This window comes from Nerophis ophidion, linkage group LG25, assembly GCF_033978795.1.
Source record: "Nerophis ophidion isolate RoL-2023_Sa linkage group LG25, RoL_Noph_v1.0, whole genome shotgun sequence".
NCBI lineage: Eukaryota > Metazoa > Chordata > Actinopteri > Syngnathiformes > Syngnathidae > Nerophis > Nerophis ophidion.
This window is the reverse complement of record NC_084635.1, coordinates 25,030,616-25,164,759: the sequence shown is the minus strand read 5'-3', so window position 1 is coordinate 25,164,759 and position 134,144 is coordinate 25,030,616. Positions and strand designations below refer to the sequence as shown.

Here is a 134,144-nt window from a genome sequence, read left to right as displayed (position 1 = left end):
TTGTTAGAGGTAGAGAGTGTTTTAATGTAGAGTTCTAAATCTTTTTTAAAGGCACAAAAGACAGGTCAGGTATTGAGAAACTTACATTTAAGAATATAAAACTTAGCCAATAGAATAATGACGTTGCAAAGGTAAAATTACTTTTCAATTTTTTGTTCATGTAGTTTAGAACCAAATATCACATCTTTAAAACAAAGCACAAATTTGCCATGAATATTGTCCAGAATGAAGCGACAAATGCCCTGCCATAGTGATGGAGTGCTTACGCAATTCCAAAACAGGTGGTAAGCAGTCTCTGGATGTATGTTACATAAGTTGCAGGTAACATCAATGTCCTTCTTGTATCTAACCATCACAGTTTTTACAACAGATCTGGGCAAATTAAGGCCCGGGGGCCACATGCGGCCCGTTAAGCTTTTTAGTCTGGCCAGCCAGACATTCCAAAATAATTTTTTTAGATCTTTAAGATGGAAACTGTAGCTGCCATTATGATGCGCAGTGATGTTTTCAAATGACCGTAAGTCTTGAACTATACAAAGTATTTCAATGATTGGAATCTGCGCGTATGGATGATATACCAGTTACTTTGGCAATCTAATCAGTTACTATGGTCATCTAGTTAGTTACTATGGTAATCTACGTCGCAGCAGTTCAGACTAGGCACCAAGCAGTGTGGGCGGGAAGCGTTTCCACAGAAACGGAAGGCGCTTTTCACAAAAAAGCTCTCAGGCTTAGTGATATATCAGCCATATCAGATTGTAGTTGGGTTTATTTTGTATCCTTTGCGTTCATATTTCACTGTCTTTGTTACATTTTTTTGAGTTTCACTTGATTGTAAAATATGTTGATTGAAAGGGGGTGTGACTTTCATATTTTGTCAATATCCAGTGTTTTATCCTTCATTATGTTTTTTTAAAGCAGTCCGTCATAACGTTTGTAGCATTCAATCATACTATAATTTGGAAGTTTTGTATTAGTGTCCCTAAAAATAGATATACCGGCCCCCCAGACACATTTTTTTCTCTAAATGTGGCCCCCGAGTCAAAATAATTGCCCGGCGCTTCTTTACAGGATAATAACTATGAATGATTTTAAAATATATCTCTTTGACTTTGTTGGTAAGTAAATACCTGTTAGGAAGGGACCACGTTTTGACCCAGCAGATGTCATTCACAAATTTTTTCCAGAGCGCAATTGCACAGGAGACAGACACAAACATTCTGGAATAAGCTGCAGATTTTTACGTTATTTTTCTTATCAAAGCAAAGCTCCCCCACAGGAGTGTCAAGCGGATCATTCACAATTTTTACAGCAGAAAAAGGAGATGAGTAATCCATGTACAACATAACTACACCTGTTGGAATGGCATCAAATACAATGGCAAATTGTTTGGGAGACACAGGGACCTTAAAATGGTTGATGCATTCTCTCTAATTAATAAGTTGACCTTCCTTATTGAAAAGCTGAATCACTAAAATAATATTATTGTTAGAGACTTAGACTTCCTTTTTATTGTCATTCAAATTTGAAGTTTACAGTACAAATAAGAACGAAATTCCGTTGCATCAGCTCTTGGTAGTGCAGGATGAAAAAAAGCAATAAGGTGCAGATATAAATAAATAGATTACTGTACAGATAAATACATTGCACTATTTCAGATGCATCCAGGTTTATGGATGTATGTTATATTGTCTTTTTTATTCCAGCGAGTTAATCCATTTTGGGGGGAGTTGAGGGGATAATTTAATTATGATGCCTTCAAGAGTCTTACGGCCAGAAGGAAGAAGCTGTTACAGAACCTGGAGGTTCTGCTACAGAGGCTGCGGAACCTCTTCCTAGACTCCAGCAGTGAAAACAGTCCTTGGTCGGGGTGGGAGGAATCTTTGCAGATTTTCTGAGCCCTGGTCAGGCAGCAGCTTTTTGCGATCTCCTGGATAGGAGGAAGAGGAGTCCTGATAATCTTTTCTGCCGTCCTCAACACTCTCTGGAGAGACTTCCATTCTGAGGCATTGCAGGTTCCAGTCCAGACAGAGATGCTGTTGGTCAGCAGGCTCTCTATAGTGCCTCTGTAGAATGTGGTGAGAATGAGGGGAGGGAACTGTGCTCTTTTCATCCGACGCAAAAAGTGCATGCGCTGCTGAGCTCTTTTTACGAGAGCTCCGGTGTGTAGGGACCAGGTTATATCGTCAGTGATCTGCACCCCCAGGAACTTGGTGCTGTTGAACCAATTGTTGAGGAAAAGAGATTTCCTCTTGTAACATATGTCTTTATTGTTCCAGATGAAATATTTGGTAGGTGAGAAATTGTGCTTTTATATAAGAGAGCATGTCAGAAGGGCTTGTTTGTGGAAGTTTGAAACAGCAACAAGAATCCTTGCTGACAATAGCAAAAATTTTAGGCCTCCAAAGTTAAAAAATACATGATGAGAAATGAAGTTCCAAATTGAGGTAGGGTCTTTCAAATAGTGTCTTATCCAATTAATTTTGAAGGTGTTGTTTACTGTAGTAATTTCAAGAAAGTTTAGACCACCCTGATTGTAATTGTTCATTATAACAGCTTTCTTAATATAATAATTTTGTTTTTCCAAATAAAGTCAACAAGTATTTTGTCAATAGTTTTACATATCTTGTGGTTAACATCTAAAGAAATAGCCGCATATGTAAGCCTGGATACACCTTCTGCTTTGGAAAGCAAGGTTCTGCCTTTTAAGGATAAATCTCTCTGTAGCCATTGATTAAAAATTTTCTTAGTTTTTTCTACAATTGGATTAAAGTTCAAGAGAGAGAGTGACCAACTTCAAATACCTTGGAGTGACAATATCAGAAGACCTGTTCAGGATCACACACACAGAGACAAAGTGGCGAAAAAGACACGACAGCGTCTGCACTTCCTCAGGAGACTAAGGAAGTTTAAGCTAAACTACAAGATCCTCAGAAACTTCTACTCATGCACAACAGAGTGTCATGACTGGAAACTTCACCTCCTGGTATGGGAATAGCACCGCACACATCCGCAACAGACTGCAGAGAGTGGCTAGATCAGCTGAGCGCACCATCGGAGGTGTGCTGCCAACCATCTGCAACATCTACACCAGGCGGTGTAGATCCAAGGCCAAGAGGATTGTGAGGGACTCTAGCCACCCAAGCAACTGCTTCTTCTCACTGCTGCAGTCAGGCAAGCGCTACCGGAGTCTCACGGCCAACACGGAGAGACTCAGGAGGAGATTCTATCCCCAAGCCATCAGACTGCTAAACTGACCCGCTTATTAACACTAATCACAATTGCACAAAACCACACGCACAAGAATCACTTTACTTACCATTGTAATTACCGGACTACAATACTCTTCATTCAATGACTGTAAATTGTGTCAAAATAATGTAAAAACAATTTACTTAACACTGTAATTACTGGATTACAATACTCTTCATTCAATGACTATATGTAAAAATATAATGTATATATATATATAATGTAAAAATTCTGTAAAAACAAGAGTATAAACAAGTCATACTGTTCCATTACCTGTGTTCATAATACTGTCACTACTCAACTGCCAAAAAACTGTAGACACCTAATATTTGTTGCTTCCTATACTGTCCATCCATCCATTTTCTGCCGCTTATTCCCTTTGGGGCGCTGGTGCCTATCTCAGCTACAATCGGGCAGAAGGCGGTGTACACCCTGGACAAGTCGCCACCTCATCGCAGGGCCAACACAGATAGACAGACAACATTCACACTCACATTCACACACTAGGGACCATTTAGTGTTGCCAATCAACCTATCCCCAGGTGCATGTCTTTGGAGATGGGAGGAAGACGGAGTACCCGGAGGGAGCCCACGCAGTCACGGGGAGAACATGCCAACTCCACACAGAAAGATCCCGAGCCCAGGATTAAACCCAGGACTACTCAGGACCTTTGTATTGTGAGGCATATGAACTAACCCCTCTTCCACCGTGTATACTATTATACTATTTGATATTGCACTGGTACTGTATTTGACTACAGTACTTATACTTGTACTGATACCTCTACCATAACTACTGTGACTTATTGTGCAACTTAATTGTCTTATAATTAATGTACATCAGAGCAATTCATTTTTTTTGTATTTAGTGTATTAGATTCTGCAGCTAGTGTTTGGCGCAATATCTGAAGAGCATGGAAAAAAGCCTTTCACTGTGGTGTATTCTGCATGTGACGAATAAACTTTGAACCCTTGAAGACCGATCTAGAACTCTGATGAATTGATTACCATGAATGGATTAACGTGGACCCCGACTTAAATAAGTTGAAAAACTTATTCGGGTGATACCATTTAGTGGTCAATTGTACGGAATATGTATACTGTACTGTGCAATCTACTAATGAAAGTTTCAATCAATCAATAAATCAATGATTTTTAGTGTTTGGTATTCCTAGGTAATTAATACTATCCTTAACTGGAATTTGACATATAGACCTCATTTCACATTTTTCACATCTATTCACATTCAGACTGAGATCAGAAGCCAAGGAAAAAACATGAATCACATCCAAGTGTAGAGGAATTTGAGAAGAGTCCGTCAAAAAGAGTGTTGTGTCGTCAGCCAGTTAGCTGATAGTTATTTCTCAGTCTAACACAGAGATCCCCTTTAAAGTACTAGTTTTTACATGAACCGATAACAATTGGGGGGCTAACAAAAATAAATATGGAGAAATAGGACAACCTTGCCGTAGTCTTTCAAGTAAGGGAATTTTTTTTCTTTCAATTTTATTTCTAAATTTCAGCATTTACAAACAAAACAACAAAACAATAATCAAGATAAGTACAAAAAAGTAAAAAAACAGTACAAAAATAAAACAGCGCCAGGGGGTTGTAAATTTAAAGTAACTAAAATAGAATACTATATATATATATATATATATATATATATATATATATATATATACACACATATATATATATATATATATATATATATATATATATATATATATATATATATATATATATATATATATATATATATATATAATCAGAGGTGAGTAGTAACGCGCTACATTTACTCCGTTACATCTACTTGAGTAATTTTTGGGATAAATTGTACTTCTAAGAGTAGTTTTTATGCAACATACTTTTACTTTTACTTGAGTATATTTATAGAGAAGAAACGCTACTTTTACTCCGCTCCATTTATCTACAATTAGCTCGCTACTCGCTACTTTTTTTTTTTTTATCGATCTGTTAATGCACGCTTTGTTTTGATTTTGTCAGACACGCATTCTAAGTAGAATCTACACATGCCTGTGTTTCACCAATCAAATGCAGTCACTGGTGACGTTGGACCAATCAAACAAAACCAGGCGGTCACGTGACCTTCACACGTCGAATCCGACCTAAAAAGGTTGAACAACTTATTGGGGTGTTACCATTTAGTGGTCAATTGTACGGAAAATGTACTGTACTGTGCAATCTACTAATAAAAGTTTCAATCAATCAAAAGTGTAAAAGAAAAAAGACACTTTTTACTTCAACCGTACTTCCCGTCAAAAGCCTAAAGACTGATCACACAGTCCCTGTCTTCACAATAAAAGTGCCGCTCCATCGTGCCTGCGCTTAGTGCGCTAACTAAATAAGAGTCTCCGAAAGCCAGAGCATACAAGCTAGATAACTACGGAGTTTGCCGCCAATGCAACGACATTCATGTGGTATTAGACAGAAAAGAGGAACTTTTTTTCTCCTCCATTTGAAAATGTGGACATTATCAGCACTGTCTGATTCCAGTCAATGCAAGTAATCAGAATCAGGTAATACACCAACTTATATTCTTGTCTTCATGAAAGATAGGAATCTATATGTTAAACATGCATGTATATTCATTAAAACACCTTTAATATGTCAACAAAAACGGCAAAATAAATAACTATAAATTATATATATATATATATATATATATATATATATATATATATATATATATATATATATATATATATATATATATATATGAGGTAGATCACCTCGACTTGGTCATTTATTAAGTAATTGATTAACGTTGAAAAACTTATTGGGGTGTTACCATTTAGTGGTCAATTGTACAGAATATGTACTGTACTGTGCAATCTACTAATACATGTTTCAATCAATGAATCAATCAATCGATGAATGCCTACTGAGCCTATGGTGCTGTTGAGTTATTGTGGCTCAATTTGCCTTAATTTTTTTTATTTTCATGATTTATTATTTAATATATATAATTGTTTTAGTTGCTTAAGAGATATTCCTGGCTATGAATTTGCTCATTGCTATTTTTATGTTTTTGTGCATTATTTGTTGCCGTATTAATTAAACAAACAGGTTACTCATCAGTTACTCAGTACTTGAGTAGTTTTTTCACAACATACTTTTTACTTTTTACTTTTAAAATACTACACGGTCTAGTTCCATCTTATCTTGCCGATTGTATTGTACCATATGTCCCGGCAAGAAATCTGCGTTCAAAGGACTCCGGCTTATTAGTGATTCCCAAAGCCCAAAAAAAGTCTGCGGGCTATAGAGCATTTTCCGTTCGGGCTCCAGTACTCTGGAATACCCTCCCGGTAACAGTTCGCGATGCCACCTCAGTAGAAGCATTTAAGTCTCACCTTAAAACTCATTTGTATACTCTAGCCTTTAAATAGACCTCCTTTTTAGACCAGTTGATCTGCCGTTTCTTTTCTTTTTCTTCTATGTCCCACTCTCCCGTGTGGAGGGGGTCCGGTCCGATCCGGTGGCCATGTACTGCTCGCCTGTGTATCGGCTGGGGACATCTCTGCGCTGCTGGTCCGCCTACGCTTGGGATGGTTTCCTGCTGGCTCCGCTGTGAACGGGACTCTCGCTGCTGTGTCTTGGATCCTCTTTGGACTGGACTCTCGCGACTGTGTTGTATCCATTGTGGATTGAACTTTCACAGTATCCTGTTAGATCCGCTCGACATCCATTGCTTTCCTCCTCTCTAAGGTTCTCATAGTCATCATTGTCACCGACGTCCCACTGGGTCATAATTGTCACCAATGTCCCACTGGGTGTGAGTTTTCGTTGCCCTTATATGGGCCTACCGAGGATGTCGTGGTGGTTTGTGCAGCCCTTTGAGACACTAGTGATTTAGGGCTATATAAGTAAACATTGATTGATTGATTGATTGACTTTTACTCAAGTAAATATTTGGGTGACTACGCCCTACTTTTACTTGAGTAATAAATCTCAAAAGTAACAGTACTCTTACTTGAGTACAAATTCTGGCTACTCTACCCACCTCTGTATATAATTACCGTACTACATATGTATGTATATATATATATATATATATATATATATAAGTGTATATATAATATATATATATATATATATATATATATATATATATATATATATATATATATATATATATATATATATATATATATATATACATACATATATAGTACGGTAATTTTAGGAAGTCACATAGGAAAGTGACTATTTCCGGCATCTGACGTCACATCCGGTTTGTCTGGTTTACCGATTTCGTTTATCATTATTTAACATTTTAAACGTACCTATTTGTCCGTAAGTACATAATTACATAATTACTTCAAAAATATTACAGTTATTCTTTTCTTGATTTTCTATATTTGGTTTCTAAATTAAGATATTTGGTTAAAAAAACACTAACGGGGTAACCGTGTTTGCTAAACACCGTAGAGGACTTAGCTTTACCAGTCGGTGTCTGTCACACAGTAATTATTATTTAATTTGTCACACAGTAATTATTTTTTAAGACTAGTTTAGCTTGGTCTGCCGTCAATGTGTTTTCATGGCGGCTTTTAGTAGAACCAAAATATTCTTCCGTCGCAGTTTATTTTCAGGAGGTAGGACAGTCATTGCAAGCGGTCAGTAAACAGATACAACTTATGTTACGAGACAAACAAAGTGTACACTTGTTACTTCATAATCAATGATGTGTTTGGCAGGCCTTTTTCGAAGGAGTTTGTGTCCGTGTCAAGGTGAAACACACTTGCCGAGGTATGTAAGTAAACAATATGCGGTGCACTGTTAAGCATATATTTATTTGGATTCAGCATGTGTAAGAACAGAAATATGGCCCACATTGTTATCCAAAAACTTTAATAATCTAACTGTATGTCGTGTAAAGTCATTATGTATCGGTACATATTGTATAAATGTTGATATTAGGTAAAATGTTTTTTATTGATTTCTAAGCGGGGCAGCACGGTTAGTGCGTCTGCCTCACAATACGAAGGTCCTAAGTTGTCCTGGGTTCAATCCCATCCTCGGGATCTTTCTGTGTGGAGTTTGCATGTTCTCCCCGTGACTGCGTGGGTTCCCTCTGGGTACTCCGGCTTACTCCCACCTCCAAAAACATGCACCTGGGGATAGGTTGATTGGCAACACTAAATTGGCCCTAGTGTGTGAATGTGAATGTTGTCAGTCTATCTGTGTTGACCCTGTGATGAGGTGGCGACTTGTCCAGGGTGTAACCCGCTTACTGCCCGAATGCAACTGAGATTGGCTCCAGCAACCCCAAAAGGGACAAGCGTTAGAAAATGGATGGATGGATTTTTATTGATTTCTAAGCCAGATGCCCTGATTGTGGGATCTGAGCCGAGGATGTCGTTGTGGCTTGGGCAGCCCTTTGAGACACTTGTGATTTAGGGCTATGTAAGTAAACTTTGATTGATTGATTGATTTCTAAGCCATTTGAGATCAGCATAATGTACTGTATATACTGTAGTTACATGACTGTATTTGTTTTTGGTAGACAGTGGTGTCGAACTTTGTGTTATGACTGTCATGTGTAAGGACAATTTGTGTTACGTTTTTTGGTTGCAACACACCCTTAAAAATTGTTATTAATATACACATTGAAAAAGTGAACAGTTACAGTACATGTGCACGGTGAAAGAATACATAAGCGAAAGCCGTGTAGTCACTACAATAACGAAGGACAATCTCTGTTCTTTTGTTACGTACAACAAGGGGGAAGGAGACGGCATGACAGCAGGAGGTCCAGCGATACAGATTTTATTTGAGCTTTGATGAATACGTAGGGTGTGTAGGCTACTATGTATGGATACAAGGCTATGTGTGGAATTGAACTAAATATGAATTACCGGAGGTTGTTGTAAGTGCGTTTTGGTTGTGGCAGCAAACAAGTCCAGAGGGGCGAAGCAAAAGAGGTCCGTGATCCGAGCGAGGTCCGTGGGGCAAGAGAGAGGCGTCCAGAACTCCAGGTCCGAGCGCAGGGGTCGAAGATCGAGGAAAGCAGTCAGAGCCCAGGTTGAGATCAGCAGGTGAGGCGCACGGCTCACTGCTGAGACGCTGTGGGAACAGGAGACGACAAGGACAGGTAATGACTAGGCACGAGGGAGACAAAGCGAGCGAGAAAAAGAGAGAGACACACGAGAGGAGCGAGAGATGTGAAGCTTACTGAGTCAGGGCTACGTTCCGGCTAGGGGTGGGCAATATGTCCCTTTTTTAATATCTCAACATTTTTAGGCCTAATTGCGATACACGATATACAGTATATCTCGATATTTTGCCTTAGCCCTAAATGAACAGTAGATACATATAATCACAGCAGTATGATGATTCTATGTGTCTACATTCAAACATTCTTGTTCATATTGCATTAATATATGCTCATTTTAAACTTTCATGCAGAGAAGTAAATCACAACTAAGCCAATTGACCAAAACTGTATTTATTATACTTACTGCCAGCAATGCGGACCAAGCTCTGACACTGACCGTACAGGGATCGGACTGCCATAATAAGACAGTCCGATACCCCATACTCTCTGAGCACTCCCCACAGGACTTCCCGAGGGACACGGTCGAATGCCTTCTCCAAGTCCACAAAGCACATGTAGACTGGTTGGGCAAACTCCCATGCACCCTCAAGAACCCTGCCGAGAGTATAGAGCTGGTCCACAGTTCCACGACCAGGACGAAAACCACACTGTTCCTCCTGAATCCGAGGTTCAACTATCCGGCGTAGCCTCCTCTCCAGTACACCTGAATAAACCTTACCGGGAAGGCTGAGGAGTGTGATCCCACGATAGTTGGAACACACCCTCCGGTCCCCCTTCTTAAAGAGAGGGACCACCACCCCGGTCTGCCAATCCAGAGGTACCGCCCCCGATGTCCACGCGATGCTGCAAAGTCTTGTCAACCAAGACAGCCCCACAGCATCCAGAGCCTTAAGGAACTCCGGGCGGATCTCGTCCACCCCTCGGGCCTTGCCACCGAGGAGCTTTTTAACTACCTCAGCGACCTCAGCCCCAGAAATAGGAGAGCCCACCACAGATTCCCCAGGCACTGCTTCCTCATAGGAAGACGTGTTGGTGGGATTGAGGAGGTCTTCAAAGTATTCCTTCCACCTATCCACAACATCCGCAGTTGAGGTCAGCAGAACACCATCCGCACCATACACGGTGTTGACAGTGCACTGCTTCCCCTTCCTGAGGCGGCGGATGGTGGTCCAGAATCGCTTTGAAGCCATCCGGAAGTTATTTTCCATGGCTTCCCCAAACTCTTCCCATGTCCGAGTTTTTGCCTCTGTGACCGCCGAAGCTGCACACCGCTTGGCCTGTCGGTACCTGTCCACTGCCTCTGGAGTCCTATGAGCCAAAAGAACCCGGTAGGACTCCTTCTTCAGCTTGACGGCATCCCTCACCGCTGGTGTCCACCAGCGGGTTCTAGGATTACCGCCACGACAAGCACCAACTACCTTGCGGCCACAGCTTCGATCAGCCGCCTCGACAATAGAGGTGCGGAACATGGTCCACTCGGACTCAATGTCCAGCACTTCCTTCGTGACATGTTCAAAGTTCCTCCGGAGGTGGGAATTGAAACTTTCTCTGACAGGAGACTCTGCCAGACGTTCCCAGCAAACCCTCACAATGCGTTTGGGCCTGCCAGGTCTGTCCGGCATCCTCCCCCACCATCACAGCCAACTCACCACCAGGTGGTGATCGGTAGAAAGCTCCGCCCCTCTCTTTACCCGAGTGTCCAAAACATGAGGCCGCAAATCCGATGACACAACTACAAAGTCGATCATGGAACTGCGGCCTAGGGTGTCCTGGTGCCAAGTGCACATATGGACACCCTTATGTTTGAACATGGTGTTTGTTATGGACAAACTGTGACGAGCACAGAAGTCCAATAACAAAACACCACTCGGGTTCAGATCCGGGCGACCATTCTTCCCAATCACGCCTCTCCAGGTTTCACTGTCGTTACCAACATGAGCGTTGAAGTCCCCCAGTAGGACAAGGGAATCACCCGGGGGAGCACTCTCCAGTACTCCCTCGAGTGTACCCAAAAAGGGTGGGTACTCTGAACTGTTGTTTGGTGCATAAGCACAAACAACAGTCAGGACCCGTCCCCCCACCCGAAGGCGGAGGGAGGCTACCCTTTCGTCCACTGGGTTGAACTCCAACGTGCAGGCTTTAAGCCGGGGGGCAACCAGAATTGCCACCCCAGCCCGTCGCCTCTCACTGCCGGCCACGCCAGAGTGAAAGAGAGTCCAGCCCCTTTCAAGAGAAGTGGTTCCAGAGCCCTTGCTGTGCGTTGAAGTGAGTCCGACTACATCCAGCCGGAATTTCTCTACTTCGCGCACTAGCTCAGGCTCCTTTCCCCCCAGTGAGGTGACGTTCCACGTCCCAAGAGCGAGCTTATGTAGCCGAGGATCGGACCGCCAAGTGCCCTGCCTTCGGCTGCCGCCCAGCTCACATTGCAACCGACCTCTATGCCCCCTGCTATGGGTGGTGAGCCCATTGGAGGGGGGACCCACGTTGCCTCTTCGGGCTGTGCCCGGCCGGGCCCCATGGGTACAGGCCCGGCCACCAGGCGCTCGCCATCGTGCCCCACCTCCGGGCCTGGCTCCAGAGGGGGGCCCCGGTGACCTCCGTCCGGGCGAGGGAAATCTGGGTCATTTGTTTTTACTTTTCATAGAGGTTTTCGAGCTGCTCTTTGTCTGGTCCCTCACCTAGGACCAGTTTGCCTTGGGAGACCCTACCAGGGGGCATAAAGCCCCCAGACAACATAGCTCCTAGGATCATTGGGACACGCAAACTCCTCTACCACGGTAAGGTGGCAGCTCAGAGAGGAGTTCGCAGCCGAGTGTGAAGCGGCCGGAATGAGAATCAGCACCTCCAAATCCGAGTCCATGGTTCTCTCCCGGAAAAGGGTGGAGTGCCATCTCCGGGTTGGGGAGGAGACCCTGCCCCAAGTGGAGGAGTTCAAGTACCTAGGAGTCTTGTTCACGAGTGGGGGAAGAGTGGATCGTGAGATCGACAGGCGGATCGGTGCGGCGTCTTCAGTAATGCGGACGTTGTACCGATCTGTTGTGGTGAAGAAGGAGCTGAGCCGGAAGGCAAAGCTCTCAATTTACCGGTCGATCTACGTTCCCATCCTCACCTATGGTCATGAGCTTTGGGTCATGACCGAAAGGATAAGATCACGGGTACAAGCGGCCGAAATGAGTTTCCTCCGCCGTGTGGCGGGGCTCTCCCTTAGAGATAGGGTGAGAAGCTCTGTCATCCGGGAGGAACTCAAAGTAAAGCCGCTGCTCCTCCACATCGAGAGGAGCCAGATGAGGTGGTTCGGGCATCTGGTCAGGATGCCACCCGAACGCCTCCCGAGGGAGGTGTTTAGGGCACGTCCAACCGGTAGGAGGCCACGGGGAAGACCCAGGACACGTTGGGAAGACTATGTCTCCCGGCTGGCCTGGGAACGCCTCGGGATCCCCCGGGAAGAGCTAGACGAAGTGGCTGGGGAGAGGGAAGTCTGGGCTTCCCTGCTTAGGCTGCTGCCCCCGCGACCCGACCTCGGATAAGCGGAAGAAGATGGATGGATGGATGGATGTATTTATTAAAGTTATTAAGCAGTGGCACAAACATTCGTGTAATTTCCAAAACAGAAAGGGCAAGATTGTCAGAGACATTTTAAAACAAGCTATTAGTGCATGATGTCGCTAAGATGACATATCAAAACAACACTAAATTAAAGTGCACTTTTTGTACAAAACGCCACTATAATAGTTTAAAACAAATAAAGTGCACTTTTGTGAGCTGCATAATAGGAAATCAAATAGTGTATGTCTTTGTACAAGTCCATCCATCCATCCATTTTCTACCGCTTATTCCCTTTCGGGGTCACGGGGGACGCTGGCGCCTATCTCAGCTACAATCGGGCGGAAGGCAGGGTACACCCTGGATAAGTCGCCACCTCATCGCAGGGCTCTTTGTACAAGTACAAGTATGAATATGTAACGCCTTAGCATATCTTGACCGACAATAGAGATGAAACATACAAATAGGCTTACATGATTGTAGTCAACTGTATGCCGTTTCTTCTCTAAACTACTTTGGATTGGTTTTAAAATATTTAATAAACAGGTTAAAGGTCACAAATGTTAGTTAGAAGTGACCGCATGCTTAAATTATTCTGTATGCGGGAAAAACGTTTTGACACACCTGGTGTAATGTAACTCTTTTGCCCCTGAAGCACTGCGTACGTATGGATGAACATGTGGCAAAATATGCACCGCTACAGTGTTATATTGGTTGGGCTATTATTAATCACAAAATTTTACCCCATGAATTGGACTGTCTTGAAATGTCTCACACAACTCAAAGTGCTGCACAAAACACACTTTAGGCCTCTTCTCCCAAATGCTTCAGTGAAAAAAGGTGTACAACTGCGTGGATTCTAGCTGTGCGCTATTTTCCACTCTTCTTAGTCCGTCATCACCACCACTCTGCATTAACTTCCAAAACTCATAATGCACATTTTGCAAGTCTTTGTCTTGTGAGTGCGACCACAGCTGAAGGGGGCCGCGCGTATATCAGGTGTGTTTGAACATCCTGGTACAAGTGTTCAATGCAACGATTTCATCTGAACTGGGATAATTTAACTAATTGACTATCTTATAGAAAATAAATAAATAAATCATGTAGCATTTATCAATTTATTAATAATTTTTTTTTTGACAGATTATTTTAAATGTCATGCTCCCCCGTGCAAGCACACACACACACACACACACACACACAAACACACACACACACACACACACACACACACACACAAACACACACACACACACACACACACGCACACGCACACGCACACACACACACACACAAACGGCTGTCTAAAATTGTATTAGATGTAAATATAAACGGAATACAATGATTTGCAAATCATTTTCAACCCATATTCTGTTTAATATGCTACAAAGACAAGATATTTGATGTTCAAACTGATAAACATTTTTTTTGTGCAAATAATCATTAACTTTAGAATTGGATGCCAGCAACACGTGACAAAGAATTTGGGAAAGGTGGCAATAAATACTGATAAAGTTGAGGAATGCTCATAAAACACTTATTTGGAACATCCCACAGGTATATGGGTTGAAAAGGATTTGCAAATCATTGTATTCCGTTAATATTTACATGTAACACAATTTTCCAACTCCTATGGAAACGGGGTTTGTATAACTCCTAATATCACAAATGTAAGGGAGGTTGTAATAACAAGTAAAACAGTATAATCTACATACAGCCAGGAAGAAGATGCTGTCATAGCGTGCACACACACACTACATTACCACGACAACATGTAAACATTACAATGTTTTATCTTTTCTAAAATTTAAGTGTTAGCTTTTTCATGGGATGGGTTTTCATTAATAGGTGTTACACTAAAACTCCACGATTTCACACAGCCCCCCCCAAAAAAAGTCTGCCTCATTTGTAATGAGTCGGCCTTCATTTTAGACTTAAAAACTATTGCCTCACTTTCAGCGCGCAGAGTTGGCCTGTCCACAGGGTGGATGGGAGAATACAAATCAGAGAGACGTGCGTAACTTCAAGCGCATAAAAAACACTTAAGCGCAAACGAAAGACTTGGGCCCACTAATCTTAGGGTCCTTTGACAGATCATCGCATATATATGCATTTACACACGTTTGTTCACCATGTGATATGTTTGTGAAACTTGATCAATATTGGTTGAAAAAAATGACTGTCTCAGACAAAATGGATTGGCATTGGCAAGCAGAAAAATGTAGTTACAACTTAAACCCACCAGATAGCGACAAAGACCAGTAGATGAAAGTCACAGTAACACTTTGAAAGCCACTGAGCTTCTATTCGGCTCTGGCCCAATCATCCATCTATCCATCAATTTTCTACTGCTTATTCCCTTTGCGGTTGCGGGGGCGCTGGAGCCTATCTCATCTACAATCGGGCGGAAGGCGGGGAAAATAGGCATATTCTTAGCGACCTGCCTTTCTGTATTTTTGCAATTTTACATGCCAACAAAGCAAGCTTTCCTGATAGAAAACGCTTAAAAATAAGGCTCCACTTTTCAAAAGGCACTTGCTCAATGCCAATAAGGACTCGAACAGGCAAATGACTAAATGAGTTGCGGTTACAATTACAGATACTACACATGAAGGTGATAATAAATTGCAAAACAAATTTTGCCTGCGCCAAACTGGGCATTGTTTTTTTTTAGCCATTTTACACAAAACGTTAAAAAAATCCGTTAAAAAATCCCGACTACTAATAGAAATGATGATGATGAAGTGCCTGTTCATACCTATTTGTAGTGGGCAGAGCCTGGCAATGAAAACTGTTCCACGCCATCAGCCGTCAAACTGTCCATTCTTTACTTCAAATGATTGGATATCCCTCTCAACTTATATGAATGTTAAATGTTGATGTTTGATCCTGGATACATGTTCAAGGTCAGACATTGATTGTATTTAGTGTGTATGATATATATTGTGGGCGGAACTTGGCGGTAAAAAACTGTTCACGCCATCAGCCATTAAACTGTCAGTACTTCACTTCAGATGATCGGCTGTATTTCTTAAATTACATGAAGGTTAAATGTCAATGTTTGATCATGGCTGCATATTGATATCAAATCCAACGGCGCCATGAAGGTGGAGCTTTTGGGACTCGCCAAACACAAAACTTAGATAACTCGGCTGCATAAAGTCAGACATTGATTGTATTTAGTGTGTATGACAAAGATGACAGCTTGAAATGTTGGATGATTGTACCAAGTCACGGTGGGCGGAGCCGGATGGTTAAAACTGTTCCCCGGCGCAGCTGTAAACAGTCCAGGCCAGGAACACGAGCTTTCCGGTAGCTTCCGAAGCACTCCGCCGAAGGACCGAGCCACAATACAAAACTGTGGTGCACTGGAGCCCAGCGCTGATACTCCGACAGAGAGTCGCTGGGCGAATCGGACGTGTAACACGTTAGTTGTGATGTTAGCTAATTGTGCTACCGTAACTATAAACTCCGAGCATACCCCCCTCCCGTTGGCTCCAAACAGAGACAATTTTTGTTATTTGGGTCCAAAATGGCTCTTTAACGTTCTGGGTTGCCTACCACTGCATTAGTTGCAAAGCGGCAAATGAGTGAAAGCGACAGAAAAGTTGCCATGAAGATGAGGGTTTTCTTACGTGCCTGGCTGCAGTCACACACGCGACACCTGTCCGTCAACTCAAACCGGTATTTGTTTTTTTATTGTTTAATTTGCATTGCCTCACACGATGAACACTACATATATTTTTATAAGACGCCGGATAACACTCCGGGAGCCGTCACTTTTTTGTGCTCGCTATTCTGGTACTATTATCCACCCACCCCCATGTTGCTGTAGGGAGGGAAAGTGGAACGACACCCATTGCGGAAATAACATTATTCTCCGGGCGTCAGATGAATACAAATATATTCCACAACCCCAAACATGTCTTTTTCAAAGCCTGTAGTGAAGAGAAAGGTAAGTGATGAGCGAAGACCATTCCAGGAAAATTAGGAGACGCAATATTTCTTTGTTGGGCACAGCGGCACCCCGACCTGTCTTATTTGCACAGAGAAAGTTGCCGAGAACATCTGCACCGTAACACAACATAAACACCCCAGAACAAATACCCAGAACCCCTTGCAGCACTAAGTCTTTCGGGACGCTACAATATAAACCCCCCGCTACAACCAAACCCTAGCCCCAAACCCCGCCCACCTAATGCCCCCACCCCGACTTAAACCCTGTCGCCGCCTCTCCCCCCATCTCTCGAATTTGGAGGTCTCAAGGTTGGCAAGTATGACTTATGTGCATACATGAGTGTAACTGTTGAGTTCTTGGAGTCAAGCCCAACATTTTTGAAAATCTCTGCTGTATAGAAATCATTGCTTCCTGTCAAGACTTGACCTTTGGAGCAGCTTACTGCGAGGCTTTCGCAGCTCCCTGCGACGAATGTTCTCCCGGGGTGCAAAACGACTTGACTGGACACGGCGTGAAGGTAATGACATGATTTAATTTTACTTAAAAAAGAAACAAACAAAAGGCGCGCACAGGGCGGAGGACAAACTTGGCTAAGAAAAACAAAAACTTGCACAAAGGCAGAACTATGGACATAAAACAAAAAAACACTTACTGTGACATGAGCAAAGCAGCATGAAATATGAACATCAAGACCTATGGCATAAACACAGTCCAGAGTATCAGGCCGACTACCTGGAAACTATGGCTTGAATAATAGTGACGTTATTATTGACAGGTGCGTGAGTCCAAAAAAATCAGGTGCGTGAGTCGTGAACACACGACAGGTGAAATTAATGGTTGTGATGGTAAAAAAACAAGGGATCTAAAACAGCTACTAAGAGTCCAAAAAACCAACAGAACATGACCAAACAAAACATGATCACAAAGACATGACACTTCCGGTAATATTTTAAGTTCAACAACATTTTTTCTAGGATGCAGGTTGACTTCAGAATCATATGTATTTCAGAACAATTACTACCAGACGATATGTAAACATTAATCCTCATATCATACAAATTAGATCCACTTCAGTAGCATTTCAGTATTGCTGGTTTGTTACGTCATAAATTTCCTTTGGCGATCACTCCATCCTTTATGAAATTAAACAGATGGTGAAATGGGACATTAGAGCATGGCAGACATAGGGGAACACTGAAGTATTGTGGCTTTGAATGTGAGTCTGCTTACTTCACGTAACTTCTTGTGTACAACATATCTGAATATCTAACAATGTTTACCAAGAATAGTCCAAATAGCTGAAGCTGGACATATGACATACACATAGCCAAGTAACATGTACCATAAATACTCTGCTATGAATATATAGTCAAACGTTCCAAGATACAGTAGGTACACAACGGTCAAGTCTGACTGTGATCCAGTATTTAAGGGTGCTAGGAACAGACAACGATGTCTTTCCTGCCATGTCTTTCCATGTCCTTCTTCCAATGTATCTTTGTTTAATAGCTATGTAATATCATCAATGTAAATGCAGGAATGAGCCCAGCGAGATATAAATTGTACGATAACTCCCCCATATCGTAGTCTGGTCCCTTATTTGTATCAAGTGTCTAGCATTACTCACTAATATCCTCGCGTTCCTCTCAGACCATCCCTTGTTGAGGCTCATCCTATTTGCATAGGTGCTGCACAAAACACCAAATAAAAAGAAATACACACAACAAAACTTGTGAAAACTTTGGTCCAATTTTTCATATTTAAAGTTTGCTCTTTTTTCCCCGTTTTTCCCGACAATCAAGCTTTCCCTTGTGGGATGCTGGCAGAAGATTTTTCTCCCATGGTGGTGGCGCAGTCGTGGAGCAGCAGACGCTGGATAGCATTGCCAAGAAGATCCGAGAGCAGAAGTACAAGAGAGTGGTTGTGATTGCTGGGGCTGGGATTAGCACACCCAGCGGCATCCCAGATTTCAGGTAAACCTCTTCTCTGTGCTGATTTTGGTGTTTATACCCATTGAAAGTTTCAGGTTTATTCCTGAGTCTTTGATGAGTGGTCTTTATCCTGCAGGTCCCCTGGTAGCGGCCTCTACGACAACTTGCAGGAGTATAATCTGCCATATGCAGAGGCTATTTTTGAAGTTAACTATTTTCATCACAATCCTATTCCCTTCTTTGCTCTTGCCAAAGAGTTGTATCCAGGAAATTACCAGCCTAATTCTACACACTATTTTGTGAGACTGCTTCTTGAAAAGAATCTGCTCCTCCGGATGTACACACAGAATATCGACGGTTTGGAAAGATGTATGTATTTGCATTTTTTATCTTTTGCGGCATTTGACGTACAGTGTTATCTCGGTTTTGTTAGTAATATGTTAAAACAGAAAGAAAACGGTATGGTATGTAAGCTGAAGCAATTAATTTTTCCTATAAGAAATAATGTAAATCTAATTAATCTGTTGTAGACACCCAAAAATGTAACACATTTTATGGAAACAAATAATAGTTTTACAGGTAGAAAACAATGTGAAATACATATAAATTATTTAGGATGAATTAACATTTACGTTTTTGTCATGTGCTCGCATGGTTGCGGGCGGCGTGACCCCAGGATGTACAGTAACAAGTAATTTTAATTAGAGACAGTACAGGAAGTAAAGTTTAACGAGCAGACACATAGTGAGTGCACAAAAGCAAACAATGACACCATACCATACATGTCCAGCTACTGACAGGACAACCAGGAGGAGGAATATAAGTAGGCCTAATTACCAATGAACAGAACATGAAGTTGCAGCAAACACTATAGGAACTAAGCACCAGCTACAACACTTAAACTAGAAAGCAGAAGCACCAGGACAGGAAATAATACCAAACACAGTAAAATTACAGAGTATAAACTATCATGACACTTTGACCTTTATTCAAAACTTTTGTTAGCGAAGACGTTGATGAGCGGAGAGCCAGCTTAGTACTTTGCTGCGACTGGTTTCTTGAAATTAATAGTTTCTCACCTTGCATGTGCAATTTTCTATGGCTCCATAGCGTCTTATTTCAACAAAAAGCCGCATAGATTAAGTCACCAACGTGTGAGATTCCTTGTTGGTCACTCCATTAAATAAATTACTACTTTGTTACGCTTAATGTTTGTCTATGTGATAACTGATAACGTTTACGAAAAACAGGGCAATGATTTGTCGAAAACTTTAGTCACAAACTAAATTATTTGTAATGTTTGGCGTAAGAAAAACAAGGTACCACTGTATTTGTCTTTTGAAGGAATGATGATGACATGTTGCTGCATTTTCAAACAGTGGCAGGGATTCCTCCTGATTTTCTCGTGGAGGCCCACGGGACATTTGCTACCGCCACCTGCACTGTTTGCAGACGCAAATACGAGGAAGAAGACCTACGAGTGAGTTGTAAATAATTTTGTTTTGCTCCAGTCACAATATTCTATCAGTTTTTCCTTTGCTAGACATAAACCTACATGGTGTTTGTTTTCACTAGCCAGACTTGATGAGTGGCGTGATTCCCAAATGCCCATCTTGTAAGGGCATCATAAAGCCAGACATTGTTTTCTTTGGGGAAGAGCTACCACTTCACTTCTTCAAGTACCTCACAGACTTTCCACTCGCAGATCTCCTCATCATCATGGGCACATCACTAGAGGTGAGCTGTCTTCAAACATCAACATAAAACTAACCATTTAGCTTTAATAATGTCTTGTGGAGGAAATACACCACATCAGTTTTAATCTAAAGATTGACTACAAATTGTTTTAAAAACTCGGGGGGAAGAGAAAAATTAGACATAATATTTACGTCTACAACCCGGATTATATCGACAACACGTCCAAATGAACCAAATCATCAAGTCCTCGTCCACCGCATTCTTCTTTTTCTAAAAAAAGTGAGTGCATAAGTCAATGTTGGCGTTAATGATCCACCGTTGGCATTTGGTGATCTAAAACTGCTTATGTCAACAGATGTTGTGGTATTGTCAACTTTTGTAGTTTTTGCTTGCACGTTTTTACAAATGCAGATTTTGGGTTATGTCAAAATCTGGTTACGTTATGGTTCTAATCTAATATAAAAAAAAAGATAATCTGGAATGGAATTTATGCATTTACCAGATCACTGACCGTATAGCAACCCATCGCTGATGAGCCGCCGTTGAAGTAAAGGAGCATGTGCAGTCAAAATTAATTGTGTGATTAATCTGTGTTTTATACATGATTAATATGATTATTTTTGTGTGATTAATCACATCTGTTAAAGCGTTAGCTTTGACAACCCTAAAACAAATACAACAATATGACAATGTAACAATATCTATTGTAAATGTAACCAGATATGTTTGTGAAGTTAAACATAGAAGAGAACTAAACAATATTCATCTCATGATGCTAGTATCCAGCCAATTCTAATACTACCCTTGGTATCAATACTATTGATTTTGAATCGATCGCCCATCCTCAGTAAAGTGATGGGGCAGCACTGCACTGTAAACATTTGCACCCTCAGAATTGAATTGCGGTAAGTACAAAATGTACACAGTATACTTATTAAAGTGTACTGATGGATGTTTTATTTAAGACACAGTCCAAAGATACTTTTGTACACATCCCTTTTTTTATTTTTTCTTCAATGCAGTCAGAAATAACATTGACATTGTAACGCATAATGACGGATCTGATATTTACATAATACATGTGTGTAGACGTCGCTACCTTGCGGCTCCACAATTACACGTCAAGACCAAGCGTGTCGAGTTTACAACGAGGGTTTTTAATGATAAACACAATACAGTTTTTGTTTTGACTTTTCAGTCTCTCTCTCTCTCAGCCTCCTCCCTCGCCAGCACCCGGCTGCTTACTGTTAAAGACAGCAGATGATTAGTCAAACACGTACCACCTGTGCAATCTAATCATCTGTCAGCTGTGTCTCGCAGTCAGTACATGCCCCGCCCCTGTCTGATGGCGCTCTGTCTCAGCACCCTGGACAGCGGTGTTGACTTTCGCTCCTGCAGTGCGCTAATCACAATCCCCTCCTACGTACCTCCACCGCCAGACTTAAGCCGGGACACCGTCCGGCCATGCCTACTCCCCCCCCCCCTGCATGAGAGCGGGAGAGGAAGTCTGTCACGGCCATCTGCACTCCCGGCCTATGGATCACTCTGAAATTGTAGGGTTGTAAAGCGAGATACCAACGGGTGATCCGCGCGTTGGCATCTTTCAAGCGGTGGAGCCACTGGAGGGGCTTTTGGTCCAAGCAGAGGCTGAACGGGCGTCCCAGCAGGTAGTACCGGAGGGCACCAACCGCCCACCGGATGGCGGGGCACTCCCTCTCCACCGTGCTGTATTGACTTTCTCGTTCTGAGAGTTTCCTGCTGATGTACAGGATGGGGTGGTCGTTGCCCTCCTTCTGCTGGGATAAAACAGCTCCCAGCCCTCTGCCCGACGCGTCCGCCTGCAAAAAAATGGGAGGGAAAAATCAGGCATGTGCAGTACTGGCTCCCCGGAAAGTGCTTTCCTTACCTTTTCGAATGCCTGCCGACACTGCTCCGTCCACTGGACCAGATATGGAGCACCTTTTCGGGTGAGGTCAGTTAGTGGGCTGGTCAGGTCAGCAAACCGGGGGACAAACCTCCGGTAGTAACCCACTTGCCCCAAAAACTGCCTCACCTCCTTTTTCGTCTTCGGGTTGGGCAGGCCGCAACTGCCGCGGTTTTGTCTATCTGAGGCCGCACCTGACCTTCCCCCAAGTGGTACCCCAGATACTGTACCTCCCTCCGGCCAACCGCGCTCTTCGCTGGGTTGGCGGTGAGCCCCGCCCGCCTCAGGGACTCGAGTACCGCCCCCACTCTCTGCACATGCTCCGCCCAGTTGTTCCCCTGGATGATGACATCATCCAGATAGGCGGCAGCATATGCCGCGTGGGGCCACAGTACCCGGTCCATGAGTCTCTGAAATGTAGCAGGCCCACCGAACAAGCCGAACGGAAGGGTCACAAATTGGTATAAACCTTCCGGAGTGGAGAACGCCGTTTTTTCCTTGGACTCTGGAGACAAGGGAATCTGCCAGTAGCCCTTAGTCAAATCCAGTGCCGTGAAAAAACGAGCAGTGCCCAACCGGTCCAGGAGCTCGTCGACCCGGGGCATCGGGTAGGCGTCAAAACGTGACACATCATTCACCTTGCGGTAGTCTACACAGAACCGCACAGACCCATCTTTCTTCCCTACGAGAACTATGGGGCTGCACCATGCACTGTGTGACTCTTCTATTACCCCCAATTCCAGCATGGCTTTTAATTCCTCCCGAACTACTTTGCGCTTGTGTTCGGGTAGCCTATATGGCCGAGACCTCACCGTTACACCTGGACTGGTCTCTATGTGATGCTGGGTGAGGGTCGTGCGGCCTGGCAGGGGGGAGAACACGTCAGCAAAATGTTGCTGTAAGATGGCCACGTCTGCTTTCTGTGACGACGTCAGATGATTACCACAGCGGAGAGGGAAGGGCCGGGGGGAACATCCAGCCCCAGCTCCTCGTTCTCCGCTATCGCCGTCACCATGGAGATGGGCTCCGCTTCCCTCCAACTTTTTAGTAGGTTGAGGTGGTATATTTGTCTTGCCCCACCCCGGTCAGACCGCCTGACCTCGTAATCCACGTCACCTACTCGTCGTGTGACCACAAAGGGTCCTTGCCACTTGGCGAGTAATTTGGAGCTGGATGTTGGGAGTAACACAAGTACTTTCTCTCCCGGTGAAAATTGTCTAAGTTGCGCTCCCCTGTTATACAGGCGCTGTTGACGTTCTTGAGCTTGAAGCAAATTCTCACGTGACAAGTGCCTAATGTGTGGAGTTTTGCTCTCAAGTCCATGACGTACTGAATTTCATTTTTACTGGGGCTTGGACCTTCCTCACAGCTTTCTTTAACTAGGTCCAGTACCCCCCGCGGCTTCCTGCCAAACAATAACTCAAAGGGAGAAAATCCAGTTGAGGCCTGGGGAACCTCCCGCACTGCAAATAACAGGGGATCCAACCATTTATGCCAATTTGGTTTGTCCTCGTGTACGATCTTCCGGATCATGGATTTCAAAGTTCTATTCTTCCGCTCCAGCAACCCATCTGTCTGTGGGTGGTAAACGCTAGTCCGAATGGACTTGATCCCCAATAAACCGTACAGCTCCTTTAATGTGCGTGACATAAAGGACGTGCCCTGGTCAGTTAGAATCTCTTTCGGGATTCCAACCCGGGAAATAACGTGAAACAGTGCCTGCGCGACACTCTTTGCAGAGATGGAGCGCAGCGGAACTGCTTCGGGATAGCGCGTTGCATAATCCACAAGGACAAGCGCAAAGCGATATCCCTGGGTGCTCGGGTGAAATGGCCCGACGAGGTCCATGCCAATTTGCTCAAATGGGACCTCTATGAGTGGTAATGGCCGCAAAGGGGCTCTAGGTGGGGCCGCGGGGTTGACTAGTTGACAGTCCGGGCAGGCCGCGCACCAACGGCGCACGTCTGCACGAATGCCCGGCCAATAGAACCGGGCCATTATCCGATTAAGTGTTTTATCATACCCCATGTGCCCGGCCATCGGGTTAAAATGTGCCGCCTGGAAAATCATTTCCCGACGGCTTTTTGGCACCAACAATTGGGTGATTTCCTCCCCTGTCTGAGTGTCACGGCTCACTATGTATAATCTGTCCCTAATCAATGCAAAGTGAGGGAAATCCCGCGTTATTCCCGGGCGAACCCGCTGCCCATCAATCGAAATCACTTGGTCCCAGGTCTCGCGCAGAGTGTCATCTCGAGACTGCTCGAGTGGAAAGTCCTCCATGGGGTGCCATTGGGGCACCGGGGAAACCTCCTGGGAAGTCCCCACCAGCCCCCCTCCCTCTCCCCCTCATAGCGTCGGATAATCTCGCGTCGCCGATAAGAACGGCGCGGGTTTCCCTTTTCCCTACCATCTGTGAACGCACCCCTGCACACTGCTCTATTAACCCCTTAAATCCCGGCCAATTTGTTCCCAAGATTAAAGGGTGCGTCAGGCGCGAATTTACAGCCACCTTAACATTATGTTTTTTTTCTTTGAAAAAAATTTCCACCAGCACAACGGGGTACTCGTGAATATCCCCATGCACACATTTAACACGTACCCGTGCAACCTTTCTCAATGCCCCGGGTCGAACCAGATTCCGGTGGATCATGGACTGCTCGCAGCCCGAATCCACCATCGACCGATGTATACTCCCTTGTATCCTTACCGGTACATAGTACGTCTCTCCTGGTCCTGGGGAGGGCACCGAAGGGTTGGCAACCCGGATCACCTGCCCCACTTCCATCGCTGGACATTCTCGCTGCAGGTGTCCGAGCCGCCCACACCTCCAGCACGCCTGCCCAGGAATTCGAGGCGCAATTTGCGGGGGACACACAGCGTCTGCAGCGGCCGGGACCTGAGGGAGAGAAAGCACAGCAGGGTTGTTTTGAAGCCGTGGCCACGGCTGGGCTCCCTCGGCCGGCTGCACACGCCTCCTCCGCGGCGCCGGGATTGGACGCTGCACTGCTTCCGCTGTCTTTTCTTCCTTCCTCCTCTCGCGGTGAACTGCCAGGTGATCCTCCGCCAACGCCACCGCTGCTGCCAAGTCCTGTGGACGGTGGTAGCGGACCCACGCGGACGTCCGCGACGGGATCGCTTCCAAGAATTGTTCCAGTAGTATCATCTCTATGACATCACCAACCTGTCTGGGTTGCAGCCAGTGTGTCGCCGCGTCCCTCAGCTGCTGTCCCAGGGCGAACGGCCGCTCCTCCTGTCCCAGCCGTAGTGCCCGGAAACGGCGCCTGTGATCCTCCTTCGATCCGCCCGTTCTGTCCAGCACCGCTCGTCTCACGCCCCGGACGCAGGTGGCAAACTGAGCGCCGCCCGCTGCGCCTCTCCCGCCAGCAGCGGCAACAGCCTCACAGCCCACTCCTCCGGCCACGCACATGCTCCCGCCGTGGCCTCAAACATGATTGTGGCTTCCGCCATCCGGTGCATCCCCACGGCCGCCAATGCTGGCTTCGCTGCCACGGCTGCCACCGCTCCAGACCTTTCGGTCATCGCTCGCAGTATTTGGCTGTGCTGCGCAATCTGCTCCTGCACCGCCTCCATTTGGCGATGGTTTGCCGTGGATACCTCCGCCAGAAGCTGCCCCAGCGCCGCTATTGGGCTCGGCGTTGACATTGTCTCCTTTTTTTTTTTCTCGTTGGGTGCCAGATGTCGACGTCGCTATCTTGCGGCTCCACAATTACACGTCAAGACCAAGCGTGTCGAGTTTACAACGAGGGTTTTTAATGATAAACACAATACAGTTTTTGTTTTGACTTTTCAGTCTCTCTCTCTCGGCCTCCTCCCTCGCCAGCACCCGGCCGCTTACTGTTAAAGACAGCAGATGATTAGTCAAACACGTACCACCTGTGCAATCTAATCATCTGTCAGCTGTGTCTCGCAGTCTGATGGCGCTCTCTCTCAGCACCCTGGACAACGGTGTTGACTTTCGCTCCTGCAGTGCGCTAATCACAATCCCCTCCTACAATGTGTAAGTAAAAAAGTGGCTAGCGAAGTACTTCCTGATGTTTTCTCTTCTCCTTGAAGGTAGAGCCCTTTGCTAGTCTTGCTGGGGCAGTGCGAGGATCTGTCCCCCGACTCCTCATCAACAAGGACCTAGTTGGTCCATTTGCATTGAGAAATGGTCGACTTGGTGATGTCGTGCTACTGGGCGATGTAGTAAGTGGCGTCCAAAGTTTAGTCGATGCTCTCGGTTGGACTCAGGAGCTGGATGCTCTGATGGCCAATGCTGCTGTGAAAGTGAGTTACTGTACCATTGATTTCTCTATAAGCAATTTTTGTTATATAAAAGTACAGAGTTTTAATAAGTTATAGATTTTGTTCACATATTTAGTTCACTTCTGTACCAAAATGAAAGCTTTGTAACCTACAAACGGAACGAGAATACAATTACTGTTACATCCCTCATATTTAGAAGGGATCTGGACAGTTGTTGCCCTAAACAAGATCTTGTTTGGAGCCCATTTTTGGTTACTAATGTAACTGATCCCTCCAAGGCTTTAAATGTCGTAACATTTTTAAAATATAAACATGTGTGTGGTCAGAGACTGCTTGATCATGTGGTTGTAGCCATAATCAACCCCATACAATGTTTTTGTCAGGAGCCGTCCCTGAGTCTGAAGGTAAATACTGCAACATTGTTTCCTGGTTTTAATCCTTCCTGCTGTCTTCTTATCCTCTGGCATACAAGTGAGCTGTGTTAAGAAGCAGAGTTACTATACATACCTCCACCTAAGAGGAAGCGCTGTAACACTACATTATATAATATTTGAAGCATGATTTAACAGTGTTACACATTTTGTCTTCAGTATGTAATTAGTATAATGTGTAATATGTAAAAAGTAATAAGTAGTGTTGTAATAAAGTTGTTGATCACATTCTGTAATAACTTGTCACAAAAATCCATATGCTGTACTTTTTATTAAGAAAATGTAGCAATTTGGTGCAATATGTGATATAAACCATCACAATTTATGCCTTGATTAGAACATTTATCAGTTCAATATAAGTAATTATATTGAATTAGATTTTTTTTTAAACTAGTGGGATGTTTGATTGGTCAAACATAAAGCAAATGTAACTGTATCTAAATACAGTATGTATTTTCAGGCTAGAGACAAAAGCATTACTGACACGAAAATTACAAGTGCACTGAAAAATTCTAAGACTATAAACACAACATAATTAACATATGCAACTTGTATCAGATATTCCAACAAATCTATGGTTTTAACAAGTCTCAATGCGCTTGCTTTTTGTTTGCTCAATCTGATATATTTAAAAACATTTTCTAAGAACTTCCTTTCTTAACCACATAAAAGCACTTTCAACATGTAAAAGTTATAGCCTGAATGAATTATTATCAAAGGACATTGAGAAGGGGTAGAATACAAAAATAATTGAGTACCCATCAATTCCCAGTGTGGAGAGATTATTTTAGTTGGAGACTCTCACTGAATGCAAAATAGTCTCTTTTTTGCACTAATGTGTATTCTTTATTTACAGACTGCATCAAAGACGAAGGAAGAATAGGTGCTTTATCAAAACAGACACGCTGATGTTCTACATAGGATGACATGTTGAAAGAAGTTGTGAAAGGTGGACCACTTTTACATTCATTTCATCGATTACATGAACTGTAAATACATTGTCAGCAATTACATCCATTTTACACATTACTTACCTGTATATTCAAGCTGAGTTTGTTTAATTAATTGCGGGAATGGAACAGTGTAATGATCTCATTCGACATACGCAAGAAACGTGTCCCTGTTATCGTGCACTCTGTACATTGACTGTTAGGCATACACTGTGTGCCTCATTACGCAAGAGGGAAATTGTAATCATTTTAGCCAGTGTTGCCAAGTCTGCTTATTAAAAACAATTCTGGGCTTTTAGGCAGGTTTTGTTTTTTTGTTTTGAACATGTGGTTTGCTTATTTGGGATCAGTAATGTGCTCTTTTTACACAACATTTATACATATATATATATATATATATATATATATATATATATATATATATATATATATATCTCAGCTACAATCGGGCGGAAGGCAGGGTACACCCTGGACAAGTCGCCACCTCATCGCAGGGCCAACACAGATAGACAGACAACATTCACACTCACATTCACACACTAGGGCCAATATATATATATATGTGTTTGTGTGTCTTAACTACTTTATCTCTACAGAACTGTTTCATTAGGGGTTCCCTCAATCGCCAGGAAATGTTAATGAAAGCATTCACATACCATGGTTTATATAGGGCATAGATAATAAACAAATTAAGTGAATATCCCCCGGGAAGAGTTAGACGAAGTCGCTGGGGAGAGGGAAGTCTGGGCTTCCCTGCTTAGACTGCTACCCCCGCGACCCGACCTCGGATAAGCGGAAGAAGTTGGATGGATGGATGGATACTCATTTCTTTATTAAGGCACCAATCATACAAAAAGAGAGTAAAAATCAATGCTTTTAATTGTGATTCATTCAATCCACAGCCACCATGTAATTATTCGGATTAAAATGTTTCATCACCTCTCTAAAAATCATTTTAAACGTTTTTTAAACTGCACAGAGTCGTGTTTAAAGACAGTATGTCCAATTCAATTTCATGCGATCTCAATGATTGGTCAAAAGGTACTCACATGTCTACGTGTCTAACTTTGATGTGATGCAATGTGTTTGCGGCGCTTCCTCGTTAGGTTTTAAACAAGTAAAAATGCCCTGGTGCGCAGCGCCACCCACAAATATAGTGGAAATATTTTACATCATCTTTCCCACCACTCGAAAAGAAGTATGGGGAAATAACTACACACGTACACTTATTCACTTAGCATTTAACAAAAAAGAAAGATCAGTTAGAACATTATATTATTATTATTATCATATATCAGTATATATTATATACTGTGTATGTAATATGAAAATATTACATATACATTATATTTTATATTACTACTATGGTACATTTTTAGTGTACTAAATATCGGCATTATCCTTTCCATCCTTACCCTTTCCACCCTTTGAAACTGAGCTACAGTGTGGCACTATTTCCCTTCTGGATCAATAAAGTTTGTCTAGGTAATAATACATGATAAGTAATACAAACAGTGATTAGAAATACATTGGAGGCAGCCACCACAGTTGACATACTTCACACAAAAGTCACAATTTATTTGTGATGGTTTGTCCAAATCTATTGAAGATTTTGGCAAAATGAGGGTAATAATGATTTTTTGTGTCGTTCTGTGTATTTTCTTAAATTTATTGCGCTGGTGGGTGCGCGTTGGAGTGCCTGCTGGTCACCAAAATTACACTTTTACAAAATAAAGGCACGTTTTATTTATCATACATTTGACAACCAAACAATTAAACAAGGCGACTCAGTAAAGAATCTGGGTATTATCTTCAACCCAACTCTCTCGTTTGAGTCACACATTAAGAGTGTTACTAAAACGACCTTCTTTCATCTCCATAATATCGCTAAAATTCGCTCCATTTTGTCCACTAACAACGCTGAGATCATTATCCATTGGTTTGTTACGTCTCGTCTCTATTACTGTAACCTATTATTTTCAGGTCTCCCCATGTCTAGCATTAAAAGATTACAGTTGGTGCAAAATGCGGCTGCTAGACTTTTGACAAGAAGAAGATAGTTTGATCATATGACTCCTATACTGTATATACTTTTATATACATATATATATATACATATACCTATACTGGCTCACCTGCACTGGCTTCCTGTACACTTAAGATGTGACTTTAAGGTTTTACTACTTTTGTATAAAATACTACACGGTCAAACTCCAGCCTATCTTGCTGATTGTATTGTACCATATGTCCCGGCAAGAAATCTGCGTTCAAAGAACTCTGGTTTATTAATGATTTCCAGAGCCCAAAAACAGTCTGCAGGCTATAGTGTGTTTTCTATTTGGGCTCCAGTACTATGGAATGCCCTCCCGGTAGCAGTTTGAGATGCTACCTCAGTAGAAGCATTTAAGTCTCATCTTAAAACTAATTTGTATACTCTAGCCCAGGGGTCACCAACCTTTTTGAAACAAGAGCTACTTCTTGGGTACTGATTAATGCGAAGGGCTACCAGTTTGATATACACTTAAATAAATTGCCAGAAAAAGCCAATTTGCTCAATTTACCTTTAATAAATCTCTCTCTCTCTCTCTCTCTCTCTCTCTCTCTCTCTCTCTCTCTCTCTCTATATATATATATATAAAAGAGGGTATTTCTGTCTGTCATTCCGTCGTACATTTTTTTTTCTTTTACGGAAGGTTTTTTGTAGAGAATAAAAGATGAAAAAAAAACACTTAATTGAACGGTTTAAAAGAGGAGAAAACACGAAAAAAAATGAAAATTTTATTTTGAAATATAGTTTATCTTCAATTTCGACTCTTTAAAATTCAAAATTCAACCGAAAAAATAAAGAGAATATTGAAAAAAGAATTTATGGAACATCATTAGTCATTTTTCCTGATTAAGATTAATTTTAGAATTTTGATGACATGTTTTAAATAGGTTAAAATCCAACCTGCACTTTGTTAGAATATATAACACATTGGACCAAGCTATATTTCTAACACAGACAAATCATTATTTCTTCTAGGTTTTCCAGAACAAAAATTTTAAAATAAATTCAAAAGACATTGAAATAAGATTCAAATTTGATTCTACAGATTTTCTAGATTTGCCAGAATAATTTTTTTGAATTGTAATCATAAAAAGTTTGAAGAAATATTTGTTAATATTCTTCGTCGAAAAAACAGGAGCTAAAATGAAGAATTAAATTAAATTTTTTTTATTATTCTTTACAATAAAACAATAAACAAATACTTGAACATTGATTTAAATTGTCAGGAAAGAAGAGGAAGGAATTTAAAATGTAAAAAGGTATATGTGTTTGAAAATCCTAAAATCATTTTTAAGGCTGTATTTTTTCTCTAAAATTGTCTTTCTGAAAGTTATAAGAAGCAAAGTAAAAAAAAAAAATATATATATTTAAACAAGTGAAGACCAAGTCTTTAAAATATTTTTTGTGATTTTCAAATTCTATTTGAGTTTTGTCTCTCTTAGAATTAAAAATGTCGAACAAAGCGAGACCAGTTTGGTAGTAAATAAATAAAATTTATAAAATAGAGGCAGCTCACTGGTAAGTGCTGCTATTTGAGCTATTTTTAGAACAGGCCAGCGGGCTACTCATCTGGTCCCGCGGACACTACGTTGGTGACCCCTGCTCTAGCCTTTAAAAAGACCCCCTTTTTAGACCAGTTGATCTGCCGTTTATTTTCTTTTTCTCCTCTGCCCCCGTCTCACTTGTGGAGAGGTGGCGGAGGGAGGGGTGAGGGTCACAGCTCCGGTGGCCATGGATGAAGTGCTGGCTGTCCAGAGTCGGGACCTGGGATGGACCGCTTGCCTGTGCATCGGTTGGGGACATCTCTGCGCTGCTGATCCGTCTCCGCTTGGGATGGTTTCCTACTGGTTCCACTATGGACGTGACTCTCGCTACTATATTGGATCCACTATGGACTGGACTCTCACCGTTATGTTGGATCCAAGGTTTCTCATAGTCACTGTCACCGACGTAACACTGGGGTGAGTTTTTCCTTACCCTTATGTGGGCTTTGTACCGCGGATGTCCTTGTGGCTTTTGCAGCCCTTTGAGACACTTGTGATTTAGGGCTATATCAATAAACATTGATTGATTTATTGTATATTTTTGAACTGGAGTGTGCTTAGAAGTATTTTTGGTTAATTTGGACAGAAAAACAAACATAAAAATAACAGCAATTGCATGATACCGCCGCACACATCCTTGGTAGCAAAGATTGCGCCTCCCCCAAATGGCTAGAGAGGAGAGTGCAGTTTTGATGTTTGTACCAGACAACTAAGTCCTCTTTTCAGCTTTGTGAAACATTCATCCATTTTTCCACCGCTTATTTCCTTCTGGGTCGCGGGGGGTGCTGGAGCCTATCTCAGCTACAATCGGGCGGAAGGCGGTGTACGCCCTGGACAAGTCGCCACCTCATCGCAGGGTCAACACAGATAGAAAGACATCATTCACACACACTAGGTGTCTGACTTTATAAATGCATCAGGACTGACAGTTAGGCAGTCATCTGCAGAAGTTCTTTATACTTCGAGAGACTAAATTATTTGACCCTTTTGTACAGGTCTGGCCATCTTGAAGACACAAGAAGAAATGTTTTCCTAGAATGCAAAAGGGCAACAATTGCAACCGGAGTAGGCATTTCTGTGGGAGGCTGTGAGGCCTCCGCCTGCAGGCGCTCAATGCAATATGTGCCCGTAAGATGAAGTCACAAACATCGCAACTGTAGTTGACTCCCACTCGCCGGGCAGCACAAACAGGGCATTATGTGGACGAGTACCAGCTGGTACCACGGGCTCCTCATCCTCCTCAGGACTTCGGTCGGTGCTTCAGAAACCAGGACATGGAACAAAAATTGAAACTTGGGATTGTGGTCTTCAGATGCATCGTCGCCGTCTGCTTTTGTACGCTTTGTTCAGCTCAAAGACGTGAGTAGAGCTCCTATCTCTGGCGAAGGAATCGTGTAGCAAGTGGCGTCAGTAGGATGTCGCTCAGGCTGCTAGGACAGAGATTCAATGTTTCCCACTGTCGCAATAGTGCCCATCTTCTTTGACTTGCAGGGGTTTAAAAATCAATTAGTCAAACATTACATAAAGGGGAACTCTCATGAAATGCTTCTTTGTAGCTATTCAGAGTGTATCTCCTGTAATTTACTCAAAAGAATAAAAGACAACAAACAAAATCACTTGATTAATTTGATGTATTTTAGCCCTGTAGATTAAGAAAATACTGTACTATTTCTGATCTTTGGACACCCCGATCTTAACATGTACCCAAGCTGCTGTGTTGTGTTTGATTGACAGGGATAATTGACATAGTCCTACTGGCTTTCACACATGTGATGTGCACTTACAACTTTTTAGCCTTATGCATATGATTAAATTGTGAATATTATTCATGTTGGGGCTTTTCTCATCATGAGGTTGATGTGTCTTTAAGTTAGAACAGGGGTCTCCAACTCAATTTACCTGGGGGCCACTGGACGCAGAGTCTGGGTGAGGCTGGGCCGCAAGAAAAGTTTTCTTAAAAAAAAATTGCATGTCTAGTTGTATAATGACGTTTCAAGTTGTATTCCTTGTGCAGCGCAACTTTCTTTGTGCAAATAAGACACGTCGGGGTGCCCCTGTGCTCAACAAAGAAATGCTGCATCTTTCACTTTTCCTGGAATAGTCTTTGCACATCACTAACCCTTCACTTCCCTGCAGGCTTTGAAAAAGACATGTTTGGGGTTGTGGAATATATTTGTATTTAGCCGACTCATGGAGAATAATGTTATTTCAGCAATGTGTGTCGTTCCGCTTTTCCTCCCTACAGCAACACGGCGGTCATCGGGAAAGTACTTGAATAGTGAGGGCAAAAAGGTGACGGCTCTCGGAGTGTTATCCGGGGGTCATATAGAAATATATGTAGTATTGATTGTGTGAGGCAATGCAAATTAAACAATAAAAATAACGGTCTGAATTGGTCCAGGTTATCAGGGACTGTTATTACTTATGGACAGGTGTCGCGGTGTGACTGCAGCCAGGCATGTAAGAAAACCCTCGTTTCCATGGCAACGTCTCTGTCGCTTTCACTCATTTGCCGCTTTTCCACTAACACAGGGGTAGGCAACCCAGAACGTTGAAAGAGCCATTTTGGACCCAAATAACAACGCGGTCAAGCGCCATTGATATAAAACTCGCAGGCCTCACTAACATTAAAATATCATATTAAAGTGGGAGCTGCAAAATTGCGGGCCGCGTGTCTGACACCACTGAGTTAGAGTAATACCTAAACTTACAAGCTTAACTGGTTCTGACAGCTCTTGACTCAAACACTTGTATCTAAAATAAATGTTGCTTCTTCTTTGCTGTACTGCACTTCAAACTCATTTTCTTCGTTGCAATGGTTGGGAAACAGATGGCAAATTGTGTAAATATTTAGCTACAAGTTTTTGCTAGAGAGTAAGAACGATTTTTTAGCAGATTTTACGGTGGCAATTGCTACGCCAACTAATGACGGGGATGCTTGTAACTCCAATTTTTGCTTGCAACCTAAAACATAACAATTAGCTTAGAGACATCTCTTATCTTAAAACATTGTCAGAACTTCAAGCTTTCCGGAGAAAGTTGACATTTCTCTGCCACAACTTTAGAAACCTGGGTCCCCGGAATAAAAATGCGAGAGGGCCAGGCATCGTGCAAAAAGCCTGAGCTGTCAACTTGATGTCTAGTGCAAATTCTTACGTTGTCAGGATTGTAAGGTTTGCCGATACACTTGCACAGCCACACCTGCTGGCCTCCATTGCACATGTATTACAACGTGATGGTTGACCAGCGGTAATCAGTGACCACTGCTCAGTACCAATTGTCACTTTGTCTTAAAAAAGCAACCATGAAGTGTTTTTTTTGATGTACAAACCCTGTTTCCATATGAGTTGGGAAATTGTAATAGATGTAACTATAAACAGAATACAATGATTTGAAAATCATTTTCAATCCATATTCAGTTGAATGCACTACAAACACAACATATTTGATGTTCAAACTGATAAAAAAATTTTTGGGTGCAAATAATCATTAACTTTAGAATCTGATGCCAGCAACATGTGACAAAGAAGTTGGGAAAGATGGCAATAAATACTGATAAAGTTGAGGAATGCTCATCAAACACTTATTTGGAACATCCCACAGGTGTGCAGGCTAATTGGGAACAGGTGGGTGCCATGATTGGGTATATAAACAGCTTCCCAAAAAATGCTCAGTCTTTCACAAGAAAGGATGGGGCGAGTTACACCCCTTTGTCCACAACTGCATGAGCAAATAGTCAAACAGCTTAAGAACAAAGTTTCTCAAAGTGCAATTGCAAGACATTTTCGAGATTTCAACATCTACGGTCCATAATATCATCCAAAGATTCAGAAAATCTTCAGAAATCACACCACGTAAGAGGCATTACCGTAAACTAACATTGAATGACCGTGACCTTCGATCCCTCAGACGGCATTGTATCAAAACCGACATCAATCTCTAAAGCATATCACCACATGGAACACTTCAGAAAACCACTGTCACTAAATACAGTTCGTCGCTACATCTGTAAGTGCAAGTTAAAGCTCTACTATGCAAAGCGAAAGTCATTTATCAACAACATCCAGAAACGCCGCCGGCTTCTCTGGGCCTGAGATCATCTAAGATGGACTGATGCAAAGTGGAAAAGTTTTCTGTGGTCTGACGAGTCCACATTTCAATTTGTTTTTGGAAATATTCGACATCATGTCATCCGGACCAAAGGGGAAGCGAACCATCCAGACTGTTATCGACGCAAATTTCAAAAGCCTGCATCTGTGATGGTATGGGGGTGCATTACTGCCCAAGGCATGGGTAACTTACACATCTGTGAAGGCATCATTAATGCTGAAAGGTACATACAGGTTTGGAACCACATATGCTGCCATCTATGCGCCGTCTTTTTCATGGACGCCACTGCTTATTTCTGCAAGACAGCGTGGCTTCATAAAAAAAGAGTGCGGGTAATTTCCTTGCCTGTCTGCAGTCCAGACCTGTCTCCCATTGAAAATGTGTGGCGCATTATGAAGCGTAAAATACGACAGCTGAGACCTCGGACTGTTGAACGACTGAAACTCTACATAAAACAAGAATGGGAAATAATTCCACTTTCAAAGCTTCAACAATTAGTTTATTCTGTTCCCAAACGTTTATTGAGTGTTGTTAAAAGAAAAGATGATGTAACACAGTAGTGAACATGCCCTTTCCCAACTACTTTGGCACGTGTTGCAGCCATGAAATTGTAAGTTAATTATTATTTGCAAAAAAAAAGATATATTTATATATTATGAGTTTGAACATCAAATATCTTGTTTTTGTAGTGCATTCAACTGAATATGGGTTGTAAAGGATTTCCAAATCATTTTATTCCGTTTATATTTACATCTAAAACAATTTCCCAACTCGTACGGAAACGGTAATTAGTGCTTGCAAAACGCTGACGAGTGTTGCTAAATCACATTGCATATATAATATTTGCATCTTCTCCTCCCAGTATTGCAGGAGATTTGATGACGAGCATATATTGCACAAATTAATGAAGATAGCGATGCAAAAATCAATTGCATTCCTTTTTTTGCTCACTTAACAGACGCAATCCACTTTGCACACGTTGAGTAGATCAACTTTGCGTGTGCTATCAAGATTGCAAATGTTTTAGTACATGCAAACCTTTAGTAAACAGGTCCAAATAATGTATGAGCATAATTTGTTGTAAATTATATACATTTTTGGGGTAATAAGAGTCACCCACATGTGCCCCCAACTCTTCTAAATAACGTTTTACATATCATTACAGCGGGCAGCACGGCGTAGGAGGGGTTAGTGCGTCTGCCTCACAATACGAAGGTCCTGAGTTCAATCCCGGGCTCTGGATCTTTCTGCGTGGAGTTTGCATGTTCTCCCCGTGACTGCGGGGGTTCCCTCCGGGTACTCCGGCTTCCTCCCACCTTTTTGATTGATTGATACTTTTATTAGTAGATTGCACAGTTTAGTACATATTCCGTACAATTGACCACTAAATGGTAACACCCGAATACATTTTTCAACTTGTTTAAGTCGGGGTCCATGTTAATCAATTCATGGTACAAATATATACTATCAGCATAATACAGTCATCACACAGGTTAATCATCATAGTATGTACATTGAATTATTTACAATTTGGGGGGTGGGATGAGGAGCTTTGGTTGATATCAGTACTTCAGTCAACAACAATTGCATCAACAGAGAAATGTGGACATTGAAAATGTGTAGGTCTTATTTAGCAGGATATGTACAGCCAGCAGAGAACATAGTGAGTTCAGATAGCATAAGAACAGGTACAGTATATACATTAGAAGTACATTTGATTATTTACATTAGGTTGTTTATAATCCGGTGAGATGGGATGTGAATGGAGGAGGGTATTAGTAAAGTGTTGAAGTTGCCAGGAGGTGTTGTTTTAGAGCGGGTTTGAAGGAATATAGAGATGCACTTACTTTTACACCTGTTGGGAGTGCATTCCACATTGATGTGGCATTGAAAGAGAATGAGTTAAGACCTTTGTTGGATCGGAATCTGGGTTTAACGTGGTTTGTGGAGCTCCCCCTGATGTTGTGGTTATGGCGGTCATTTACGTTAAGGAGTAGTTTGACATGTACTTCGGTATCAAGGAGGTGTAGCGGATTTTATAGACTAGGCTCAGTGCAAGTTGTTTTACTCTGTCCTCCACCCTGAGCCAGCCCACTTTGGACATGCACCTGGGGATAGGTTGATTGGCAACACTAAATTGGCCCTAGTGTGTGAATGTTGTCTATCTGTGTTGGCCCTGCGATGAGGTGGCCACTTGTCCAGGGTGTACTCCGCCTTCCGCCCGAATGCAGCTGAGATAGGCTCCAGCGACCCCAAAAAGGGACAAGCGGTAGAAAATGGATGGATATCATTGCATCAACTATCTTTTCAAATGAGTTAAGCACAACTTTACCTCCGGTCCCCTTGCCTGTTTTGGCCACATCCATTTACTTCACCTTCTTCCTGATGTAGTACTAATTTGTGTCTTATATCTTCCTGTGTGCAATTCTCTGACTCCACAGCATTGACAGCCTTGCACACTTGATCCCACTCAACCCTCTTTAATTCGCTAGAAACACCAGAGGACAGCCAAAAAGCGTATTTTGGCAAACCTTCAATTTAGCCAGGAGCACCTACTCCTTGTCTGTGAATTCCCTTTATTTTTGCCCTCTTGCTGATTATCTTTGTGTCTTTTTTATTGTGCAGAATTTGGGATCTCAGGCGCATGCTAATTTAAATAAAAGTTGCACATTTAAATTGGGGCATGGACAGGGAGTGGTCGGCTGTGACTCAAATTGAGCACTCAATTCCACATTGATTAGAATGTAAAAAAGAAATGTGCTTGGATTAATTTGAGCACAAACATCTAAAAACTGTCTGTACGTACCATGTTCTCTGGATTTGAGGGTATCCCATTTTTCTTTATACATGAGGGCCCTGCATGGAAGTATCATTTGCAAACCTGTATCTCAGGCTTTGCGTGTGTAATCCAATTTCTGTGCATGTGTACTAATGTGTGTGTCTGTATATTAATCCAAGTGTGTATTCAGATCCGCGTACGTGTTTTAAGTTGTCTGTCTGACCCTAATCCGAGAGAACCCTCAATATGCTCTCTTCTCTGGCAAATCATGTAGATGCCCATATCGGCTGTTCAGATTTACTTTACAAAAGAGAAGTGTAAGATACTTCTCTTGTTGCCTTATTTGTATTTACCTTTATTAAATGTATTTACATTATCATTTGGTGCAGCCGGGCTGGAGCAGGAGGGGATAGAAATAGGCAAAAAAGGAAGAAAGAGGGGGAAATTGTGGGGACAAGAGGGGGATTAGACAGAGAGACAAAAACAACAATAGCAAACAGAACAATAGAACAACACCAGCACATACGATATGTACAAATGATGATAAAAGTGATAGCAAAGAAGCAGCTAGGGAAATAAATAATAACACAGAAATGACAATGAGCATTTTTACACTACAACTGGAGCAATACAAATACCAATAGAAATAGCGCTATTGATAATGAACAATACCAATAATTGACCTGTATTATCCACAATACAGTTGTTCAAATGCAACAATACCTATACATAATGATAACCAGAGATAAAAAAAAGGAATACCGAAAAATGGAGGGGAAGAGAGAGAGGCAACCTATATTAATCTTGTAGATTGTTATAGTGACAATGGGTTAAGCTTTATCAGTGTGCCATGTGTTACGCAGTTTACCCTAGGGCAAGGGTTGGGAACCTTTTTGGCTGAGAGAGCCATGGAAGCCAAATATTTTAAAATATATTTACGTGAGAGCCATATAATATTTTTTTTAACACTGAATACAATTAAATGTGTGCATTTTTTTGTAAAACCAACATTAGGGTATAACACGTGTTTTTAATAACATTTTTATTTTTAAACTAGCTAATAATGAATGAAATACGTCTTACTATTCTTGAGTTCTTGAACAGGTGCGGTAGAAAATGAATGGATGGATAAAAATGCATGATAATTTTTTATATTTTGAACGTTATTTTTTAACACTGATTACTAGTGGAATTACTCATTACTTATTGTGTTTAGCAATATCAGCTAAAATTAATCTGAGAGCCAGATGCTGTCATCAAAAGAGTCACATCTGGCTCTAGAGCCATAGGTTCCCCACCCCTACCCTAGGGCAATAACGTTAATATATGTTTGATGAAACGTGATTATGTGCATGAGTGTATGTATGAATATGTTCTTGTATGTGTGCAGAATGTGTCTATGAATGTTTGTACAGTATGTTTGTTTGTTTGTATATGTATGTTTGTTTAGGCTCTCTATTTACACGTGACTTTTACACTTCGGCCGTGTAAAAGTTGAGCATGTGCATCCAGATTCGTGAGCCTGTAATACAATGTGTGCGCGTGCATTCGGAAGTGCGTGCGTCTAATACAATCTGCGTGTGTGTATCTGAGATGTTCCTACATTTAACCAACTACGGAAGACACCACCCAATTTAAACCAATCAGAAACAACATATAGTTGAAGTGTGTGAAAGAGCGATGCCATGAGTCCCCTTACGTTGTTATTTTTTTTTTGGTTTATTTCACTTATCACAATTTTGTCCTATTCAGCTATTCAGTAAATTATAATGTTGATGTGGATGACCATACAGTCATGGTCAAAAGTTTACATCAGGGGTCACCAACACGGTGCCTGCAGGCACCAGGTAGCCCGTAAGGACCAGATGAGTCGCCCGCTGGCCTGTTCTAAAAATAGCTCAAATAGCAGCACTTACCAGTGAGCTGCCTCTATTTTTTAAATAATATTTATTTACTAGTAAGCTGGCCCCGCTTTGCTCGACATTTTTAATTCTTAGAGAGACAAAACTCAAATAGTATTTGAATATCCAAGAAAATATTTTAAAGACTTGGTCTTCACTTGTTTAAATAAATTAATTTATTTTTTTACTTTGCTTCTTATAACTTTCAGAAAAACAATTTTAGAGAAAAAATACAACCTTAAAAATGGTTTTAGGATTTTTAAACAAATAACTTTTTAAATTCCTTCCTCTTCTTTCCTGACAATTTAAATCAATGTTCAAATATTTTTTTTTTTTTTGTTGTAAAGAATAATAAATACATTTTAATTTAATTCATTTGGGCTGCTGTTTTTCGAAGAAGAATATTTGTAAAATATTTCTTCAAATAATTCTGGCAAATCTAGAAAATCTGTAGAATCAAATTTAAATCTTATTTTTTTGAAAAGCAAAGGCTACTGGAATATAAAAAAAAATGTCAATATTCAATAAAAAAAATACTTTATTTGAAAACATGTCCAAATATTTATTCTAGGCTATTTATGCAATATAAAAAACATTGTGAAAAACTGCATTCATTATTCGGTATTTGGCCTTCGGCCAAGCGTTTAAATTTTATTCGGCTTCGGCTTCGGCCACAAATTTTCATTTCGGTGCATCCCTAGAATTAAGTCTTCCTTCATTTGTTACCAGAGCCGCACCTTCTTTCTCTCGTGCGGCTACGTTAGCAGCTAACGTAGCCCAGTCTGCTACCTCTTTGCTCTGCGAGGGCGTATTCGTATGTGACGTATGACGTGACAGTAAGTGACGTATGTAAGAATGTGCGCCTGCTTGTCTGTGAGAAGGAAAGACAGGAAAGAGTGAAAAGAGTGTACGCCCACAGCTAAAAGAGACTGCGTGAGAACGTATACTCGAATATTACGATATAGTCATTTTCTATATCGCACAGAGACAAACCCGCGATATATCGTATATATCGCCCAGCCCTAGTAGTCGGCCTAATATTGAACAAAAACAGGGCAGAGGTTTTGTTTATGATATAGATTTAATAGGGACGGCGTGGCACAGTGGGAGAGTGGCTGCGCGCAACCCGAGGGTCTCTGGTTCAATCCCCACCTAGTACCAACCAAGTCACGTCCATTGTGTCCTGAGCAAGACACTTCACCCCTGCTCCTGATGGGTGCTGGTTAGCGCCTTGCATGGCAGCTCCCTCCATCAGTGTGTGAATGCGGAAGTAGTGTCAAAGCACTTTGAGTACCTTGAAGGTAGAAAAGCGCTATACAAGTACAACCCATTTATCATTTATCATTTATTTCAAAGTATTTTGAATTTCTTTTAAAATTTTTGTTGTGGAAAATCTAGAAGAAATTATGATTTGCCTTTGTTAGAAATATAGCTTGCTCCTATGTGTTATATATTATAACAAAGTGCAGATTGGATTTTAACCTATTTAAAACATGTCATCAAAATTAAAAAAAATAATCTTAATCAGGAAAAATTACTACTGATGTTCCATAAATTCTTTTTTTTGTATTTTTTCAAAAAGATTCGAATTACCTAGTTTTTGTCAATTTTATTTCGGTTGAAATTTGAATTTTAAAGAGTCGAAATTGAAGATAAACTGTTTCAAAGTGTATTTTTTTTTGTTGTTGTGTGTTTTCTTCTCTTTTAAACCGTTCAATTAAGTGTTTTTTTCATCATTTATTCTCTGCAAAAAACCTTCCGTAAAAGGAAAAACATGTACGACGGAACGGCAGACATAAATACCCTTTTTTCAATATATAGATATATATATATATATATATATATATACTGTATATATATATATAGATTTATTTATTAAAGGTAAATTGAGCAAATTGGCTATTTCTGGCAATTTATTTAAGTGTGTATCAAACTGGTAGCCTTTCGCATTAATCAGTACCCAAGAAGTAGCTCTTGGTTTCAAAAACATTGGTTACCCATGGTTTACATAAACTTGTAAAGAACATAATGTCATGGCTGAGTTTCCAAGAATTTCTGCAACTCTTATTTTTTTTGTGATAGAGTGATTGTAGCACACAAAAAACATTCAAGAAGTTTGGTTCTTTTATGAATTTTCTTATGGGTCAACTGAAAATGTGACCAAATCTGCAGGGTCAAAATTATACATAGAGCAATGTTAATATTTGGTCACATGTCCCTTGGCAAGTTTTACTGCAATAAGGCGCTTTTGGTAGCCATTTACAAGCTTCTGGCAAGCTTCTGGTTGAAATTTTGACCACTTCTCTTGACCAACAGCTCAATTTTTGTTTCATCTGACATCACATGGACAAAGATAAGACCTTCTGGAGTAAAGTTCTGTGGTCATATGAAACACAAATTGAGCTGTTTGGCCACAATACCCAGCAATATGTTTGGAGGAGAAAAGGTGAGGCCTTTAATCCCAGGAACACCAAACCTACCGTCAAGCTTGGTGGTGGTCGTATTAGGATGTGAGCCTGTTTTGCTGCCAATGGAACTGGTGCTTTACAGAGAGTAAATGGGACAATGGAAAAGGAGGATTACTTACAAATTCTTCAGGACAACCTAAAATCATTAGCCCAGAGGTTGGGTCCTGGGTGCATTTGGGTGTTCCAACAGGACAATGACCCCAAACACACGTCAAAAGTGGTAAAGGAATGGCTAAATCAGGCTAAAATTAAGGTTTTAGAATGGCCTTTCCAAAGTCCTAACCTAAACGTGTGGACAATGCTGAAGAAACAAGTCCATGTCAGAAAAACAACAAATTTAGCTAAACAGCACCAATTGTGTTAAGAGGAGTGTTCATAAATTCAACCAGAAGCTTGACAGAAACTTGTGGATGGCTACTAAAAAGCACCTTATTGCAGTGAAACTTGCCAAGGGACATGTAACCAAATATGAACATTGCTGATGTATACTTTTGACCCAGTAGATTTTGTCACATTTTCAGTAGACCCATAATAAATTCATAAAACAACCAAACTTCATGAATGTTTTTTGTGACAAACAAGTATGTGCTCCAATCACTCTATCACACACAAAAAAAGGTTGTAGAAATGATTGGAAATTCAATACAGCCATGACATTATGTTCTTTACGAGTGTATGTAAACTTTTGATCATGACTGTATCTGCTGTACAGATTTACTTTACAAAAGAGAAGTGTGCGATACTTCTCTTGTTGCCTTTTTTGAATTTGATTTAAATGGATAGAAAGAAGAAAAAGAGGAAGACGGAGGGGGAAATTGCTGGGACTAGAGGGGGGTAATACAGAAAGACAATAACAATGACTACAACAACATAACAGCATCAGCAAATACGATTTGTAGAAATATAATACGAAGAGTGATAGCAAAGAAGCAGTTATTGAAGTAAATATTAATAATATGTCCTCTTTTGCGGGGCTGTCCGGGTGGAGTTTCTTGAATGCCTCAAGTGTCCGACATTTTAAGTTAGGGTTGCGTGTATTTTCAATGTACGTTCAGTGTTAAGAAGGGGTTGAAAACAGAACAAATTGTGAACACATCAGCATTCGTGAGGGAGGGGCAGAGACAGAGAGAGCGAAAGTTATGATAAACGCGCATGCTACGCCAGGCTCTGCTTTTTACCCATAGATTTATCAGATTAAATTTTTTTTTATCTATAGCAGGGGTGTCAAAAGTGTGCCCCGGAGGCCATTTGCGGTCCACAGCAATTGTTTTAAAGGGGAACATTATCAACAGACCAATGTAAGCATCAATATATACCTTGATGTTGCAGAAAAAAGACCATATATTTTCTTATCCGATTTCCGAACTTTAAATGGGTGAATTTTGGCGAATTAAACGCCTTTCTATTGTTCGCTCTCCCTAGGTAGTCAATCCCCCATTTTCTCAAACACATTACAAACATCGAGTCTAATCAGCTCTGTTATTTTCCGTTTTTTCGACTGTTTTCCGTACTTTGGAGACATCATGCCTCGTCGGTGTGTTGTCGGAGGGTGTAACAACACGATCAGGGACGGATTCAAGTTGATTTACGTGGAGTGTGCATCGATTAGCACGGCATGCTAATCGTTTGGTCTGCACATTTTACCAGCGATGCTACGACAGACATGGCACAGAGATGTATGGATATACTGCGACACTCAAAGCAGATGCATTTCCAACGATAAAGTCAACAAAATCACTAAGGTGAGTTTTGTTGATGTTATTGACTCATGCGCTAATCAGACATATTTGGTCACAGCATGACTGCCAGCTAGTTGATGCTTACATGCTATTTAGGCAAACTGTATGTACATTTGTAGCTATATTTGCATCCGGCCTTTCACTCCACCCACATTTAATGCCAAAGAAACACTTACCAATCGACCGATTTAAGTTGCTCCTGCACATTTTACCGGCGATGCTACGACAGACATGGCACAGAGATGTATGGATACCCTGCAACACTCAATCGTTGGTTAGAAGGCGATCGCCGAATAGCTTCAATAGCCATTCGCTCAATAGCTTCAGTTTCTTCTTCAATTTCGTTTTCGCTATCTGCCTCCATACTCCAGCCATCCGTTTCAATACATGCGTAATCTGTTGAATCGCTTAAGCCGCTGAAATCCGAATCTGAGTCCGAGCTAATGTTGCTATATCTTGCTGTGCTATCCGCCATGTTGGCATCACTAAATGACATGACAGGAAAATGGACGATGGATTTAAAGATAGCGAAAATTAGGCACTTTAAAGCCTTTTTTCGAGATATTCCATGATGGGTAAAATTTTCAAAAAAACTTCGAAAAATAAAATAAGCCACTGGGAACTGATTTTTATTGGTTTTAACTCTTCTGAAATTGTGATAATGTTCCTCTTTAAAGGCCCACGGCACATTCTAAAAATACTAATAAAATAAACAAAATCATAAACAAAAGAGAAATAAAAAAGCTTAAAGGCTACATGGAATTTAGAAAAAGTTGCAACGTTGTCTAATAAAACAAAGCTGTTTTTTTTTTTCAAACTCATTGCTCAAAACATAATATTGAATCAAAATCAATATTGATTATGATATGAATATGATATTTATTGACCTATCCAAGGTTCCGATTACTTCACAACAAATATTCCACTAAGAAAAATATTTTTGGTGGAAGATTTAGCAAATTTGGTAAATAAATAACCAAAAAATGTATATTTTTTTGTTTTCTTACTGTTCCGAAAATGAACCGAACCGTGACCTCTGAACCGAGGTAGGTACCGAACCGAAATATTTGTGTACCGTTAAACCCCTAATGAACAACGAATAAAAAAAGTTGTCTATCTGCCTTTGCCTTTCCTTATACTCGCCACTAGTTGGGGCCTTGCAGCCACTGATCATGTTATTCTGCCTGGACGTCAACAACGATGGACCACGCTCAAAAACTTGCTCAGAGCTGCCAGGCTTCATGCTTTATCGTGACAGTCATGCACTTTAACCCTTTCACACTTGACATCCCTCACGCTTATATTCCCCATTCACTATATATTTTTACATATTATTAAACTTTGGTTTTTGCAGCTTGCCGTAGTTTGAGTAACTCTGATTGATTGATCAAAATCCACCGTGCCTACATTTAACCAACCTCGGAATTGATTGATTGATCGATTGATTGAAACTTTTATTAGTAGATTGCAATCAAAAACAACCTTGGCGTCTTGGCGTCTCTCTTTCACACCTCTCAGCTGTACTTTGCTTCTGATTGGTTTAAATTGGGTGGTGTCTTCCGTGGTTGGTTAAATGTAGGCACACCTCAGGTACGCACACACAGATTGTATTACACGCTCACGAATCAGGATGCGCTCACTCAAATCGTACATGGCAGAAGTGTCGCAAAAGTTACTTGTAAAAAAAGACAGCCAATGGAGGGTTGCTGCTTCTCGTAGGTCGCGCATGCGCAAATTATATTACACGCTTGCCAGTCTGAATGCAGGCGCTGAAGTTGTATTACAGGCTCACAAATCTGGATGCACGCGCTCAACTCTTACACCGCAGAAGCTGGTCGAGGATTATTTTTGATTAGGGACAGACAGACAACTTAAAACGCTCGTACACGGATCTAAAGAACTTGTACGTGGATCTAAATACACACACTCGGATTGATATACAGACACACACATTAGTACTCATGCATGCAAAATAAATTACACATGCACTGATTGATATACACGTTTTGCAGTGGTGTGCCTTTAGGGCCAGCAAAGCCTTCTCTACTGGCCTAACATAGCTAGAAATCATGATCATAATTAAAGGGGAACATTATCACCAGGCCTATGTAAGCATCAATATATACCTTGATGTTGCAGTAAAAAGACCATATTTTTTTTAACCGATTTCCGTACTCTAAATGGGTGAATTTTGGCGAATTAAACGCCTTTCTATTTATCGCTCTCGTAGCTATGACGTCAGAATGTGACGTCACCTAGGTAATAAAGCCGCCATTTTCTCAAACACATTACAAACAACGCGTCTCAGCTCTGTTATTTTCGTTTTTTTCAACTATTTTCTGGAACCTTGAAGACAACCTGCCTCGTCGGTGTGTTGTTGGAGGGTATAACAACACTAACAGGGAAGGATTCAAGTTGCATCACTGGCCCAAAGATGCGAAAGTAGCAAGAAATTGGATGAAATTTGTTCAAAATACGAGGGTGTGGGGAAAGCCGACGAAATGATCAGTCGTTTGTTCTGTACACTTTAGCGATGAAAGCTATGCTACTACAGAGATGGCAAGATTGTGTGGATATCCTGCGACACTTAAAGCAGATGTATTTCCAACGATAAAGTCAAAGAAATTGAATGTGCCGGAGTGTCTGCACATTTTACCGGCGGTGCTAAGGCAGACATGGTACAGAGATGTATGGATGACTTGCAGATGCATTTGCAACGATAAAGTCAACAAAATCACAAAGGGGAGTTTTGTTGATGTTGTTGACTTATGTGCTAATCAGACATATTTGGTCGCGGCATGACTGCCAGCTAATCGATGCTAACATGCTATTTAGGCTAGTTGTATGTACATTTGAAACTATATTTACATCCAGCGTTTCCCTCCACCCACATTTAATGCCAAACAAACACTTACCAATAGATGGATTTAAGTTGATCCACTGTCACAAGATGTGAGACTTCCGATCCTTGGTCCGCACATTTTACCGGCGATGCTAAGGAAAACATGGCCGAATAGCGTCAATAGCTATTCGCTCATTAGCTTCAGTTTCTTCTTCAATTTTGTTTTCGCTATCTGCCTCCGTACTCCAACCATCCGTTTCAATACATGCGTAATCTGTTGAATTGCTTAAACCGGTGAAATCCGAGTCTGAATCCGAGCTAATGTCGCTATATCTGGCTGTGCTATCCGTATTGGCATCACAGGATGACGTCACAGGAAAATGGACGATGGCGTCACAGATAGCGAAAATCAGGCACTTTAAAGCTTTTTTTAGGGATATTCTGGGATAGGTAAAATCTGAGCTGCTACCTCCTCTCTGAGCTGCTACCTTACCGTGGTAGAGGAGTTTGCGTGTCCCAATGATCCTAGGAGCTATGTTGTCTGGGGGCTTTCATGCCCCCTGGTAGGGTCTCCCAAGACAAACAGGTCCTAGGTGAGTGATCAGACAAAGAGCAGCTCAAAGACTTCTATGGAATTACAACTAAATGAACTCAGATTTCCCTCGCCCGGACGCGGGTCACCGGGGCCCCGCTCTGGAGCCAGGCCCGGAGTTGGGGCACGATGGCGAGCGCCTGGTGGCCGGGCCTGTCCCCATGGGGCCCGGCCGGGCACAGCCCGAAGAGGCAACGTGGGTCATCCCTCCAAAGGGCTCACCACTCATAGGAGGGGCCATAGAGGTCGGGTGCATTGTGAGCTGGGCGGCAGCCGAAGGCATGGCACTTGGCGGTCCGATCCTCGGCTACAGAAGCTAGCTCTTGGGACGTGGAACGTCACCTCACTGGGGGGGAAGGAGCCTGGGCTAGTCCGCGAGGTAGAGAAGTTCCGGCTGGATATAGTCGGACTCACCTCGACGCACAGCAAGGGCTCTGGAACCAGTTCTCTCGAGAGGGACTGGACCCTCTTCCACTCTGGCGTTGCCGGCAGTGAGAGGCGACGGGCTGGGGTGGCAATTCTCGTTGCCCCCCGGCTCAAAGCCTGCACGTTTGAGTTCAACCCAGTGGACGAGAGGGTAGCTTCCCTTCGCCTTCGGGTGGGGGGACGGGTCCTGACTGTTGTTTGTGCTTATGCACCAAACAGCAGTTCGGAATACCCACCCTTTTTGGGTACACTCGAGGGAGTACTGGAAAGTGCTCCCCCGGGTGATTCCCTTGTCCTACTGGGGGACTTCAACGCTCATGTTGGCAACGACAGTGAAACTTGGAGAGGCGTGATTGGGAAGAATGGTCGCCCGGATCTAAACCCGAGTGGTATTTTGTTATTGGACTTTTGTGCTCGTCACGGATTGTCCATAACAAACACCATGTTCAAACATAAGGGTGTCCATATGTGCACTTGGCACCAGGACACCCTAAGCCGCAGTTCCATGATCGACTTTGTAGTTGTGTCATCGGATTTGCGGCCTTATGTTTTGGACACTCGGGTGAAGAGAGGGGCGGAGCTTTCTACCGATCATCACCTGGTGGTGAGTTGGCTGCGATGGTGGGGGAGGATGCAGGACAGACCTGGCAGGCCCAAGCGCATTGTGAGGGTCTGCTGGGAACGTCTGGCAGAGTCTCCTGTCAGAGAGAGTTTCAATTCACACCTCCGGGAGAACTTTGAACATGTCACGTGGGAGGTGCGGGACATTGAGTCCGAGTGGACCATGTTCCGAACCTCTATTGTCGAGGCGGCTGATTGGAGCTGTGGCCGCAAGGTTGTTGGTGCCTGTCGTGGCGGTAATCCCAGAACCCGTTGGTGGACACCAGCAGTGAGGGATGCCGTCAAGCTGAAGAAGGAGTCCTATCGGGTTCTTTTGGCTCATAGGACTCCGGAGGCAGTGGACGGGTACCGACGGGCCAAGCGGTGTGCAGCTTTAGCGGTCGCGGAGGCAAAAACTCGGACATGGGAAGAGTTCGGGGAAGCCATGGAAAACGACTTCTGGACGGCTTCGAAGCGATTCTGGACCACCATACGCCGCCTCAGGAAGGGGAAACAGTGCACTATCAACACCGTATATGGTGCGGATGGTGTTCTGCTGACTTCGACTGCGGATGTTGTGGATCGGTGGAGGGAATACTTCGAAGACCTCCTCAATCCCACCAACACGTCTTCCTTTTAGGAAGCGGTGCCTGGGGAATCTGTGGTGGACTCTCCTATTTCTGGGGCTGAGGTCGCTGAGGTAGTTAAAAAGCTCCTCGGCGGCAAGGTGGATGAGATCCGCCCGGAGTTCCTTAAGGCTCTGGATGCTGTGGGGCTGTCTTGGTTGACAAGACTCTGCAGCATCGCGTGGACATCGGGGGCGGTACCTCTGGATTGGCAGACCGGGGTGGTGGTCCCTCTCTTTAAGAAGGGGGACCGGAGGGTGTGTTCCAACTATCGTGGGATCACACTCCTCAGCCTTCCCGGTAAGGTTTATTCAGGTGTACTGGAGAGGAGGCTTCGCCGGATAGTCGAACCTCGGATTCAGGAGGAACAGTGTGGTTTTCGTCCTGGTCGTGGAACTGTGGACCAGCTCTATACTCTCAGCAGGGTTCTTGAGGGTGCATGGGAGTTTGTCCAACCAATCTACATGTGCTTTGTGGACTTGGAGAAGGCATTTGACCGTGTCCCTCGGGAAGTCCTGTGGGGAGTGCTCAGAGAGTATGGGGTACCGGACTGTCTTATTGTGGCAGTCCGCTCCCTGTATGATCAGTGTCAGAGCTTGGTCCGCATTGCTGGCAGTAAGTCGGACACGTTTCCAGTGAGGGTTGGACTCCGCCAAGGCTGTCCTTTGTCACCGATTCTGTTCATAACTTTTATGGACAGAATTTCTAGGCGCAGCCAAGGCGTTGAGGGGATCCGGTTTGGTGGCCACGGGATTGGGTCTCTGCTTTTTGCAGATGATGTAGTCCTGATGGCTTCATCTGGCCGGGATCTTCAGCTCTCACTGGATCGGTTCGCAGCCGAGTGTGAAGCGACCGGAATGAGAATCAGCACCTCCAAGTCCGAGTCCATGGTTCTCGCCCGGAAAAGGGTGGAGTGCCATCTCCGGGTTGGGGAGGAGACCCTGCCCCAAGTGGAGGAGTTCAAGTACCTAGGAGTCTTGTTCACGAGTGGGGGAAGAGTGGATCGTGAGATCGACAGGCGGATCGGTGCGGCGTCTTCAGTAATGCGGACGTTGTATCGATCCGTTGTGGTGAAGAAGGAGCTGAGCCGGAAGGCAAAGCTCTCAATTTACCGGTCGATCTACGTTCCCATCCTCACCTATGGTCATGAGCTTTGGGTCATGACCGAAAGGATAAGATCACGGGTACAAGCGGCCGAAATGAGTTTCCTCCGCCGGGTGGCGGGGCTCTCCCTTAGAGATAGGGTGAGAAGCTCTGCCATCCGGGAGGAGCTCAACGTAAAGCCGCTGCTCCTCCACATCGAGAGGAGCCAGATGAGGTGGTTCGGGCATCTGGTCAGGATGCCACCCAAACGCCTCCCTAGGGATGTGTTTAGGGCACGTCCAGCTGGTAGGAGGCCACGGGGAAGACCCAGGACACGTTGGGAAGACTATGTCTCCCGGCTGGCCTGGGAACGCCTCGGGATCCCCCGGGAAGAGCTAGACGAAGTGGCTGGAGATAGGGAAGTCTGGGCTTTCCTGCTTAGGCTGCTGCCCCCGCGACCCGACCTCGGATAAGCGGAAGATGATGGATGGATGGATGGATGGAGGTAAAATTTTGAAAAAAACTTCTAAAAATAAAATAAGCCACTGGGAACTGATTTTTATTGGTTTTAACCCTTCTGAAATTGTGATAATGTTCCCCTTTAAAGATAAAATATTTTTTTATTTATATTATCTTCATGTCATATTATACTCGTTCCCGTGCTGTTGTTTTTAGTTTTAGTTTGTATACATTCAGAATTCAGCTAGCTTATGTTGCCATGCCCAGGGCTAGACTGACCATACGTCCTCTTTTCCCCGGACATGTCCTTTTTTGCAGGACTGTCTGGGGTGTCCGGGCATGGTTTCTTAAATGCCTCAAATGTCCAACGTTTTGTTTCAAGGTAGCTTGTATTTTCAATGTACGTACATGGTTAGGAGGGGTTAAAAACAAAACAAATCGTGAAGGTGTGTGCGCGCAACAACAGTTGCGAGGGAGGAGCAGAGACAGAGAGAGACAGAGAGCGAGGTAGTGGATTGATTGTTAATCAAGGCATAGTTGGTCAACAGCCATACAGGTCACACTGAGGGTGACCGTATAAACAACTTTAAAACTGTTACAAATATGCGCCACACTGTGAACCCACACCAAACAAGAATGACAAACACGTTTCGGAAGAACATCCGCACCGCAACACAAAAAAAACACAAAAGAACAAATACCCAGGACCTCTTGCAGCACTAACTCTTCCGGGTCGCTACAATCTACATACCCCGCTACCCCCTACCCCTCCCCCCCCCACACACCTCAACCCCGATTACGTCATATCAAATATTCCACTTTGAAAAATAATTTTGTTGGAAGATTTTACATATTTTGTGTTTGCCATAAAAAAACAGTTTTGTTTGACAAAAAGGGCGGAAAACAAACAAATAAAAAAATAACTTAAAAAAACTAAAACATTTTGAAATGAGGAATAGATGTTAAGTTGATGTAGACTCCATAGATTTAAGCGTTAAATATAAAATGTACGTATGCCCTGGCACACCATTATCATCATTTCATGACCCAAGCAAAACCCTTTTTACACTTTTATACTGAAATAAATACACCTACAACTTATTAAATAAAAACATAGAAAAACTACCAGCAACAGTAAAGTTTATATCCATGAAGGAAAGAAGAAAGTGAATGAATATTTATAACTGAATACATTTAGATATTATTGAATGGAAATTTGTCTTCTTTTTATATTATTTCTTTTAATGAATTAAGTAAAGTTTTCCAAAACACAGTATATAATGTGAGATATAACTGGACAATGCATACGTTTATTATTTGTTTTCAAAACGCTTACAAAAAAGTGGGACCCCAAGAATTTACTGTGGGACCCCATTATTTTATACCCAGGGCCTTCAGAATCAACAACGTGGGCGTCAGTGGACTGTAAGTAAACGGGGACATACAGTTGATAGACAGTTGCCAGTCAGATCACAAGTTATTGTCAGTAAGGCCTTCGAGCTGGCCTCACGTTGAACGTAACATTTACGCGTCCTGTGATTGGATACTCACCGGGACCGTTAACGGATGAATTTGAGAACACATAGAGTTAAGAAACAGTTGCGATAGCCAATCAGATTAAAGGTGTTGACAGTAGCCTATCCAAGTAGCCTGACGTCATACTTGCCAACCCTCCCGGATTTTTCGGGAGACTCCCGAAATTCAGTGCCTCTCCCGAAAACCTACCGGGGAAAATTTTCTCCCGCAAAATCTCCCGAAATTCAGGTGGAGCTGGAAGCTACGCCCCCTCCAGCTCCAAGCGGACCTGAGTGACGTGTCGACAGTCTGTTTTCACGTCCGCTTCCCCACAGTATAAAGAGCGAGCCTGCCCAATGACGTTATTACTGTAGAATGATCGAGGGCGAGTTCTTGGTTTCTTATGTGGGTTTATTGTAAGGCAGTTTCATTAAAGTCCTCCCAGCCCGGTAACAACACACAACAACAGCAGTCACGTTTTCGTCTACCGTAAAGCAGTTCGTCTGCCGTAAGCACCAATGTTGTGAAACTTGTGACACTCTTAAACAGGACAATACTGCTATCTAGTGTACATAGAATAGAATAGAATGTAGAATAGAATAATAATAATAATAATACATGTACTTTATTGATCCCTGGACCAAATTCAGCACCACAGCTCGCTCACAATAAACAATGATAATAATAAATAATATTATATATACAGTAGAATACAATAGAATAAAATAGAAAGTACTTTATTAATCCCTGGGGGAAATTCAGCACCCCAGTTCGCTCACAATAAACAATAATAATAATAAATAATATATGCCATATATTATATATATAACATATGAATAATATAAATATATTCTACATATATTCTACATTTAAGTGCAGTCAAGAAGGAACATATGCATTATACAGTCTGATGGCTGTCGGTATGAAGGACCTCCTGTGTCGTTCCGTGTTACATATATAATATATTATATATATAATATATGAATAATATAAATATATTCTACATATATACTACATTTAAGTGCAGTCAAGGAACATATGCAATATATAGTCTGATGGCTGTCGGTATGAAGGACCTCCTGTGTCGTTCCGTGTTAAATTTTGGGAGTCTGAGCCTTCCACTGAACATGCTCATTCTCTCCGCAAGGTCCGAGTGTAGTGGGTGGGAGGTGTTGTCCATAATGGCTAGGAGTTTTGCTAGACGTCTTTTCTCTGACACCACTGCCAGAGAGTCTAACTGTGCATGCATATGGTTAAAAAAATAGTGACAGAGAATAGAACAAAGATGGATATTTCAACCCTAAACTCAACAATGAGCAGATGAGTGTTATGTGTGTGTATATGTGTAAATAAATGAACACTGAAATTCAAGTATTTGTATATATATATATATATATATATATATATATATATATATATATATATATATATATATATATATATATATATATATATATATATCTTGACTTTCATTGAATTCTAGCTATATATGTATAAATATATATATATATATAAATATATAGCTAGAATTCAATGAAAGTCAAGTATTATATATATATATATATATATATATATATAAATAATACTGTGAATTAGTGAATTAGTGAATTATATTTATATAGCGCTTTTCTCAAGAGACTCAAAGCGCTTTACATAGTGACACCCGATATCCAAGTTACATTTAAACCAGTGTGGGTGGCACTGGGAGCAGGTGGGTAAAGTGTCTTGCCCAAGGACACAACGGCAGTAACTAGGATGGCACAAGCGGGAATCGAACCTGCAACTCTCAAGTTGCTGGCACGGCCACTCTACCAACCGAGCTATTTATATATATATATATATATATATATATATATATAAATATATAGCTAGAATTCAATGAAAGTCAAGTATTATATATATATTAAATATTTAACTCTTAGTACGCCCCCAATCACACCACGCCCCCAACCACGCACCCCGCCCCACCCCGACCACGCCCCACACACCCCAGCCCCCACCTCTCGAAATCGGAGGTCTCAAGGTTGGCAAGTATGCCTAACGATAACGAGACTATGATTGGATACTCACTTGTCATTCCAAAGTGAGTATCCTTTCACAAGTTTCAATTTAGCAGGAAGCAGGAAGTGTTGCGCCGTAGCCAGACCGAGATAGCAGGGAAGGAGAACAAAACGTTGATTAGGTGGCAGATACAGTATATATATATATATATATGTATATATATATATATATATATATATATATATATATATATGTTCAAAATTGTTAGAAATGTCAGATGTTAAATGTTTAAATATTAACTGTCAGTTTAATCTGCTTAGTGAGAAGAATTATTTTATCGAACAGGAAATAAGAAAATATCACCCTTATTTGATATAATTAATCCTACTTAGATTTCAGTTTTTGCAGTGTGGCTCAAAAAAAAGATCACACCACCGGAGTGTTATAGTTACAAATTAAATAAAATAAAAATTTTACTTTGACCCAAATAAGATGGATGCCGTTTATCGCTGTCACTCAAGGCTGTCTCGTACACACGTATATGTGCCTGTAGAGCACCGGTCTCAGACACGCGGCCCGCGGGCCAATTGCGACCCGCGAGACGGTATTTTGCGGCCCCCCCCCTTAATATAAAAGTCTAATTTTTAGTGCGGCCAGCAAGTTTCATATGAATGGCGCTTGACAGCGTTGCGTTATTTGGCTCCAAAATGTCTCTTTCAACGTTCTGGGTTGCCTACCCCTGCGTTAGTGGAAAAGCAGCAAATGAGTGGAAGCAACAGAGATGGAGACGAGGGTTTTCATACGTTCCAGGCTGCAGTCACACCGCGTACCTGTCCGTCAGTAATAACAGTCCCCGATAACCTGGACCAATTCAAACCGTTATTTGTAGAGATGTCCGATAATATCGAATTGCTAGTTTTTAAAATGTAATATCGGAAATTATCCGTATCAGTTTCAAAAAGTAAAATTCATGACTTTTTAAAACGCCGCTCTATGGAGTGGTACACAGACACAGGGAGAAGTACAGAGCGCCAATAAACCTTAAAGGCACTGCCATTGCATGACGGCCCAGTCACCTAATATTTACTGCTTTTCACACACACAAGTGAATGCAAGTCATACTTGGTCAACAGCCATACAGGTCACACTGAGGGTGGTCGTATACACAACTCTAACACTGTTACAAATATGCGCCACACTGTGAACCCACACCAAACAAGAATGACAAACTCATTTTGGGAGAACATCCGTACCGTAATACAACATAAACATAACAGAAGAAATACCTTGAAACCCTTGCAGCACTAACTTTTCCAGGACGCTGTAATATTTTCTTTTCTTGCGGCCCAGCCTCCCACAGACTGTGCATCCAGTGGCCCCCAGGTGAATTGAGTTTGAGTGTGCACATACACAAGATCAGTCAGAGTAAAGCCACAGACGTAATACAAGAAGGGTGTTCTAGTATCTATGGTACACCTCCACACTGGCAGCGCTTAGCAAAGACTCCTAACCAAATCTTGTCCGATTATTTATAGGCGAATTCCACCCTTCGTTCCTTTACAACAGAACTGTGACCCTGCCCAACAGAAATCAGGGTCCAAAAACGAGTCCAGTCCCCAATAACGCTGGAAAAAGATGTTGGAGTTGTTGCGAATTGTTTTTTCTACAATGAAAAAGTCACTAAAAGGATTGGAAAAGGTCCCAGATCAACTCAAAACAGCGAAATGTTAACTCGAAAAATGCTCTGGTGGCAAGTTCTATTCAAAGATCGCTGATTTTCTCATTTTGCTTTCAGTCAAAAGGAATTTGGCCTCAGAGAGCTCATCAGTCATCATGCAGAAACCTGATGTGCCGCAGCACACAGGTTGGAAATCACGAGTATAAATTGCCAAAAGTGGTAATTTGCCTTCAATGTGCATTACAATATATTTATTTAAATTATAATTGAGGAACAGTGTGGTTTTTGTCCTGGTTGTGGAACTGTGGACCAGCTCTATACTCTCGGCATAGTCCTTGAGGGTGCATGGGAGTTTGCCCAACCAGTCTACGTGATTTTGATAATAACACTACAAGTGGTTTACTTATAACCGACGTTAGTGATCATCTGCCAGTTTTTACAATATATGATGGAAGCTGCAAAAAGAACATGGAAAACAAAAGGACATTTCAAAGACTGTGCACAGAGAAGAGGATGATTGATTTCAAAATGGAGCTACAAAAGCAAGATTGGGACAATGTGTACAATGGAAAAGAGGTTGATGAAGCATATGAACATTTCTTAAACAAGTTCATAATACTTTATGACAAACATTGTCCATGGAGACAACTCAGTAGTAAACAGAGAAAGAATAATCAATCATGGATGACAAAAGGATTAAAAAAGGCTTGTAAGAAGAAGAATACACTATATATAAAATTTATAGTACAAAGAACTACAGAGGCAGAAGTTAAGTACAAAAAGTGTAAAAAAAAGTTAACAAACATACTACGATCATGTAGAAAAGAATATTACAGTGAATTATTGGACAGGAACAAAAATAATATGAGAGCAACATGGGGCATTCTCAATAGCATTATTAAAAATGGCACTAAGAGGGATTACTCCCAATACTTCTTAGATGGAAATAAACATAATGACAACATAAAGGAACTAGTCGAAAGCTTTAATAATTACTTTGTAAATATTGGACCAAAATTGGAAGTAAAGATTCCAGACCCAGTTTCAATTGAGGACTATAATGATATCATAGAGCAAAATCAACTCCATGTTCCTCAGAAATGTGACACAGGAGGAAATAGTTAAAATCGTGAAAAAATATAAATCAAAGACTTCAACTGATTGTAACGGAATTTATATGGATACGATAAAAAAGGTTATTGATGAGATCTCAGGACCATGAATGTATATTAGTAACCTATCATTTCAAACAGGTACATTTCCAAACAAAATGAAAATAGCTAAAGTTGCACCAATTTATAAGACTGGAGACAAACATCTATTTACAAATTATAGACCTGTTTCTTTACTTCCACAATTTTCTAAAATCATTGAAAAACTGTTCAATAACAGATTAGAGAGTTTTATAAATAAATATAGAATATTCGAAGACAACCAATATGGATACAGAGCTAATGTTTCAACTTCAATGGCTTTAATTGAAATCACAGAAGAAATTACCAATGCAATAGATAGTAAAAAATGTGCGGCAGCAGTGTTTATGGATCTAACTAAAGCATTTGACACAATTAATCACAATATTTTAATAAAAAAAACTAGAACTATATGGCATCAGAGGGTTAGTCTTAAATTGGATAAGAAATTATCTAACGAACAGGAAACAATACGTGAAGCTAGGCGAACACACTTCTACAACGCTAAATACCTCAGGGATCAACACTAGGACCTAAATTATTCAATCTCTATATAAATGACATTTGTAAAGTTACAAGAGATTTAAATTTAATATTATTTGCGGATGATACTACGGCGTTTTGTTCAGGAGAGAACACACAGAGGATAATACAAATAATAACAGAAGAAATGAACAAATTAAAAAAATGGTTTGAAAAAAACAGACCATCATTGAATCTCAGTAAAACTAAAATAATGGTATCTGGTAACAGTAGAAGAGAAAGTCAAACACAAATACAAAAAGACGGAATAGAAATTGAAAGAGTAAATGAAACCAAATTTCTAGGTATGATGATTGATGGAAATTTGAACTGGGAATCTCATGTAAAAAATATACAACATCAAGTTGCAAGAAACACATCAATAATGAATAAAGATAAATATGTTCTAGACAAAAAAATCACTTCATATTCTCTACTGCTCACTAGTGTTACCATATTTGAGTTACTGTGTAGAAATATGGGAAAATAATTCCAAAAGTACACTTCATTCACTAACAGTGTTACAAAAAAGATCAGTTAGAATAATACATAATGTTGGATATAGAGAACATACAAACCCTTTATTTATTGAATCAAAGATACTGAAATTCCACGACATAGTGAAATTGCAAACAGCTAAAATGATACACAAAGCAAACTATAACCTGCTTCCCAAGCATATATAACAATTCTTCTCAACTAAAGAAGAGAAATATAATCTTAGAGAAAAATGTAATTTAAAACATTGTTATGCACGTACAACACTTAAGATCTTCAGTATATCAGTATGTGGAATTAAATTATGGAATGGATTAATTAAAGCAATCAAACAATGTACTAATATGATCCACTTCAAGAAACTCTTCAAATTGGAAGTGTTTACAAAGTAGAAAAAAGAAGAACCATGATAAACATTCTGATTTTATTCACCCATTCATTCTCAAAATAATCTTACTTATCTCATCGTATGGAATAAAACTTACTTCACCAACTATTTATTTATTTTTATTGTGATTACTTATTACTTATGGAGTATACATTGTGAATATATTGAGAACAGGAAGTGAACAAAAGTTTTAGCAACTGTTATGTAAAGAAAAAGGGTAGGTAAGCTCTGCTTCTTCCTACTCCTTTTCGGACATGTTGAAAAGAGAAACTGGAAATTGTGATGTATCATGTTGTATGCTTGCACGTTCAAAACAAACTCAAACTCAAACGTGTGCTTTGTGGACTTGGATAAGGCATTCGGCCGTGGGGAGTACTCAGAGAGTAAGGGGTATCGGACTGTCTGATTGTGGGGGTCCACTCCCTGTACGATCAGACTCAATACATTGCCGGCAGTAAGTCGGCCCCGTTTTCAGTGAGGGGTTGGACTCCGCCAAGGCCGCCCTTTGTCACAGATTCTGTTCATAACTTTTATGAACAGAATTTCTAGGTGCGGTCAGGGCGTTGAGGCCATCCGGTTTGGTGGCTGCAGGATTAGGTCTCTGTTTTTTGCAGATGATGTAGTCCTGATGGCTTAATCCGGCCAGGATCTTCAGCTCTTACTGGATCAATTCGCAGCCTAGTGTGAAGCGACTGGGATAAGAATCAGCACCTCCAAGTCCGAGTCCATGGTTCTCGCCCGGAAAAGGGTGAAATTCCCCCCACGTGGAGGAGTTCAAGTACCTTGGAGTCTTTTTCATGAGTGAGGGAAGAGTGGATCCTGAGATCCACTCTTCCCTCACTTTGGTGTTCATAGCTGTCAATCATAAACAGCAAAGCTTCGTGAAGCAAATGTGTACTCTCTCTCTTGGCTGTGTTGATTTTCCGTGTGGCGTCTTCAGTAATGCGGACGCTGTATCGATCCGTTGTCGTGAGGAATGAGCTGAGCCGGAATGCAAAGCTCTCAATTTACCGGTCAATCTACGTTGCCATCCTCACCTATGGTCATGAGCTTTGGGTGATGACCGAAAGGACAAGATCACGGGTACAAGCGGCCGAAATGAGTTTCCTCCGCCGGGTGTCGGGGCTCTCCCTTAGAGATAGGGTGAGAAGCTCTGCCATCTGGGAGGAGCTCAAAGTAAAGCTGCTGCTCATCCACATGGAGAGGAGCCAGATAAGGTGGTTCAGGCATCTGGTCAGGATGCTACCCAAACGCCTTCCTAGGGAGGTGTTTAGGGCACGTCCGACCGGTAGGAGGCCACGGGGAAGACCCAGGACACCTTGGGAAGACTATGTCTCCCGGATGGCCTGGGAACGCCTCGGGATCCCCCGGGAAGAGCTTGACAAAGTGGCTGGGGAGAGGGAAGTCTGGGCTTCCCTGCTTTGGCTGCTGCCCCCGTGACCCGACCTCAGATAAGCGGAAGAAGATGGATGGATGGATTATTTTAACTATATTGAAATGTAATCCACTTAAAAGGTTATCTTTCTCTGCTTTCCTGTCCTGCAAATGATTCAAACAAAGATTTGTTATTCATGGTGTGCACTAACAGAAGTTATGAACGAGTGGTATCTGTCCAATGAGAGACTTGCGTCAGTCATATTGGAGTAGAAAGGTTACAATAATTAAAAAAAATGAAATATTTCTGCAATTCCCACTGCTTTCACATGCTGATGCAAGACTTGTTGTCCTTCTGTACAAACTGAACTTTCACACCTTTCTCAGTTTGCACAGTGCCTCCTGGCCCTGTCGTCGTCCCCGAGAACAACACTGCTGACATCCAGGTGGTTAAAATAAGCTCTGGCAGTGATGTCACTCTAACGATCGTGGCCAACCCCCAAGAAATGTTTTATCTGAAAGGCAAAGTCCTGATGGTGAAAAAAGAACTGGACTATGAGGTAATCAGTACACAGAAACACACTTTTGTATTTTGCTGGCATGTATAAACAGGACAGCATTAATGTGGCGGAATGCAATGATTGGTGTTCATAGCTGTCAATCATAGACAGCAAAGCTTCGTGAAGCAAATGTGTACTCTCTCTCTTGGCTGTGTTGATTTTCCCTACTGCCCCGGGCGGGACTCGCGAAACCAGGTTGACGGTGTGAGAGGCCAGCGTACAGACTACTGAGCTAAAACTGCAGGCGATCTCTGAAATCACCAGCACTGTTCTTGAAGTTGACTGGCTTCTGTTACACTCGTGGCGAAAACAAACACAATTATTTTTACAAACCCCTTTTCCATATGAGTTGGGAAATTGTGTTAGATGTAAATACAAACGGAATACAATGATTTGCAAATCATTTTCAACCCATATTCAGTTGAATATGCTACAAAGACAACATATTTGATGTTCAAACTGATAAACATTTTTTTGTGTGCAAATAATCATTAACTTTAGAATTTGATGCCAGCAACACGTGACAAAGAAGTTGGGAAAGGTGGCAATCAATACTGATAAAGTTGAGGAATGCTCATCAAACACTTATTGGGAACATCCCACAGGTGTGCAGGCTAATTGGGAACAGGTGGGTGCCATGATTAGGTATAAAAGCAGCTTCCATGAAATGCTAAATAATTCACAAACAAGGTTAGGACGAGGGTCACCAATTTGTAGGCAAAATGTCGAACAGTTATAGATCGACATTTCTCAACGAGCTATTGCAAGGATTTTAGGGATTTTACCATCTACGGCCCGTAAAATCATCAAAAGGTTCAGAGAATGTGGAGAAATCACTGCACGTATTACGGACCTTTGACCCCCTCAGGCGGTACTGCATCAAAAACAGACATCAGTGTGTAAAGGATATAACCACATGGGCTCAGGAACACTTCATAAAACCACTGTCAGTAACTACAGTTGGTTGCTACATCTGTAAGTGCAAGTTAAAAATATTCTATACAAAGCAAAACCCATTTATCAACAACACCAAGGAACGCCGCTGGACTTATGCAAAGTGAAAAAGTGTTCTGTGGTCTGACGAGTCCACATTTCAAATTATATTTGGAAACTGTGGACGTGGTACCCTCTGGAAAAAAGAGGAAAATAACCATCCCGATTGTTATAGGCTCAAAATTCAAAAGCCAGCATCTGTGATGGTATGGGGGTGTATTAGTGCCCAAGGCATGTGTAACTTACACATCTGTGAAGGCACCATTAATGCTGAATGGTCCGTACAGGTTTTGGAACAACATATGTTGTCATCCAAGCAATGTTATCATGGACGCCCCTGCTTATTTCAGCAATACAATCCTAAGCCATGTGTTACAACAGCGTGGTTTCGTAGTATAAGAGTGCGGGTACTTTCCTGGCTCGCCTGCAGTCCAGACATGTCTCCCATTGAAAATGTGTGGCGCATTATGAAGCGTAAAATACGACAGCGGAGACCCCGAACTGTTGAACGACTAAAGCTCTACATAAAAAAAGAATGAGAAATAATTCCACTTTCAAAGCTTCACCAATTAGTTTCCTCAGTTCCCAAACGTTTATTGAGTGTTGTTGAAAGAAAAGGTGATGTAACACAGTAGTGAACATGCCCTTTCCCAACTACTTTGGCATGTGTTGCAGCCATGAAATTCTAAGTTAATTATTATTTGCAAAAAAAATAAGTTTATGAGTTTGAACATCAAATATATTGTCTTTGTTGTGCATTCAACTGAATATGGGTTGAAAAGGATTTGCAAATCATTGTATTCCGTTTATATTTACATCTAACACAATTTCCCAACTCACACGAAAACGGGGTTTGTAAAATGGATGATATTTTTGCATTGTTGCTGTTTTGAGAAAATCCAGATTTTATTTTTCAAACTGTGTTTTCGGGTTAAGGGGTAGGTGAGGTGTTGAGGGTGGGAGGCGGTTGTTGAGATCTTTTTTTTGTGGTGGGTTAGACCAAAACCGGCGGCATTTCTGGGTGTTGTTGATAAATGTTTTTTGTTTTGAATAGTAGAGTTTTAACTTGGATTTACAGATGTAGCGACCAACTGTAATTACTGACAGTGGTTTTCTAAAGTGTTTGTGAGTCCATATGCTGATATTCTTTACACACTGATATAGTTTTATGATGCAGTACCGCCTGAGGAATCAAAGGCCACAGGCATCCAGTGTTAGTTTTCAGCCTTGCTGCTTACGTGCAGTGATTTTTCCAGATTCTCTGAACCTTTTGATGATATTACGGACCCTAGAGGGTGAACTTTCTAAATTCCTTGCAATAGCTCGTTAAGAAATTTTGTTCTTAAATGCATTTGTTCACAAAGTGGTTACCGTCGCATTATCCTTGTTTGTGATCGACGGAGCATTTCATGGAAGCGGCTTTTATACCCAATCACCTGTGGGGGTGTTCCAAATAATTGTTTAATGAGCATTCCTCAACTTTCTCACTTTTTTTGCCACTTGTGCCAGCGTTTGATGAAACGGCGTGGCGCAGTGGAAGAGTGGCCGTGCGCAACCCCAGGGTCCCCGATTCAATCCCCACCTGGTACCAACCTCGTCACGTCCGTTGTGTCTTGAGCAAGACACTTCACCCTTGCTCCTGATGGGTGCTGGTTAGCAGCGCCTTGCATGGCAGCTCCCTCCATCAGTGTGTAAATGTGTGTGTGAATGGGTAAATGCGGAAGTAGTGTTAAAGCGCTTTGAGTACCTTGAAGGTAGAAAAGCGCTATACAAGTACAACCCATTTATCATTTACTTTGGAACGTGTTGAAGCCATGAAATTTTAAGTTAATTATTTGCAAAAAAAAATTTAAGTTTATGAGTTTGAACATCAAACATCTTGTATTTGTCCTGCATTCAATTGAATATGGGTTGAAAAGGATTTGCAAATCATTGTATTCCGTTTATATTTACATCTAACACAATTTCCCAACTCATATGGAAATGGGGTTTTTACAATTAAATTTGAAAACTAAGAAAAACAACGCAATGTGACAAAAGGGACAGATTGATCCATATATGGATACTTTTTGTACTGTTTAGTTTCATGCAGTAGTAGTAGTTGGGAAAGGGCATGTTCACCACTGTGTTACATCACCTTTTCTTTTAACAACACTCAATAAAAGTTTGGGAACTGAGGAAACTAATTGTTGAAGCTTTGAAAGTGGAATTCTTTCCCATTCTTGTTTTATATAGAGCTTCAGTCGTTCAACAGACCGGGGTCTCCGCTGTCGTATTTTACGCTTCATAATGCGCCAGACATTTTCGATGGGAGACATGTCTGGACTGCAGGCGGGCCAAGAAAGTACCAGCACTCTCTTTTTACAAAGCCACGTTGTTGTGACACATGCTAAATGTGGCTTAGGATTGTATTGCTGAAATAAGCAGGGGCGTCCATGAAAAGGACGGCGCTTATATGGCAGCATATGTTGTTCCAAAACCTGTATGTACCTTTCAGCATTAATGGTGCCTTCACATATGTGTAAGATACCCATGCCTTGGGCACTAATGCACCCCCTTACCATCACAGATGCTGGCTTTTGAACTTTGCGTCGACAAGAGTCTGGATGGTTCGCTTCCCCTTTGGTCCGGATGACACAATGTCAAATATTTCCAAAAACAATTTGAAGTGTGGACTCGTCAGACCACGGAACACTTTTCCACTTTGCATCGTCCATCTTAGATGATCTCGGGCCCAGAGAAGCCGGCGGCGTTTCTGAATGTTGTTGATAAATGGATTTCTCTTTGCATAGTAGAGCTTTAACTTGCACTTACAGATGTAGGGACAAACTGTATTTAGTGACAGAGGTTTTCTGAAGTGTTCCTGATCCCATGTGGTGATGTCCTTTAGAGATTGATGTCGGTCTTTGATACAGTGCCGTCTGAGAGATCGAAGGTCACGATCATTCAATGTTGGTTTCCGGCCATGCCGCTTATGTGGAGTCATTTTTTCCAGATTCTCTGAACCTTTTAATGATATTATGGACCGTAGTTGTTGAAATCCCTAAATTTCTTGCAATTGCACTTCGAGAAACGTTCTTAAACTGTTTGACTATTTGCTCATGCAGTTGTGGACAAAGAGGTGTACCTCGCCCCATCCTTTCTTGTGAAACACTGAGCATTTTTTTGGGAAGTTGATTTTATACCCAATCATGGCACCCACCTGTTCCCAATTAGCCTGCACACCTGTGGGATGCTCCAAATAAGTGTTTGATGAGCATTCTTCAACTTTGGCAGTATTTATTGCCATCTTTCTCAACTTCTTTGTAACGTGTTGCTAGCATCAAATTCTAAAGTTAATGATTATTTGCAAAAAAAAAATGTTTATCAGTTTGAACATCAAATATGTTGTTTTTGTAGCATGTTAAACTGACTATGGGTTGAAAATGATTTGCAAATCATTGTATTCCGTTTATATTTACATCTAACACATTTTCCCAACTCATATGGAAACAGGGTTTGTATTTGTAGAATGTGCCGAGAGCCACAAAAACAATAAAACCCTGTTCACCCTGTACACCGCTGACTTCTGCTACAACTCAGAGCCGTGTCACATCCAGAAGTACGCGGATGACACAGCCATCGTCGGGTGCATCAGGGACGGCAGAGAGGAGGAGTTTCGGAACCTGGTGAGGGACTTTGTTGTCTGGTGCCACACGAACGTCTTGCAGCTCAATCCGTCAAAGACCAAGGAGCTGGTCATTGACTTTGGGAGGTCGAGTCCACGGTCACAACCTATTGTGATCGAGGGAGTTGAGGTACAGACCGTGGACTTATTCAGGTACCTCGGGGTTTGGGTGGACAATAAGCTGGACTGGACTGTTAACACGGACCACCAGTACAAGAAAGGACAGAGCAGGCTGTACTTCCTCAGGAGACTGCACTCCTTCAACATTTGTAGAAAACTCCTGTGGATGTACTACCAGTCTGTGGTTGCCAGTGTTCTGTTCTACATGGTAGTGTGCTGGGGGGGCAGTACATCTAAGAAGGACAGCTCCAGACTTGAGAAACTGATCAGGCGGGCCGGTTCTACAATCGGAATGAAACTGGACTCACTGGTGACGGTGGCAGAGAAGAGGACTGTGGACAAACTAGTGAGCATCCTGGATGATGCCAGTCACCCTCTGCATAGCGTTATCAGTAGCCAGAGGAGCCTGTTCAGTGCTAGACTGCTTCATCCCAAGTGCAGGACTAATAGACTCAAGAACTCCTTTGTCCCACACGCCATTAGACTGTACAACTCCTCTCTGGGACGGGGGAAGGGGGGTATTAGGATGACAGGGGATGCAAAACATTAACAGTGCAATACGTTTTCATAACATGGTCACTACTGCCTACTTTGTCTTGTTATATTCTTATTTTACTGTTATATTGTTATTCCCATTGTTTTTATTATTTTTGTAATATTTCTCTATTTTGTTTCCTTTTAAACCCCCATTATTTACTTTTTACTTTTTTTTTTTTTAAATTGATCTCAACTCTGTACACTGCTGCTGGAATTTTAATTTTCCTGAAGGAACTCTCCTGAAGGAATCAATAAAGTACTATCTATCTATCTATCTATCTGATCACAAAAGGCACATGGGTTACACTTTGGACACTTCTGGTCTTTCTCTTTTAGTCATGAATGATGGTTGAGTTACAGACATACAGAATATAGCATTCTGATATTATATCAACAACAAGCTGACAATGAATGGTCCCTCTCGCACCCGTACAGCACTGACTTTACACTGTAAGAACCACCATCACCTTTCAGGTAACCATCTGTGTTTAAAGTAAAGAAGAATGTGTGCTCAAAGTAAATTGCGTAATTAATCTGCATATACTGTATACTTGTCTGATATGATTCTTTTTATGATTAATCAAATGTGATAAAGTGATACGTTTGACAGCCGTCATATAAATACATTATAATTACTTAATATTTTGTTATCATGCACTGGTCGAAGGAATAAATACCATCATGCTGAACAGACTGCCCTTTGTTTTGCACTAATGTTTGCATGTAATGGATGTCTTGTAGGCTGTACAGAATACAGCAACTCTAGTGGTGTGGGTGCAATGCAACAGACCCGGTTCCAAATCTGTGAGTAGAACACCCAACAAATACAGAACATGAACCATCAGTCCAAAACGTCGCCATTTTCTTCTCTTTAAGCTGAACGAGTCTGTTGAAGTGGTCGTGGAAAATCTAAATGACAACCCCCCAAACTTTGCTCAAAACCACTATGTATTGGAAGTGAATGAGGTGAGCTGTACACGCAACATACGCTTTGTGTATATATCCGTCCATCCGTTTTCTACCGCTTATTTTCCCTTTCGGGGTATATATATATATATATATATATATATATATATATATATATATATACATATATATATATATATACATACATACATATACATACATATATATAATATGTATATATATTACATACATATACATATTATATATATACATACATTTATATATTTATATGTATATGTATATATATACATACACATACATATATACATATATATACATATATACATGTATATATATACATATATATACATGTATATATGTACATATACATATATGTATAAATGTATATATATTTACATACATGTATTTATATTTATAAATATTTATATGTATAGATACAAATACATTTATATATACATATATATGTGTATATGTATATATACATATACATATATATATATATGTGCATATATATGTATATATATTTATATACACATTTATATTTATAAATATTTATATGTATACATACATATACACATAGGTTTATATATACATATATACACATATATTCATATATAAATATATACATAAATATATAAACATATACAGTACATATATACATATATATATATATATATATATATATATATATATATATATATATATATATATATATATATATATATATATATATATATATATATATATATATATATATATATATATATATATATATATATATTTTTTTTCTTTTTTTTATGTATATGTGTTCTGTGTCTTTCAGCTGACTACAGTCAACTCCACCGTTGGACTAATAGAAGCTACTGATGTTGATTCTGAACCACTGTATTATCGCTTGGAGTCTGCCATGGTAAGTAAGACAATACAGAACAGCAATATAATCAATACAATCTTCACAGTCTTGTTCTTTTTCTTACTGCTTTTCTGTGTTTTTTAAGCACTGTGCTTATTTACTAATGTCATTGTAATTGGATTTATTTAATTCAGTCATCAGAAACAGTTAACTGTTGATCCATTCTCCTGTAGTTGTTTCACCATAAGACCGTATTCGTACTATTTTAATATTTAGAATGGCATCTGGTAAACAAACAGCAGTGTTACATAAAAAGAAAATACAAAGTTACTCAAAACATCTTGGTGATTGAAATCTTGACTTTGCTAAGTGTGAAGCTCTGTCTCATTTTGTGCACTTCCATACTTTACACCTAGTATTTAAAATGCAAACATGTAGCCAAAGGAGACTTACTTACAGTACTTGAGTGGATGCAATTCACCATTAAAATAAAAAAGAAAACGGTAAATGTTGCGATCATCATTTCCGGTAAGTGCATAAGAACAGTAAATGTATTAAGACAGCACTACACTTTCAGAATGTGCGCATTTAGGAACTAATTACACACTTAATAGCCAAATAACACATGCTAAACAGCGGGTGCAAAGCATATTTGTGTGTAGTATTAGTGGGAGTATTGCGGGTGATCTACTAAGACTGTGTGTACGATTGGTAACAAGTGCAAAAGCGGTGCTGGCAGCCATATTTACAATACATGAGGCTTTTGCGTGTACTATGCGGCTGACCCTAATCAGACACCCATTTCCCTCCTCTCCCTCTGCATTGATGTTAAAATGCTCCGAGCTGTGGTGTTTTTCTATGTTTTGAAACATGTAGCAGACAAATTTAATACGTGCCCCTTTTTCTGAGCAGTTTAGATGCCGTCCTGCAACAGAACCTACGTCTTAGCGCGCCAAAGATGCACTGTGGGAGATGTTGGTACTAACTGCGAGTATGGGCTGGAATGATACAGACGCAATATAATGCATACAGAAAAAAGTGGTTTTCATATACATTAGAGACATGTTGATAACATATTTAAAAAAAACAAAACGCTTCTGTCAGTCTACCCCAGGGCAGCTGTGGCTACTGATGTAGCTTACCACCACCAGATGTGAATGAATGTTGAGTCCCACTTCTCTGTGAGCACTTTGAGTGTTTAGAAAGGCGCGATATAAATCTAAGTTTTTATTATTATTATAAAACAACAGCATTTAAAAAAAACAATGCTGTTTCCAAATCAGCCCTTAAGTCAATCATCAGCTCAAAGGGAGAATGACTGGATTGATAATACTGTATGTCTAATATTATGACAGTTATGACAGTAAAGTGTTGATTGTTGACACCAGCACAAAATATTTTCTCTCTCCATTGTTTGCACATATTGCCTCATTCTGACTGCAGCATTGCCGTTTTGGAAGGATGGAAGGATACATTATTGTAATTCTAAAATAATTTAAAAAATGTTCAGCACAGACCCCCGTTCAAGAGCAGAGATACATTGTACAGGATGACAGAACAGGAACACTGATGGGTCGCCACTCACGGCACCCCGGAAAAGATGGACGCAGGTGTACTTGCAGTCCATGGTCCAGGTGTTTTTGAAGAGGGGAGGAATTTCGAGCGACTACCACTGTAATGTCCTCACTGGGAGGTTTTTACAACACCGCCTCGCAAAGGCCATTTCATAAAGTCGAATTGTAGGTCAGGATTTTTGTTTTCCAGGCGAGCAAACACAATCCATTAGCTTGTCTGATCTTAACTTTCCATTCTGTCTCTCAGGTTGATCAATCTTTGCATTTTAGAAAGCCTCTCCAGTTAGCGATTCAATTTGGCGATCGCCACAGAAGGGCTGGGCGATATGGACTTTTTTTTTAATATCGCGATATTTTTAGGCCATATCGCGATACACGATATATATCTCGATATATTGCCTTGGCCTTGAATGAACACTTGATGCCTATAATCACTGCAGTATGATGTTTCTATGTCTACATTAAAACGTTCTTCTTCATACTGCATTAACATATGCTCATTTTAAACTTTCATGCAGACGAAATCACAACTAAGTCAATTGACCAAAACTGTATTTATTAAACAGTTATTAAGCAATGGCACAAACTTTTATGTCAGTTCCAAAACAGAAAGTGCAAGATTGTCAGAGACATTTTAAGAGTCAAATAAAAACGAGCTGCATAAAAGGAAATCAAATAGTGTTCGTTCTTCGTTCTGTGGTAGGTTACTAGGACGTTATTAAATTCAGTTGTCGACTATTTTTTTCATACAGTGTTGATCTGGAAATGTTTGCCTCTGCATTTTGATGGTGTGGACGTGTGGCACCGAACGGAGATGTTGACATGCAGAGTTTCAAACACTCTTCATTCTCTGGCAGGTGACTTTTCAAATGATGCTGAATATTAGCAGTAATGCTACTTTTTGTAGCTTTTGGCCCAATTACGGTTGTCTGTTCGACATATTCCCACTTGAAACCAAATCACTGCCAGACAATGGACCCCCTGCTTTTTTTCTGGGGAATTAATTCTTCCTTCTTCGCACCTTCTCTCTCTCGTATTATCACTCGCACGGCTCCGCTAGCATCACAGCTAACGTTACCCATGCTGCTATCTCTCTGCTCCGCGAGGGCGTATACGTATGTGACGTATGATGTGACAGTATGTGATGTTTGTAAGAAGGTGCGCCTACTGTCTGTGAGAAGGACAGACAGGAAAGAGTGAAAATGTAATGCCCGCAGCTAAAAGCAACTGCGTGAGAACGCTTACTCGAATATCACGATATAGTCGTTTTCCACATTTATATCATGCTAAATATAGACTCAAAACAGCACTTGCAAAAAGGTTTTATGCTAGATAAATCAACTTGTGAGCGCTAAATGATTCCATTTGAAACTCTTCCTTCTACTATTGTGGGCGATCTAATAATCAGCATGTATTCTGTATGTACATGAAGACAGACATGCCAAATGGATTGCGCTCGCTATTTTGCTCATTTAAGAGACACAATCTTTAGTAGTAGATCAGTTTTGCTGGCACTATCATGACCAGTTTTGATACGTGCAAATATTTAGTACAGTAGATCAGGCCCACTGTACATAGTTTTTAAAGTGTACTGTCATAAGAATGAGTGTTGGTAGACTGTGTTGCCTCTGGATTCACCATAATAGTACAATGCATCCATTCATTCATACAAAAGTGTCATTACTGAACTTATTGAATACCATTGTGGATCATTGGCAATGGGGGCTAAGACGTTCACAGAGCCCTCTTGTTATGTGATCAATTGTTGTTTTTTTTCTGTTAAATTAGGATAAATATTTCCACTTGGAGAACATCAACACCCCAAAATTACTGGTTAAAAGTGTACTGGACTACGATGTCGTGCAAAGGATCTCTCTAGTGTTACATGTACAGGTACAGTGCGACAACATTATTCAAAAAAAATCCTTTGCTGATTTTGGTTGAATCTTTTTTGTGAACTCTTTTTGTGTGTGAATTCCTCCAGGACACACTTAATGGTTCCGCCTCTAATAAGCCATTCTTCACATCTGTGGCCACCATTACAGTGCACGTGAAGGACGTGGACAACCGTCCCCCATGGTTTCAGCCTTGTTTGAGGACTAACTTGGGGCTGGCTAAGCTGTGTTTGAGCACGGGCTACAGAGGCAAAGTCAATCTGACTGAGAAGGAGGTGGGTGTACATGATGGTACTAGTAAACCTGCGTTGTTGTCTCCAAAATGCGTCAACTTAATGTTCCTTGACTTGTCACAGCAGGAGGATTTACCAGTGGTACCTCAGTTTTTGGAAGCAAAATGTTGTCCTGGTTTTCGTATTTGGTTTCTACAGTTGAATTTACAACACGTGATTTCTTCCCGGAAGTGTAAACCAGAGGTGGTCAACAAAGCTAAGATGGCTGTTGTACAGCAAGCAGCGCAAACTATCTGAGTACAAAAGAGGCTTATATGTTCCTGCAAAAAGCAGATATGAGCAAAAAAATCAAACTATGCAATGGAATAGATCCTTTACTTTGTCAAAATAAGATTTGTCGAGTGATATCAAGGACCATGCGTCGGCCGCGTTCTCAGATATGATTAAATATTGTGCAGCAGACGCGATTCTACACAACAAAACAGATGAAAACTTGGAAAAGCACGGAGGTCTACAACTTTTTTGTGTGGGGCGAGGTCAAGGAAATTGGTATCAAGATACTCCCGGATAAATATGCATCATTCTTGCTCGGGTAAGGTTGTATTTTATTATTTAACCTCGCGTCTACTAATTTTTGTTCCTGTTCCACGCGCCGTTTTTTACCGTTTTAAACAAAATATAACTATAGATGTCAACATTGTGTATGTGCTGAAAGCTTCCGTGGAGAGGCGGAGCCGGCAGTCCAACAGCGAGGCAGGGCACACCGTAGCCCAGCCCAAAATAGCGGCGAGGAGGCGTGGACGGCGAGCGAGCGGCGACGCGGGGCGCGCCGGTAGCTACGCTGCAATCAGGATCAGTTGCGTGGATTGCGCACCTGGGGACAATGGCGTAATCCTCTCGCACTGTATAAAAGGGCGACAGCCGTGAATGTCAGAGAGAGAGGCAGAGAGACGAGAAGCAGCCAGAGGGAAGCTGACGCTGAGAGAGAGAGACTGAGAGCGCGAGAGAGGAGACGACGCCGTTGTGCGGGTTCCAAGGATCGTTAAGGAAGGGCATAGCGGCGGCACGTTTAGACTTCTTCATTTTTCAATAAAGACTGCTTTTCAGCTGCTCCGTCTGTCACTCGCTCTTCCGCTTGCCTTTCTGCTTCGGACATCGTCGCCTCTCTCACGCTCTCAGTCTCTCTCTCTCTCAGCGTCAGCTTTCCTCTGGCTCCTTCTCGTCTCTCCGCCTCTCTCCCTGACGTTCACGGCTGTCGCCTTTTTATACAGTCCTGTCCCCAGGTGCGCGATCCACGCACCTAAACTTGATTGCGGCGTAGCTCCCGGCGCGCCCCGCCTCGCCGCTCGCTCGCCGTCCATGCCTCCTCGCCGCCATCTAGGGCCGGGCTACGGTGTGCCCTGCCTCGCTGTTGGACTGCCGGCTCTGCCTCTCCACAGCTTCATTTATGATTGCTGCCTTTGGTAAAAACCTAACTCTTTTAGGTTTTGCTCACATTTGCTTTCATTTATTTAGACCTTTCGTTGGTGCTCTTCGAAACACTCGTAGCAAATATGTGTTGAAGAAATACAAATATTAATACTTAAATGAAAAATAATAAACGTTAAAAGTACAACAAACAAACCTTAAACAAAGTGATCACTACGAACTCATGCATCCTTTGATTATGCTACCTCAGACTGGATTGTGTGCTGCTTTTCCCGTCGTTTTGTAAAATCTTGCACTCTTCTGCCCTTTCTAATTACCTCTCGAGGAACTCTGAAGAAACGTTTATCCTTTTCGTGATTTCAACGATTCGTACAGCCGAATACAACACAAGCATAGAGCATATGCTAAATGGTGCATGGTACCCATTGAAAACAGGGCTAGCTTGACCACCGCGCATATATCTTGGGTGACGTAACATCCCAGTAAAATGACTTTTTTTAACTGATTACAAACAAAAATTTAGATAGTTTAAGTTCATTTGAATGCGATATTTTTTTGGGATTTGCAATACATCTTTGAAAGTTTTTCAAGTGTACCGCACAAGCTGCAGAATGACTTCATGATTTGGATCCACAGGAGGGCCCACTGACGCTGGAACCAGGTCCAGTGTTTGCTAAAGACGGAGACAAGAACAGAAGCGAACAGATCAGCTACAGAATATTAAGAGGTGAGGTTAAGCAATATTGGTGGCCTCGTAGTGATTTCTTTTTTTATTTTGAGTACACATAACAACTCCATGCTGTTTAAAAAGCCTCTTTGCTCACTTCCTACTAACTTAATTTTTTTTCTGCATGTGCAGGTGCATGGCGTATAGTAAATGCATGACACACTCCCTGGCTTCAAATTTTAATGCATACCAATTGAAATTTGAACCTGCAATGAGTTGGCAACTTGTCCAGGGTGTACTCCGCCTTCCGCTTGCTTGTAGCTTAGACTTACACTTAGACTCAGACTTCCTTTTTATTGTCATTCAATTTTGAACTTCACAGCACAGATAAGAACAAAATTTCGTTGCATAAGCTCATGGTAGTGCAGGAAAAAAGAAAAAAGCAATAAGGTGCATATATAATTAAATAAATATGTATAAATAATATATAAATATAAATATAAAATAAATAAATATTCATAAATAAATAGATGGATTACTGTACAGATAAATATACTGCCCTTTTTTACATGCGTCCGCGTTTATGGGTGTATGTTATATTTTCTTTTTTATTCCAGCGAGTTAATCCATTTTTGCTGGAGTTGAGGGGATAATTTAGTTATGATGCATTCAAGAGTCTTACAGCCTGAGGGAAAAAGCTGTTACATAACCTGGAAGTTCTGCTTCGGAGGCTGCAGAACCTCTTTCTAGAGCAGACATGGGCAAACTACGGCCCGCGGGCCACATACGGCCCGTTAGCCTTTTTAATCCGGCCCGCCGAACTTGTCCAAATTGTAGTAAAAACCTCCTTTTTTTCCCCTTTCCCTGCAATGCCCACGTTTCCCCAATAGATAGCGCACTCAAAACACATTGACCGTTGTTGGAGCGGCACATATTTCTCTTTATTTCACTTTAATTTTCACTTCGTTTCACGTCACCATTAAGCCCTTCTGTAAAAATGAGCGGACCAAAGAGAAGGAAAGTGGACAGCGAATGCCGAGTGTTTAATAAGGAGTGGACAACAAAATACTTCTTCACTGAAGTCCGATCAACGGCTGTATGTCTGATATGCCAAGAAGCTGTTGCGGTTTTCAAAGAGTGCAATATCAGCCGTCACTTTGCCACGAAGCATGCAAACTATGCTAGCAAGCAGTCAACACAAGAACGGGCGGCTACTGCTCAGAGGTTGGCAGCTAATTTACAGAGTCAACAGAACTTTTTTCACCGACAAACTGCAATTCAAGAGTCAAGTACCAAGGCAAGTTATTTGCTGGCATTCAAATTAGCAAAGGCTAGCAAGCCTTTTTCCGAAGGCAAGTTTTTGAAAGAGTGCATGGTAGAGACAGCAGGTCTCTTGTGTCCGGAGAGCAAAGCCAAGTTTGAAAAAATCAGTTTAGCATGCAGGACAGTCACTCGCCGCGTGGAACTGATTGACGAAGATATAGTCAGCGAGTTAAACAAAAAGGCGGAGTCCTTTAAGTTATATTCACTAGCACTGGATGAAAGTAACGACATAAAAGACGCTGCTCAGCTCCTAATTTTTATTCGAGGGATTAACGACAGTTTTGAGATAACGGAGGAGCTTTTGAGCATGGAATCACTGAAAGGGAAAACGCGAGGAGAGGACTTAAATGAACAGGTGTCTGCTGTCATCGAGAGAATGAAGCTACCTTGGAGTAAACTTGCCAATGTCCCCACGGATGGATCGCCAAATTTAACTGGAAAAAACATCGGGCTGCTGAAAAAAAACCAGGATAAAGTGAAAGAAGAAAACCCTGACCAGGATGTTATTTTACTTCACTGCATCATTCATCAGGAGTCTCTATGTAAGTCTGTATTGCAGCTTAATCACGTCGTGGATCCAGTTGTAAAACTTGTTAACTTCATACGAGCAAGGGGACTTAATCATCGTCAGTTCATTACGTTCCTGGAAGAAACTAATGCGGATCACCAGGACCTACTCTACCACTCTCGCGTCCGCTGGTTAAGTTTGGGGAAAGTGTTTCAACGAGTCTGGGAGCTCAAATACGAGATTCGCTCATTTTTTAATTTAATGGGGAAATCCGAAGAATTCCCCGAGCTGAGCGACACAAACTGGCTTTGTGACTTTGCGTTTGCTGTGGACATATTTTCACACATGAATGAGCTGAACGTGAAGCTACAGGGGAAAGATCAGTTTGCGCACGACATGTACACAAATGTGAGAGCCTTCAAATCCAAGCTGGTTTTACTCTCCAGGCAAATGTCAAACAAATCTTTCGCACATTTCCCCACATTAGCCGTGCAGAAAGAGGCCGCCCGAAATGCGAAGAAATACTGCAAATCACTAGACGATCTGCACAGAGAATTTTGCCGTCGGTTCTGTGATTTCGAAAATTGACAAGTCACTTTAACTGGTGTTAAAGTGACTTGTTAAAGGAGGTGCTATTTGCTGCACCCAGTAACGTATTTATATATTTTTTTGTATTAAAAATACAGGGCATAGTGGATCTAACATGATAATGTGAGAGTCCAGTCCATAGTGGATCTAACATAATAGTGAGAGTCCAGTCCATATTGAATCCAACATAATAGTGAGAGTCCAGTCCATATTGAATCCAAACATAATAATCTAACATAATAATAGTGAGAGTCCAGTCCATAGTGGATCTACCATAATAATGTGAGAGTCCAGTCCATAGTGGATCTAACATAATAGTGAGAGTCCAGTCCATAGTGGATCTAACATAATAATAGTGAGAGTCCAGTCCATAGTGGATCTAACATAATAATGTGAGAGTCCAGTTCATAGTGGATCTAACATAATAGTGAGAGTCCAGTTCATAGTGGATCTAACATAATAGTGAGAGTCCAGGGCATAGTGGATCTAACATGATAATGTGAGAGTCCAGTCCATAGTGGATCTAACATAATAGTGAGAGTCCAGTCCATAGTGGATCTAACATAATAATAGTGAGAGTCCAGTCCATAGTGGATCTAACATAATAATGTGAGAGTCCAGTTCGTAGTGGATCTAACATAATAGTGAGAGTCCAGGGCATAGTGGATCTAACATGATAATGTGAGAGTCCAGTCCATAGTGGATCTAACATAATAGTGAGAGTCCAGTCCATAGTGGATCTAACATAATAATGTGAGAGTCCAGTTCATAGTGGATCTAACATAATAGTGAGAGTCCAGGGCATAGTGGATCTAACATGATAGTGTGAGAGTCCAGTCCATAGTGGATCTAACATAATAGTGAGAGTCCAGTCCATATTGAATCCAACATAATAGTGAGAGTCCAGTCCGTAGTGGATCTAACATAATAGTGAGAGTCCAGTCCATATTGAATCCAAAATAATAGTGAGAGTACAGTCCATTGTGGATCTAACATAATATTGTGAGAGTCCAGTCCTTAGTGGATCTAGCATAATAGTGAGAGTCCAGTCCATAGTGGATCTAACATAATAGTGTGAGAGTCCAGTCCATAGTGGATCTAACATAATAGTGAGAGTCCAGTTCATAACGGATCTAACATAATAGTGAGAGTCCAGTCCATAGTGGATCTAACATAATAATAGTGAGAGTCCAGTCCATAGTGGATCTACCATAATAATGTGAGAGTCCAGTCCATAGTGGATCTAACATAATAGTGAGAGTCCAGTCCATAGTGGATCTAACATAATAATAGTGAGAGTCCAGTCCATAGTGGATCTAACATAATAATGTGAGAGTCCAGTCCATAGTGGATCCAACATAATAATAGTGAGAGTCCAGTCCATAGTGGATCTACCATAATAATGTGAGAGTCCAGTCCATAGTGGATCTAACATAATAGTGAGAGTCCAGTCCATAGTGGATCTAACATAATAATAGTGAGAGTCCAGTCCATAGTGGATCTAACATAATAATGTGAGAGTCCAGTTCATAGTGGATCTAACATAATAGTGAGAGTCCAGTTCTTAGTGGATCTAACATAATAGTGAGAGTCCAGGGCATAGTGGATCTAACATGATAATGTGAGAGTCCAGTCCATAGTGGATCTAACATAATAGTGAGAGTCCAGTCCATAGTGGATCCAACATAATAATAGTGAGAGTCCAGTCCATAGTGGATCTAACATAATAATGTGAGAGTCCAGTTCATAGTGGATCTAACATAATAGTGAGAGTCCAGGGCATAGTGGATCTAACATGATAATGTGAGAGTCCAGTCCATAGTGGATCTAACATAATAGTGAGAGTCCAGTCCATAGTGGATCCAACAAAATAGTGAGAAGAGTCCAGTCCATAGTGGATCTAGCATAATAGTGAGAGTCCAGTCCATAGGGGATCTGACATAATAGTGAGAGTCCAGTCCATAGTGGATCTAAAATAATAGTGAGAGTCCAGTCCATAGTGGATCTAACATAATAGTGAAAGTCCAGGCCATTGTTGATCTAACATAATAGTGAGAGTTCAGTCCATATTGAATCTAACATAATAGTGAGAGTCCAGTCCATAGTGGATCTAACACAAGGGAGTAAGTTTGATTTTGAGATCGGTGGGGACACAAAAGTGCTCCAAGGCAGCACTCTGAAAGTTTACTTTTTTTTTTCTCATTAGCAATCATAATTTAACGTCTTGCAGATGTTATAGGGTAAAGCAACCAAAATGAAAGCAAAGGAAACAACTTCAAAGAGTTCTCATCTTTACTCTTTAGTGTAGGGCTGTAGTGCAACTGTGCATCATACTGTCAATTAACATAGCCTACTATCTATCAACAACATCAGAAATACATTAATGCAATACAACATTATAAATAAACATAAATGAACTGTAATAATCTCCTGCCTCTCTTCCTCTAACTTCTCTGGCCTCTCCTCCTCCATCTCCTCCAGCCTCTCTGCTGCCTGTCACCTTACAAAAAAATATGTTGATGCATAACAGATACATTAAGGACAATGACCATAGAGCTTGATGGTACAGTTACTGCCTGAGCAAAAAGGCTTTTACTAAATATGAATATTACTTAATATTAATTAATTATATTTTATAATTGTAAAATCACTTAATCATTTAGTGAGGTTTTATTGTATTTCCACCACAAAGTTTTGTTCATTGGTATTTTCAAACTTGCTCACTTCTACACAAATACATGAAGCTAAATAATAATTTAAAAAATAAAACGGAAAGGTGAAATCCGGCGATCTGATTGGCTGTTAATTGTGGTTTAAATATTCTAAAGCCTTATCACAGTGTAGGCTATCACTACGCCTCAGGCACGTATGACTGGTATGAATGGGAGTTGTTGTCATGTATCCATGACAACGGACTGCTGCAGTCCGTAGTAAAAGACAGCTGATGTTTTTACGATGTTAAAAAACGGGGACTAAAGTAGTTGAATTCACATGTTTAAGGTTAACTTTCACCTCCGGGGAGGGTTAACAATGGTAGAGGGGACTGAGCATTGACTTTCACCTGACAAAAAGCGGAGGAAAAGACAAGATGCAGTGCTAATTTGGAGCTAACGTCTGGATAGGTGGGACTATTTTTTCCACAGTGAGGCTATTTTATTGGATAATATGTATTTCTGGTTGAATAAAACTACATTAAATTGATTGAGTATTCCTATTTCATATTGCCTTTATTGGTAACCGTTTTATAAAAGCAATATATCACTCCAGTCCATGGTATATGCTCATTATAGCACTCTAAGGGGCGTGACTGGAGTGATATATTGTGGAATTATTCAATATTGTTGAGCCTCTATACACCCTTGAAGTAACTTACAGTTTGACTCCTAAAGAAGTCTTTTATATCCAGTTTTCTTTTCATTGACATCCTTCAAAACCTACAGCACACACGCACGCAAACAGACACAAACACAATGTAAATCACACCACTGATATTAAAATCCATCTAACCAGGAACAACAAATGCCGAACATGTTGACAACTTACACTGACAGTTGCACCGCCTCTCGTCCGCTCGCTAGCAACTCGCATTTAGAATAGCTTTTACAAGCAGAAGGAGTGACAGCGGGGACACCCAATCACACGTAAGTTAGCATGAAACCGGCAACCAATCAGGGCGCGATATTTAGGTTAGAGGCGGGACTTCTAGCAGAAGTTCTGTGCCATAATCACTGACTAAACATTACGGGCAGCGCTTGTATTGATAGTGACTACACAGTAGCGGCTGGATATTGGTAGGGACGTGTCCCTAGCGTCCCTACCCAATTCTACGCCCTTGATCTAACATAATAGTGAGAGTCCATAGTGGATCTAACATAATAGTGAGAGTCCAGTCCATATTGAATCCAACATAATAGTGAGAGTCCAGTCCATAGTGGATCCAACATAATAGAGTCCAGTCCATATTGAATCTAACATAATTGTGAGAGTCCAGTCCATAGTGAATCTAACATAATAGTGAGAGTCCAGTCCATATTGAATCCAACATAATAGTGAGAGTCCAGTCCATAGTTGATCTAACATAATAGTGAAAGTCCAGTCCATAGTGGATTTAACATAATAGTGGGAGTCCAGTCCATATTGAATCCAACATAATAGTGAGAGTCCAGTCCATAGTGGATGTAACATAATAGTGTGAGTCCAGTCCATATTGAATCTGACATAATAGTGACAGTACAGTCCATTGTGTATCTAACATAATATTTTGAATGTCCAGTCCATAGTGGATCTAACATAATAGTGAGAGTCCAGTCCTTAGTGGATCTAGCATAATAGTTAGAGTCCAGTCCATAGTGGATCCAACATAATAGTGAGAAGAGTCCAGTTTATAGAGGATCTAACATAATAGTGTGAGTCCAGTCCATATTGAATCTGACATAATAGTGACAGTACAGTCCATTGTGTATCTAACATAATATTTTGAAAGTCCAGTCCATAGTGGATATAACATAATAATGTTAGAGTCCAGTCCTTAGTGGATCTAGCATAATAGTGATAGTCCAATCCATAGTGGATCTAACATAATAGTTAGAGTTCAGTCCATAGTGGATCCAACATAATAGTGAGAAGAGTCCAGTCCATAGTGGATCTAACATAATAGTGTTAGTCCAGTCCATATTGAATCTGACATAATAGTGACAGTACAGTCCATTGTGTATCTAACATAATATTTTGAAAGTCCAGTCCATAGTGGATCTAACATAATAATGTTAGAGTCCAGTCCTCAGTGGATCTAGCATAATAGTGATAGTCCAATCCATAGTGGATCTAACATAATAGTTAGAGTCCAGTCCATAGTGGATCCAACATAATAGTGAGAAGAGTCCAGTCCATAGTGGATCTAACATAATAATGTTAGAGTCCAGTCCTTAGTGGATCTAGATTAATAGTGAGAGTCCAGTCCATAGTGGATCTAACATAATAGTGAGAGTCCAGTCCATATTGGATCTAACACAATAGTGAGAGTCCAGTCCATATTGGATCTAACACAATAGTGAGAGTCCAGTCCATAGTGGATCTAACATTACAAGATCACCGCTAAAAAGAGGACAGCAGGCGTACTAGCCAGGTGGCTTTGTTAACAAATACTGAATTCTTGTACCACACAGAGCAGTATCAAGTGCGCCATAAAAACCAAGGCTACACTTCTGGCCTTCACAATAAAATTCCTGTGTATTACATCCTGTCTGACTGCGCTAACAAACGTGGCGTGCATTATTAATCCTATTATTTTTACAATTGAAGACATTTTCATTGATAGAAAGTTGCAATACAGGTACCCTTTCGATTGTAATTCCTTTTCTTTTTTTAAAATTGCACTTTTGAGACTTTGAAAGAAGTCGAAGCTGTCCAGAGGGTTTTCCCTATGACTTTCTCTCGAAATCGAGAGAGGTTGTCCATGATGCCCAGCCCGAACCATGAGTGTTGATGAAACTGTATTCATATTTTGTTTTTCTAGGGAATGAAGGGAACATATTCCAGATAGATGAGGACACGGGGAACATCAGCATGTCAAAAGCTGCTGATATTGTGGGCCCCTTAACGCTCACTGTTCTGGTAACACTACAGCATATTGCACTCAATATTGCATTTCTAAAGAAGCAGATGAATCAAGTGTTTGCTTTGGTCCCAACATACTTAGGCGTCACAGGTGACCAACAGAGACCAGTTTGCTGTAACTCAGGTGACCTTTGAGGTGATGAAGAAGAGCAGGAACCCTCCTCGCTTTGAGAAGGAGCGTTACGAGGGCTTCATCTACAGCAACTCTGTGCCTGAAAGCATGATCCTCAGGGACCGCAGCACATATCGGCCCTTCAGGGTTCGAGCCCGGGACGAGGACTTTGCTGGTGTGAGTTTTCTCTGGGCCTTACGTTCCTTTTTCTCATTCATTTGGTTTGTAAACCCTGATTTGGATGTTTGCGTCGTTTTTGATCTGATCAGTCCAAGCATAGAAAGACTTTTAAAAAAAGAGTACCGTATTTTTCGGATTATAAATCTCAGTTTTTTTAATAGTTTGGCCGGGGGTGCGACATATACTCCGGAGCGATTTATGTGTAAAATTATTAACACATTACCGTAAAATATTAAATAATATTATTTATCTCATTCCCGGAGGAGACAAAGAAAATGTCAGCAATCGTCACACACACGTCAAACAATAAGAATTCGGCAGGGGAGGGTCATGGCAGAAGTGCATTGTGGGTCACGGGATGCTAGCTGCTATATGCTATATGCTACTGCCACAGCTTTTAAAATGGATCATTTCATCGTTGGCGGTAATTTATGAAAATTGAGAAGGACTGAACAAAAATGGCACCGAAAAGGAAATCATGTACTGCAGATTACAAGCTGGACGTAGTGAAATATGCAGCAGAAAACGACAAGAGGAAGCGGCGCAAACTTTCGGAGTTGGCAGAGTTGTTTAGAAGCGACATCGAGGAAGAAGATTTCATGGGATTTATCGATTAAGAGTGACAGATTGTTTGGTAAAAGTATAGCATGTTCTATATGTTATAGTTATTTGAATGACTCTTACCATAATATGTTACGTTAACATACCAGGCACCTTCTCAGTTGGTTATTTATGGTTATTTATGGTTATTTATTCAGCCTGTTGTTCACTATTCTTTATTTATTTGAAATTGCCTTTCAAATGTCTATTCTTGGTGTTGGATTTTATCAAATAAATTTCACCCAAAAATGCGACTTATACTCCAGTGCGATGTATATTTATGTTTTTTTCCTTATTCATTATGCATTTTTGGCCGGTGCGACATATACTTATAATCCGGAAAACTACGGTAGATACAAAGGATACAGGAGCCAATTTTGATATTTTTTTATTTTGTAAACAAATGCCGCCCATATACAGTACAGGTCAAAAGTTTGGACACACCTTCTCAGTCAATGCGTTTTCTGTATTTTAATGACTATTGTATTTTATTGTATTGTGTGACAATTGCATGACTATTGCAGATTGTCACTGAAGGCACCAGTGACAATCTGACACCAGTGAAGTGAAAACCATTTCAGGTGACTACCTCTTGAAGCTCATCAAGAGTGTGCAAAGCAGTAATCAGAGCAAGAGTGGCTATTTTGAAAAAAAAAAAAAACAACTAGAATATAAAACATGTTTTCAGTTATTTCACCTTTTTTTTCCGTTAAGTACATAACGCCACGTGTTCAAACAAATGCCGCCCATGTACAGTACAGGTCAAAAGTTTGGACACACCTTCTCAGTCAAAGCGATTTCTTTATTGATTGATTGATTGATTGATACTTTTATTAGTAGATTGCACAGTACAGTACATATTCCGTACAATTGACCACTAAATGGTAACACCCGAATAAGTTTTTCAACTTGTTTAAGTCGGGGTCCACGTTAATCAATTCATTTATTTTCATGACTATTGTATTGTATTGTATGACTATTGTATGTCTATTGCAAATTGTCACTGAAGGCATCAAAACTATGACACCTGTGAAGTGAAAACCATTTTAGGTGACTACCTCTTGAAGTTCATCGAGATAATGCCAAGAGTGTACAAAGCAGTAATCAGAGCAAAGGGTGGCTATTTTGAAGAAACTACAATATAAAACCTGTTTCCAGTTATTTGCCTTTTTTTTGTAAAGTACATAACTCCATCATAGTTTTTATGCCTTCAGTGACAATCTACAATGTAAATAGTCATGAAAATAAAACGCATTGAATGAGAAGGAGTGTTCAAACTTTTGGTCTGTACTGTGTTATCTCAATCGTGGCATGAATTGGAAGAAAAAAAAACGTATGCATGTCAGTTTGCGTTACAGCTGAGGAAGCATTTTATTCGTCCTTGTCAGAACGGGGGGCTATGGTGTGGTTTGTTTTCCCGTAATGCAAAGGAAGGTGATGGGACATGGTGTGAAGGTAAAGACATATTTTAATTTATCTATAAAAAAAAAGTGCACACTAAAGGCGTGCACATGGCGGAGAACAAACTTGGCTAAAAAGCAAAAACTACCACAAAGGCAAAACTATAGACATGAAACCAAAGACTCGCTAAACGTGACATAAATAAACAAAACTTACTTGGAAGGACATGAGCAGAGCGATAGATAACCAGAGTGAACAGAGCATGGAACAACAACAATGACGCCAGGCCGACTGCCTGGCAACTACAAGCTTAAATAATAGTGACATGATTAACACAGGTGCGTGAGTCCAAATGAGTACAGGTGAAGTATTTGGTCATCATGGTGACAAAACAATGGAGCGTAAACAGGTACTAAAAAGAGTCTTAAACCAACAGAACATAACTAAACAAAACAAGACCACAGAACATGACAGTTGTGTTATTAGCCCAAACATTTTGGCTTTTTCTTCTCTTCTTTTGCCCTCTTGTTTTTTTTTTTTTACAAATAGTATTTTTAGGGATATTTTTCTATGAACAAGCGTCCACTGCAGTGGACATTGGTACTATTTTTTTTTCTGAAATGTGCTACTCTGACAAAAGAAGTAAACCAACAAAAAACAAAGGCAAAACTATAGATATGAAACCAAAGACTCGCTAAACGTGACATGAATAAACAAAACTCACTTGGAAGGAAATGAGCAGAACGATACATAACCAGAGTGAACAGAGCCAGGAACAACAACAATGACGCCAGGCCGACTGCCTGGCAACTACAAGCTTAAATAAAAGTGACATGAATAACACAGGTGCATGAGTCCAAATGAGTACAGGTGAACTATTTGGTCGTCATGGTGACAAAACAATGGAGCGTAAACAGGTACTAAAAAGAGTCTTAAACCAACAGAACATAACTAAACAAAACAATACCACAGAACATGACAGTTGTGTTATTAGCCCAAAAATTTTGGCTTTTTCTTCCCTTCTTTTGCTCTCTGGTTTTTGTTTTTTTACATTTAGTATTTTTAGGGATATTCTTCTATGAACAAGCGTCCACTGCAGTGGACATGTGTACTATTTTTTTTCTGAAATGTGCAACTCTGACAAAAGTGAAGTGAATTATATTTATATAGCGCTTTTCTCTAGTGACTCAAAGCTATTTACATAGTGAAACCCAATATCTAAGTTACATTTTTTAAACCAGTGTGGGTGGCACTGGGAGCAGGTGGGTAAAGTGTCTTGCCCAAGGACACAACGGCAGTGACTAGGATGTCAGAAGTGGGAATCGAACCTGCAACCCTCAAGTTACTGGCACGGCCACTCTACCAACGGAGTTATGCCGCCCCACAAAAGACGTAAACCAACTAAAAACAAAGTCAAAACTATAGATATGAAATTAAAGACTCGCTAAACGTGACATGAATAAACAAAACTTACTTGGAAGGAAATGAGCAGAGCGATACATAACCAGAGTGAACAGAGCATGGAACAACAACAATGACGCCAGGCCGACTGCCTGGCAACTACAAGCTTAAATAATAGTGACATGAATAACACAGGTGCGTGAGTCCAAATGAGTACAGGTGAAGTATTTGGTCGTCATGGTGACAAATAAATGGAGCGTAAACAGGTACTAAAAAGAGTCTTAAACCAACAGAACATAACCAAACAAAACAAGACCACAGAACATGACAGTGGTGTTATTAGCCCAAACATTTTGGCTTTTTCCTCTCTTCTTTTGCTCTCTTGTTTTTGTTTTTTTACATATAGTATTTTTAGGGATATTCTTCTATGAACAAGCATCCACTGCAGTGGACATTTAGTACTATTTTTTTTTCTGAAATGTGCAACTCTGACAAAAGAAGTAAACCAACTAAAAACAAATGTCCCCTGCAGAGGACGCTAATTAGGTGACACCTCTGTGGGTGCAATGACCATGTTGCCCAGTACAGCGGAATTTCCGCTGTCATTAGTAAATCCTTTGTAATGGTCCGATGAAGACTGTACCTTATGAAAACCGAATCCATAAGAACTCATTTAAATTCAATTAATCCGTCAAGGATACCCAAAAATATAAGCAAAAAACACTTTTCAAAAAGAATAGTTATAGTTGTACATGCAAAAAATCATGTGAAATACATGTAAATGATGAATTAAATGGATAATTACTAACTAGTGAAGACTCCTGTTGGCGTAGATCAGGCCCGGGTGAGTTTAGAGAAAAAATGTGTCTGGGGGCCGGTATATCTATTTAAAGGAACACTAACGCAAAACTTCACGATATTGTCTGAGTGCTAAGAACGTAATGGATAGACCGTCTTAAAAAACGGGAGGGAATTTTTATTTTTTTTACTCAATGAGACACCCAGAATGTACATGAACAAAAAAGAATTTGGGATTTACAATATTAACTATGAACAATAAAACACTGAATATTGACAACCAATGAACGTCACACACCCCCCTTGATTGACATGTTTTACAATCGAAAATGGTAAAAAAAAACCTTACCTCTTATCTTATACATCACCCTGACACCCGCATTTCAGGCTGGCCGCTCTGGAAACACTCTGTGGAAATGCTCCCCACCCACACTGCTTTGTGGCTCGTCTGAGCTGCTGTGACTTATATTACCTTAGTAACTAATTAGATGACCATAGTAACTAGTGCAAAAGTGCAGATTCCAACCATTGAAATACTTTTTACAGTTCAAGACTTACAGTCATTAGAAAATATCACTGCACATCATAAAACGGCAGCTACAGTTTCCAGCTTAAAGATCTAAAATAAGTATTTGGCAATGTCCGGCGGACCAGATTTAAAAGCGAGCCTTAATTTGCCCAGGTCTGGCGTAGATAGTGAAGAGTCGAGAGCAGTGATTTTCAAACTGTAGTACATGGGCTCCATCTCGTTGTATGCCAAATCACTTAAATACAGTGTTTTATTCAAACATTCAAACAGTGTTACTTTTCAAACTGTGTAATGTTACAGTGGCCACAAAGATTAAAAATACTTGTGAAATATAGCCTCAGCCTTGTTTTTAAAGAATACTTAGACCTACTACGATACCGTGTTTAAATGTTGGTTATCATAGTGGCACTTGGAAGAGCCAACATTTTTCTGAGGTGGCACTTGGTGAAAAAATTTTGAGAACCGTGGGCGTAGAGAGTAGAGAAGGAAAAGGGAGTGCCAAACGGATGCCATCTTTGCACTTTTCTTTGATTTTCATCCATCTTCTTCCGCTTATCCGAGGTCGGGTCGCGGGGGCAGCAGCCTAAGCAGGGAAGCCCAGACTTTCTTCTCCCCAGCCACTTTGCCCAGCTCTTCCCGGGAGATCCCGAGGCGTTCCCAGGCCAGCCGGGAGACATAGTCTTCCCAACGTGTCCTAAGTCTTCCCCGTGGCCTCCTACCAGTTGGACGTGCTCTAACCGCCTCCCTAGGGAGGCGTTCGGGTGGCATCCTGACCAAATGGTCGAACCAACTCATCTCGCTCCTCTCGATGTGGAGGAGCAGCGGCTTCACTTTGAGCTCCCCCCGGATTGCAGAGCTTCTCACCCTATATCTAAGGGAGAGCCCCGCCATCCGGCGGAGGAAACTAATTTCGGCCGCTTGTACCCGTGATCTTGTCCTTTCGGTCATAACCCAAAGCTCATGACCATAGGTGAGAATGGGAACGTAGATCGACCGGAAAATTTAGAGCTTTGCCTTCCGGCTCAGCTCCTTCTTTACCATAACGGATCGATACAGCGTCCGCATTACTGAAGACGCCGCACCGATCTGCCTGTCGATCTCACCATCCAGTTTTCCCTCACTTGTGAACAAGACTCCTAGGTACTTGAACTCCTCCACTTGGGGCAGGGTCTCCTTTCCAACCCAAAGATGGCCCTCCCCCCTTTTCCGGGCAAGAACCAAGGACTCGGACTTGGAGGTGCTGATTCTCATCCCGGTCGCTTTACACTCGGCTGCGAATCGATCCAATTAGAGCTAAAGATCCTGGCCATATGAAGCCATCAGGACCATATAATTTGCAAAAAGCAGAGACCTAATCCTGCGGCCACCAAACCAGATCCCCTCAACGCCTGGACTGCGCCTAGAAAATCTGTCCATAAAAGTTATGAACAGAGTCGGTGACAAAGGGCAGCCTTGGCGGAGTCCAACCCTCACTGGAAACGTGTCCGACTTACTGCTGGCAATGCAGACCAAGCTCAGACACTGATCATACAGGGAGCAAAACGCCACAATCAACCAGACTTCGAAGACTTTTCTACGATTTCCTTCTAGAAAAATGGCACTCGCTACTTTTTGGGCCCACGGTCGCTTATCCTGCAGTTGTACTCAATAAGAAAGCTCCGAGATTGAGTCGTGGTGTAATTCTTTGAGTGGGCATTTGATTCCATATTTTGCTGTGTGATCATATCTGTGACTCTTATTTGATGTTGTTCTGTGTTCCAGGGTGTGAATCCGGATGTAAAATATGAGGTGCAGTACAGCAGCTACGTCAACGTGACCTCAGATGGTTTTGTGATCCTAAAAAGGGTTGTGAAGACCGAGTCGTTTGCATTGCAGGTGAGCGGCGCGCTCTGCTCACGGGAACAGCAAACATCGATGTTTCTCAGCTGTAAATGCAATATTGTTGTCAGCTCAGAGCGGTGGACTCCACAACAGGAGAGGTCGGCACAACAGCACTTTCTGTTCAAGTCATACCTGGTAGGAATACTGTTGTTTTATTTTCTTCATAGTTATAGCAATAAACCCTGCACTGGTGTCAAATACAGTATAGAATAGAATAGAATAGAATAGAATGGACTTTATTGGCATTATATTTGCATATAACGAGATTAAGGACTCCGGGATAAGGTTCAGTAGTGGGAACAAATATGGGTTAAAAATAAATAACACAAGACATAATAAAGGAAAAACTAACAATTAATATAAACAGACTACTATTCAACAAAAATAATAAGCAATCCTGTACAATATACAAAACACTATAGAAATACAAAATACTGTACAATATACAGAACAAGAAAAGTGTACCGGAGTAATAAATAACAATCAGTGTCGGACGTATTGCACTCAAAGGGTAGTATTGCACAGGAGGGTATTAGGGTAGGATATTGTATAGGGGTGGATTATTATTGTTAGAAGTTAGAGTTCAAGCTCTGGGAAAGAAGCTGTCTCTGAGCGTGTTTTTTCTGGCTCACCCGTAGCGCCTGCCCGATGGTAGCAGGTCAAACAGGTGCAAGCCAGGATGTGTGTACTTTCCTTGGTGATATTTTTTGGCTTTCTTGAGGCAACAGGAGTTGTGTAGATCCTTCAAGGAGGGCAGGGGACAGCCCATGATTTTTTTGTGCATATTTTATGACCTTCTAAATCGCCTGTTTGTCTGCTTCAGTGCAGCTGGTGTACCACACTGTTATGCAGTACGTCAGTAGGCTCTCGACAGCCGAGCGATACATCAGCTGTCTCTCTAGTCTGTTCTTCTTTAGGAAATATCATAAGTAGTTGTCGACCTACACACTCACACTGTTTAGAGAAAATGATGAATTTAATAGTAAAACACAATATGCCGACAAAATCTGCCGACCAAGTATGTCGACGACAGCGGGCGCTTTTAGTAATACCTTCGGCTGTCTTTATTGAAAAAAAAAAAGTTTTTTTAAAGTATTTTTAAAAGACTTTCTGTGCATGTAATGTTTACTCCTGGCTTGATCCTCTCTGCAGCCGACGCCATACCGTCCCCGTCTAATGTTGGCTACCGCGCGGGTGACATGGCGCTCCTCGGGCTGGTCATGGCGGCTCTGCTGGTCCTCTGCCTCATCGTGATCGGCTTCTTGATCTCCCGCTTGTGGAAGGACAACATATGTGGGGTCAGTTGTTGTGTGCCAAGTACTGACATTATTTGGAAACGCACGACACTACATGTATTTGTCAGGTCAAATAGCAAATCATAATAATTCTACTCTAACAGACATGTTTCAGTTCATTTCCATGTGTATCATTTATTACCTCTTCCAGGGTTTCGATTTAGATAGGATTTGATTTTAAGCAACATCCCGATAAGGTTGTACCGATACCAATCATTTATTACCGGTACTAAAATGTATATTGATACTTTTCCAAATAAGGGGAACTACAAAAAATGTCAATGCTGGCTTTTTTTTTAACCAAAAATCTTACAATACATTAAACACTGACAGTCAAAGAAAAATTTTACAAGGTTAAAATATAAATTTAAAGGCATTAAATTCAAAGAAAAAATTACAAGGTTCCATATTACATGTATTCTGCCATAATCAAGGATTAGGTTACAATAGTGATGTGTATTTCTGGTCTTGTCACCCTCTACCGGACTGAAGGGTGACACGGCAGTGTGGCTGGATCAAAAGAGATGTCGGAGAAGCTTTACTGAACCAAAAGTTGCTTTATTGCAAGCGAGCCTCATTTACACAGGACTGCAGTTCCTGGAGGGGGTCAGGTCAACAAAATGAGGCACTCCTATCTTGGAGAAGCCAAACCATCAGTTTTTATATTCCTCCTTCCTGTGTGTGTGTGTGTGTGTGTGTGTGTGTGTGCGTGCTTGCTTGCGTGCGTGCGTGTGTGTGTGTGTCAGGAGAGCGCATTCTGACTATAAGAGGAAAAGTTTGTGTGTAAGTGTCTGAAAAACAACCGATCTAAGTCATAACTTAAATGTTGGCGTTAGGCTGAACACGTAGTCTCTTCTCAAGGATAGGGCTATCACCTTTTCAATCCAAAGTCCCAAATAGGGCCTTTTTCCTACGAGAAGTGATCCGATCCACAAGTGAATATCAAACTAGGAGGCCTTATCTTATTCTGTGCTGAAACTGACATAACACTATTTGATTAAACTTGGTGGCTTTGAGTTAATTAATTCACTTCAATAGAACAGAAAGTTGGGCAGTACGGTGAAACAGGGGTTAGTGCGTCTGCCTCACAATACGAAGGTCCTGAGTAGTCCCGAGTTCAATCTCCGGCTCGGGAGGATCTTTCTGTGTGGAGTTTGCATGTTCTCCCTGTGACTGCGTGGGTTCCCTCCAGGTACTCCGGCTTCCTCCCACCTCCAAAGACATGCACCATACATAACATGTAGACACATAACATGTAGGTACATAACATGTAGATACATAACATGTAGACACATAACATGTAGATACATAACATGTAGATACATAACATGAAGATACATAACATGTAGACACATAACATGTAGATACATAACATGTAGATACATAACATGTAGATACATAACATGAAGATACATAACATGAAGATACATAACATGAAGATACGTAGACGAGCACATAGCTGCTTGGCTTGATGCCAAATATAAGCGCGGTTAAAACTGCCCAATTAGGAGTCCACTAATGCAAGTCCATCCATCCATCCATTTTCTTTGGTGTCGCAGGGGCACTGGTGCCTATCTCAGTTACAATCGGGTGGAAGGCGGTGTACACCCTGGACAACTCGCCATCTCCTCGCAGGGCCAACACAGATAGACAGACAACATTCACATTCACACACTAGGGACCATTAAGTGTTGCCAATCAAATAAAACATAATTCATGCAGTACTTGGGTATTCAGCAAGGCAGTAACCAGTAACTGTAATCAGTAAATAGAGCAGGAATTATTTTTATTTTGAATTACAGTAAAATTAGTCTCTGCACATAACCCATTCATCGTCATGAAGGGCCCGCAGGGACAGCATTCTGGTCAGTGAAGCATCCATTTGGTGAAGAGTGGGGGTTGGAAGAAGTGGGATTCTGGGTACTGGACCCTCTAGTCCAGACCTGGGAAAATTAAGGCTTAACATGCGGCCCGTTAAGCTTTTCAATCTGGCCCGCTGGACATTCCCAAATAATTTTTGTAGATCTTTAAGATGGAATGTGTAGCTGCCACTAAGACGTGCAGTCATGTTTTCTAATGACCGGAAGTCTTGAACTATACAAGGTGTTTCAATGCTTGGAATCTGCGTTTATGTATGATATACCAGTTACTTTGGTCATCTAAGTAGTTACTATGGTAATCTACGTCACAGCAGCTCAGACGAGGCACCAAACAGTGTGGGCGGGAAGCGTTTCCACAGACGCGGAAGGAGATATACGATATTTTAGATTGTGGTTGGGTTTATTTTGTATCCTTTGCTGTTTGTTGCTTTTTTGTTGCGTTTCACTTGATTGTAAAATATGTCGATCGAAATGGGGTGTGATGTTTATATTTTGTTAATATTCAGTGTTTTATCCTTCATAGAAAAAATTTTAATTCCATTGTTTTTTTAAGGCGGTCTGTCATAACGTTTTTAGTATTCAGTCAGACATTATGGGGAGGTTTTGTATTAGTGTTCCTAAAGATAAATATACCGGCCCCTAGACAAATTTTTTTCTCTAAATGTGGTCCTCGGGTCAAAATAATTGCACGGCCTGCCCTAGTCCAAGTCTGTCGGAAACATAGCAAAACAAATGTCCTTGTCATTTTATGACTATTGTAATGTTTCAGACTTTCCTGTGCTGAACTGGACTTTCTTCTTGCAGTGCTTGGACTGTCTGAAGTCTAAGCAGCTGCACGGCGGCCACAGAGACTCCCTGCAGTACACCAATGACGGCTTCCAGAACGAAGCCGAAGCAAACCGTGGACGCCCGAAAAACACCCGTACAAGAGGGAGCGGTTTCCCCCTGGCCGGGGGCCGAGTCGTCCCCCAGGGGAGACGCAACCGCCAATGCTCCTCCTGTGGCGTTTTTGCAAACCACGTCCCCAAAGGGAGCCCCTCGTTAAGACCCTCCAGGAGGGGTCGGGGGGACGGGGATGACTCCAGCTCGAGGTCCATGTTGGCCAAGCAGAGGAGGAGGGAGGGACAGAAGACTGTGTGGTTCAAGGAGAGCGAGGACTCCTCGGACATCGAGGTGGAGATCATCCCGGACACTGTGGGCCGAGTGGAGGAGGAGACGCAGGAGGAGCTGGAGGAGGAGTTGGTGATGGAGGGAGTGGTCAGAGACCCTGCCGCTCCGTGCGCACAGTCTGAGGAAGGCCAACAGAGCTCCAACCTGGAACCTGGACCTGACCAGGACCAAGGTGGTGCTACTGTGGAAAAAGAAAAGGATGGCAATGATCAGGATGGCTGACAGAATATCTTTTCTTTTTTGTCTAATTTGTATTCTGCAACCAAAAGCCCAGGTTTGAACAATCCGGGACAAAGCGTCAAAAGTTGGATCGTTGCAGAAACCTTCAAAAAATGTATTTGCTACTGTGAGTCTCCTAGGATACTGAAGTAATAACAAACCCTTTTCATCGTGACGTCACATACCTCTGATGTCTAAGTTATACATGAATAGTGGAAGATAAAGATGGATTATATTGAAACTGTTTATGCTTGGGTGGTCCAGAGTGTGGCTCGCGGGCCTGATTTAGTTTTGAATATTCTGTACGTACAATTACATTTGAAATATTATGGAGAGGCACATTTTAAAAAAAATAGTTGAAATATTAAATGTTCGGACAATATATCACAGTAAAAATAGGAAGTATGTACAAACCCCGTTTCCATATAAGTGGTGAAATTGTGTTAGATGTAAATATAAATGGAATACAATGGTTTGCAAATCCGTTTCAGCCCATATTCAGTTAAATATGATAAAAAGACAACATATTTGATGTTCAAACTGATAAACATTTGTTTTTTTGCAAATAATCATTAACTTTAAAATTTAATGGCAGCAACACGTGACAAAAGAAGTTGGGAAAGGTGGCAGTAAATACTGATAAAGTTGAGGAAAGCTAATCAAATATTTATTTGGAACATCCCACAGGTGTACAGGCTAATTGGGAACAGGTGGATGCCATGATTGGGTATAAAAACAGCTTCCCAAAAAATGCTCAGTCTTTCACAAGAAAGGATGGGGTGAGATACACCCCTTTGTCCACAACTGCGTGAGCAAATAGTCAAACAGTTTAAGAACAACGTTCACAAAGTGCAATTGCAAGAAATTTAGGGATTTCAACATCTACGGTCCGTAATACCATCAAAAGTTTCAGAGAATCCGGAGGAATCACTCCACGTAAGCGGCATGGCCGGAAACCAACATTGAATGACCGTGACCTTCGACCCCTCAGATGGCACTGTATCAAAAACCGATATCAATCTCGAAAGGATATCACCACAAGATGGACTGATGCAAAGTGGAAAAGTTTTCTGTGTTCTGACGAGTCCACATTTCAAATAGTTTTTGGAAATATTCGACAACGTGACAACCAAAGGGGAAGCAAACCATCCAGACTGTTATTGACGCAAAGTTCAAAAGCCAGCATCCGTGATGGTATGGGGGTGCATTAGTCCCCAAGGCATGGGTAACTTACACATCTGTGAAGGCACCATTAATGCTGAAAGGTACATACAGGTTTTGGAACAAAATATGCTGCCCTCTAAGCGCCGTCTATTTCATGGATGCCCCTGCTTATTTCAGTAAGACAATGCCAAGCCACATTCAGCCCGTGTTACAACAGCGTGGCTTCGTAAAAAAAGAGTGTGTGTACTTTCCTGGTCCGCCTGCAGTCCAGACCTGTCTCCTATCGAAAACGTGCGGTGCATTATGAAGCGTAAAATACGACAGCGGAGACCCCAGACTGTTGAACGACTGACGCTCTACATAAAACAAGAATGGGAAAGAATTCCCATTTCATAGCTTCAACAATTAGTTTCCTCAGTTCTCAAACGTTTGAGTGTTGTTAAAAGAAAAGTTGATGTAACACAGTGGTGAACATGCCCTTTCCCAACCACTTTGGCACGTGTTGCAGCCATGAAATTCTGAGTTAATTATTATTTGAAAATAATAAATAAAGTTTATGAGTTTGAACATCAAATGGGTTGTCTTTGTAGTGCATTCAATTGAATATGGCCTGAAAAGGATTTGCAAATCATTGTATTCCGTTTATATTTACATCTAACACAATTTCCCAACTCATATGGAAACATGGTTTGTATTAAATGAAATATATTTACCAGTTTAGTATATTAGCAAGCCAGCCTCCATTGATATCTCAGTGTTTATTTTTTTCATCTTTATTCATAATGCAGAGTTTTGTTATTATTTTGGTTCAAGTCTTACTAGCATAGAGGAAGATAACTTCAAGAACAAAAGCTATCAGTTCCTGCTATGTTCGACACAAATTCTTCCTAAAGTATTTTCACATCATACAAAGAAGTTGAATAAAAACATGATAAAAGGGCAGTACTTAAAAATAAGTATTTGTTCAAATTATCATTCATTAAAAATATAATACACATTTAAAATTTATATTACGATTAATATGAATGGATTTTTTGTGTTTTTTTGTTGAATACATAATACATTTTTGCCCATGCCCAGACTTTAGGGACACCTTGTATTAAATTATTATCAAATTAATATTTTAGAGAAAAATATTTTATGATAAATACATACATATACTATGTTTGTGTTTGATGACTTATAGCGGTATAGCTGGGCTGGTAGAGTGGCTGCGCCAGCAACTTGAGGGTTCCAGGTTTGATCCCCGCTTCCGCCATCCTAGTCACTGCCGTTGTGTCCTTGGGCAAGACACTTTACCCACCTGCTCCCAGTGCCACCCACACTGCTTTAAATGTAACTTAGATATTGGGTTTCACTATATAAAGCGCTTTGAGTCACTAGAGAAAAAGCGCTATATAAATATAATTCACTTCACTTCATTTTACATTATATATCTATTTTTTTCTTCAACATTTTCTTCTTAGTCTATGTTATTATTTCTGTTGACTGAACAAGATATGATGTCAAGTTATGGGAACAAAAGAAAAAAATGGAAGAGACAATCAGACGACTTTTTAGCAAAATATAAATGCCAGGTTTTCAAACAAATTCAGACCACAGACCTGATATGCCAGAGTCAACTTTTTAGAGTAGGTACTGTTGCTGTATAAACTTTTTTTTAGGAAATGGGTTGTCATAATTAGACAGAATGCTTGATAGTAACAAATAATTGGTATGTGTGTGCTCACAAACATATAACAGGACACTAAAATGATATGTATACTGATATACTTTAAGTAGATAGAGAGAGAATAATGGAAAAAATAATTGTATTTGGAGTAGAAATTTCGGAATATTCAGCATTTTCTGTAACTGTGCTCATGTCTGCTTCCTGTAAAGTTGTAAAGTGTAACTGTTTGTTTGTATTTTCTAAAGTTCACACTTTTGTTAACAAGCAGACAACCAGAACGTCTATGGCACAGAGGACACTGCCATGATTGCATCTAATTATTCATATTACACTCAAAGACAATTTATCTCTTAAAGGTGTGTTCAGGAGCTAAGGAAACCAACTATTTATTTTTATCATTTCCTCATTTAAAAGGGTTTTGTAGTAATTTTGGTGCATTACTTGTAGTAAATAATACATTCTCATCAACGGGTTGTATATTTTTGAGCCTATGCATGATATTGACACGTTGGATAATTATTTTTCACTTAATGAGTGTTTGAAAGAATAAAATATGCAGACTTTGTTTTCACACACAAAACCCCTTTCTCTTGTCCAGAAACTGTCGAACATTGCATTTTTTTGTCCAAACGACCTAATAATATAATAACCAGTAAGTATAAAAGTGTCCAGAATCACTTAACTAACTGCCAATTTTGGCAGTGTAGTGTTGTCCCAAATGATACGGACATGTCAAATATGCATGGGACAGAATTAAATAAATAAATACTTAAAGGCCTACTGAAATGAGATTTTCTTATTCAAACGAGGATAGTAGGTCCATTCAATGTGTCATACTTGATCATTTCGCGATATTGCCATATTTTTGCTGATAGGATTTAGTAGAGAACATCGACGATAAAGTCCGCAACTTTTGGTTGATAATAAAAAAAGCCCTGCCTCTACCAGAAGTAGCAGACAATGACGTCACCGGTGTGAGGGCTCCTCACATCCTCACATTGTTTATAATGGGAGCCTTCAGCATCAAGAGCTATTCGGACCGAGAAATTGACAATTTCCCCATTAATTTGAGTGAGTATGAAAAATTTGTGGATGAGGATATTGGTAGTGAAGGACTACAAAAAATAAAATTAAAATAAAATAAAGTTTAAAAAAAAAGGCGATTGCATTGGGAGCGATTCAGATGTTTTTAGACACATTTATTAGGATAATTCTGGGACATCCCTTATCTTTCTATTGTGTTGCTAGTGTTTTAGTGAGTTTAATAGTACCTGATAGGCGGAGGGGTGTGGCCACGGGTGTGTTGACGCCAGTGTCTGAGGGAAGTCACGGCAGCTGCATGGCAGCTCCACTGATCTCCGGTAAGAGGCGACTTTTTACCACAATTTTCTCACCTAAACCTGCCGGTTGACAAATGGTCAGGATCCATGTTCGCTTGACCGCTCTAATCCATAGTAAAGCTTCACCTTTTAAACAAGGAATCACTGTGTGTTTGTGTGGCTAAAGGCTAAAGCTTCCCAACTCCATCTTTCTACTTTGACTTCTCCATTATTAATTGAACAAATTGCAAAAGATTCAGCAACACAGATGTCCAAAATACTGTGTAATTGCGCGATGAAAAGAGATGACTTTTAGCCGCAAATGGTGCTGGCTAGTATGTCCCCTCCAACCAATAACGTCACAAACTCGCGTCATCATTCCGCGACGTTTTCAACGGGAAACTCTGCGGGAAATTTAAAATTGTTATTTAGTAAACTAAACCGGCCGTATTGGCATGTGTTGCAATGTTAATATTTCATCATTGATATATAAACTATCAGACTGCGTGGTTGGTAGTAGTGGGTTTCAGTAGGCCTTTAAATGTGTCTTGAACTACAATTGGAATTAAATATATGTGTGTTATTAAATGTGTGAATGCATTTTGTGTAAAATAGTAACTCAATAATTTAGATGAAATTAAATCATATACTTAACTAATTAGGGCTTCACCGTGGCGGAGGGGTTAGTGCGTCTGCCTCACAATACGAAGGTCCTGAGTAATCCTGGGTTCAATCCCGGGCTCGGGATCTTTCTGTGTGGAGTTTGCATGTTCTCCCTGTGACTGCGTGGGTTCCCTCCGGGTACTCCGGCTTCCTCCCACCTCCAAACACATGCTCGGGTGAGGGAGGTCTGGGGGTCTCTGCTGGAGCTGTTGGTTGAAGATGGATGTCATGTCGTGTGATCATGTTTTGTTTAGTTATGTTCTGTTTGTTTAAGACTCCATTAGTTCCTGTTTTTGTCCACTCTTGTTCGTTTTTGGTTGCCATGGTTGCATGATTTTCACCTGCTGCTGGTTTCGGACACACGCAACTGTTGTCAATCATGACATAACTATTAAAGCCTATAGTTGCCAGGTAGTAGGCCTGGCGACATTACTCGTTACTCTACTGACATCATTCATCTCTGGCACTGCCCATGTTGGAACTCTTGTGTTTGTGCGGTCCGTGCCGTAGTTCTCGTCACCGTAAGTATTTTTGTTTCATGTTCATAGTTCTGCCTTAGTGTTAGTTTTGTTTCCTGTGATAAGTTTTGTGCCTCCACTGTGAGCCCCTTTTGTTTTGTAGCTTTTGAGTTGAAATTAAAATCATGTATTTACCTTCAAGCCAGTTTGTTTGCATTCCGGGAAAATTATCATCACAGCAAGCTGCATCACAGTCTACGGTCTTACAATGGATGGATAATTATAATTGGAATTAAATATATGAATGTTTTTAATAAACATTTATGGACAGAATATCTAGGCGTAGTCAGGGCGTTACGGGGATCCGGTTTGGTGGCTGCAAGACTAGGTCTCTTTTCTTTTTGCAGATGATGTGGTCCTGATTGCTTCATCTGGAGAGGATTTTCAGCTCTCACTGGATCGGTTTTCAGCCGAGTGTGAAGCGACTGCGATGAGAATCAGAACCTCCAAGTACGAGTCCATGGTTCTCGCCCGGAAAAGTGTGGAGTGCCATCTCCGGGTTGGGGAGGAGACCCTGCCCCAAATAGAGGAGTTCAAGTACCTAGGAGTGTTGTTCGTGAGTGAGGTAAGAGTGGATGGTGAGATCGACAGGTGGATCGTTGCGGCGTCTGCAATAATGCGGACGCTGTATCGATTCATTGTGGTGAAGAAGGAGCTGAGCCGGAAGGCAAAGCTCTCAATTTACCGGTCGATCTACGTTATGACCGAAAGGACAAGATCACGGGTACAAGCGGCCGGAATGAGTTTCCTCCACCGGGTGGCGGGGCTCTCCCTTAGAGATAGGGTGAGAAGCTCTGCCATCCGGGAGGAGCTCAAAGTAAAGCCGCTGCTCCTCCACATGGAGAGGAGCCAGAAGAGGTGGTTCGGGGATCTGGTCAGGATGCCACCCGATTGCCTCCCTAGGGAGGTGTTTAGGGCACGTCCAACCGGTAGGAGGCCACGGGGAAGACCCAGGACACGTTGGGAAGACTATGTCTCCCGGCTGGCCTGGGAACGCCTCGGGATCCCCCGGGAAGAGCTGGACGAAGTTACTGGGGAGAGGAAAGTCTGGGCTTCCCTGCATAGGCAGCTGCTCACGCGACCCGACCTCAGATAAGCGGAAGAGGATGGATGGATTTAATAAATGTTATCAATTTATTTCAGGTAAAAGTACTTTTAATTATATTCTAATTTTAAATCTGCAAGGTAGGGTGAGTATAGCTGGCCATGCCACTGCTATTTCTAAACTCCAGTACACTGTGTTGGATCAATTTTAATGTTTATTTAAGTGATTTATTTTTCAATTTTTGGAAAAATCTGCAGAGGGGAATATATATAAAAAATATATCATATTACATAAAAAATAAAACATTTCCTGACCTACATCCACTACGTCAAGGGTGTTTTCTAGTCCGCTCCTTTGAAACGGTTTGCTTTCTCATGCCCAACTCAGACTGAAAGTCTTCAAAAAAGAAGGAACAAACGGCAAGAATCAGTGTGTCATCATGAGATGCGGTTTGTTTAGTAACACATCCTCATTTCCAGAATAAAGTCATCAAAAAACACTAAGCAACTCAGCATTTCCGGCGGCATCGCGTCAGCCCCCCATGACCGCCCCCCACACTCTCCCTCTGATCTACTTTCATCAAGCTGATGATGAAAATTTCTCCATCCAGCCTCAATTCTTTCTCATACTGACATAGATAGATGGTGACAGTACAAAAAACACTTAAAAAATTCCTCTACTTCAACCGCTGCGTGCCCATGGGTCAGCAATACATGTCTTTTCTTTTTTTTTTAGGATTTTCAAAACTATAAAAACATTTTAAATATGTGGCTAATGGGAGTCACAATTGGAGCCTTCAAAGCCCTCAAAAACAACTTAAACTCTCCATCAACGTTTTTTATCCGCACTGCCAGTCTATATACAAAACCCAAAACCAAATAACCTAAAATATAAGGACCATGAAGCCAAACAACCAAAATTACATTTATTTTAAGGTCTTGGTCAAGTGGGCATGCAGAAATGGAAGACAAGGTGGAATTACAAAAAAATAAAAACATTGAATTAGACAAAGGGAGATAACTAAGGGCGATGGGGCAGAAACACACACCATAAAATCTGGACAAAATAGGTTCCCTTTAAAAGTCGGCAGGTGAAAGGGCCAGGGCACACTGAGCTGGGCAAGAGTCTAACAAAAAAAATATTTTACCTCAGGAGGACTAGGTAATAAACACAGAAGAGGTTAGGGAATTTAGGACAAAGTAACGAAAACATACCAGGTCTGGTGAAGCAGGTGCATGCACGAGAGGAGTTCTGGATTACAATAACCGGCAAGGCCAAGCTGACAGTGACGAGCCTTAATACTGGTGTGCTAATTGCGAGTAGGTGTGCCTCAAGGTCCGCCCCTCGCCGAGGATGAATCACTAAATACACAGGTGCAGACAAAAGGAGAAGGCAGGAAAACACTAAAAACACAATTTATTCAGAAGGAATTGAATCGATTTGGTTGTCTAAGAAGACGTTTTGCCTGTAATCCGAGCAGGCTTTATCAGTTCATATATATAAGATATGGTGCAGGAAGTATGTATCCTCTAAGGCACACCTGGGCAAATTTAGACCCGGGGGCCACATGCAACCCTTCAAGCCTTTCAATCTGGCCCGCCGGACATTCCCAAATAATGTTTTTAGATCTTTAAGATGGAAAGTGTAGCTGCCATTATGATGTTTTCTAATGACCATAAGTCTTGAACTATACAAAGTATTTCAATGTTTGGAATCTGCACTTTTGGATGATATACCAGTTACTATGGTCATCTAATTAGTTATTACCACCCGAGGGAGGTGTTTCGGGCACGTCCGACTGGCAGGAGGCCACGGGGAAGACCCAGGACACGTTGGGAAGACTATGTCTTTCGGCTGGCCTGGGAACGCCTCGGGATCCCCCGGTAAGAGCTGGACCATGTGGCTGGGGAGAGGGATGTCTGAGCTTCTCTGCTTAGGCTGCTGCCCCCGTAACCCCACCTCGGATAAGCGGAAGTAAACGGAAGGATGAATGGATGGTAATCTAATTAGTTACTATGGCCATCTAATTAGTTACTATGGTCATCTACGTCACAGCAGCTCAAAAAGCAGTGAGGGTGGGAAGCGTTTCCACAGACGCGGTAGGAGATTTTCACAACAAAGTTCTAAAGCTTAGTGATGTATTAGATATATCAGATTGTAAGTGGGTTTATTTTGTACCCTTCGCGTTCATATCTCACTGTTTGTTGCATTTTTGTTGTGTTTCACTCGATTGTAAAATATGTGGATGGAGGGGCGTGTGACATTCATATGTTGTCAATATTCAGTGTTTCATCCTTCATAGAAAAATGTTAAATTTCATTCCGTTTCTTAAAGCAGTCTGACATAACGCTTTTAGCATTTAATCAGACATTATTGTGAGGTTTTGTATTAGTGTCCCTAAAAATAGATAAACCGGCCCCCAGACACATTTTTTTATCTAAATGTGCCCCCCCCCCCCGAGTCAAAATAATTGCCCAGGCCTGCTCTTAGGTAGTGGCATGCCCCAACCATCCATCCATCCATCTTCTTCCGCTTATCCGAGGTCGCGTCGCGGTGGCATCCCCCGCATAAGAATACTTTCCCTCTTCTGGAATGCAAAAATTACAGACATCTGCAGTCGTAGATTTTGCTTTGTTAAAGGCCTACTGAAATGCGATTTTCTTATTTAAACGGGGATAGCAGCTTCATTCTATGAGTCATACTTGATCGTTTTGCAATATTGCCATATTTTTGCTGAAAGGATTTAGTAGAGAACATCCACGATAAGGTTTGTAACTTTTGATGCTGATAAAAAAGCCTTGCAGACGATGTGCGCGTGACGTCACGGGTTGTGGAGCTCCTTACATCTGAACATTGTTTACAATCATGGCCATCAGCAGCAAGAGCGATTCGGACCGAGAAAGCGACAATTTTCCCATTAATTTGAGCTAGGATAAAATATTTGTGGATGAGGAAAGTGAGAGTGAAGGACTAGAAAAAAATAGTAAAAAAAGAAAAAAAAGGACTAGAGGGCATTGGGAGCGATTCAGATAGGGAAGATGCTGTGAGAGGCGCCGTGGCAGCCCTGGGGGTGGCAGGACCACTCGGCCAGGCCCAACCGCCACAAGGGATAGAGCCATACCGCTTTGAACCCGACGCTGACGGTGACGGTCAGGAGGATGCTGCTGATATTCATGCTGGAGTAGCACACGACATAGATCGCCTTCAAAATACAGAATAGTAAAAATGATTGCTGCATAATACACTGTACTTTGTATGTGTTGTCAAATCCAACCGCGTTCGCTTGACATCTCTGCTCCATAGTAGAGCTTGACTGTCATCTTTCGGGAATGTAAACAATGAAACACCGGTGTGTTTGTGTTGCTAAGGCCGGCCGCTATATACCGCTTCCCACCTACAGCTTTCGTCTTTGATGTCTCCATTGCTCATTGAACAAATTGCAAAAGATTAACCAACACAGATGTCCAGAATACTGGGGAATTATGCGGTGAAAACAGACGACTTAATAGCTGGGCACGATGCTGGCACAAAATGTCCTCTACAATCCGTGACATCACGCGCAGGCGTCATCATACCGAGACATTTTCAGCATGGTTTTTCAGCGCAAAATTTATAATTGCACTTTAGTAAACTAACCCGGCCGTATTGGCATGTGTTGCAATGTTAATATTTCATCATTGATATATAAACTATCAGACTGTGTGGTGGGTAGTAGTGGGTTTCAGTAGGCCTTAAATATACCATGGAATCCTTTTTTTTTGTCCTGCCCAGCCACTCCATCATAATGTTGATGTACAGAACTCGAAACCAGTGAAGTTGGCACCCTGTGTAAATAGTCAATAAAAACAGAATACAATGATCTGCAAATCCTTTTCAACATCTATTCAATTGAATAGACTGCAAAGACAAGATATTTAAATGTTCGAACTGGAAAATGATGTTATTTTTTGCAAAAATTATCTAGTTTGGAATTTGATGCCTGCAACATGTTTTAAAAAGGGATGGCAAAAGGGGCAAAAAAGACTGATAAATGCTCATCAAACACTTATTTGGAACATCCCACATGTGAACAGGCGAATTGGGAACAGGTGGGTGCCATGATTAGGTATAAAAACAGCTTGCCGATTTTGTCGTCAGGAATCTGAATCCACCTTGCATTTGTTTTGGTATTGTCATATTGTGTCTTCTTTTTGGGTGGAAGTTGAAAAAATGTGTTCAAGGATTGGTTTGTTTATAAGCTTAATGTAGTTTCTGTTATTTTAGGAGAGTTCATTGACAGTCATGACTTAGTCAATTTAATTATAGTACTTGGTAAAAGGTTTATTTTCAAGGCCAAAAATAGATATTCACTTCTTATTACTTTCTTTAAACATTTATTTAGTATTTTTTAACTTTAGAAATATACTAAATTGACAACGATAATGATGCCAAAAAACATGAAAAAAGATGGGAAATCCTTAAAGGTTTATTGTGAAAATGTAATTATGTTTATAAATAAGCAACAACAGCAACACATATGCTGTCTGTTGTTGTGTTCCCTATTTTTGAGTGTACAAAATGAAGGTGTGTGTTGTGGAATCTGACTTGGACATAATATGGACTATACACAAATGCTTTTTATGAACATGTAATATTGTTTATAAATTATACAGTATGCAATCTGTTGTTTCCCAAATTATTGTGTTGTACATGGATGGGGCTGTGTGTTGCTGAGCCCGACTTGGACATTATCTGGACTGGACCTGGTTTTAAAAACCTTTAAAAACCTTTTAGACAAGTCTAGTTTCATTAACAACCTGGTCTGGTAGCAGAAAGAAACAACCCTTCTTTGTGTGAGTTGGTGTGGATGAGTGTGAATGGAGGAGGGAGGTTTTTTTTGGAGGGGGTGGGGGGGTGTTGATGCACTAATTGAAAGTGTATCTTGTATATTTTTATGTTGGTTTGATAAAAAAATAATAATAAAAAAACAAAAAAAAACAGCTTGCGTGAAATGCTCAGTCATTCACAAACAAGGATGGGGCAAGGGTCACCACTCTGTGAACAAATGCGTGGGCAAATTGTTTAACAACAACATCACTCAACCAGCTATTGCAAGGAATTCAGGGATTTCACCATCTACGGTCTGTAATATCATCAAAAGGTTCAGAGAATCAATCAATCAGTCAATGTTTATTTATATAGCCCTTAATCACAAATGTCTCAAAGGACTGTACAAACCACTACGGCTACGACGTCCTCGGAAGAATCCACATAAGGGCAAGGAAGACTCACACCCAGTGGGCAAGGAGAACTCACACCCAGTAGGACGCCAGTGACAATGATGACTATGAGAACCTTGGAGAGGACCTCATATGTGGGCAACCCCCATAACCCACCCCCCTCTAGGGGAACCGAAAACAATGGATGTCGAGCGGGTCTAACATGATACTGTGAAAGTTCAATTTATAGTGGATTCAACACCACTGTGAGAGTCGAGTCCAAAGTGGATCCAACACAGCAGAGAGAGTCCCGTCCACAGTGGAGCCAGCAGGAAACCATCCCAAGCGGAGGCGGATCAGCAGCGCAGAGATGTCCCCAACCGATACACAGGCGAGCGGTCCATCCTGGGTCCCGACTCTGGACAAGCGGTCCATCCTGGGTCCTGACTCAGGACAACCAGCACCTCATCCATGGCCACCGGACTGGACCCCTCCAGTGAGACAGAGGAGAAAAAGAAAAGAAACGGCAGATCAACTGGTCTAAAAAGGGAGTCTATTTAAAGGCTAGAGTATACAAATGAGTTTTAAGATGAGACTTGAATGCTTCTACTGAGGTAGCATCTCGAACTGTGCCCGGGAGGGCATTCCAGAGTACTAGAGCCCGAATGGAAAACACACTATAGCCCGCAGACTTTTTTTGGGCTCTGGGAATCACTAATAAGCCGGAGTCCTTTTGACGCAGATTTCTTGCCGGAACATATGGTACAATACAATCGGCAAGTGAGGCTGGAGCTAGACCGTGTAGTATTTTATACGTAAGTAGTAAAACCTTAAAGTCACATCTTCAGTACACAGGAAGCCAGTACAGGCGTAATGTGATCAAACTTTCTTGTTCTAGCAGCCGCATTTTGTACCAACTGTAATCTTTTAATGCTAGACATGGGGAGACCCGAAAATAACACATTACAGTAATCGAGGCGAAACTTAACAAACGCATGGATAATGATCTCAGCGTCATTAGAAGACAAAATGGAGCGAATTTTAGCGATATGACGGAGATGAAAGAAGGCTGTTTTAGTAACGCTTCTGATGTGTGACTAAAAGGAGAGAGTTGGGTCGAAGATAATACCCAGATTCTTTACCGAGTCGCCTTGTTTAATTGTTTAGTTGTCAAATGTTAAAGTTGTATTATTAAATAGAAATGCAACAAATTATTATTGTTAAATTAAATTATTACCTTCACTGGTATTGTATAATGGAAATAACAGATGTTCATAACAATATGTGATATTTAGATTTACCATTGTTTTGATCATTTTAATCAATGTGGGGAGGAGGCTGTGGAGAGGCGGAGCCAACGGGCCGACGGCGGGGCAGGGCACGCTGCAGCCTTGCCCAAGATGGCGGCAAGGAGGTGGAAGATACGGTGGAGCGACGCTGCCACAATCTAAATCAGGTGCGTGGCACACACACCGGCACACAATTATTTTATCTCCTCCTGCTGTTATTTAATTTGTTATTTCGATAACATCTTCAACATCAAATATGTTTATATTAATTGATTGAAGAACAAAAAGACTATATACAGTATTTTAGAACACTTGACATGTATCTGGACTCAACAGACTGCAATGAGCAATATGATAGGCATATAGAAATAAAAACAAAACATTTAAAAAATATATTATATAACGTTAAATATTGAAAGTACAAAACCCATTACAGTACTCAAAATGCAGACTTGGGGAAAAAGACACACCTCCATGTAGTGCAATTTTCTGCACCTGTAAATCAAAATACAGCATGAGACAACTTTAGCTAAAACTGTAACCAAGTTTTGGGCACACGTGTTACATGCAAGTAAAACAACTAAAACTTAAAAAAAACAAAACGTTCCTGGATGAGATAACGACAATACATTTAATTTGTGTACAAAAATGTTTTTTTTTCCTTAGGTAGTTTTCCCAGTGCACGTGGCCAGTTGGCAGGCATAAATGAGAGGGCAGTCAGAAACGTGTTCACAAATTTGCAACAAGCTCCAGCACTATTTTTCTATGCTCATACTCGAGGTGGGAGAAATAATCTATTTTTAGATGCATCGTAATTCAGATATGGACAATTTTAGAATCGATTAGTAAACGTCAATAATTGATAATCGTTATCTAGCACCATCCTATCTTGCCGATTGTATTGTACCATATATCCCGGCAAGAAAACTGCATTCAAAGAACTCCGGCTTATTAGTGATTCCCAGAGCCCAAAAAAAGTCTGCGGGCTATAGAGCGTTTTCTATTTGGGCTCCAGTACTCTGGAATGCCCTCCCGGTAACAGTTCGAGATGCAACCTCAGTAGAAGCATTTAAGTCCCATTTTAAAACTCATTTGTATACTCTAACCTTTAAACAGACCCCTTTTCAGACCAGTTGATCTGCTGTTTCTTTTCTTTTCTCCTCTCTTCAGCCCCCCTGTCCTTTGTGGATAGGGGCAGGGTGACACACACAGGTCCGGTGGCCATGGAGGAAGTGCTGGCTGTCCAGAGTCGGGAGCCTGGATGGACCGCTCGCCTGTGCATCGGCTGGGGACATCTCTGCGCTGCTGACCTATCTCTGCTGGGGATGGTCTTCTGCTGACTCTCCCTATTACGTTAGATCCACTATGGACTGGACTCTCACACTATTATGTTAGATCCACTATGGACTGGACTACCACTCTTATCCTAGACCCACCCACTCTTATCCTAGACCCACTCGACATCCTTTGCATCCAGTCTCCCCTAGAGGAGGGAGGGGGGGGGGGGGGGGGGGGGTGTAGAAAAGATACAATCAAATCAAATTAGCTACATGGCATGGCCTCTTAACTTCATGTGAGTGATTATGATTGACGACACCTGTTGACTTCTCTGAGCCCATTTAGATAGGGGTCATGTGATGCAGTCCTTAGACTCGGTTACAAACGCTACAATAGGAAAATCAGAGTACCTTGGCACAAATCTGAAAAAAAATAATCATTGACTTGAAAAAGTCAGGAAAGTCACCTGGAGCCATTTCAGAGCACCTGAAGGTCCCAAGAGCAACTGTGCAGACAATTGTTCAAAGTATAAAGTGCATGGCACAGTTTTGTCACTGCCACAAACAGGAAGAAAACGCAAGCTATCCCCTGCTGCTGAGAGAAAATTTGTCCGGATGATCTAAAGTCAACCGAGAACCACCAAAAAGCAGGTCTGCAATGAATTGGAAGCTGCTGGAACACAGGTGTCAGTGTCCACAGTCAAGCATGTTTTGCATCGCCATGGACTGAGAGGCTACCATGCATAAAGGAAGACCTTGCGCCAGAAGTGACACCTTAAGGCTCGTCTAAAGTTTGCTGCTGATCACATGGCAAAAGATAAGACCTTCTGGAGGAAAGTTCTGAGGACAGATGAAACACAAATTAAGATGTTTTGCCACAATACCCAGCAATATGTTTGGAGGAGAAAAGGTGAGGCCTTTAATCCCAGGAACACCATTCCTACTGTCAAGAATGGTGGTGGTAGTATTATGCTCTGAGCCTGTTTTGTTGCCAATGGAACTGGTGCTTTACAGGGAGTAAATGGGACAATGAAAAAAGGAAGATTACCCCCAAATTATTCAGGACAACCTAAAATCGAAAGCCTGGAGGTTGGGTCTTGGGCGCAGTTGGGGGTTCCAACAGGACAATGACCCCAAACACACGTTAAAAGTGGTAAAGTAAGTGAAGTGAAGTGAATTGAATTATATTTATATAGCGCTTTTCTCTAGTGACTCAAAGCGCTTTACATAGTGAAACCCAATATCTAAGTTACATTTAAACCAGTGTGGGTGGCACTGGGAGCAGGTGGGTCAAGTGTCTTGCCCAAGGACACAACGGCAGTGAGTAGGATGGCGGAAGCGGGAATCGAACCTGCAACCTTCAAGTTGCTGGCACGGCCGCTCTACCAACCGAGCTATGCCGCTATTTAGCTATGGCTAAATCAGGCTAGAATTAAGATTTTTGAATGGCCTTCCCAAAGTCCTGACTTAAACCCCATTGAGAACATGTGGACAATGCTGAAGTAATAAGTCCATGTCAGACAACCAACCAATTTAACTGAACTGCAGCAATTTTGTCAAGAGCAGGGGTCAAAAATTTAACCAGAAGCTTGTGGATGGCTACTAAAAGTGCCTTATTGCAGTGAAACTTGCCAAGGGACATGTAACCAAATATTAACATTACTGTGTGTATACTTTTGACCCTGCAGATTTGGTCACATTTTCAGTAGACCCATAATAAATTCATGAACCAAACTTCATGAATGTTTTTTGTGACAAACAAGTCTCTATCGCAAAAAATAAGAGTTGTAGAAATTGTTGGAAACTCAAGACGTTGATGACATTATGTTCTTTACAAGTGTATGTAAACTTTTGACCACGACTGTAAGTAGTACTTAACCTACAATAGTCAATATTTACAAAACTGAAATGTACAGTAGTCTTATAAATAATACAAAAACATTATTTTTAAACTAGTTTATCATCAGGTCAACAGCATCATGCCTCATGGTGTCTGTATTATACACTTATTTACACAGAGAAAAGTAAAAAGTATGTTCATGCTACATCTCAGCATAGCCAAGATGGTGACTATTAACATTGGCAGGTATAGTTAGCAAATGTCCCTCACTACACACTCACTTTTTTTGGCCTTGATGAGAACAGCACCCGGGGACTTACGGAGCACTGCATGCCATATTCATTCTCACAGTGAACGTACTTGTGCACTCAAAAGAAGTGTGCTAGCCTTAGAAACAAACACTTATTCATTATATTTGCAAAGAAGAGTACACATGTGATTATTTGAATAGCATTTATTTAGGCCAATCAAATTAAAACACATCCCAGTCAGTAGTAGAGAGTCAATTTCCCCTAAAATTCTAATTAAAATCCAAGTCCCTGATTTAAAGGAAAACAAAATCACAAAAGAGGGAGAAAAAAATGAACAATTTGCCTGCTAAGCTTAAACAACATAAATTCTCATTAGTTCCTCACTCAGTAAGAAAGCTCCAACCTCTTCAATGGAGTGCATCCTCTATTGCTAAACAGTTTGATTGCAAAGCAACAGCAAATGCCCAATGTACGGACTTAGTTTCACACTGCAACATGTACAGTTATTCATACATTCATTTCATACGGACTTGGCAAAGCCCACCCTGTTGTTCTCTCGATCAAAGACGGTGTAATACTGGCCGATGAAAACGTCTCCCAGAATCCACAGGGGCCCTGCTGGGGGTGGAATGTCCAGACCCATGAAACCACTCAGACAAATGGTCTTTCCAGCTTGGCTCTCCTGGATTTTCAAAAGACAGGAAATCATTGAGTGTTGCTATTTTGGTATTAAATAATGTGTGTAATAAATCTTGCTAAAGAGCTGGAGGAACAAACAAGTGTGATTTGTGTAAGCCCTCGGAATAACAAAGCAGACTCCTCATGACTTGGCCGAATAAAACAAGGCTGGACTGTTTCTGGTGAACTCTGCTTCACAGTGTTGTATTGTTATAACTGCACACGAACTCTGCTGCCCCCTACTGGACAAGACCAACCACGTCATCTCACCTTCAGGACATACTGGTCTCCAGTCAGTTTGTAGGACTGGCCGCCCACATTGAAGGTGATCACAGGCAGAGAAGGGATCTTTTCACAGTTCACCATGTACTGAAAACAAAAATAGTATTAGTTTACATTAACAAAACCCAAGCTTTCTTATCTAAGAAGCTAAAGGGAATTTTGAAAAATAAAATGCACAGGAACAAACAAACCACATTGCTGAGTTGGACTTTACATTTGTAATACAAAGGAATCTTGTTTCATTGTGCAGGTATTTGTGCCCGGCAGCACATCCATTGTGAGCGGGCTGATCAATCTACATGCTCATTCAGTCAGGGCAGTGCAGTCGTTTGCTACTGTGCCAACTCACTTTGTGTGCTTTTCAGCCTTTTTACTACATTTTTTTAGCGGAGTCAAAAGAAAGCAATGGAGAAGCGATGTGTGGTTTGAAACATTCAGGAAGAATTCACAACATTGTCGACACTGCTTCCCCCAATTCCCTTTTTGCTGCCTGCAAAGTAGATTAACCTACAGGCAAAGTTGGTAAAGTTAAGGAGTTTGGTGTTTGAAACTGAGTGCACCACAGGGCTAGTGACAGTGTGTGCATGTCAGCAGGGCTACACGGGAGGAGTTCGGCTAGTTCTTGCTTTGGCTTTGTTATTAACCTAAGTCTTATGTTAGGGTCGGCATCGACCCGTTTTAGTTTTTAGATGCATAAAAAAAAAAACACATTTCTTTTTTTGCATTAAGGCTTTTTGACTTTGTCAGGAACCTCTATTTCACCAAAATAGAACTGTTTTTTCCCCCCACTAAATTATAAAATGCTCTGGTTGAAATTATGACCTTGGTGTTGTAAGGGTCGGTTTTGACCTAGATCTAAAATTAAGATCATCAGGCAATAATTAGAGCCAAAACTGAAGACACTGAAAGCCAGCTCCTCTCCCAATCATGTGAGCTTTAGGGGATTCTCATTTTACCTTGTTATCCAGTACAAAAACAAACAAAGACTGGCATGTCCAGACATGTGAGGTCAATTCAGTATAAAATTATTAAAATGAAAAAAATAAATACATATAATTTATTAAGAGATGTGTTTTAATACCCCTCAGTAATAGTCAGGTAACGCAACAACCTTTTATTTATTTATACGATTCTCTTGAGGTTAATTTCACAATTTTTTAAATTGAAATCGAGGGGCACACTGACAAAAAAAAGGCCCAATGGCCCACAACAAAAAATATTAAAACCAATATTTTCATGGATAAGGAAGCCTAACAAGGTAACCAAGAGATGAGAAACAAATTGAATGATAGATAGTTGTTTTTAGTGTATTTCACAGCCGATTTAAGACATGGGTCAAAACCGACGCACTAACATAAGAGACGGTAACGGAAAGTTAACACAAGAGGAAGGTTAAATAGATCACTGATCCATCACCACTTTGATATACAGTACTGTATAGCGCTTTATATTGTGTTCAAAGTGTATAAACCTTTACTAAAATACAGACTTTTGTCAAGCTGGTACCCATTATTCATGTTTACATTATGTTTTTTTGTACTGAGCATTGGTTGTACAGACATGTGGACATATAATCATGCGCACACATGAGCGGTGGTTGTACAAACATGTACGCATAATCACATGTACAAATGAACATACAGTATGACACAACACTTGGTTCAGAAGCAAAGAAACGCAGATTTTTCTTTTGAAACAATGTACTTTTTTTATGGAAAAATTTGCCTCAAACTTTTCTACTTACGAACAATGTTCATAATTTGGGGTCCCACTGTATATTCCTTGCATTATATTTATTAAACAAAATATGATGTTTGTATTGTCTTACCTCTCCCTGGATGAGCGGGATGGCCCCGATGGCCTTCTGCAGAGCCTTGACCTCTGCAGCCGGGCCGGTGATCAGAGACGTGCCACTGTCCACGATGGCTTCACAGCCGCCTTTACACAAAGTCAACTGGCTGCCCACCTGCAACCTGAACAATTACTGCAGTGAGGCCTCAAACTTTTACACTTGGACAATTAAGGGTTAGGGCCACTTTTAGTGTGGATTCCGATTCATGCACTCACGCGTCCATGTGGATCTGCCAGTAGGCCTGCCGGGTTACGTTGACGTAGCTAAATTCGCCACTGTAGTACTTGGGGTCCGTTCCACCGAGCAGCAGCTCACCGCCAGGCTGAGTGTCTGGGTTCCTGCAAGTGACATATGAGCACAAATTGTTGTTTTCCAACACAAAAAACTCTACATTTTCCATTCATAATGTCATTCCTTCACATACACAACATTTCCACTACCATATCATATTTTAAATGTAATATTAAATATTTTTGTCCACATTAGTGGTGAGCATAAATAAATTGATAACTTTGGCAGCAAAAAGTAACCACAAAAGCGCACGTTTACAAGATATGAGGCAGAGCCAGTCATGTCATTGTTGTGTTGCTCCACTTTGTTTCTTGTTTGTGTAGTTGTAATTCACAAACCAATTCATCTAAAAATGTCCTAATAATAAAAATATAGGGTTTCTGCAGGTATCAGCAAGTCCAGTTTAAGTTGTAATGCCTTTTTAATGCCACTTAAAATAATGTAATGCTCATGTCCTACAGCAGATATTTTTTTAAATACAGTCAAAAACTCAATACAATTTTCTGTATAGTCAAAATTGTAAGCATTTGTCAATGATAATACCGTAATTCCTTGAATTGCCGTTGGGCATATAGTATGCACCTGCCTTGAATTACTGCCGGGTCAAACTGGCTTCCCAAAATAATCAGTGCATGCTTAGTATTACCGCCTGGTCAAACTCGTGACGTCACGAGTGACACTTCCCTTGTCATCATTTTCAAAATGGAGGAGGCTGATTTCAATACCGGTAATTTGAAATCGCATAAAGGGAAAAAGATTTAGAGCTATTCGGTAGGATTTAAGGTCCAAGCTTACATCACACTCAAATTTTTACTGCATACCTTTGGTAAGTGCCAGAGTGAGAAGAGGTTTTAAAATAATTAGCACATGCTTACTTTTACCGCAAGCCTTTGGTAAGCGCAGGAGTGAGAAGAGGTTTTAAATTAATTAGCGCCCCGGCGGCAATTCAAGGAAATACAGTAGTTAAAGTTGACATTAACTGTTCCTTTATAGTGAATTAGAATTAGCTCACAAGACGGATAATGTGACAATTTAGTTCTATTTTCATTTATTTTATACAGCAGAAGTTGCTTTGTTGGTGACACCAAGTAAATGTAATATTTTTAACTGCTGCCTGCCTTCAAGGGCCGACTTGTTAGTAGTTAATAGCATGTGTGATTCCACCACATTGATCCTCATTGAGCAAAGTTTGTAGGTTTTTTTGCACAAATTGCAGAACGCCTCTCTGAGATTACCATCGACATGCTCTATACCAGTGGTTCTCAACCTTTTTTCAGTGATGTACCCCTGTGATAATTTTTTTAATTCAAGTACCCCCTAATCAGAGCAAAGCATTTTGGGTTGAAAAAAAGAGATAAGGAAGTAAAATACAGCACTATGTCATCAGTTTCTGATTTATTAAATTGTATAACAGTGTAAAATATTGCTCATTTGTAGTGGTCTCTCTTGAACTATTTGGTAAAAAATATATAAAAATAACTAAAAACTTGTTGAAAAATAAAGAAGTGATTCAATTATAAATAAAGATTTCTACACATAGAAGTAATCATTAACTTAAAATGCCCTCTTTGGGGATTGTAATAGAGATCTAACTGGATTCATAAACTTAATTCTAAAAATTTCTTCACAAAAAAATAAATCTTTAACATCAATATTTATGAAACATGTCCACAAAAAAAATCTAGCTTTAACACTGAATATTGCATTGTTGCATTTATTTTCACAGTTTATGAAATTACATTCACATTTTCTTGAAGTATTACTCAATAAATATATCTATAAAGGATTTTTGAATTGTTGCTATTTTTAAAATATTTTTGAAAAATCTCACATACCCCTTGGCATACCTTCAAGTACCCCCGGTGGTACACGTACCCCCATTTGAAAACACTGCTCTAAACAGGGCGCACTAATGATGACGAAGAAAACAAAAAGGTCATGAAAACTTCCAACATCCTAAAATACAAAGACCATTTCCATCAAAGACAAAATAAAAACAATGTAAAATGCTACTTTTTGTTTTTTTTGTTCTATTGTATTTTGTTATCTCTTGCACATGCTTTATGTTTCTTTTGTTTATCTTTTCCTCATGGTAGTTTTGTTTAAATGTTTTAATTACCACTTAAAGATTATAGAGAAAAAATAGATACATGTTTAATTGTATGTTTTGATTGTTTGAATTGTGTGTCATATGGTTGTTGAAATAAAAGTTAGAAAAAAAGAGCTGTGATTGGTTCGCACAGCCCACTCTTCTCCCACGGTTTTGAAGCAAAAAGGTCACCTAATAAAAAGTGACCTTTTTATTAAAATGATTAGTTTCAGCTCCAACATTAAAGTGAGTGTCGCTTCCACTGCTACACACAGGACAACGGGTGGAAGAGAATTGTAAATTGATCCCACCTCCTAGTACCGAAACAGAGTGTGAATGACTGACTCTGATAATGTAATTCTACTGTCTAATAAACACACTCAGGGACTGAGAGTGACGCAGAGTGAGACTTCTGTATCTAGTTTGAAAGCTGGGGTCATTAAAAGAAACACACGGGCATACAGCTTATCGATGACGGCAAAGTTATGAAGTACATTTACATTTATCATTCCATGAGACTTATTGGGCAAGGGGCCCCCCTTACAGTTGTTAGAAAGTTTTTAGTGCCTCTGGACATTGAATTTTTTGTTTTTTAACGCCATTTAAGGTCTTTATTTTCGTAAAATCTATTTAATGACCTAATGCATTTTAATGACCCACGGAAATCATGTGATAATAATAATAATAATAATAATATCGCCATGGTGGTAATGTCGTCATAGTGTCAAAGTTTGTGAGTTATTAGTCTGGAAATACAGCAATTCATGTGTGGTGTAACTTCACGCATGTTTTGGAGGGCCTTTAAATACGTACACTGTATTAGTATTAGTTACTTTGCATTTAAAATTTTATGGTGAATACGAGATTTCACGGAAGCGTGCCTGCTTAAAGTATGATAAGTCTGGATATTTTTGTATGTATATAGATTTGGGGTTTCTGGCTTACATAGACTTTTAGACATAATTCCATGCAGTTTTATAGAGAACCCAGGTCTGCCAAAGAAAAAGACGACATAGCAGAAGGGATCAGGGATCAGGGATCAAAGTCTTACCAACACACTTTGTTGCTATGTTTAGTGAATATTCAGACCTCTAAATTATATTTTTTTAATTAAAAAAACAACCTCTGGTCTTCTCTAAAAGACCAAACCGCTCTTTACAACCCTCACGAGCATCTCTGTCTTGTTTGACATAAAAAGCACATGTTGGAAAGCAATAGATTACTTGTTTGTGAGAGATTACTATTTATGTGGCAATATCTGATGTACAGCAACATAACCGCTGCCTTTCTGAGAAACTTGCGTTTTTTTGTGGTTTGGCCTTTTCTTCACAAGTAAGAAGGTGGCTGAAGCGGGTAACAAAACTGGTATTATTGGGCTAGTGGCAGCACGGCTTTAAAGGCATCTTCATGGCCCAGACATGAGCGCATTACAGGAGATTGTTGCTACATGTACAACACAGCCACTACTGTTCCTTTCTTTAGAACTGTGCTTCTTAAGCAATACAACATGTTTTAACCTTCTGACTTACACCGTTCAACAACACGGAAGTTGACATGTTATTTTGCGTTTCCTGGTTTGACTCTTTTTATATACAAATGCATCATGGCCAAGTAGAAATTTAAAGTAAAGTACCAATGATTGTCACACACACACTAGATGTGGCGAAATTATGCCATAAAATAGGACCATTATGCCATTACCTCTCCCTCCCAAACCACCACAAGTAGATTGCAGTAGAAAGTGTCAAACGATACAAAACCATTGATGCATTGTGTTGCTTGATAACTTGATGTGTGCTACTTTAAGAAAAAAAATGTGACCCATACAGATGGTGTGTCATTTGACTGAATTGCCAAACTGTGCTTATCAAGAAGTGTTACTTTATGCTCACGAGTGACAGCTCATGCTAAAAGTAGTCGAAAGAGTGGCGTAGCGCACTTTCGTCACCAGCATCACTTTTAATGAAACTGGGGAAACGGAATGCTTCGGAAGTATGGGATTCTGATGTTTTAGTGCCAAATAATGTACATTTATTTACCTGTAGATTATTTGGCACAATGACCAGAATTACACGTTTCGTATTCCTTTCTGCACAGCTATTCATTGAAAACATGAAAACAATATGATAACTAACTATTAATCTTATTTGCGGGTTTAATATAGTGACTTTTTTAATCTAGCAGCAGGTGCAATTATGAAACACCAACATAGTATCAGTGCATTGTCAATACAGGCAATCTAGTGATTTACCAATCATGAGATGGCAATCGTGTGGGAAACACTGATGTATTGGCCTACTTTGGATTGATTTAAGTGCTTTTAAATAACTTAAATGTAAAAGGTAAAAGAGAATAAAAGTGGGATTGTATTCTTCAATTTACAGTATGCAGCCTTCAATGGTTAATATTTGGACAACTTTGCTGTAATTATAGCACATTTTGTTGGCTACACAGCAGAAGGGGAGAGACTAACAAGTGGTTGCAATTCACAACTAAAAATGAGAGAGGAAGAGAAAACAGATAAATATTGCGATGGTAATTTCCAGTACGTATGCAGTGTGTACTTCGTTTAATTAAGTGCACAAACTGTAACACAGCCTTAGTGGGGTCATACAAAACATCATTATACAGGAAAACTCATCCATTACTTTAGAAAATGTTTCCCACCTGTTCAGATAGAAAGAGAACTCATTCTTCTCAACCTTTTTCTGGCGCATGATGTTGTCAAAGACGGGCGCCACGCCATCTACAGAGATGCGTGGGTAAGCCATACCGAGGATCCCATCAAACTTGGCAGCAATAAATGCCACCCCTGGTTGCTTGATTGCTTCCCCAAAGAGCTGGTTCTGCACAGATATGTCTCCAATCTAGGAACGAGAGCACACAAGCTAAAGAGTTTGATTCAAAATCATTTTCTGTGACGCTGCAGCTTTTGCGATGCTTACGGCGCACGTGTCCTGACTGAGGAAGCCCGACAAACTGCCACTTCCGTACTGGATAGCAAAGGAAGTGCCATTCTTCACATAGGTGCTGGACTTGGCAGAATTATATTTGTGGTGCAGCACTAAAAAAAATGGAAAATTATATGTTACGGTCTTGCAAGAAATCCTTCTCTAGAATGTGTTTGTGATTAAAGGACTTACAGCAGGCAATGTCAAGCAAGGAACAATGGATAGAAGGAACCCACAGGTTGGAGGAACCAGTGTCGAAAACCACAGTGAAGGACTGAGGGGGGGTACCCAGGCTGATGTCACCATAATACTGAGCCTGGAGAAATTGACAACAAAAGGAATAGTATAGAAACATCTTGAACGCCTGTACCGAGGAACTGAAATCACATGAATTTCTGCAAAAAACATATAACACATTTTTTTTCTTATTTAGAGACAAGAGCCCCATAATCTGGGACAATACATTACTCTTAATAGTAAGATTTAGTGCTGTCTAAAATAATGTATTCAAAATCTGATTAATCACACTTTGGAAGTTGGAAATTGGAATAATTACGATTAATCATAGTTGTAACAAAAGCGTTGTTTAACCTCTCTGTACTTTTGTTGACAACATTGCCGTGAGTATCGTCCACAGTTTATTGATGCGCTCACAGTGTTCTTGCCTCAAACACCTTTTTGGCTTTAGGGGAACAACACTTTTATTTTTTTTTAAATTTTGCCTATTATTCAAAATCCTTATGTAAGACAAGATCCATCCATCATCTTCCGCTTATCCGAGGTCGGGTCGCGGGGGCAACAGCCTAAGCAGGGAAGCCCAAACTTCCCTCTCCCCAGCCACTTCGTCTAGCTCTTCTCGGGGGATCCCGAGGCGTTCCCAGGCCAGCCGGGAGACATAGTCTTCCCAACGTGTCCTGGGTCTTCCCCGTGGCCTCCTACCGGTTGGACGTGCCCTAAACACCTCCCTAGGGAGGCGTTCGGGTGGCATCCTGACCAGATGCCCGAACCACCTCATCTGGCTCCTCTCGATGTGAAGGAGCAGCGGCTTTACTTTGAGTCCCTCCCGGATGGCAGAGCTTCTCACCCTATCTCTAAGGGAGAGCCCCGCCACCCGGCGGAGGAAACTCATTTCTATACGCTCCTTTACATTACAAATGGCAAAAGCGGAGGATGAATGCCTCATAACAAGGATGTAGAAAAAAAAAAGAAGCTTATCGACTACGACGTCTCCACGGACTACAATGGCGGATGCGCACAAATTTTCAGAACTTATGAAGATCCCAAATACACATCAGCAGGTACCAGAAAGTAAGAAAAGTAGGTTTTTCATAATATTGCAAAACAAAACGGCAGATAATATGTCTGCTAATGGGTGCCATTTTGCGGTCCTTGTACTCACACCATAATGATACTCCTATGTTGAAGCACAGTACGTTTGACTACGATAGCCGTAATGCGCCGACAATCCATCAAGCGGTGCGGCTTCATAGCTTACCAAAGTCGTACTTAAACATGTTGACAGATTTTTGAGCGCCATGTGTAATGTTCTATATTCTCAATGGAACATTTACAGTTTTTTTTTTTTTTACTGGCGTCATATTGCAGTCTTCTCGTATGTCTTATGTGTGACTGCAATCTACTGGTCACACCTACCATTACACCATGTACTAAATAAAAAAGCTTTGATGTCGGTAAGCACAATCAGAATTAATACATAAGGCGCATAGTCGATCTTTGAGAAAATTAAAAATATTTTAAGTGCGCCTTTTAGTCCAAAAGATACGGTATTTAGGAAGTAAGTCACATGTGCGCGTGATTTTCTTTCCAATTTGGTGGTGCATGTGGACTTATTAAGCAGCTAATTACATGGATTAGATTAGTGCTTGATGACATCAGATTTTTATCTTAAACAAAACAACGAAACTAAAAGAATCTAATCGTCCTTTGCTCTATCTAATCTAAAATAATGTAATTGTCCTCTGCTCTATCTAATCTAAAAGAATGTAATCGTCCTTTGCTCTATGTATTGCATGCCAGAGCGACTGCATTTATAACATGATACGCTTTTATTCACGAGGTTTGACTTTGGATTATTTTGGAATGTTTCCATTGATTTCATATAAAATGTGGACTCTGTCCATAGCTGCCTCATAGTTTGCTTGAAAATCACACGATCCCAAATAACGTTTAAAACCAGAACACACATGTTTAAAAATTATGTTTTCTTTACAGCCACAAACAAAGAAGTACACACTTCCTAAGCGCAAGGGTGCTGAAAGTACAGCACAGCGTCATTTCAGCTCACCACGTAATGATTTTATACTACACGTATTATCTAACACCAATGAATAACAAAAAGCCAAGATGCTGATGTTGTGTTCAGATAGCTTAGAATCTGTCAAGCTACATTGGACAGATATCGGCATCTTTAAAGTTCTTTTTAGCTGTGTAAGGAGAACATAAGAGGATACCCACATCAAGGTAGTTCTTTAGGGTCTCTGGGGTGGGTGCATTGCTGGAGGGGAAGCCAAAGTTGTACTTAAGTGAGTGCCTGTTGACCTGAAGCTCCTCTGCACTTTTCCCCGAGTCTGTCAACTCACGCCTGATGGAGCGGAACTTTTTTAATGGAATCCTGCATCAGAAGAAAAAAAAGTGGGGTTTTTTCAGTCCAGTAGTATAAAAAAATCGATAAAGATTTGACCTACTGACCTGCAACACTTATCTCACACATAACATCCTTTATCACATGTTGCAACTTAATCAATCAATCAATCAATGTTTACTTATATAGCCCTAAATCACTAGTGTCTCAAAGGGCTGCACAAACCACCACGACATCCTCGGTAGGCCCACATAAGGGCAAGGAAAACTCACACCCAGTGGGACATCGGTGACAATAATGACCCAGTGGGACGTCGGTGACAATAATGACTATGAGAACCTTGGAGAGGAGGAAAGCAATGGATGTCGAGCGGGTCTAACATGATACTGTGAAAGTTCAATCCACAATGGATCCAACACAGTCGCGAGAGTCCAGTCCAAAGCGGATCCAACACAGCAGCGAGAGTCCCGTTCACAGCGGAGCCAGCAGGAAACCATCCCAAGCGGAGGCGGATCAGCAGCGCAGAGATGTCCCCAGCCGATACACAGGCAAGCAGTACATGGCCACCGGATCGGACCGGACCCCCTCCACAAGGGAGAGTGGGACATAGAAGAAAAAGAAAAGAAACGGCAGATCAACTGGTCTAAAAAGGGAGTCTATTTAAAGGCCAGAGTATACAAATGAGTTTTAAGGTGAGACTTAAATGCTTCTACTGAGGTGGCATCTCGAACTGTTACCGGGAGGGCATTCCAGAGTACTGGAGCCCGAACGGAAAACGCTCTATAGCCCGCAGACTTTTTTTGGGCTTTGGGAATCACTAACAAGCCGGAGTCCTTTGAACGCAGATTTCTTGCCGGGACATATGGTACAATACAATGGGCAAGATAGGATGGAGCTAGACCGTGTAGTATTTTATACGTAAGTAGTAAAACCTTAAAGTCACATCTTAAGTGCACAGGAAGCCAGTGCAGGTGAGCCAGTACAGGCGTAATGTGATCAAACATTCTTGTTCTTGTCAAAAGTCTAGCAGCCGCATTTTGTACCAACTGTAATCTTTTAATGCTAGACATGGGGAGACCCGAAAATAATACGTTACAGTAGTCGAGGCGAGACGTAACAAACGCATGGATAATGATCTCAGCGTCTTTAGTGGACAGAATGGAGCGAATTTTAGCGATATTACGGAGATGAAAGAAGGCCGTTTTAGTAACGCTTTTAATGTGTGCCTCAAAGGAGAGAGTTGGGTCGAAGATAATACCCAGATTCTTTACCGTGTCGCCTTGTTTAATTGTTTGGTTGTCAAATGTTAGAGTTGTATTATTAAATAGAGTTCGGTGTCTAGCAGGACCGATAATCAGCATTTCCGTTTTTTTGGCGTTGAGTTGCAAAAAGTTAGCGGACATCCATTGTTTAATTTCATTAAGACACGCCTCCAGCTGACTACAATCCGGCGTGTTGGTCAGCTTTAGGGGCATGTAGAGTTGGGTGTCATCAGCATAACAGTGAAAGCTAACACCGTATTTGCGTATGATGTCACCTAGCGGCAGCATGTAGATGCTGAAGAGTGCAGGGCCAAGGACCGAACCCTGGGGAACTCCACACGTTACCTTAACGTAGTCCGAGGTCACATTGTTATGGGAGACACACTGCATCCTATCAGTAAGATAAGAGTTAAACCAAGACAGGGATAAGTCTGACATACCAATTCGTGTTTTGATACGTTCTAATAAAATATTATGATCGACGGTATCGAAAGCAGCGCTAAGATCGAGGAGCAGCAACATAGATGACGCATCAGAATCCATCGTTAGCAATAGATCATTAGTCATTTTTGCGAGGGCTGTCTCCGTGGAGTGTTTTGCCCTGAAACCGGATTGAAAGGTTTCACATAGATTGTTAGACGCTAAGTGTTCATTTAACTGCTCCGCAACAATTTTTTCAAGGATTTTTGAAATAAAGGGAAGGTGAGACACCGGTCGGTAGTTTACCATGAGGTCAGGATCGAGGTTAGGTCTTTTAAGAAGAGGATGAATAACCGCTTTTTTGAATGCTAGGGGAACAGTGCCCGAGGAGAGTGATAAGTTTATAATATTTAGCACTGATGGACCTAATAATACAAAGAGCTCCTTGATCAGTTTCCCAGGAAGAGGGTCAAGTAAGCATGTTGTCTGTTTTATTCCATTTACACGTTGTAACAATTCCTCTAATGTTATTTCCTCAAAACGAGAGAAACTATTTTGGAGGGCAGTATCCGCCGTATATACAATCGTGTCAGTGTTAATAGAACCCCGTTGTAGCTGGGACGCATTGTCTTTAATCTCCTTTCTAATGACTTCAATTTTCTTACTAAAGAATTGCATAAAGTCATCAGCTGAGTGGGTTGAGCTACTGGAAGGGTCCCTTGTTGGGTTAGCGATGCTACCGTACTAAACAAAAATTTAGGATCGTTTTTATTACGGTGGATGAGATTTGAGTAATATTTAGCTTTAGCTAAGGTAAGCATGCGTTTATAAGTTATTAAACCATCACTCCATGCTTGATGGTGCACCTCAAGTTTAGTCGTGCGCCATTTGCGTTCCAGCTTTCTACATAATAATTTCTGAGCTCTAGTTTCTTCTGTAAACCACGGGGTGCGCTTTTTTGGAGCCTTTTTTAACTTTAGCGGTGCTATGTTATCAATGGTTTCGCGCAGGGTGTCGTTAAAGTTGTTAGTGAGGTTATCAATAGAGCCCACATACTTTGGGAATGGTGCCATTACCGAGGGCAGTAGGTCAGCAAGAGTTGTCGTTGTGGCTGTATTAATGTTGCGGCTGCTATAGCAGTTATTATTATTATTGGTTTGACGAACATGCGTCTGAACCTCGAATTTTATAAGGTAATGATCGGACAATACTTTAGTATACGGGAGTATCGTAACTTTGGAGACGGTGATACCCCTGACAAGCACTAGGTCTATCGTATTACCGTTGCGATGCGTGGGTTCATTTATTATTTGTGTGAGACCACAGCTATCAATTACAGTCTGGAGCGCTACGCACGGTGGGTCCGATGGGGTATTCATATGGATATTAAAGTCCCCCATTATGATTATATTATCGGCCTGTGTCACTAGATCAGCAACGAACTCTGAGAATTCATTGATAAAGTCCGAATAGGGCCCTGGGGGGCGGTAGATAACAGCCAGGTGTAGAGGCAGCGGTGTGGCAGACTTCATAGTAAGCACCTCAAACGATTTATATTTATTATTTATGTTAGGACTAAGGCTAAAGTTTTCGTTGTATATTAGTGCGACCCCCCCACCCCTTTTAAGCGGAGGGGCAATATGCGCATGTGTAAAGTTAGGGAGGACATGCCTCATTTAGCGCAAAAAAGTTGTTTGGTTTAAGCCAGGTTTCGCTGAGACCGATGACGTTAAGATTGTTGTCTCTGATAATATCATTAACTAATAACGTTTTGGGAGACAATGATCTTATATTTAAAAAACCTATATTATAGGTAGTGGGCTGTTTTAGGGAGTTTTTGATCAAATTATCCGTAGTAGCAATATTAATAATGTTGTGTTTATTATGCCCAGTGCATTTAGTATAGTTAAGACCATATCTAGGAATTGATACGACAGGAATTTTCCGATTGTTTGATTGTTGCTTTGATAAACTGCACGCATCATGGTTAGCCACCTCAGTATCAGGGATTTTCCGATTGTTTGTTTGTTGCTTTGATAAACTGCACGCATCATAGTTAGCCACCTCGGTAAAACACATGTCCAACTCTGATCAACTCAAAGCAGAAAAAACGTGTTCTAATTTAACTGACTCCTTACCCAGACCAGTAGTCTCGCATTTTCCATTTAAATCCGTCTTCAGGATGGAGGGAAGTGGTGTTCTGTGGGGATTAGCCTTCTGCTTTGTTTTTAGCCCCGCTCGACATCCGCGTTTCCGATCACACCGCTGGCGTCTGCTCCGTAGACGGCCCCCGCTGCTACTAGACTCCCCTGCTTCACAGGCCGCTGGATGTAGCCGCCGACGTATTCCCATGCTAGTTAGCATGTTTAGCACACACGCGTCTATCAGTCCAGAACGGCCCGATATGTCCACATCCAGAAGTGTCTGGCGGTCGTACGTGATCACGGAGTGACCACGATGTGAGCCAGCCATAAAGTTAACTTAACTTAAGTTAACTTAAGGGCTTGTTAATGCAGCAGCTCAACTCCAAACAAGGAACAACTCTCCATTTGGTATTTCAAACAAAAGAATACGAATATGCACAAATGGAAGAAAAACTATGGCAACAAATTACCAAAAGGTTAAAAATATTTTATTATCACCTATTTTCCATTTGTCTCAAAGTCACTAGTTAATGTTTAAGCGGTGGTTATTTTATGCTTTTAATTATGCCGACACCATTTATGTTGACGCCAGTCAGCCAGTCCAATAGGGGTATAGACTAACAACCATTCACACACACAACTGTGAGCAATTTAGATTATTTAATTAGCCTAACATGTGTGAGGAGAGCATACAAATTCAACACAGATATGTTGCAAATTATTAAATCATGCAACATTATCAATACCATTTTTTTTATTTGACTGCAAGTAACCAAGTAATAGTTAAAAAACACCTGCCAACTAGTGTCACGTTTTGTGGTGCATCTAATAAAAGCTTGTAACACAATAGTAGAGCTCCTAAAAATGTAGCTTGAAAGATGACCGCAGTGTCCATGCAAAGATCACGTGCAGAACTCAGCTCTAGCTCTGCATGACCGTCAATATTAAACAACACACGTGCAAAATTGTGTTAAATTGATCATTTGACCAGTACGATGGCATGAGGAATAAGAGTGTGACTATGCTGCACATTACACACATGGGGAACTGAAAACAGACAGGATAGCTAACCCCCTGCAATTAAAAGGGGTGGAGATGGCGATGTAAACAGCATGAATAAATGTATTCTAACATCTAGCAAAAAAACCCCAATTTTTTTCGGACTATAAGTTGCAGTTTTTTTCATAGTTTGGGGGTGCGACATATACTCTGGAGCGACTTATGTGTGAAATTGTTAACACATTACCGTAAAATATCAAATAATATTATTTATCTCATTCGCTAAAGAGACGGAAAAAACGTCAGCAATCGTCACATACACGTCAACAAATAAGAACTCGGCGAGGGATGGTCATGGCAAAAGTGCATTGTGGGTCATGGAATGCTAACTGCTATATGCTATATGCTACTGCCGTAGCTATTAAAATGGATCATTTCATTGTTGGCGGTAACTGATGAAAACTGAAAAGGGCTGAACAAAAATTGGACCGAAAAGGAAATCATGTACTGAAAATTACACAATATCAAATAATATTATTAATCTCATTCGCGGAAGAGACGAAGAAAATGTCAGCGATCGTCACACAAACGTCAGCAATCTTCACTTACACGTCAAACAATAAGAATTCGGCGGGGGAGGGTCATGGCAAAAGTGCATTGTGGGTCATGGAATGCTAAGTGCTATATGCTACTGCCGTAGCTATCAAAATGGATCATTTCATTGTTGGCGGTAACTGATAAAAACTGAAAAGGGCTGAACAAAAATTGGACCGAAAAGGAAATCATGTACTGAAAATTACACAATATCAAATAATATTATTTATCTCATTCGCGGAAGAGACGGAGAAAATGTCAGCGATCGTCACACAAACGTCAGCAATCTTCACATACACGTCTTACAATAATAATTTGGCGGGGGAGGCTCATGGCAGAAGTGCATTGTGGGTCATGGAATGCTAACTGCTATACGCTACTGCCATAGCTATTAAAGTGGATCATTTCATCGTTGGCGGTAACTTATAAAAACTGAGAAGGGCTGAACAAAAATGGCACAGAAAAGGAAATCATGTACTGCAGAGTACAAGCTGGACGTAGTGAAATATGCAGCAGAAAACGACAAGAGGAAGCGGCACATACCTTTGGAGTTGGCAGAGTTGTTTAGAAGCGACATCGAGGAAGAAGATTTCATCGGATTTATCGATTAGGAGTGACAGATTGTTTGGTAAACGTAAAGCATGTTCCATATGTTATAGTTATTTGAATGACTCTTACCATAATATGGCACGTTCTCAGTTGGTTATTTATGCGTCATATAACGTACACTTATTCAGCCTGTTGTTCACTATTCTTTATTTATTTTAAATTGCCTTTCAAATGTCTATTTTTGGTGTTGGATTTTATCAAATAAATTTCCCCCAAAAATGCGACTTATATATGTTATACTCCAGTGCGACAAAAATGTTTTTTCCGTCTTTATTATGCATCTTCGGCCGGTGCGACGTATACTCCGGACCGACTTATAATCAGAAAAATACGGTAATAAAAAAGAAAGGTGCTGCTGCTGAAAGGAACAAATGCTTACTTACATCAATAAACATGTGACTATACTTAAAGTTCTATATATCGCGGACAGTGGGGTCCATAAAATACTGATCACGTTATTCCCGAGATCGCCTATATACAAATTCTAATTTTTTACCCTTTTCTCTGAAAACATACACTATGTGCTGGAGCTTGGTCATCTAAAGTTGCTTGGTGGATAGTAGGGTTGTGAATCTTTGGGCACCGTACAATTCGATTTACAATCTCTTCTCGATTAAAAATCAATACTTCTTTAATAATATTAGGTGCAAGTTCTGTGATTAACTACATTCCTCCATAAAGTAGGTAACAGCTCTGATAAATGTATATATTACTTAAAATAAAACTAGTTTTGTTTGATAAAAGTCTAACCAAACATTTAATTTATCCCACACTTCTAAATCTGTACAACAGATATGAACATTTACATCAACAATATGATTTGCCTGAGTGTTTGGACAAGACAGATTAAAACAATTTTTTATCTTTTGAATCGATTTTGAATATTTACAAGTATGAATCACGACTCATTTAAAAACAGTTCAGACATCGCCATGAAAGCGCGCCGACTTGAAGAAGCAGAGAAAATTTTAAAGGCCTACTGAAACCCACTACTACCGACCACGCAGTCGGATAGTTTATATATCAATGATGAAATATTAACATTGCAACACATGCCAATACGGCTGGTTTAGTTTACTAAATTACAATTTTAAATTTCCTGCGGAGTTTCCTGTTGAAAACGCCGCGGAATGATGACGCGTACAATGACGCGTGTTTGTGACGTTATTGGTTGGAGGGTACATTTTAGCCCAGCACCACTTAAGCCTAAAAGTAGTCACTTTTCATCACATAATTACAAAGTAATTTGGACATCTGTGTTGCTGAATATTTTGCAATTTGTTCAATTAATAATGGAGACTATATATAAGAATGCTGTTGGTGGAAAGCGGTGGATTGCAGCTGCCTTTAGCACCGAAACACAGCCGATGTTTCTTTGTTTGTTGTGAAGCTTTAACACAGAGCGGTCAAGCGAACATGTTTCTCTAAGTCAACCAGTAAGTTTTTGGATGGGAAAATTGTGATATTAAGTCGGGAGACTTTAGTGGATTATGCGACCTCATCCTGCAGCTCAAAAAGGCAGCTGTGATCTTGGCTCCTTGGCTTCTGTCAGAAACACTGGTGTTCACCGCAGCCATCCGACTTTCAGGTATGACTTTATAAGCTCACTAAAATACTATCAACACAATAAGCAGATAAGGGATTTTCCAGAATTATCTTAGTAAATGTGTCTAATTACATATGAAACGCTCCCACTGCCGCCGCCTGGAGCGGTTGCCTTTTTATTTTATTTTTTTTTTTCAAAGTGCTTCACTCTAACTTTCCTGATCCACGAATCTTTCATCCTCGCTCAAATTAATGGGGAACTTGTCGCTTTCTCGGTCCGAATCGCACTTGCTGCTGGTGGCTATGATTGTAAACAATGTGAGGATGTGAGGAACCCTACAACCGGTGACGTCACGCGCACATCGTCTGCTACTTCCGGTACAGGCAAGGCTTTTTTATTAGCGACTAAAAGTTGCAAACTTTATCGTCGATGTTCTCTACTAAATCCTTTCAGCAAAAATATGGCAATATCGCGAAATGATCAAGTATGACACATGGAATGGACCTGCTATCCCTGTTTAAATAAGAAAATCTCATTTCAATAGGCCTTTAAGGCACTTGGAGTGTCAATTGCAAAATCTCCTTTAGGTTAAATGGAGACCAGGAGGAAACCAAAATACCTGTTTATCAAAGACATCAAGGATCCATGTCCTTGATGTCTTTGAAAAAGAATAGCTACCACAATTTGTCATTTGTGGTTGGTTTTCTTTTATCAAAATGCAAATCTTTTTGCAAATGGCACACTTTTGCACGTGTTATCCTGTGATTTTTGGAAATAAAAATGTGTATTTTGATTACCTTTTTAATATTTCCCAATTAACTCACACCATGGTTCAGATAAACATTTTTTTCCCCAATTTGTCATGTATGTCCAGCACATGTTGAAAATTTGACAATAAAAATTACTGACATTATTTCGACTAAAACACACAACTTGACATAAAGATGCAATACAGCTTGCCAATCTACAATCGACAGTAACAACACGATAGTTACATGGATGTCAAATACATCTCATTCCTTTTTCATCACCAATTATTGATTGCTTAAAGGACTACTGAAATTAGATTTTCTTATTCAAACGGGGATAGCAGGTCCATTCTATGTGTCATACTTGATCATTTCGCGATATTGCCATATTTTTGCTGAAAGGATTTAGTAGAGAACATCCACGATAAAGTTTGCAACTTTCAGTGCTAAGAGAAATGCCCTGCCTCTACCGGAAGTCGCAGACGATGACGTCACATGTTGATGGCTCCTCACATATTCACATTGATTTTAATGGGAGCCTCCAACAAAAAGTGCTATACGGACCGAGGAAACGACAATTTCCCCATTAATTCGAGCGAGGATGAAATATTCGTGTTTGAGGATATTGATAGTGACGGACTAGGGGAAAAAAAAATAACAACTTAAAAAAAAAACGCGATTGCATTGGGATGGATTCCGATATTTTTAGACATTTACTAGGATAATTTTGGGAAATCCCTTATCTTTCTATTGTGTTGTTAGTGTTTTAGTGAGTTAAATAGTACCTGGTAGTCGGGGGTGTGTCTCCACGGGTGTCTTGACGCCAATGTCTCAGGGTAGTCGACGGCAGCTATGGACGGCACAAGCTCAGCTTTTCTCCGGTAAGAAGCGACTTTTTACCACAATTTTCTCACCGAAACCTGCTGGTTGACATTCCGTTGTGATTCATGTTTGCTTGACCGCGCTTTGATTTATAGTAAAGTTTCACCTCCAGGAATTTTAAACAAGGAATCACTGTGTGTTTGTGTAGCTAAGGGCTAAGGCTTCCCAACTCCGTTTTTCTACTGTGACTTCTCCAATATTAATTGAACAAATTGCAAAAGATTCAGCAACACAGATCTCCAAAATACTGTGTAATTATGCCGTTAAAGCAGACTACTTTTAGCTCTGTATATGCGCAGCGCTCATACTTCCTAAAAACCCGTGACATCTTGCGTACACGTCATCATTACACAACGTTTTCAAGACGAAACTCCCGGGAAATTTAAAATTGTAATTTAGTAAACTAAAAAGGCCGTATCGGCATGTGTGCAATGTTAATATTTCATCATTGATATATCACCTATCAGAATGCGTGGTGGGTAGTGGGTTTCAGTAGGCCTTTAATTCATACACAGTACATTACATACATTGATAATACAATACTTTAATTGTGTGATTTTATTTTTTTTTACTCCAGGATTTTGATATTTATCCTCAATGTTATTGGTTGACTTTGTCTTTGGGGACGGCGTGGCGAAGTTGGGAGAGTGGCCGTTCCAGCAATCTGAGGGTTACCGGTTCAATCCCCACCTTCTACCATCTTAGTCACGTCCCTTGTGTCCTTGAGCAAGACACTTTACCCTGCTCCTGATGGGTCCTGGTTAGCGCCTTGCATGGCAGCTCCCGCCATCAGTGTGTGAATGTATGTGTGAATGGATGAATGTGGAAATAGTGTCAAAGCGCTTTGAGTTCCTTAAAAAAGGTAGGAAAGCGCTATACGAGTATAACCCATTTTCCATTTATTTAACACCTCTACTTATTCTAACTTAGAAATTATCTATTTATAAACTTTAGCTGTTCAAATTACCTTGTACAAATTGTATTTAGCCTTTTTATTTGTATTCCTACCTGAAAATAAAATTATCTAAATTACAGAGCAGTAGTTAAGTACATGCATGACCTGCGGTATTTTTTTACTTGAAAATCTGGCATTTTTTTATACTTCAATTGGCTTGTTTTTGTTTTTTTTCCACACAAGAGGTGGACGACATTGAAATTACCCAATTTAAGAAAAATGCAAATTTTGCAAATATTGTGAAAATGACTACATAAAAGTTATGATGTGACTGATTTACCAGTAAAAGATAGGTTAAACGGGGTAGAATTATATAAGAGGGGTAGAATTTTATAAGATGCCCATCTACCTACTACTTTTTATCCAACGTGTACGCTCTTACTCTAATTTGTTAAACATGTCTAAAGTATCTGCGATGAGATGACGACTTGTCCTGGGTGTACCCCGCCTTCCGTCCGAATGCAGCTGAGATAGGCTCCAGTGACCCCCCCATGACCCCGAAAGGGACAAGCGGTAGAAAATGGATGCATGGATGTCTAGAGCAGTGTTTTTCAACCTTTTCTAAGCCAAGGCACATTTTTAGCGTTGAAAAAATGCTGAGGCACACCACCAGCAGAACTCATTAAAACACGAAACTCAGTTGACAGTAAAAATTGGTTGTGGCAATTGTTGATATGACTTTAAGGCATAAGCAAGTATGCATGACTATAGCTCTTGTCTCAAAGTAGGTGTACTGTCACCACCTGTCACATCACACCCTCATTAATTTTTTCTTTTTTGCTGTTTTCTTGTGTGTAGTCTTTTATTTCTTGTCTTGTGCTCCTATTTTGGTGTTTTTTTCTCTTTTTTTGGTATTTTCCTGTAGCAGTTTCATTTCTTCCTTTGAGCAATATTTCCCGCATTTACTTTGTTTTAGCAATCAAGAATATTTCAGTTGGTTTTATCCTTCTTTGTGGGGACATTGACGATTGTCATGTCATGTTCGGATGTACTTTTTGGGCGCAGTCTTTGCTCCACAGTAAGTCTTTGTTGTCGTCCAGCATTCAGTTTTTTTTTTTTTTTTACTTTGTAGCCAGTTTGGTTTTAGTTTCGTTCTGCATATCCTTCCCTAAGCTTCAATGCATTTTTTTAGCGGCACTCACCTCTTGTTTATTTTTTGCTTTAAGCATTAGACACCTTTTTACCAGCACTGTGCCTCCCACTGTTTCAGAGATCTACAAAGCCATTCACAACCTGCTGCCACCTATTGATATGGAAGAGTATTACACGGTTACTCTGCAGAGCTCTAGACAGCAGCGACACGCAACAACAACACATCATTTGCAGACTATAATTACTGGTTTGCAAAATTTTTAACCCAAATAGGTGGAATTAGATCATGTCCCACGGCACACTGGTGCCACGGCACATCGGTTGAAAAACTCTGGTCTAAAGTATATTACAAGTACAACGTTTGCTGGAAATTGTGTTGACTTTTGATTGATTGATTGATTGAAACTTTTATTGGTAGATTGCGCAGTACAGTACATATTCCGTACAATTGACCACTAAATGGTAACACCTGAATAAGTTTTTCAATGTGTTTAAGTCGGGGTTCACGTTAATCAATTCATGGTAAAGTGTGAGTGTTAGTATGAGAACGGGTAAATATGGTTGGACAATATACTGTCAGCAATTTGGTATTCTTTTAAAAAGGAATTACTGCTCACTCATAGCTAGCATGAACTCGAATTATTTTCATTAAGAGGCAGGGCCCCAATAACGTGTTTCTTACCTTACAATGGCGTCGTTTGTCAGGGCTAACGCCGAGAAAAGAAACAAGTACAAACTCTTCATTGTAGAGTCCGTAAAGTTACAAATCAGGAACACAACAATGACTGAGCAAAACGACGCTGAGGTGGGAAGGAAACGACTTTTGTCAGCTGACTAAGTCATGTGAGTGCAATGTTGCATTCAAGTTACACTTGACCGTCGGAACAGCAATTTCTCAAAATGTTAAAGCCTTTAAATCATCCACACAGTACGTTTATTTCGCTACAAAAAATCGGGAAGCAACCACTTTGAGGATAGAAAAACGTTTAAACTAAGTTTTAGAAAACAACTATAATTCTTGCAGGTGTTGAACAAAAAACAAGTGTTTTCATACTGTAGGCAAAAAATACTCATTTGGACGTTGAGGCGTATGTAGTGACTGCAAGAAACATGTAAATGTATTCATGGGACAGTAAATATCCTTAAAATGTCACGTAACGAAATAAAAAAGACAATTTAAACACGCTACAGTATTTTCCCAGGCATGGAAACGCAACATTGTGTCTTTTTTTTTTTATGTGTATGACGTAGCTTCCGCCTTTATCCACATTTAATGCACGGGCAATAGCAAAAATCGAAACCAATACTTTTTTAAACTAGACATTTCTTTTTATTGAAATAGTTTGTCTTTGATTTGTGTATGTTTAATATAATCACAGCAAAACATTTAAACGAAGTCTTGGAAAACAACTATAATTCTTGCAGGTGTTGAACAAAAAAAAATTGTTTTCATACAGTAGGGAAAAAATACTCATTTGGACATTGAGACGTATGTAGTGACCGCAAACAACATGTAAATGTATTCATGGGACAGTAAATATCTTTAAAATGTCACGTAACGAAATCAAAAAGACAATTTAAATACGCTGCAGTATTTTCCCAGGCATGGAAACGCAACAATGTGTCTTTTTTTTTGTAATGTGTATGACGTAGTTTCCGCCTTAATCCACGGTTAATGGGTGGGCAATAGCAAAAATCGAAACCACTACTTTTTTTTAACTAAACATTTTTTTGGGGAAATTGTTTGTCTTTGATTTGTGAATGTTCAATATAATCACAGCAAAACAAAGTACAAAAATTGTTGGAAAAAAAACTGAAAATAAAATGTTTTAAATTACAGAGCAGTAAATTAAGTACATGCATGAATTGCGGTATTTTTTTACTGTAAAATGTTCAAGGTCATCTAGTTTTTTTTAAATATGTAACCAAAATGAACAAAAACCCAGATACGTATGAAAATACATTTTCATTCGTATCTAAAAAACACCTAAACACAGAAGATCATCTAAAATGGTGGGTCTGATGACGCTATATTGACTCCATAGTTCATATTAATACGCGACCTGTCTTTTGTGCCTTTAAAAAAGATTTAGAACTCCACATTAAAACACTCTCTACCTCTAACAACAAAAAACCGTGAAAACGATGATGCTGTGTTCCAAATTTAAATTATTTACTGAAATTGAGTGAGCCCATGGCTTTGCACTTTTTATGTGCATATATATATATATATATATATATATATATATATATATATTGTTGCGTTCTGACCCGTTCTTCCTTCGGTCATCGCCCCCAGGTTCTTTTATGACACATAAGCTGGTTTTAAATCAATCAGAGACAGAGGTTGCTCATTTTGATATTTTATAACCAAAGCGCTTTGGGAGATCAATCTAGATACAACATTTTAAAGGCACGGTCCAAATTGATCTAATCCTAAAATGAATGGCAGTTTCTCCCTCCTCCCTCACTCTCCCCCGCCCCTCTTCTTCTCCTCTTTACCTCTGACAGTTGAGATAGGGAT

The 134,144-nt window shown here is 40.8% G+C and overlaps 3 protein-coding genes across 5 annotated transcripts; 2 read left to right on the top strand and 1 right to left on the bottom strand.

Annotated features, from left to right (window-relative positions):
• Positions 1–7,581: 7,581 nt before the first annotated feature.
• sirt3 (sirtuin 3) lies at positions 7,582–28,342 on the top strand. Of its 3 annotated transcripts, none has more exons than XM_061887582.1 (8): positions 7,582–7,877; positions 7,980–8,031; positions 18,644–18,814; positions 18,909–19,141; positions 20,152–20,259; positions 20,352–20,509; positions 26,472–26,684; positions 27,951–28,342. In XM_061887582.1, the coding sequence occupies exons 1-8, from the start codon at positions 7,823–7,825 to the stop codon at positions 27,975–27,977; spliced, it is 1,017 nt and encodes a 338-aa protein (XP_061743566.1). In that variant the 5' UTR covers positions 7,582–7,822; the 3' UTR covers positions 27,978–28,342. The 3 variants fall into 3 exon arrangements, with proteins under 3 accessions (XP_061743566.1, XP_061743565.1, XP_061743564.1); XM_061887581.1 differs by having other exon boundaries at positions 7,582–7,898; positions 20,152–20,252; positions 20,348–20,509; XM_061887580.1 differs by having other exon boundaries at positions 7,582–7,898.
• Positions 28,343–31,403: 3,061 nt separating this feature from the next.
• Positions 31,404–97,915, top strand: cdhr5a (cadherin-related family member 5a). The gene is made up of 14 exons (XM_061887163.1): positions 31,404–32,997; positions 60,820–60,992; positions 67,051–67,113; positions 67,186–67,275; positions 68,060–68,146; positions 71,452–71,556; positions 71,648–71,833; positions 73,856–73,946; positions 81,821–81,918; positions 82,004–82,210; positions 88,704–88,817; positions 88,892–88,958; positions 89,976–90,121; positions 92,803–97,915. Exons 1-14 carry the CDS (start codon positions 32,913–32,915, stop codon positions 93,388–93,390), a joined length of 2,100 nt encoding a protein of 699 aa, XP_061743147.1. The 5' UTR covers positions 31,404–32,912; the 3' UTR covers positions 93,391–97,915.
• An 11,896-nt stretch (positions 97,916–109,811) lies between these two features.
• ctsd (cathepsin D) lies at positions 109,812–132,463 on the bottom strand. The gene is made up of 9 exons (XM_061887702.1): positions 132,303–132,463; positions 120,242–120,398; positions 117,959–118,082; positions 117,761–117,879; positions 117,483–117,682; positions 112,651–112,773; positions 112,412–112,556; positions 110,572–110,670; positions 109,812–110,305 (listed from the first exon to the last, which is right to left on the bottom strand). The coding sequence occupies exons 1-9, from the start codon at positions 132,362–132,364 to the stop codon at positions 110,144–110,146; spliced, it is 1,191 nt and encodes a 396-aa protein (XP_061743686.1). The 5' UTR covers positions 132,365–132,463; the 3' UTR covers positions 109,812–110,143.
• Between the last annotated feature and the right edge of the window lie 1,681 nt (positions 132,464–134,144).

Bases quoted from the DNA above. Each gene is read 5' to 3' on its own strand.
- sirt3 (XM_061887580.1), top strand. From the start codon at position 7,823: ATGGCGGCTTTTAGTAGAACCAAAATATTCTTCCGTCGCAGTTTATTT. The intron at 18,815-18,908 runs GTAAACCTCTTC...TTTATCCTGCAG, and splicing joins AGCGGCATCCCAGATTTCAG to GTCCCCTGGTAGCGGCCTCT. The intron at 20,260-20,351 runs GTAAATAATTTT...TTCACTAGCCAG, and splicing joins AGAAGACCTACGAGTGAGTT to ACTTGATGAGTGGCGTGATT.
- cdhr5a (XM_061887163.1), top strand. From the start codon at position 32,913: ATGGAACAAAAATTGAAACTTGGGATTGTGGTCTTCAGATGCATCGTC. The intron at 81,919-82,003 runs GTAACACTACAG...CAACATACTTAG, and splicing joins CCTTAACGCTCACTGTTCTG to GCGTCACAGGTGACCAACAG. The intron at 82,211-88,703 runs GTGAGTTTTCTC...TCTGTGTTCCAG, and splicing joins GGGACGAGGACTTTGCTGGT to GGTGTGAATCCGGATGTAAA.
- ctsd (XM_061887702.1), bottom strand. From the start codon at position 132,364: ATGAAGAGTTTGTACTTGTTTCTTTTCTCGGCGTTAGCCCTGACAAAC. The intron at 112,557-112,650 runs GTGAGTGCATGA...GTAATTGTTCAG, and splicing joins TGGCAGATCCACATGGACGC to GTTGCAGGTGGGCAGCCAGT. The intron at 110,671-112,411 runs GTAAGACAATAC...TTTTGTTTTCAG, and splicing joins TCCCGCTCATCCAGGGAGAG to TACATGGTGAACTGTGAAAA.